General features: G+C 43.7%; 4 protein-coding genes across 4 annotated transcripts; 2 read left to right on the top strand and 2 right to left on the bottom strand.

Moving 5' to 3' along the window:
• Positions 1 to 3,345: 3,345 nt before the first annotated feature.
• HELQ (helicase, POLQ like) lies at positions 3,346 to 28,127 on the bottom strand. Its single transcript, XM_081959204.1, has 18 exons — positions 27,761 to 28,127; positions 25,786 to 26,500; positions 24,250 to 24,428; positions 22,684 to 22,884; positions 22,502 to 22,574; positions 19,402 to 19,499; positions 17,866 to 17,964; positions 15,280 to 15,425; positions 13,582 to 13,821; positions 12,479 to 12,620; positions 11,328 to 11,432; positions 10,699 to 10,918; positions 9,625 to 9,782; positions 7,691 to 7,789; positions 6,585 to 6,758; positions 5,668 to 5,781; positions 4,693 to 4,827; positions 3,346 to 3,444 (listed from the first exon to the last, which is right to left on the bottom strand). Exons 1-18 carry the CDS (start codon positions 27,947 to 27,949, stop codon positions 3,367 to 3,369), a joined length of 3,165 nt encoding a protein of 1,054 aa, XP_081815330.1. The 5' UTR covers positions 27,950 to 28,127; the 3' UTR covers positions 3,346 to 3,366.
• A 280-nt stretch (positions 28,128 to 28,407) lies between these two features.
• On the top strand, positions 28,408 to 33,014 carry MRPS18C (mitochondrial ribosomal protein S18C). Its single transcript, XM_081959236.1, has 6 exons — positions 28,408 to 28,628; positions 30,101 to 30,162; positions 30,629 to 30,712; positions 32,409 to 32,466; positions 32,736 to 32,795; positions 32,876 to 33,014. The coding sequence occupies exons 1-6, from the start codon at positions 28,529 to 28,531 to the stop codon at positions 32,950 to 32,952; spliced, it is 441 nt and encodes a 146-aa protein (XP_081815362.1). The 5' UTR covers positions 28,408 to 28,528; the 3' UTR covers positions 32,953 to 33,014.
• A 724-nt stretch (positions 33,015 to 33,738) lies between these two features.
• Positions 33,739 to 46,983, bottom strand: ABRAXAS1 (abraxas 1, BRCA1 A complex subunit). Its single transcript, XM_081959224.1, has 9 exons — positions 46,396 to 46,983; positions 44,404 to 44,494; positions 43,251 to 43,287; positions 42,281 to 42,347; positions 39,103 to 39,296; positions 37,062 to 37,181; positions 36,065 to 36,149; positions 35,183 to 35,294; positions 33,739 to 34,131 (listed from the first exon to the last, which is right to left on the bottom strand). Exons 1-9 carry the CDS (start codon positions 46,756 to 46,758, stop codon positions 33,746 to 33,748), a joined length of 1,455 nt encoding a protein of 484 aa, XP_081815350.1. The 5' UTR covers positions 46,759 to 46,983; the 3' UTR covers positions 33,739 to 33,745.
• Positions 46,984 to 53,847: 6,864 nt separating this feature from the next.
• On the top strand, positions 53,848 to 90,240 carry GPAT3 (glycerol-3-phosphate acyltransferase 3). Its single transcript, XM_081959814.1, has 13 exons — positions 53,848 to 54,461; positions 63,416 to 63,482; positions 67,892 to 68,162; positions 76,658 to 76,732; positions 77,778 to 77,867; positions 79,041 to 79,134; positions 80,478 to 80,593; positions 81,314 to 81,369; positions 82,349 to 82,434; positions 84,056 to 84,184; positions 84,914 to 84,993; positions 88,751 to 89,936; positions 90,048 to 90,240. Exons 1-12 carry the CDS (start codon positions 54,318 to 54,320, stop codon positions 88,869 to 88,871), a joined length of 1,329 nt encoding a protein of 442 aa, XP_081815940.1. The 5' UTR covers positions 53,848 to 54,317; the 3' UTR covers positions 88,872 to 89,936; positions 90,048 to 90,240.
• The last annotated feature ends 53,111 nt before the right edge of the window (positions 90,241 to 143,351 follow it).

The following is a 143,351-nucleotide window of genomic DNA, read 5'->3' on the forward strand; positions in this document are numbered from 1 at the left end:
ATAGTCCTTGACTTACAACAGTTCATTTACTGACCTTTCAAAGTTACACCAGCACTGAACGTGGCGACTCATGACTGTGTTTCACAGTTATGATCTTTGCAGCATAGTTGTAAAATCGTATCTGGTCATGTGATTTACTACAGAAATTCCAGTCCCATGTTTGGTCATAAATTACCTTTAGAAGTTATCTCTATATTGAGTAATTGCAATATTATGTGCAAAGATAAAAAAAAACTCCCCCTCTCTACCTGAAAAGAACTCTGTTATAGGGGGGAAATGTCTGGAACAAACATAATTTCTAACGTTGGATTTTCCCCCTTACCAGTGGAGTACTATAAAGTCGTTACCATGGCAACTCCACTGCGCTGTACAGTAGAAGCCATTTTACGGTAGTACAGTAGAAGCCATTTTAAGGCACAACAGGCTGTATCTTAACAGAACACCCCCCAAGAGGTGTTAGGGATGTCTTACCTCCACTGTATCTGTTTCCAGAAAGCAAGTCATCTGTGTACCAAGTTTGGTTGAAATTGCTCGAGGCATTCCAGAGTTATGCTGGAACATATACACATACACACACAGCCATATGTATGTATGTATGTATGTATGTATGTATGTATGTATATATATGTGTGTGTGTATGTGTGTGTGTGTGTATATATATATATATAGATAAAATATAGATCAAATCATGAATTATTTATCAGTACAAATAGAACATATATATATATTTTGTTGTATTCGGGTCTTTTCCCGTGTAAGGTTGTTACACCTAACCTTACACGGGAAAAGACCCGAATACAACAAAACCAGCATACTTACACCCATGAAAATCTACGAAAACAAATATATATGGAAGTTCTTTCTTTTTTTCTTACTGCGTTCTTGTGTTCTGCGATGCGTGAATTTATTCTTCTGTTCGTTTGTCCTATGTATGTTGCATCCGTATGATTTGATGGTTGTGTAAATATTGCTGGAGGAAGCTACTGATTATGGTTTTACTCAGTCCTCAGTGTGGCAGAACTGTGACACTGCCTACACTTAGAGAACCCAGTTACAAACTGTCTGCAACAGGTTTTCAAGTATTGACTAATTGCCGAAGTGTAGTCCTAGTGACCACCCAGACCAGAAATGAAGTGGCTGTGAAATCTTAACGGCCTTTAAATACAACTTTCTTTTTCCCAATGTGGGAATCCCGTGGCTTTTACAACAGCCACGCACAGAGATGTCAGAGCCACCCAAGCACACAACTCGAGCACAAGTTTCAGAATTTGCAAGAACATTGACGCATTTCTGTCACTCCCATACATAACATTCTTGAAATGAGCACAACGTTTTCTCTGAAAGTCTTGAGGAAGGATGAGGTTGCAAATAGTGGGAAGTGAGATAGGGGCAGGAAAGTCCAACATTTTTAGCCACTAGGACTACAGTTTGAAACAGATTTACAAGATAGATGCTTCAGGAAAAAGTTTGGGCTGGACTAATAAAAGAACATCATAGGAGACAGGATTTTCAGAATCTGGTGCTAGGGAGAAGAGGGTATTTGTCCATGTTGTAAGTGCACATAAGTCCATTTTGGATGGCCTAAGCACAGGCAGGATAACAAGAAATTGGCATGACCTATTAGCATTTGCATCTATGATCATATCGCAAAGCTTATATCCCAGTTGTTTCCTTATGACCTTGTATTTTTCGGAGTGTAAAACGCACCGGAGTATAAGACGCACCAAGGTTTTGAAGAGGCAAATTAAAAAAGTTTTTGCACTCTGCAAACCTCCCCAAAACTGTGTTTTTCGCGAAAACAGGCCCATTTTGTCAAAAAAAAGAAAGAAAAAGATCATGAATAACCTTTAGGCGGCTTATAGTGCTCCTGAGGACTGGGGGGGAAAATTGAGCAAAAAACAGCCTGTTTTTTGCTCATTTCTGCCCTCCCCTGCCCCCAGGAGAACCCTGAAAGCCTCCTAAAAGCTATCCACGGCAATTTTGGTGAAGGGGCAAGATTTCGGGAGGCAAAAAATGCTGTATTCAGTGTATAAGACGCAGTCAGATTTTCAGCCTTTTTTGAGGGAAAAGGGTGCGTCTTATACTCTGAAAAATACGGTATTTTTTCCGACCTTTGTCCAGCTGTTACACAACCTTGCCAATATTTACAACTGTCTCCTTAAATGTTTCAGCCATCAAACCTACTTTCATTGTCAGTATTGGCTTTCTTTTTAGCCAGCGATCTTCCAGTGCTTTCATTTTGGTCTTTTTTTGAAATATATTTTGTACAAATGCACATTCCCTAACGAAACAAGGTCAGATATCTTTGTATGTGAAGCAGGCCATCGTATTTAGCCACTGCGTGGGTGGCTCTTCTGGAGCCACTGTGATTAATAATGATAGTTTACGTCTGGTTTAGAGCCTCCATGGGCGTGTGGCTTTGCCTGTGCTTGTAATGGGGCTACCTTTTAATATCTTTACATTTTGCTTATACGTATATTTTTCAGTCTTGCTTGAGGGGGGGTTTACTTTTTTAACAATCATAGTTAAAATTATTCAAAAGCAATTAATTGGCACAATATCAAATCATGAATTAATCATTAGACATGATTTGACATGGTACTCTATGGTAAAATATGTTGGCTAATTTGTGGCACTAACATATGTTGTGAATATAACCAGGGCAGAGGTGGTATTCAGCAGGTTCTGATCAGTTCTGGAGAACCGGTAGCGGAAATTTTGAGTAGTTTGGAGAACCGGTAAATACCACCTCTGGCTGGCCCCACCCGATCTATCCTCTGCCTCCCGAGTCCCAGCTGATCGGGAGGGAATGGGGATTTGACAGTATCCTTCCCCTGCCACACTCACCAAAGCACACCACGCCCACCAAGCCACGCCCACAGAACCAGTAGTAAAAAAATTTGAATCCCACCACTGAGCCAGGGAGTTAGTTACACAGATAGACTAAACTATTTGAAAACGCATTTCATATATAACAAATATAGACAAGCCACGTCAATTATGCTATTATAATTCTCCCCATAATCTCCAAAATAGATTTCAAAGAAAAGAATAAACATAATTTTCCAAGATGATCTTGTTAAGAGTCATGAAGAAATCCAATAAAAGTAGTGACACCGAAATGAAATGCAAAATCATGTCATTAATGGCAATATCTCTGAAAGATAAAATACAATGCAGATGGCCCAAAAAAAAAAAAAAGTAATTTCATTATGCACAAAACAAAACGTGCTGATGATTTTTTTTAAAAAATATATTTTCTGAGGTATAAATTTTATTGCATTTATATATACAGTTTAAGAACGAGCAGTGATCAAGGCGGGAGATAATCTATTTCTTCTTGGATTTACAGAAAAATTAAAAGCCTCATGGAACATCTGTGGGTATTCGCAATAATTCTTCAACTTCTTCTTGTAAAGCTTCGGTCTTCTCAGCCAGGAGCATCTGCATTCAAAGGCAAAAAAGTCAAACTAATTTTTTACTGTAGTGTATGTACTGTGTCTCTGAGACCCTATAGCTCCCAAGGTGACTTTGTCTCTGGAGATTCTCAGTCATCCAACTCATAGTTGTCCCAATGATGCTTTGTTTCAAGAGGAAACTGGACTTTCTGGTTTTTCTTTGAAGACATTTTGCTTCTCATCCAAGAAGCTTCTTCAGCTCTGACTGGATGGTGGGGAATGGAAGGATTTATACTCCTGGCAGACAGCTTGGCCTTCTTTGTGTAAATCCTTCCATTCCCCACCATTCAGTCAGAGCTGAAGAAGCTTCTTGGATGAGAAGCGAAACGTCTTCAAAGAAAAAAAACAAGGAAGTCCAGTTGCCTCTTGAAAAAAAGCACCTTTGGGACAGCATTCATTTCTTAGAAGGCTCATTGGAGCAGAGGCTGGGCTGAACCTTCATGCTTATGAGGCCTCCAATTTTATTTTCTCCCAGATCAATCAAAGCATTTAGGTTAAAAAAACACACACACCAAATCACTAGCTTTACTTGCAACAAAGGCGAAATCTGCCACGTATTTATGCCTCATCCACAATTAGTGCAAGTGTGCTGCAGATCCTAGCAATAGAGATGATCCCAACTACCCATCCTTGTAACAAAGGATGGTCATTTTCTAAAGCAACACACACAGTTGATCACAAAGATCAATATCGCTCCATCAAAAACAGCACTGGACTTCATCCCAACTGCCTCAATCCGTAAGACTTTAAAGAGCTATTTAAACCAGGGGTCCCCAAACTTGGCAACTTTAAGACTTTGAAGACCCCTGATTTAAACAGTGACAGGATGGCTACTTGCCAAAGAAGGAGATTATTTTCACCCCAATTTCTACCGAAGACTATGTCAGACCTCTTCCCACTTAAAATAGAAGTTGGCCCAGAGCAGGGGTGGGTTGCTGCTGGTATTATGCCAGTTTGCAACCCGCGTGCCAGACGCGCGCATGCGCTGTTCAATGTAAATGGTTCTTCGCGCATGCGCAGAACAATTTACAGTGAACTGCGCATGCACAGTCAGCAAAATCCAAAATGGCAGCGGCCAAGCAGCAGTGAGGGAACCGGTACAGGGGCGTGGCAGGCCTGGGTCACTGCCGGTTCAGCGACCCATGCCTGAATTCCACTAACTGTTCAGCTGAACTAGGCCAAATTGGGAGCAACCCATCACTGGTCCAGAGTGTCTCGCTACTGCTTTACTTACCTTTGCAGATGAAACTATTTTCCTGGCCTGAGTTCTGGACATATGTTCAACACTCTTGACTAGAAGTTCTGGATCGGCATTGGCCAAGTGAGCTAAGGTTTTATAGCCTAGGTTGTAGAGTTGCTTGGCTCGAGCCTGTGAAGCAGCGGAGAAGCTAATTAAAGGGGAGAGCTAAACAACGGAGCAAGACGTTGCACATCAGGGGTGCCCAAGCTTGGCAGCTTTAAGACCTGTGGACTTCAATTCCCAGAATTCCCCAACCACAACAGACCCACAAATCTCTCCATGCTGAAAAATAAATAGCTGCTAGTATCTATCTTCACCCAGATCTGCAAAGCAGAAATTGATGTCCAATAGCTAAAGGGAGCAAAAGTTGAAAGAAAAGCACCCAATCAAGCTACTTCTGAATTCAGGTGGGAGATTTACATTGAAGACACCTGTCAATGGTGCCATTCCTTTCCGCAACTAGAAAAGCTCAGGAAGTACAGGTGGTCCTTAGGTCCACAGTTGAGCCCAACATTTCTGTTGCTACGTGCGATGGTTGTTAAGTGAGCTTTGCTTCATTTTGCAACCTTTCTTGCCGTGGTTGTTAAGTGAATCACTGCAAGTTGTTAATAACACAGTTGTTAAATAAATCTGGCTTCCCCCATTGACTTTCCTTGTCAGGAGGTTGTAATGATCCTGGGATACAGCAACGGTCATAAATATGAGCCAGTTGCCAAGCATCTGAATTATGAACATATGACCAGGGGAATGCTGCAATGGTCATAAGGGGGAAAATGAGCATAAGTCACTTTTTTTCAGTGCTGTTCAGTCACTAGATCAGGGGTGTCCAAACTTGGGAACTTTAAGACTTGTGGACTTCAACTCCCAGAGTTGAAGCATGGCTGGCTGGGGAATTCTGGGAGTTGAAGTCCACAAGTCTTAAAGTTCCCAGGTTTGGACACCCCTGATCTAATCTTAGACTTTACTAACCTCCAAAACTCCCGCCACCTCCATAAGAGGAATAAGTTCTGCTTTAACACAATAGCTTAGTCTCTTGGTAAGTTCTGGCAGGAGAGCTTTATAAACCCAAAACTCATCCAGCTCCTGTAAGAAAACACATTAGCAACATTTCTGTTTTATTTAGAAAGTCAACAATCAAACTATGCTTAATTTCTTCTCTTACTGGGATCCATTAGTTGAATCTAAATGTTTCCAACGGATAAAAGGATTAAATCGGGCCCTACATATTTGGATGTTACAATGTAATAACATAACATCTTTCACACTGCAATAACGAAAGAAAAAATAGCTGTTGGAGAATGTCAATACATTATTGTATTTGCGAAGGGGCAATTTTAGTTTTGCAAGCCACCCAGAGTCACTGAGAGTGAGTGGGTGACCATATTGTTTGTTTGTTTGTTTGATTGGATTTATATGCCGCCCTTCTCCCAAAGGACTCAAGGCGGCGTACAACATTAACAAAACACACATCCCGAAAGTTAAAAAGAAATTAAATACATATCCCAAAAACAAACCCAATTTATAGGACAATACATTTAAAAAATGAGATAAAATTAACAGGTCAGGCCGGCTTGCTGGAAAAGCCAACTTTTTAGGGCGCATCGGAATATAGATTTCAATCAATCAATCAACCAATCAATCATATAAATAAAATATCAGAGAGATTGGTTTCAAAATGAGACGCACAAAATTACAAGATCTCTATGAGTCTGTTATTTTCAATTTGAAAACTGTTCAGTAGGGGAGCAAAGTAATACACTGATAATTGGTCCTAAAGTTAAGAAGGGAAATTTGTATTAGATAATAACCAAATAAACTTTTTTCCAAAGAAAAGAAATCCTTGATGTTTTTGCCTTGTAGTGAATTATTTAGCAGTTGTACATTACCTCACAAAAATGCAAAACTGAGGAGGAGAATGAAGCCGCTGAATTGAGAAGAGATTGAACAAATCCTCGTGGTATATAAAATTTTTCTGACACGTCCCATATGTTAGTTTCTCTTAACAAGGTATGAAGGATGAGGGACAGGTAAAGTCTATTAACAGTATTACTATCCAGTTCCTAAAGAGATATCAAGTGCATAAAGAAACTGAAAACAACATTAAAAAAATCTTTTGCAAGCTTCTGTTTCTCTAAGCACATACATTTCACAATGTAGAAACAATGAAGCATGTATCTAATGGACATAGTTACACTCACTTCCAAAATAGAATTTGCAATATAAATAACGGAAATATAACTGTAGACTTTTTCTGCTGATTCTGAGATTACAATTAAAAACATTTTCCTGCCAATTCATTCAATATATACAATATCAAATGAATTAGTTTAATTTTGTATTTGTACTATTCTTAGATCATGCCTCCAAATTTTGATCATTTGATCATGCATAGAGAAGATTACAGTTGAATTTCACTTTTACTCCAATAGCAATAGCGTTAGCACTTATATACTGCTACAGTGCTTTGCAACCCTCTCTAATCTGTTTACAGAATCAGCCTATTGCCCCCCAACAATCTGGGTCCTCATTTTACCAACCTCTGAAGGATGGAAGGATGAGTCAATCTTGATCTGGTCAGGATCGAACTGCTAAACTGCTGGCAGCCTGCAGTCAGCAGAATTAGCTGCAGTACTGCATTCTAATCGCTGCGCCATCGTGGCAAAGAAATGAAGACAATATATCTGGGGTTTTTTTCTCTCCCACAGATTCTACCAACTGTAGCTAGAGCAATAACGGCAATCCCTAATGAGTGTCACTCGATGTATTTTGTGATGCGCCAGCATGGAGATTTCAACAGTATTTCAGTAACTCTTGCAATATTTTCAAAATCCTCTTATTTAGCTGTTGCTATTTTAACAAGGAGCTTATATGGCAAGAGAAAGTGGGGAAGAGAAGGAAGAGAAACTTATAATCACAGAAATAAATAATCACACATGTATTTTTCTGGCGGTCGTTCAGATAACAATGTTAAATAAACAAATCTTTCTCTTACATTCTTGATGGCTTGTCCAGATGCCTTTTTGGTAATAAAGCTCTCTGGCACGCCAACAGTGCTGGTTACTTGTTGTTCTATTGGAGTTAGTTGATTGAACTAAAACAAACAAACACATTACAATCAGCTCAGATTTAATGCTAAGCAAATAGCAACGATAGGACACAATCTATCTTTTGTGCATGACAAATATTAAAACGGAGCTGTTGTATTTATTCAGCTTCAAGTAGGGGTGAATGCAAAGATATGTGCATCCTTGTGGGAAGGACATGGGTGGCTAACAATGTCAACATTAACATAACATTCATAAATGTATTAAAAAATTTAAAAGACCAGAAACCAGAACTTAGAAACCTGTACCAGCAAATTTCACCTTCAGCTGTAATCCACTCGCCTCCTAAGCGAGATGAAACAAAAAATCTTTATTGTTTTCCTGAAGCTCAGCAGGGGTGAGGCAGACTGAATTTCTGCTAAGCGGGATTTCCATACACAAGAGGGGAAAGTTACTAAAAGTGGCCACTTGTAAAAGCCGGGCAATTGACAATCCTGTAGGTAAGCCTTCTCTGTGATGCACTGGCACTCCGAGTTGCCTCTTCCCCAGGTGCCTAACGAAGACGTAGTTCTTCCCCCTGGGCCAAGGGTCGGCAACCTTAAACACTCAAAGAGCCACAAAGGTCCTAACCGGAAGTCCCCCGTTCAATTCTGGAACTGACTGTAAGTCTAGTTCCTCTACCATAGAGACTCTTCCTAGCGCAGTGTCTTTTTTCCTCTGCTGACCGGAAGTCTGTTTCCCCCTCCATAGAGTCTCCTCCTAGCACAGCATCCTGTTTCCTCTGCCGACAGATGAAAGAACCACATGTGGCTCCAGAGCTGCAGGTTGCCGATCCCTGCCCTGGGCCATTTTGTGCTGTCCTTGAATAAATGACCTGAGTTTTTAACCCTCCTTATGTTAACCTGATTGTTTAAATGAACTTGGGTTTCACGGCAATATTTTATCATTTTAATCACTGTATCCCATTTTCTACCCTTGAACGCTGCTTTGAAATATGATTGTACTGGACAGGTATATATTAAATAAATGAATACATATTAAATATAGTTAATACTTCACATACGTTTTCCCTGTAAATAAAAAAACATATGATGTATTTGGTAAAATCTGAGTCTCTGCATAAAAGCCCTTAATTTTTAACTGATAAGGTAAAAAATATCTCCCAACAGCAAACAAATTTTCAAAAGTTCTAAATCCTGTATCTGCATGATTTTAACTTCTTTGTGTAGCCTTTTGTTGGTAAGTCAATCAATTTCATTTATACTGTAATGAGAGTGCCAAGGAGACCAAACACAGAATTTTTGTGTAGACAGGTTATATATATAAAAAAACCAAGCAAGAATCTTCTTCCCAATGAAATTTAGTACCACAGAAGACAGGGTTTTAATTATCCTGATGTTGTCAGGAATACCCCTCTCTATTATTCTAGGCTTAGGGAGAAGATATCCAATGATGCTTTTTTTGGAAGCTGTTAGAGTATGTTCAGACTGGAATAGACATGGTGACAGATCAGCCAATGGGGACTGTTGGAATACTGAAACATAGTATTTGTTTGCTATAAGAGACCATAAGAGACAGTTTGAAGTCTGGGTGTGGCTTAGACTTGCTGAACTGTGTATAAAAGTTGGTTTGGCCTCTGTAACTTTTCAGCCTCTGTAGAATAAATGAGGCCTCTGTAACTCTCTACTCTGTAATGACTTGCTTCTATGAATATTTCTTCTGTGTTCCTGATATTGTATGCTGAATTCTGCTGCTTGGTATTGTATATAAAGAAGTTTCTTATATATAATTGAATCCTGCTGAAGTTCATTTATTTGTGTGTTTGCTGGATGTGCTGCTTCTGCAAACAAACAAACAAAAACCTCTGACAGAAGCATCTTACCTGTTTAAAGTAGACCATCCAATTTGGGCTACACTGGGGAATCATATCATAGGGTGTTATCAGGTAGATCAAATGAAGGTAGCTTTCAAGTATTAGTCCCTCAAGTCCTTTCTTCAAGTCTGCGTAGAGGGTGTCACAGTGTGCCAATTCAACTGAACCTAAGATAGGATTAAAATTAAGGATTACATGCAATCTGGAGTGGATAGAGAATGGAGATTTTACAGTATCCTTCCCCTGGAGTGGAGTGGGAATGGAGATTTTGCAGTATACTTCCCCTGGAGTGGAGTGGGAATGGAGATTTTGCAGTATACTTCCCCTGGAGTGGAGTGGGAATGGAGATTTTGCAGTATACTTCCCCTGGAGTGGGGAGGGAATGGAGATTTTGCAGTATCCTTCCCCTGGAGTGGGGAGGGAATGGAGATTTTGCAGTATCCTTCCCCTGGAGTGGAGAGGGAATGGAGATTTTGCAGTATCCTTCCCCTGGAGTGGGGAGGGAATGGAGATTTTGCAGTATCCTTCCCCTGGAGTGGGGAGGGAATGGAGATTTTGCAGTATCCTTCCCCTGGAGTGGAGAGGGAATGGAGATTTTGCAGTATCCTTCCCCTGGAGTGGGGAGGGAATGGAGATTTTGCAGTATCCTTCCCCTGAAGTGGGGAGGGAATGGGGATTTTGCAGTATCCTTCCCCTGGAGTGGAGAGGGAATGGAGATTTTGCAGTATCCTTCCCCTGGAGTGGGGTGGGAATGGAGACTTTGCAGTATCCTTCCCCTGCCACGCCCACCAAGCCACACCACACCCACAGAACTGGTAGTAAAAAAATAAATAAATTTCACCACTGGTCCACAGGATCTGACCCTAAAACAACAAAAGCAGGGTTGTGCTACAAGCTCCACCCTTTCTTATGCATGCACAAAAGGGGTGGAGCTTGCACTGCCCCGTCACTTTTATTATTTCCCCCCCACCTACCCCATGACCTTTGTGTGAACCACTTCTGGAAGTGACCACTTCATTCTGCTTATTAGTAAGGCCAATTCTGCTTAACTTCACTTTAACCAGTAACGCAAACAACTTTTACCTTTGAAGGTAGCCCGGCCCAACTGAGTGATACCGAGATTATTCTGACAGTTCTTTTCGTTGTCAGAATTTTCTTTCTCTTTTAGCAGCCCATTTTGTTTCAGCCATTGTAACGCTTCCATTGTTACATCCCGCAGGCTCTTGTTAGACAGGAGCTGTGGCTGTATACTAAGTAAGGTGGCACTCATGAACTGGTAAATTTCCTCAGGGTTGTTTGCTATCTGTAATAGAATACCAAGAGTCAAATATTAAACTAACTAAAGGCTTAGTTTTAGAGAAAAACAATTTACAGCCATGACAGAAGAGAAATTTTATCGTTAGTTCTTTTACTTAAGAGAGTAGAAGAAGGCTTGATGGCACAGTGTTTCGAATGCAAGGCGAACTCTGCCCACAGCCTGGAGTTTGATCCTGATAGGGCTCAAGGTTGACGCAGTCTTCCATCCTTCCGAGGTCAGTAAAATGAGCCAGATTGTTGGGGGCAATAGGCTGACTCTAACCTCTTAAAGAGGGCTATAAAGTGGTATTTAAGTGTGCTATTGCTATTACTTTTAAGTTCTTACTTGCGAACTGCTCTCTTTGATTTATCATTAAAGTATTGTAGCTGAAAATTAACATTTTAGAATTACCAACCTTTAAACCAACCACCGATAAGAGTAAGCTTCGGATGCCCTTGTTGGATTCAAGAAGAAGAGTGCTGTAACAGCTTTCTAGGGGACTGGTTATTAGATTTTGAACCTTAAAACAAATTTATAGCATGTATTAATGAAACATAATAAGTGTGGAAAAGAAGTTATAATTCTGACACGTATTTGTAACATGATGAAATGCTTGCTGTTATATCCCAAGCATTATTTTAATTATATCATTTCTTGCAATTAATAGCATTTCTTGCTCTGTATTGTCTCACCTATCCAAGTCATTTTATCATTAGGAACATTATCTTCTCAAAGGTAAAGCAAAAAGGCAAAGGTTCCACTCGCACATATGTGCTAGTGGTTCCCGACTCTAGGGGGCGGTGCTCATCTCCATTTCAAAGCCGAAGAGCCAGCGCTGTCCGAAGATGTCTCCGTGGTCATGTGACCGGCATGACTAAACGCCGAAGGCGCACGGAACGCTGTTACCTTCCCAAAGGCGGTTCCTATTTTTCTACTTGCATTTTTACATGCTTTCGAACTGCTAGGTTGGCAGGAGCTGGGGCAAGTAATGAGAGCTCACTCTGTTATATGGCGCTAGGGATTCAAACCGTTGAACTGCCGACCTTCTGATCGACAAACTCAGCGTCTTAGCCACTGAGCCACCCTATAAGGTAGCCCTATGTTTTTGCAGTATCTTTTCTCAAAATATACAACTATACATTATCACTTGGTTTACAATGACTGCATTGTAATACCAGCCTGTTCAAGAAGATATGGGGGAATAGAAAAAAAATACCTCTTTTTGTGACGTGGGACAGCTTCACTGTTTTAATTAATCAATGAATACAATTGTCCTTAAATGCCACAATCCTGCCCTAAATTGATGAAAAGGGGCCATGCTTTCTACCAAAGCAAAGAAGCAAACATTTGTAAACTTAGATTATGATATTACACGGCAGTGACAAAATTATGAGGAACTCATTTCTCCTTCTAAAGTGAAGCTATCTTTAAATGCACTTAGTAAAAGAAGAAATCAATAATTTCAGAGCAAGGCCTTATAGATTTGAGCTCCTCCCACTACTACTTAATCAATTAATCCCGATGATTTAGAAATCTCGAAGTGGCCATTCTTTTCACTTAAGTTACCAGTCTTTTGTCTTTTTCCTGCACGATCAGAATACTTTCACCAGCCTTGTCAATGCCAGCACGACCAGCTCGGCCAATCATCTGTTTATACTGGTTCTTCTTTAAGAAGTCGGTAGCAACATACGGTGCTCTTAAAATAACCCTGTGGAATCCAATGAACAGGTACTTTAATTACTTCTCACTTATATCCATTATTTTTCTTTCCTCCTGAAGCAAAAGTGCTTGAAAATACTTTTAAGGTACAATACAATACAATACATTACAGAATACGACTTACTAGAAAAGAGAGAAAAAGAGGGATATTGACTTATGCTTTCTACGTTATCAGAATACTGAACTAAGCATCATTTTTTTTAAAAAAGCAAGCTATGCTCAAAAAGTGCTTATCCATATTTACATTGCTAACACACCTTCTAGATCAGGGGTGTCAAACTTAATTTCATTGAGGGCCGCATCAGGGCTTTGGTTGATCTGGAGGTGGGGGGGGGAGCGCAGATGGGTATGGCCAACTGGGTAGGTGTGGCCAGCTTGACACTAATCAGTGGGCCTGGCTGACTGGGTGGGCGTGGCCAGCTTGTCACCACTCCCAAAACTGCTGGCATGTTTCCTCTTTGCATTGGGTAGACCGGGTTAAAGTGACGTGGGCTGGCCCTTTACATTTTCCAGGATGGCCCTGTGTGCGGGATCCGACTACATCGTGGGCCGGTGTTTGACATCCCTGTTCTAGGGATATTCTTTCAGACTTTGGGTGGGATTCACATCACTGAATGTCTGTTTCTAAATAATTTCCTGGAAAGAGAAAAATAACATTTAGGGAAAGATGTGGTTCTAAACCAAATTTTAATGGATATGGATTGTTAAACTATAATAGTTTTTAATGGGTATGGATGGGTTTTTTCTTTGTTTCTTAAAAAAAAAAAAAGAAACACAGAATTATTAGAATTTCCATAGCTGCTGTTTGAAACAGCCAACTTGGATACTTAAGGAGCATTGCTCTGCTTTTGGGACATGCCACAGCTTTTGTGGATTCAGTGAAAGAAATGTTACAAGTTTCTACCACATTTCACACGATGGACATTAGAAAGAAAAGCCAGTTCTACAACCTTCGAGCGGGCAGGTTCACTCCCGCAGCAAGCGTAGATGTGCAGGTTAGCAGACAGAGGATGCCTGAGGAATAAGCCGCTTCGACACATTTCCGTTCATCGCTGGTGAGACCACTGTGGTGGTAAGCAATTCCAAACGGGATTGTCCGTTTCAAAACGGGGCAAAGTTTCCCACTGCAGCTGTTTCTTAACTCTTTTAGAAGATTGTATTTTTCTTTCTCCTTGAGCTTTTTAAGGTCTCTAGGAAAGAAAAGGTAGCATTAGACAAAGAGGTATACTCCTCCTTTTGATCCCTCCCAGTGGGGAGGCGGCGTAGGACTCCCACCACCCCAAGAGTTGGCTGGTGGCCCGACGTTCCAAGAATGACAGCTACACTAACAGAATTTTGCAGGTTTGAAAATACAAGTCTCGTGCTGTCTCCTTTATAGCTAGAGAAGCCGAAAAGGGTCTGTTTTGAGCATCTTGCTCTACCCACTGTCTAGCTCAGTGATGGCGAACCTATGGCACGCGTGCCACAGGTGGCAGCGGAGCCATTTGTCAGGGCACGCGAGGCGCTGCCCCGTCAGTCGGCACGCTTGGGCACGCTGGCCAGCTGAGTTCACCCTTTTTTAAAGCCATTTTTCGCCCTCCCCAGGCTCCAGAGGTTTTATAGGAGCCTGGGGAGGGTGAAAAGAGCCTCCCCCCCCCCCGAGGCCCTCCGGAGGCTTCAGGGACCGTCCGGAGGCTTCCCGAAGCATTCGGAATGCTTAAAACGACCCTCCGAGCAAACTTCCGGTTTGCTCAGAGGGTCGTTTTGAGCGCTCCGAAGGCTTCAGGGACCATCCGGAGGCTTCCCTGAAGCCTTCGGAACGCTTAAAATGACCCTCCGAGCAAACAGGAAGTGGGGAGGCTCTTTTCGCCCTCCCCAGGCTCCTATAAAGCCTCTGGAGCCTGGGGAGGGCGATAAAAGCATGTAAAAATGGGGGGGTCGCGCCTGTAGTGCGCGTATGCACACTGGGGGGGTGTCACACATTGCATTATGGATGCGGCACGTCCACACACGACCCCCCTGCGCTCCGCCCCACTTGTGGCACGCGAGCCAAAAAAGGTTCGCCATCGCTGGTCTAGCTGCTAAGCTGTCTCTTCTCTGGCTGTTGCTTAGGCCAGGAGGTGGCAACCCACGGCTCTGAAACCGTATGTGGCTCTTTCATCCCTCTGCTGTGGCTCCCTGTTACCGGTTGGTAAAAGAAAGCCGCAGTAGGAGGACACTTTATGGTGGGGGAACCAGACTTCTGGTAGGATCCAGAACTGAATTGGGGAGGGGGGGGTTGCAGAATCTCTTGGTCCAGATTAATACAGATTATATTGGCAGAAGTGCTCGATTGTTAGGTATAATATTTCCCAATCCTATATGCCAGGGTTCTCCAAACATGGCAACTTTAAATCTTGTGAACTTCAACTCCCTAAATTCCTCAGCCGGTCACGTTGGCTCGCGAATTCTGCGAGTTGAATTCCACAAGTGTTAAAAGTGGCCAAATTTGGGGACCCCCGTTATGCATCGTGACTGCTATTCTTGGCATGCTAACGGCCATACCCTGGGATGCTTTGCTTTTGCTTAGGGTGGATGCAAATGCAACAGATCTGCATCAAGTTAACAGCGACAGCAGGAGATCCATGAAAATGTTCATTTAGCAATTGAAGTGCACATAGGAGACATACCCGTTTATGTGTTTGCATATCATGCCTGCTACGTTCTCACAGTTCTTTTTAGTGGGACAGAAGACAAGGCAGGAGTACTTGGGAATAACCTCTGTGACCAGTGCAATCAGATGATCAGGATCCACCTTCTGCAGTTCACTAGAATACTAAAATATTAAGCAGTTATTTCTAAATGGAAGCACATTGTTGTAATCTCAATTTCATCAAAGTACTCATTCTAACCTTCTAATATCTCTAATTGGATACAAACAAAGCAAATTATCAAACTATACCTGCTTAAATGCAATAGCGGAGTTGGAAGGGACCTTGGAGGTCTTCTAGTCCAACCCCCCTGCCTAGGCAGGAAACCTTATACCGTTTTAGACAAATGGCTATCCAACATCTTCTTAAAAACTCCCAGTGTTGGAGCATTCACAACTGAATGCAAATATTCCAAGTGTGGCCTTACCAAGGCATTATAAAGTGGTATTAACACTTCATGTGATCTTGATTCTATCCCTCTGTTTATGATAACTGAGTTTTTAATACTTGCTTTTGATGCGCTTAATCTACTAAATAATTTCTAAAAAGGAACTGAAAATTTGATTTGATTCTCACATCTTACAACAGTGGGAGTGCTTTAAATCTCCCACTTAAGGCAGTAGAATCAAGTTCGGCAAAGCATCACAATTAAATTACGTACAAAAAGCAAACAAATAATTTGAAAATAAGCACAGGTAGTCCTCAACTTGCCCAAAATTTAGGTTCTAAGTGAGAAATTTGTAAAATGGGTTTTGCCCCATTTTACTACTTGCCTGGACCACGTTTATTAAGCGAATCGCTGCAATTCTTAAATTAGTAACCAGGTTGTTAAATGAATCTGGTTTCCCCATTGGCTTTGCTTGTTGGAATGTCGCAAAAGGGGATGGCATGACTCCAGGACAGTGCAACGGTCATAAGTATGAGTCAATTATCAAGCACCCGAATGTAAATCATGTGTCCATAGGGATGCTGCAGTGGTTATAAGTGTGAAAATAGATCCTAGGTCACTTTTTTCAGTGCTGTTGTAACTTCAAATGGTCACTGAATGAACTCTTGTCAGTCGAGGACTACCTGTATACGTTGTTTACTTATGATATTTTAGAGTAGAGGTTGCTAACTTTTTTTTTTTGCCATCGTGCTTTCCTTTAGTGCAGGCATGTCCAAAGTGCGGCCCGGGGGCCAAATGTGGCCCTTTTTCAAATTTCAAGCAGCCCGCAGCCTCTTCTCCCCACTGGAGTTATTTGTTTAGTCTTTCATAAAATACTGTATTTTTCGAAGTATAAAGATGCATCTTTTTCCCCTCAAAAAAGAGGCTAAAAATCTGGGTGCATCTTATACACTGAATACAGCATTTTTTGCCTCCCAAAACTCTGCCCCCTTCACCAAAATGGCTGTGCATAGCCTTTAGGAGGTTTTCAGAGTGCTCCTGGGGGCTGTGGAGGGCATAAATGAGCAAAAAACGGGCCATTTTTTGCTCAACTTCCCCCCCCCCCAGCCCCCAGGAGCACTCTAGAAGTCTCTTAAAGGCTATTCATGCCCTTTAAAAAATAGGCCCATTTTCGTGGGAGAGTGCAAAAACTTTTTTTTAAATTTGCCTCTTCAAAATCTTGGTGCGTCTTATACTCTGAAAAATACGGTAGTTAATTCGCATTTAATGTTAAGGGTTCAAAGAATGTCAGGCTGAATGATCGGCCCCACACATTTTCACCTCACCAAATCTGGCCCTCCTCGCAAAAAGTTTGGACACCCCTGCTTTAGTGCAACATTTCCCAATCTTAGCCATTTGAAGATGTGCGTACTTCAATTTCTACAATACCCCAGGCCAGCAATGTATTCTGGGAGTTGAAGTCCACACATCTTAAAATTACTAAGGTTGGAAAATATTGCCTTAGTGTAATCTTAATACACACGCTTCCTCCAAAAACACAAATAAACAATGAAAAAATACAATAGAGCTTTATACTAAGAAAGAAGACATAAAACATAAAAAAGCCAAAATTTGTGCCTCTTCCAGCACCGTGTTACTCATTTGAAATGTTTGGGGGAAAACTAAATTTTTTGGAATGATATACCATTAAAAGATTCTTCGTGTATCTCCTGGGGACTGTCTGCACCTCCTCAAGGAAGGTGTGCTGCACACTTTGGGAAGCCTCGTTTTAGAGACTGTTATGGTACTTAGTGTTTCTCTGAAAATAAGACCTCCCCGGATAATAAGCCCAATCGGTCTTTGGAGCGTATGCGCTGAAATAAGCCCTCTCCTGAAAATAAACCCTTCCCGAAAATATTGCAACATAGCAGCAGTCATAAGGTGACCATGCTCTCCTTAAAAATAATAAGCCCTTCCCGAAAATATTGCAACACAGCAGCAGTCATGAGGTGACCATGCTCACCTTAAAAATAATAAGCCCTTCCCGAAAATAAGGCCAAGTGCTTATTTCGGGAGCAGGGATCAAAAGAAAATAAGACCCTGTCTTATTTTCAGGGAAAACATGGTAACAAACAACATGAAAAATGGTTTTGAAAAAGCTGTGGTTGAAAGTGGAGCTGCCCATTTAGCTGCATTACCTTGAAGTCAAGGAGACGTGAAAACGTAAGGCCATTTTCCGCGTTGCTATCCGTTTCGTAGATGCTGTCCTGTATTTTAACATATTCTTTCAATTCAACCTATATTATGGAGAGGTACGTGGAATAATTGGATTAGATCATGAATGTAATTGGAAAAGACTGTTTGAAAAGAATGTTTTATATTGCAATTGTAGCAACATATTCAAATCTCACCTTTCCTATTCGAACTTAAGGAGACCTATGTGATGTTCTGTTTATTTTTATGCCTATGAGGTGTGTTTAGTGACTGGTCCAAATCACCGATGACCTCCAGGACTGAGGACTTGAATTTAAATCTCCTTGATTGCAGTTCAACAACTGAACTACTGTACAGATTGTCCTCAACCTATGACCGGTTGCTTAGTGACTATTTGAAGTTACAATGGACATCCCAAAAGGTACTTACAACTTGATTTCAAAGTTACAATGGCTGGACCCTACTCCGCATTTGGGCACCTGGTGTGTGACCACACCTGTTTTCTTGCCTGTTTCGGGCACTTATTTCTGGTTTTCTGCCAAAGAACACCCATTTTTTTATTCACTTAACGACTGTGGCACTCGTTTAACAACTGTAAAGGTAAAGTTTCTCCTCGCACATATGTGCTAGTTGTTCCTGACTCTAGGGGGCGGTGCTCATCTCCGTTTCAAAGCAGAAGAGCCAGCGCTGTCCAAAGTTGTCTCTGTGGTCATGTGACCGGCATGAGTAAACACCGAAGGCGCAAGGAAGGCTGTTACCTTCCCACCAAAGGTGGTTCCTATTTTTCTACTTGCATTTTTATAAGCTTTCATACTGCTAGGTTGGCAGAAGCTGGGACAAGTAATGGGAGCTCACTCCATTACGCAGTGCTAGGGATTCGAACCGCCAACTTTTCTGATCGACAAGCTCAGCATCTTAGCCACTGAGCCACCGCGTCCTCACTTAACTAGCATTTGCTTAATAACCGTTGCAAAAAATGTAAAATCAGGTTGAGTTATATGGCGACCCATTTAATGACTGCAATGATTTACAATTTCAATTCCGGGGGAAATTATTGTCGTAAATTGAGGACTACCTATAGTTCCTAGATTTTTCTCCCAAGCAAGCACATCTATAGTTCTTGTTGGCTTTTTTAAATATAGCAAACTAGATACTTCCTAGTATAATACAAATTTAATTAAGATGAGCATTTATCTGACTGTTTTAAGAGAAAAAAAGCTTTATGTTTCTTCTTGTACACACAGTTGTGACAAGAAAGTAAAAATATTCCCAGGTCTTTCATTAAATAAATGTAAACATCAAGGTGATTTAACAGCAGATCAAACCTTCATTTTCAAGTCAATTTCTCTATTTTTTGTAAGGTGAATACGCCAAATTCTCTACAGAATTATATAGAGAATTCTCTATATACAATTCATAATGAATCTTTTTGAACTATTGTGAACTATTCATTTACCTCTGATATTATAAAACAATTATTTCTTACAAAGTCTAATACATTTTTTAATACAATAACATACAGGTCTGAAATTACTTGTGTAGAATTCTGCTTTCAGGAACTGCTGTAAGTCTTCAACATTTCTTAAGGTTGCACTCATTCCAATGATCTGAGTTGTTTCTATGCAAAAATGAAACAGACCAGGCTTAAATGGTAAACATGTGTGCTTAAGAATTTAAATATGCAAGAATATATATTGCAAACAAAAATTAGTAAAAGAATGCCTAGAACTTCTCACATAAAAATATTACTATTATCCTTTCATCTCGAGATCAGTGTATTTTTTTCAACTATACCAAGCCAAGTTTCAAAAGAAATCCAGTCATTTATTAGGAGCAACATTTCAGCAATTACCCAAGCGGAGTCAGATCTGACCTCACATAAGTTACAGCTGAACGTTGCCCATTTCCCCCCTCCCCTCAGTCTGTGTCATAAATCACATTATCCAATGAGCTGCTGCAGCAAGCTGTAGAATTCCACGCCTCATCAGCCTGCTGTGGTAATCTGAGATCTGATCCTGGCCGAAGGAATGTGTGGAATGTACTTCTATTACTATTATCCTTTCATCTCGAGATCAGTGTATTTTTTTCAACTATACTGAATAATGCAATACAACCAGCATGAAATATATTTCTGAAAGCCTCTAGGACTGCGATGGCGAAACTATGGCACAGGTGGCACACAGAGCCATTTTTTTATTGTCCAAATTTTATTGATTTTAAAAGTTTTACAGGGAAAAAGGGGTTGAAAGGTTCTAAGACATTTTGACAGCTACATCGTGTGGGGAGGAGAAGCCCCCCCAGGTCTCGCAACTTTTACAAAAAAAGATAGAAAATTATCAACATTTACATAGATATTAGCAGTTTTAAGTTTAACACAAAATCATCAGTATGTTTCAATCATTTTGCTTTTCACCACTTCCATAAAGGTACATTGTAACAACATTCGCAATGATGTTTCAAATCATTTTTGTGATCTGAGTCTTCTAGTTGTCGCATCCTCCCCCCCCCCCCTGTCCACCGGCAGAGCCTCAGACCCTCCCTCCTTTGTTTCTTGTGTAGCATCCCCCATGTCACTTAAGAGAGCACTGTTTTTTAGTGAAAGCCTCTGCTTCCGCAATTGTGTTAATTCTAATTCTACTGCCCTCCCAAAACTCAACATGCCTTCTGGTAACAACCACCTAAACCAAATCCCATTATTGTATATATTTTTTTGCTAAGAAGGAATATTTCCTTCTCTTATCTCTTACTTTCTTTGGGATCTGCTTAAGAATGGTTATTTCTTTATCCTGATATTTTAATGGTCCTCCCCTTTGAGCTCCAAGAACCTCATCTCTTGGCACACAGAGCCATTTTTGAGGGCACACAAGGCACTGCCCTGTCAGCTCCAGAGCACATGCTGGCTAGCTAATTTTGGCCATGATTTTCGGCTGTTTTTCACCCTCCGGAGCCTTCAGGGAAGCCTCCTGAGGGTGAAAAACGGCCCAATGGGCAACCCGGAAGTCAGTTCTTCTGGTATTCATGTTGGGCCGGTTTGCGTGTTGGGGTGGGGGAGGCCGCTTTCGCCCTCCCCAGGCTCTTAGAAAGCCTCTGGAGCCTGGGAAGGGCGAAAAATGGCTCCACCATGCAATCGTGTGCCAAAAGCAGGGCGCGCGCATGCGTGGGGGGATGGCACATAGAATTATGGGTGTGGGCACGTTTGCACACAAACCCACTCGCTCACCCCACTTTTGGCACACAATGGCAAAACGGTTAGCCATCACTGCTCTAGGAGGATAAAAATTCCTCATTCTTAAAAGCACATAATGAAATATTCAAAGAGTAGTCAAGGATAACTAAGTTTTACTGAAATCAATGTGAATTAACGTCTGAATGTGAAGTCATAGGAGGATCCATACATTTGATGCAACTTCTCTTTGCATCCATAGAACGTGGCAAACAATGGCAAGATGCATAAACTTCGAAGTGGCTATTTTTCTTAAGAATTGCATTTCCTTGTTCTTGAAAAATCTGCTAAGCTATGCATAGTTTGCAAGCCAGAATTTGGCTAATGCTTTTTATGACGCTTTGCAGATAATCCTCAACTTATGACTACATTTTGCACCAGAATTTCAACAAACTTAACATAAACCTTTTGAGATATTTGGGGAGAATCTTTTTTCCAGGGTGTAGCCCTTTTGTAGGATTTTGAAACTGCGACTCTCCCTTACAATAATTTCAGGAAATTTAAAGGTAATTCTTGCATGTTACCCGTTGCCCCCAAGATAAGACCTATCCCGAAAATAAGCCCTAACATGTTTTATGCACGCGCCTAATATTAGCCCTACCCCAAAATAAGCCCTGCTTCAGTGTCTGTGCGGCCGCCTGCAAATTCCATCTGGTTGCTTGCGGTGCCGACATGAGGTGAGTGGAGCTGCCCCATGTGCCCCACACCGACCTACCTGAGGGCCCCCACAGCCAGGCCATCCACGCTCTGACAACTGCCTTGTGGCTATGGCAGGGGTGTCCAAACTTGGGAACTTTAAGACTTGTGGACTTCAACTCCCAGAATTCCCCAGGGGAATTCTGGGAGTTGAAGTCCACAAGTCTTAAAGTTCCCAAGTTTGGACACCCCTGGGCTATGGCAATGGCATGTCACTCAGCCTCCTGCCTGTTGCGGCCGCAAGCAAGCAGAAGTGTACTGGAAAGCAAATGGTGTTCTCCTGGACAGGGCCGCTGCGAGATGAGGCTGGTGTCGGGGCGTGTGTGGCCCGGCTGCCTGGAGGTAAGCCAGTACAAGGAATGTGGGGCAGCTCCACCCCTTACCTCATGGCAGCAGCACTGGCACATCGCGCGGCCTCCTGTCCCGCCGCAAGGAAGCAGATGAAGTGGGCCTCCCGTATATGGGGGGGGGGGAGACATCCCTGAAAATAAGCCCTAGTGCTTATTTCGGAGCCCAAAAGAAAATAAGAGCGGGTCTTATTTTCGGGGAAACACAGATATTTGGGGAAGAATCTTCTTGTCAGGTAAATACAGTGTTATGTCCCTTTTGTAGGTTTTTGAAATGGTCATAACTAACCTACGAGTATACAATATAGGAAGTTCAGAAGATGACTTTCCAGATATTATACAGAGTTAACTTACCGCTCGTATACAAAATCTTAGAAAGGGTCATTTCTAGTATGCCGCCACGACCACCTTCTCCAAGCATATGCAACTTTAAATGAGAAAGAGAGATTAAAAAAAAACCACAAAGCTGCAAAATAATTTACTGAGCACAAACAAGTTGGAAACAGAGTTTTTAAAATCATTGCTTAGTAACAAACCTCGTCGACTACTACTAGACCCAGGGTGTCGATTCTTCCTGCTTCTATCAAGGCATTCACCAGGCTGTGTGCCTTTTCAATAGTAGCAATGTAGACGGATTTTTTTTGCCTCCTCTTGATTGGAGGAATCCTTCCTTTACTTCCTGCATATTCTTCCACCAAAAAACCTAGTTCCATTCCAAAACCACACAAACTCCCAACCTAGAATATGAAGAAAAAAAATAGCTATAGCACTTAGCATCAGGTTTCCGAAGGATGCCCTAATTAATTTATGAGCCTCGAGCCAAGTTTCAAAAGAAATCCAGTCATTTATTAGGAGCAACATTTCAGCAATTACCCAAGCGGAGTCAAATCTGACCTCACATAAGTTACAGCTGAACTTTGCTCATTTCCCCCCTCCTCTCAGTCTGTGTCATAAATCACATTATCCAATGAGCTGCTGCAGCAAGCTGTAGAATTCCACGCCTCATCAGCCTGCTGTGGTAATCTGAGATCTGATCCTGGCCGAAGGAATGTGTGGAATGTACTTCGGCCTATGACAACTCGATAACAGACATGGAAGTGCTTTGCGAGTTGACACTTAGACTTATATACCGCTTCACAGTGCTTTCCAGCCCTCTCTAAGAGATTTACAGAGTCAGCCTATTGCCCCCAACAATTTGGGTCCTTATTTTACCCACCTCGAAAGGATGAAAGGCTGAGTCAACCTTGAGCCTGGTGAGATTTGAATTGTGAAACTGCAATCAGCTGGCAGTCAGCAGAAGTAGCCTGCTGTACTGCATTCTAACCACTGCGCCACTGAGGCTAATTTTACAATGGTACAATTTCACAACAGCAATTAAAATGTAGGCATTTCCTCGGTCATCAGCCTCCTGACCTCCAATACAGGTACCATGTTTTCCCCAAAATAAGACAGGGTCTTATTTTCCTTTGACCCCTGAAATAAGCGCTTGGCCTTATTTTCAGGGAGGTCTTATTATTTTTGAGGTGCAGGAGGCAGCGAGCATGGTCACCTCATGGCTGCTGCTGTATTGCAATATTTTCAGGGAGGTCTTATTTTCAGGGAAACAGGGTAGTTCTTGATATCGACCACAACTGAGCCCTAAATTTCCATTGCTAAGTGAGACAGATGTTAAGTTAATTTTGTCACATTTTACGACTTTCTTACCATAGCTGCTATGTGAAATCACTGCAGTTGTTAAGTTAGTAACACGGTCATTAATTGATCTGGCTTCCCCATTGACTTTGCTTGTCAAGCGGTCGCAAAAGGGGATCACGTGTCCTCCAGGACACTGCAACAGTCACAAATATGAGCCAATTCCCAGCATCTGGGGATGCTGCAACAGTCCGAAGTGGGAAAAATGGCCATAAGTCCATTTGTACAGTACCGTTGTAACTTTCTAATGGTCAGTAAATGAATAGTAAGTCGAGGACTTACCCGTACCACAGCATTGAAATCTCAGCTGTGCAAACCCAGCATTTTATCCTACCACAACTGGAGCCCTCCTGTGGACGGGAGTTAATCAAATATCATGAGGTGGGTGAATATCAAGCTGGTTTTCGCACCTTCTCCTGGACTAAAGCCACGTAAGGCAGGATCATCAAAACATCCATTTGTTTGCAGAGTAATTCTCGAAGAATTAAAATTTCAGCGACAAGTGTTTTTCCACCACTGGTTGGCAAGGAATATATTAAGTTCTTTCGCTTTTGCACGGACTCAAACGTTAAGCAATCATGCTGCCAGTCTGTAAAATTAAAAGGCATTTCTTAGAGTCTTTCCTGGGTGAGCATTCCCAGTGATTCACGATGAAAATTAATCTGTTTGGGGATTGTAAGAAAACTTGGCAAACTACAGGACCTTTAACAAAAACTCCCTTACAAATGGTATTATTTTATAAGTGCCTGGGAAACATTTAAAAAGAGCTTGCTACCGAAGCATTACCGTAGTAGATATATGCCAGCGATGGTGAACCTTTTTTGGCTCGCGTGCCATAAATGGGGGGAGCGCAGGGGAGTTGTTTGCAGGCGTACCGCACCCATAATACAATGTGCGAACCCCCCCCCCCCAGTGCACATGCATGCACTACAGGCACGGGCCCATTTTTGCATGCTTTTTTCGCCCTCCCCAGGCTCCAGAGGCTTTATAGGAGCCTGGGGAGGGCGAAAACAGCCTCCCCCGCCCCCCCGAAAGCCCTCCGGACGCTTCAGGGACCTTCAGGAGGCTTCCCTGAAGATCCGAAGCAGTCAAACAACACACTGAGCAAACCGGAAGTCACTTCCAGTTTGCTCAGAGGGTCATTTTAAGCGCTCCGAAGGCTTCAGGGACCTTCAGGAGGCTTCTCTGAAGCCTCGAGAACAGTCAAAACAACCCTCCGAGCAAACTGAAGTCCGTTCCTGAACTTCCGGTTTGCCCTTAGGGCCAGTTTTTGCACTCCGGAAGTTTCAGGGAAGCTCATGAAGCCTCCGGAAGGCCTTCAGGGGGGCAGGGGAGGCTCTTTTCACCCTCCCCAGGCTCCTATAAAGCCTCTGGAGCCTGGGGAGGGCGAAAAATGGCTTTAAAAAAGGGTGAACTCACGTGCCCTGACAAATGGCTCCGCGTGCCACCTGTGGCATGTGTGCCATAGCTTCGCCATCACTGATATATGCAATTAATGTCAATATTATGAAATTAATGTGGAAGTGGTGTGGCGCCTTAGAGGTGGAGCTCTTGTCTCACAATCAGGAGGGCAATGAGTTCGATCGTAGGTAGACGCAGATATTTATCTCTCTGGGCACAATGAGAGTATATCTGCTGACAAAACTCCGCATTGGCAACAGGGAAGGGCATCTGGCCATGAAACACTCAGCTCCGTCCAGTTGCCCAGACTCCACCCCGCAAGGGATGATGGGGCTGTTAAAAAGATGATTATGAAATTAATGTCAGTACTACGTTTAAATATGACTGACATTGCATTGACAGACCTGTGTAAATACAATCGCAGTTGCGGTTGTCAGTCAAGGACTAACGTGTAAAATAATTTGATTTCAGAAACAGAACAAGCATCGAGCTGGAATTTTATCATGCTAGCAAAGGTCACAGCAAACAGAGACTGGTGATATTACCGTAAAGCTTCTCAATTCCTCTGAACTGTAGCAGCAGCTCCTTGACTTTGGTGGGCAAACCGTAGAAAGGACCAATGTCTACGAAAGCCAAGCTTTCAGTTGTGTCCGCAACGGCCATTTCTTCAGTTACAATCGCTTCTTTCCGCTGTTTGCTTTTAGAAACCAACGAAGCAGAGGATCTGGCGTTCCCAGCCATGGCATTTTTGAGACGGTCTTTGAGACTCTTCCGCCTACCTTCAAACGAAGCAGTTCTCGCTGACTTACAGTCTTCTTTATTAGTCTCTGTGTCACTGCGGTATGGCAGCTCTGAGAAGTCCAGCTGACAGGCTATTTCTTTTATGACCGTTGCTGTCTGAGAACATTCATCTGAATGCTGACGAAACAAAAGCTGGGAGGACGGGAGGCTTTCTAAATCATTATCCTGAGGCTCTGAGTTATTACCTTGTTCCTTCACCCTTTTCAAAGAATCATATTCTTGTAGGTCTCTGGAGCTAATGGCAGTGTTTGTCTCTGAAAATACCTGTGCCAGGTTCCTGGCATTTATCATCTGAGTAGCTCCACTTGCAGGCCCCACAGCAACGTTGCGGTCTAAAGTGCCACAATCCAGACTATTTTTACTAAAGTGCTTTTGCTCTAAATCATCCATTTCAGTTAAGAAAGAGTCGTTGCCAGAAAAGCTGTCATAGTCTGCAAACATATCATCGCTGTCAAAATACTGAAAGGAAGAAAAAAAAAGGGGAATGAGACTTCTTAAGATGAAGCGTTTATATCTTGGATGGTAAAATGTTCATTCTTTTGGCAAAACGTACAACTACAAGGATGAAATAGATTTGTCTTCCCAAGGATCTGGGATAGGCAGTTGATGTTTTATGGCGTTAAGAGATGTAAGCTGGTCTGAGTAAAACAGCCAGCTGTAATTGACTGACAGTGAATTTGTCAATGCATACGATGTTCAAGCTTTGCTCCGGTTACCCATTATTATTATCATTAATATTATTATGCAACTAAGCAAACCGTGCAAACTTGAGATAGCGAGGAGCCGGTGTGCCAGTTGGATTTGCCACCCTTGAAGGCCATTGATGGTCATGATGGTAGCTTAAGGGGTGATGGGGGGAAAAGGATATTGGAAAGAACGACCTACTTCAATAAAGTTCTGGAATTGGACAGGAGCAAAATTCTGATCTTTTGAATAATTGGGGAGGGGATTGAAGAAACATAATAAATACACCCATTAAATTTCCCCCCTAAAGTTGCCCTATCCTTGGTAAAGATAAATTCCTTGTACTCTAAGCATACAACAAAATTATTCCATCATTCCAAATCCAGGCTAAACTTCTGGCTGAATGTACGACAGATGATGATGATAATAACAACAACAATGTATATAAAAATGGCTGTGCAAAACGGCTGTGTGTGTATGTTCCAGCATAACTCTAGAATACCTAGAGCAATTTCAACCAAACTTGGTACAAAGATGACTTACTCTCTGGAGAAAAATACTGTGGGGGTAAGACACCCCCAACACCCCTTGGTGTGTGTGTGTGTGTGTTTGTGTTCTGTTAAGATACAGCTTGTTGTGCCTTAAAATGACTTCTACTGTACTGCTGTAAAATGGCTTCTACTGTGCAGTGCAGTGTAGTTGCCATGGTAACAGCTTCACAGTACTCCACAAGGAGGAAAAGCCAACATTCGAAATCATGTTTGCTCCAGACATTTCCCCCCTATAAATAAATACCTGGGCAACGGCTGGTTATCAGCTAGTAATAAAATAAAAAATATAAATTATAAAAAAATAACAATGCAACAATAATAATAATAAATAATGGGATTGGACAAACAATGTGTCTGAAATGGGGTAGGGTTTCCCGCTTGAGCAGGGAACTCAAGGGACTAGACTAGAGGACCTTTAAGGTCCCTTTCCAACTCTGTTCTTCTGTCATTATAACGGAGCAGCTCAAATCTGCTCTGTATGTACCTCCGGCTTCGGCTCCTCCAGCTCTTCCTCGCCTTCGTCCGAGTTCAGTTTCTTGCGGACCGGAGGGGAAGTCGACCGGGACCGGGGTCGGCAATTTATCTCGGCGGCATCCGCCCCCTGGCTCGGTCGCTGTCGCCGCCGCCTCCTTCGCTCCTGCGTCCTTCTCCTGAGAGCCCTGCCGCCCTCCATAGAAAAGCGGGTCAGCCGGTGCTGCACCGGGCGGGCAGGTGCAGAATTGGGCCGTTTCTTACGAAAGGCAACGACTCCATTTTCTCTGATTTTACCCCCCTTTTTCGGGAAAGGAACCGTCCGCCTCTGAGCGAGGATTGTACCATCTACTAGAAAAAGAGGTCAGGGTTTCATTTAACAGGAACCCCCAATAGGCAATTCCCGCCCTCACGTCCTTTTGAGCTTCCGATTAGTGAACTACAACTCCCGGCAACCTTCGGATTGGGCGGCCATGACGGCAAAAGCTGATGGGACGTGGATTTCGAACAAAACAAAAAAAAAGAGAGAGAGAGAGAGATTGAAAACTGGGATGAATTACGTGCTTCTACGACGAAAGACCTCCGGATTGGTTGAGGGGAAGGGAAACTCCTTGAGACGATTGGCTGGTCGCTCGTGAACTCTATTGGCCGTTGGACTAGCAGCGGTTGAGGCGCGAAAGCTTTTCTTTCCTCAAGCCGGACGTGTTGTGAGGGGGACTCGATTGGGTGTTACTCTCCTACCGGGTCTGTACCGGAAGCATGCAAGGAAAAAAAAATAAAGATGGCCGCCGTGGTAACCTTGGTTTCTTCTCCCAAGATTTCGGGGAGAATTTATTATCTCTTCGCCGCTGTAAGAAACGGAATCGGTGCGCCTGGCCCGGGTAAGCGAAGAACAACCCTGCGGAACCTGCGAGGAGGATCATGATCATCTTTTCCATGTGGTTGAGCCATTAATTTAGGATAGGATCGGATAGAATAACGAAAGAAGTCAGGCATTTGAGCGAAGAGATGCGGGTTGTTTCACTCACTCATCCCTTCTGATGTGGTTGCAACCTCATCTGGACCCTTGCCCATTAACACGAGAGAACTGATGGCTAAATATGGCTTTTTCAGGCTCGTGCCTCATGCGTGCATATTTTTCCAATGAGAGAAACCGAGACAGGAAGATCATTTTATTACAATTTATCCGTATATTCAGACAAAAGGGATTCCTCATTCAAAAAGGGAACCCCGATCTTTAGCTTACGTTCCCTTTTATCCTCAGGCTTTTAATTGGCATTATTATTATTATTATTTTGAACGACCACCTTGGCTGCTGTCATTTTCATTTTGCATTTTATTTAATTTTGATGTATATGGAGTTAAAGTGATATCTTTTCATTGCAGACTACCCAAATTGTAAATAAAAAAGGGCCAAGTTTGACTTTTGTGAATGTAATGCATCAAAATGTCACCAGTTACGATTATCTAGTTTGGATGTTATGAGCCTTTGTGGGAGGTATATCTTGCAATAGAATAATTAAATAACTTTTATTGTTAGTAGGGTTTGTAAATATGGTCTACTATGCAGTTTACATTATATTTTTTTCTCTGCCCCTCCACAGCCTTTTTTTTTATATGACATACCTTGGATTGATCAAGAAGGACTGTTCTTATGTTCTTTCACATTCTCTCTCCTCCCCTCCCCCAAGTATATTGTTTGGATTATGCATTTTTAAATGGCTACTTACAACACAGTCATTAATTTGTCCATAAAAGCTATTAGTAACTTTTTGTTAGTAACTTTGGAAGCCTAATATGAAGAAAACCATTTCTGCTGCTATTGCTGGAGGAACAGACCCAAACTTCTCTATACCTAGCATTGAAATGTAAGCTTTACAAAATCTTAAGCTAGTTTTTAAAAGTTTCCTTCTGACTATCAGCTTTACTGAAGAGAATTAGATCACACTCTATGAGCTTGGTATCTGTAGTGAAGGCAGCTATCAATTCTTCCTCCATCAGTCTGTATCTTTTTAATAATGCTTCTGGAGGGATTTTCTCCCAGTATGGCCTTCTCTGGTAGGCTTCTTACTTTCTTTGCAGGCTATTCTTCTACTAGCTTGCATGGGGTTGCTTTTTGTTTATGGTAGCTATCCATATTATTAAAGACAAGCATTAGCTGTCACATTTTTGCTAGTTTCAAATATGTTATTCATGCGTCCATCTCAATTTTTTTAAATATTGATGACAAGATTGTATTTTTGCAGAAGGTCAAAAAGAAAGAGATCTTCAGGAAATCAGCTATTTCTGTTCAGTTCTTTATTTGGCTGACTAATATCTTTTAACAGGTTTGTACTTTTGTATTTCTTTTCAGGTAGATCAGGGAAACGGGAGAGTAGTTCATATAATGAACAGGAATCCAATCAAGCAGATATGGTAAGATACTACTATAACATAAACTCCTTGGATTGTCAGATATTTGACACAGAATGTCAGAATATAGTTAATACAGTAATGTGCTTCTAATGTGTTATTAATTTTTTTAAAAATAAATTGGGCTGCATTTCCATAACATAGGGATCAAAATTTAAAAAATCTACAAACAGAATGGGGATACTTTTCTAATTTCTTTCAATAAAATTGTGAAAAGTTGATCCTAAATTTAAAGAGATATTGCAGATAAGCACATTGAAAGAGGACATATAGGACATTATAGTTAAACGAGTTTGCAACCTCAATATTGTGTCATTATAGCTAATCTAAATAAAAGTAGTTTTAGCCCTCTTGTGGAGTTGATTTCCTGGCCTGATCCATCTAGTTTGTGCATAAAGATGCCTTGCTTCCTGAAGGACTTCAGAATAGGAAGAGCTGGAAAAAAAAACTAAAATTCCTGTTGTTTCAGCCTGTTGCAATGGAAAACCCCTATAAGGAGCCTCTTAAAAAGTGTGTCTTGTGTGGCGTAACCATTGACTACAAGAATATACAGGTAAATTAATAACTTCTAGTTTGATGTTGTGTATGTTATAGGAAGCAACAAAAATTGTTTCAAGGTTGTGTTGGCCTAGTACTAGGAGACTGGGAGTTCTAGACCTCTGGTAGGAATGAAAGCTGGCTGGGTGACTTTGGGCCAATCACTTCCTGTCTTTTAGAACCTGCTAACTGAAATTCCCTGGCTGATGGTGTCCCCAGCACGCCCCTTCTGCTAGTGTGGGTAGGATGGGCTAATCCCATCGGGATGGTTGGTTTCCTGGATCCATATCACAGAGTTTTAAAGGCCACAACCAGCACCTTGAATTGGCCTGTGCAGCTCACAAAACAATAGTGTAACATGGGCCATTGTAGCAAACTCCCCCCCCCCCCCCCCAATGTCCACGCAGCTATGTTCTGCACCAACTGAAGCTCTGGATACTCTTCAAGTTTTATTGTATTCATTTTTTTACTCTGGGGGTGCCTTGTTTTCTTTTTTGTAATTGTTTTAATTAAGTATTACATTTTGTAAGCAGCCCATTTTGTATGCAGTGGCTATAAAAAAATTTAAATAATTTAAAAAATCCTTTTAAAATCTAGATACAAGTGAAAAATGTAGACAGACAAATCATGTATTGCTGTAGCCTAATACAGGTGGGCTTTGCTTAACAACCAATTGCTTAGTGAACATTTGAAGTTGAGACAGATCTCTCCAGTTACTTACAACCTGTTTTTTGACTTTCTAACAGTTGCACAAGCTCATGCACACTCAAGTCACACGACTGCAATTTTCTACAATTTTTGCCAGTTTCCAACATTTACTTCCAGTTTTGGGCAAAAATTGCCCACTAGTGAAAAAAGAGTTTGCTTAACAACCACAGTATTCAACTGACTGCTGCAAAAAAGGACATAGTATGGAGTGCAGTCATGTGGTGACCCATTTAATAACTGCCATAGCTCAATTATTGTTTGTACGCTTCTTGTTGGCTAGATGTAGTGACTCTTAAGGCTTATACCAATGCATACCCACTTTCTTACTATTACGAATTAGCTTGACAATTTTTGCTTAATCACAAAACTATGGCTAAAAAGATGGAATATGTGACTGTTCCCACTCTTGCATCTAGTCTGATAGGGTGCGTTTTACCCACAACAAACCTCTATGCTACTATCGACCCGTGTACCAAATCAAGCTGCATATTTTAATAGTTATTGTGTATACCATGGGCAGCCAGCTTAACTAACAGAGAGGTGCTAAAAAGTAGTATAAAATCAAGATACAGCACTACAAGCTAAAATCATAAGGCGACGTCTGATTTACTTTGGCCATGTCATGTGTGGAAATTCATTGGAGAAGGGAATGATGCTGGGAATGATTAGTGGAACAAGAATGGGGGAAGCAATGAACACACAGGCTTGATCACATCAAAACTGATTGAGAGAGAAACATCCAAGAACTGAAAGAGTTTGTGCTGGACAGAATAGCATGGAGAGCACATGCTTATAAAGCTGCCAAGAGACGGACATGACTTAATGGTTTAAACAACCAAAAGTTACGGTTTTAGATTTTCAAGTAAAACATGATTTTACACCAATGCAGTTATTTTGCTTAAACAACTATGAAATATTACCCAATAGAAAATATTTGCTACCAAAAGTATTTTATTTAATTTTTTTATTGCTTTGAAGACTGAACCAACTTATTTCTCCAACAGCTTTTATCACAGTTTATTTCTCCATACACTGGTCACATACTTGGTCATCATATAACAGGTAGGTACAAAAAACAGTTTTAGCAGTATTATACCTACTCATATCCAAACCAAATCATGAAATACCGTTCAGTACTTTTAATGTAAGAATTTTAAATTTTTGATACTCATTTTGAGTTATACCGGCCCAAGTCCATGTTCTCTAAAATAAGAAAGTAAAAAAGCTACTTAAAATAATTTTAATTTTTTTTAAAACAAAGACTCAAAATGAAATTGAGCAATTAGTATTTTTGAATTGTATTTTGAAATGACTATTTCTTTGCCTCTTAGGCTTATGTGAAAAGAAACAAAAACAAATGGCAAAAGCTATTAAAACAGCCCAATGCACGGGTAAGTATTATAAAATAATCATACCTTTGGATGATTTATAAAACCATTCCGTTTTTTTAAACCTAATTATTCTTTTACAGGGTTTATGTCAGTTATGCATAAGGACCCAAAGTTTCGCAACGACCCCAAAATATGTAATATTAAATATCCAGAATAAATTGTATCAATTATGCCTAGACCATTTTTGTAATTAGACTGTTTAGTATTAGAATGTTAATAAATGAGCTATCAATATGTCCCATGATGAGAGTATTATTTCATTCATTCTGATAACAAATTGATCATCAATTATAGCATTGTCAGGAGAGAATGTGCCTCTTTGTAGTGAATATCTGATTCCTTCAACCTGTATGCAGTCTTTTGAACTTCTCAGAAAGCAGTTGCTTTAAGTTGCAGAATAGAAAATAAACCTTTTAACCTACTGATACTGTATCCCTACTTCGAATTAACATCTCTTAGGCTCATTTCCCCCAAGTTCAATTTCACTTACACATTTTAGCTCAAATACATAATAAGGTTGTAGAAATTCGAAGTATTAAAGCACAATGTAAAGCAATAACCGGATGGAATTGGTCTTTTTTCACTAAAGTGTTTGATTCTGGGATCAACACTTCACTTCAAAGCCATTTAAAGTACCATTGCATTCTTTAATAAAGTTCTTATCGACAACATCATATAGGTTATTGGTCTTTGCTGTTTTCTGCTGAACCCTCTAAGACAGTAAGCAATTTAAGATTGAGTGAGGAAAAGCAACCTGAGCCCTTGTCCACATTGTAAGAATGATGCCGATTTAAAAGGACGAGGTTTTATTTCTACAATGTTGGCTCAGGTATTCCATGTATTAATGAAGTGTGCTAGTAATACCAGTAGAACCAATGAGGTGAGAATAACAACAACTAAAACCCATTGCCACTGGAAGGAATGAAAAAGTTGAAGACAGTGTGTGCCCATCAAGGTGTCTCATCTTCAGTTGCATTGGTATTACTCATAACATTTAATTCTTGGTTACTGTTTTCCTGGTCGTCTTGAAATAGTTTTTGATTAAGATGGAAAGAGCGCAATCTTTTGCACGCCTTTGGCCCACTTGCGTTCCCCATGGCTTTTCGCTTTGACGCCTGGCTCGGTTCTGTTTCAGGGAAATTACTTTCTTTAATCATTAAAGTTAATTGGTCCATGATTTGGATGTTGTGATCAGCAGTGCATCCCTGCTTAGAAATCTGCCTTCCTTTTAACGTGATCGTGCTTGTCTGCAACCCAGAATTTGGGAAAAAATGCTGCAAAGCTTGACAGAGAAAAATATTCTCTTTTGGCTCATCTGAGTAATTCCTATCCTTTCCTAAAAGGAAAAGAAAAGAAAAAAAAGGGGGGGAGAATCAGATTAAAGGTTATTTTCATTAGATGGAAAGACCACAACAGTAGGCTGAATATATCAATTGAAAAGCAGCAATTTTTTCCCTTTATAAACAATCTATATTAGACGCCCAAATAAAAATATTGGTGGTAGAACTGCCCTACTACTTACCTTCAGATTGTTGCAGCCAGGTCTCGCACACCTTGGCCCATTCTGTAGCCAGCAAGGCTGAAGGCTTCTGGATTGATCCGGAGCTCTGTTATCGGCTACAGAGGCCTTCAGGAAAGCCTTGCTGGATGAAGAAGTTCCTGAACGCCTCTGATAGCGAAAAAGAGGCCAGGGGCTATGCATGCAAGTGAGATGCGTCAGTGGACGACATTCCCCCGCCCTCCCCAAAAAGAAGACCTGGCTCCTTTTTTGGTGGGGAAAAAATATATAAGACAGGGAAACATGGTAGACAGCAGGTAAAGGTATATGGGAAAGAGTAGGTTGTTGTCTGATCCCAATCCTCAGGCAAGGAATCAACAATAAGATGTTGCACCAAGCAAGTTCAGACACCTGGAGCATTTGTGGCTGACTCAATTAAAGGTCTATCTGTGCTCTAGCCATTTATTCTCTATGTTCACTTTTCTCATGAGAACAAAAATGATAAAATGACCCAGAACTTTCTCGTATTTAAGTTGTTTTGCCAGATAACCAACAACCACGAGCTTTTATAACATTGGTATATGCAGCATCTATCTGTATGCGTAAAAAAATAAAACCCACTGGAGAACACACTTTATGAACCAGCTTACTAAAATGGTTATTTTTGCAAACAATCTTTGGAAGTGCTTTATTTAATATCAAATAACTATTACAGCTTGTCCATGTTTTGTTGAGCAAAAATATGGGAGATACCTACGCAGGTTTTTTTATAGCAAAACCAATAAAGAATATAATAATGAATTAAGAAAATTGTCTATACAATACACTTGTAGTATGTTTTAAATGTCTGAAGGACTTCAGCTATTTTAGGCATGCTAAGCTACCTTACCTGTAGTTTTCTTTTGTTCTTTTTTGCTTCTTACTTCTTCTCTCAGTTGGTCTATATGTGATAATAGATTCTCTACGGATTTTTCAGTATCCACTACTTTACTGCACAGATTCTAGAACAAGAGAAAAAGAACACCTCAATGGAACACAAGGTTTTTATCAGCAATTAAAACATTTTTAAGGGGATAGTTTCTAGTTCTACATTACCCTAATTCCTATATTCTTCATAGGAATGCACAATCTTTTTAACCCAGAGGCTGCATTAACTACCATAATTTGTGTAAATTATGGGGGTGTTTTTCCCCAATGACTGTATTTTCAAAACAATTTCATATAGATAGTTCTTGACTTATAATTGCAATGGAGCTTGCCAGTTATGGTCATAAGTCATGATGGTTGTAAAACACTCATCACATGACCGGCTCGTTTTTAATGACCTTTTTTTGTGGTGGTCATTAAGCAAGCCCATTGTTTTGCTATGGGTGGTTTTGTTGGAGACCAGAAATAAATACTGATTTTCAGCAGAAAATATCATAATTTAAAGTCATCTGACTACAGGACATTACAAATGGAAGTAAATATGGGCTGATTGCCAAGCACCCAAATTGTAGTCAGGTGACTGGGGGGAGTGGCCACTGGAACTGAGTCATGAGTACATGTTGAGGGGATCCACTGTAACTTTGAATAGTTGCTAAGCAACTGGTCGTAAGTCAAGGATGACCTGAACCTGGCAAACTTCTAATAGATGTATTTAGGCCTTTCCTAGACTACAAAATTCTAATAAGTAGTATTTTCCTAAATATTTATTTGAGATGCATTAACAACTGTGTTTCAAATTTTCCACTGCTACTTAAAAGTCACAAAATAGATATTCATAACTTACCTTTAGTTCAGTCTGCAAAGTAGAATACATTTCGTTAATCTTATTAACCTCTTTTAGAGACCCATCTTCATTAAAGAATTCTGACCTTTGATACAAAAAAACAACCCTAGTATGTACTATTTTTATCTGTTATTTTCAGAATATAGAGTACCGAAATGTAGGTATTTCAAAATCTAACCATACAGACTAACAAACCTTTATTTGAAACAAGAAAATGCCATCAGGTGCTTTCAAAACAGGCAAGTATATTTTGTAAATTCAGGTTAAAGCCAAAACAGGTAAAGACCATCCATCACATCAACATAACAAAAGTTAAGACAAATAGAAATCATTTCAAACATCCAACAGTATGAGACATATGGAGTCAAAATTCTAGCAGTCACAAGCAACTTTATCTGTGTTTTTAAATCATGTATTTATACAATAGAAATGAGTTACAGCAAGAAGTTGGACGTTGAAGTAGAATATAAAGATTGCAATTGAGATGTTTTGATGCTGTAGCACCAAAAGCCACTGAATTGAGAAAGAAAACTGGAAAATCAAGGCAGGATTGTAAATAGGCTTTGTTAAGTATTTTATGGTTTAAAATATTCTGAAGGGAAGCAGAGCTGAAAGCCTGAACAGGGGTTTTCTTCTTTTATAGCAGTAGTGGCAAACCTTTTTTGCCTCGGGTGCCAAAAGCACGCATGTGCACTATCGTGCGTGCGCCCACCCTCATAATTTAATGCTCCCCACACATGCCGTGGCTCCTGTGCACGTGCGCATGACCCCCCCCCCCACTGCCCTGCACATGCGTGCATGGCTTTCTTGGAGCCTGGGGAGGGTGAAAACGGCATGGCATAGGTTCGCCATCATGGTTATATAGTATGAATCCTTTAACCAAATCCTATTGATGATACGGAATGGCTCTATGGAATATACATTTTCTTTAAGCTACCTAAGTCTGAGATCAATGAATGAGAATACCATGCAAAATAGGAGTGGGCTGTTTTCCTACCTGTGTTTTGCCATCACTTTACAAAGGCCTGCAGAGCTACAGGAACCAGATACAGTTCGATAACCTTGTTGTTCTGCCATTCCTAGATTGGCTACAACGACTGGCACTTTCTGAAAAAGCCTACAGAAAATCCATGTACATAATTAGAGATACTGAAGATCTTATTCAATACTAGCCGATAACCTGGCATTGCCCGGGTATTTATTTATAGGGGGGAAATGTCCGGAACAAACATAATTTCTAATGTTGAATTTTTCCTCTTACCAGAGGGAGTCTCCTTGTGGAGTACTATAAAGTCGTTACCATGGCAACTCCACTGCACTGTACAGCAGATGCCATTTTATGGCAGTACAGTAGAAGCCATTTTAAGGCACAACAGGCTGTATCTCAACAGAACACACACACACACACACACACCGAGGGGTGTTGGGGGTGTCTAATCCCCACAGTGGTTTTTTCCAGAGAGTAAGTGATTTGTGTACCAAGTTTGGTTAAAATTGCTCGAGGCGTTCCAGAGTTATGCTGGTTCATACACTATATAGACTTTCTGTTGCATATGACACATGTGCAATTTGTTATTTATCTCCAAGGACCATGGGACTTTTACAAACTCCCTTGGAGACCAAAACCTTTTTTTGCATAGCAACAGAAGTACTGGCTGCCCCTATGACAACGGCAAGAGGGCATAGGAGGCCTCTGGGAAATCTAGATATCGAGAAGGCTGTGGAATTCTGGTAGTTGAAGTCCACAAGCCTTAAAAAGTTGCCGAGACCCCAGCTACAGGTAAATAAAAGAACTTACAGGCTTTATTTCATCATTTACAATTTTAAATTTTGTAAGAAGTCAATTGATTTAGTGTCGCCAGAGATTGATGAAAAGTAAAATATGAAAGGAGTAATTTTTGTTACAATAAAATAACTTGTGCCCTGCGAGCCAGAGGTGTCACGCGCTGGCCACACCCATGCCTGGTTTAGCGAAGGGGGGGAAGTCATGTGATGATGCCGTGACAATATGAGTTTGACACTGCTGTAATCTGTCTTTCAAATTTCAAACGGAATGCGTAGAATCTAAGTTATTTTGGGGGGGGGGATGATGGGATGGGCTTTGAGTCCGTCTTCATTCCTGGTGATTGTGGACAAGTCTCTGCAGTTTTCGTGGCAGGTTTTTCTGAAGTGTTCTGCCTTTTCTTCTTCTTGGGGCTGAGAGAAAGAGAGAGTGACTGACACCAAGGTCACAAGGCTTTGTGCCTAAGGCAGGAGTAAAACTCACACTCTCTATTTCTAGCCTAGTGTTGTGGCACGCCAGCGGAGCTGGTGTTGGATTCAGACAGTGAGGAGGTTGGCGAGGAACATAGGCCAGTCCTGGAGTTTGGGGAAGGCTCTGATGAGTGCTCTGCGTCGGAGGCAGAGGTGGGGCCAGGGCAGTCTGACAGTTATCAGCTGCCTTCAGAGTCAGAGATCAGTGGGGCAGACGAACAGCTGGAGCCTGTTCCCAGTGTGCCAATGCGCAGAGCTGCCAGGAAAAGGCAACAGTTAAGGAACAAGGGCCGATTTGGGAGTAAAGGCACGGGGGGATGGTGAATAAAGGAGGAGCAAAAAGAGAGTGAAGTTTGCAGGAGACAATTTGTTTAATTAGTGTGAAGATCTGTTCGTGACTTTCAGAGACTCCTTGCCAAGTATTTTCTTGTACAGCATTGTGTTTGGAAGATACCAGCCTGGCAGCTCTCCAAGCCTGATAAGGTCTGTGGTTATAAATTCACCCTTGAAAGACTGTTTACCCGGACTTTGCTGGATGTGAATGAGAGGAATTCACATTAGCTTAATAAAAAGGGGTTTTGTCAGGACAAGGAGTGTGCTTCGTGATTTTGTGAAGCCTAGGTCTCACAACACCTAGTGCTCTAACCACTGCACTGATCTAGTTCTCTTACCTTAGTTACACGGTATTAATCCCAGATATATGCCGTTGTACTGGAATATGCTACTTCTAACCAGAATGAATATGGAACTGAATGAAAAGAAAGCGTGTAAGATTTGTTACTTACCTCTCTTGTGGCTTATGCAAGGCATATTCAAGTTTGTAAGTGGATAAGCTTGAAGAGGTTACGTTGGAAGTGAGTAAGAGAAACACAAGATCCAGATTTGATAAGTGTGATTGTAAGTGCTGATGAAGAAGCTGTTCTCGGAACGTCATTGTCTGGTCAGTATTACGCCTGAGCTTGTACCAACCTATCACATTCTGGAAAAGAAAGGGCATTTTTTTAAAAAAGCTACTTAGAAATGTGTTATTACTTTCAAAGAGAACAAGAAGAAAAAGAACTGTGATTAACAATCCATGAGTCACCGCAATCATTCATACAGCTAGGATAAACGAGTACCAGTAATTATCTTTCAAAGAAATTCACAAACATCACTGGCTTTAAAAATGTATTAATTTATCTAGTTTCCTATTTATATTTTGCAATCCAGTATGTTTGTATATATCTATGTACGTTTTCTTTCAATCGATTTATATAGCTACTCATCTTTCAACAGGGATTCTGCATCTAACATAAAATCTAAAAAACTCAAAACCCAAAATAAACAAGAGAGGAAAAAACACGTAATGGCTAATAAGTTCCAAAACAATTTGTTGCACCATATAAGGAATTGACTCATATTAGCTTTTAATGCCTGCCTTTATTTTAAGCCTGGTTATAATTTCGAATTATTTTTAACATTACTTATTTCAAGGACATGGTGTTGCTTTTATACATATAAATTCAAATTTTTAATTTGTTAGCCGCTCCCTCTCCGCAAGGGACTCGGGGCGGTGTACAATAAAAATATACATACATACATATAGACATACAGGTACACACATATACATACATATACATACATGCATACATGGAGGAGGTAGTAATCAAATACATATCACATTAATAATAATAATAGAAAATTAAAATTAGCCATTAAAATATCCCTTGATAAAATACAATTTAAAAAGGACTGTCAGGAGGAGGATAAAACTACGGTTGAGCCAGGCCAGATAATTGAAAGAGGTGGGTCTTAAGCTTTACATGGAAGGAGCGGAGATTGGAAGTAATCCTGATGTCAAGGGGGAGGTCATTCCACAGGGCTGGGCCCATCACAGAGAAGGCCCTGCTCCTGGGTGTCGCCCCCCGACACTGTTTAGCGGACAGTCCCTCTCTGTGTGAGCGGATTGGTCGTAGGGATGTATGGGGCAGGATGCGATCCCGCAAGTAACTAGGTCCTATGCCATGGAGCGCTTTATACGTTTTAACGTCTAACTTAAGAATGCTGAAAAAGAAAATTTCTATATATTATATAGAATATATATAAAATTCTATATAATATATATCTATAAAATTATCTATATAATATATATAGATAAAATTATATCTATGCATCTATAGAGATATATATAGGACAAAAATTCAGCCAAAGGAATATAATGGTTATAATGGATAACAAGAAGCTTATAGCAACTCTTGAAATTACTTGGCTGTGTTTTCTAAGTTGCCATCCGTATGGGGGAGGGGAGGGGGAGGTGAACAATGTGGAATGTTTTCATCTACAGTGCCAGACATAGCAGAGATAAGGCTCATGAAAACCAAGGTCAGCTGAATGTGCCCTAGCAACGGCAGGAGGGGGTGATGAGTTCATCGCCTGCTTGGCTGTTTAACATGACTTATGACACCAGGCAGATGGACAATTCTTTAATTATATCCAAGCACGGGAATTATTCAGAGTTGGTTTCACCTTTGAACATGCTGACATGATGTATCCAGTGAACAGGATGACCTTGGAGAAAAGCCACAGCTTCGGAGTCTTGAATTGATTGGGAGCATTACTCGGAACCATGGCAGCTTGTAGAAGTAGGCAATCTAGGGCAGGGGTCGGCAACCATAAACATGCAAAGAGCCATTTGGATGCTTTCCACAGAAAAGAAAACACCGGGAACCACAAAACGCTTCCCGTGCCTGATTATTTCCTGAACAGCCACAGAACTAGCATATGTAGTTGAATTAAATGTTCTGTTTTCTTCTGAAACTTTCCTTTTCTTGGATTTATCCATGGTTGGGGGTAGAAAAGCTCAATTAATTGCGTGCCGGTGGGTGTTGCACATTGAAACATATTTTGAGCGACAGGGAGCCGCAGCAGAGGGATGAAAGTGCCAGGCCTGCAGTCATATTCCTTTTGGGATCTTTGGCCTGCCACACTCTCTATTATTTTACTATGCTGTTTCACTAGTGGGTAATTGGGAGGGGGAATAGTAAGGAGTAGAATGTGATGTTGTCAAAATAAAACATTCCTTTCTAGAAGCCCAAGGTCATCCTTTGTCTCTGCACCTGACCGGAAGTGGATGGATGGAGATGCCAGCATGGCAATATAAGATTGGACCATGTGATGGACCTGTGGGTGTGGGGGGCAAGATCACGAACTTTCAACTGGGTGGAAACCCCAGGAAGTTTTCAGATTCGGGCTTCCACAGATGTGCCAACATGTCTCTTTTAATAAATTGGAAATTTGAGGAAAGTTCTGCCTTGGACTCCGATTTAATTTTGGATGATATTTGGAATGCTGACATTAAGAGCCATATGCAGCTCCAGAGCGTGGGTTGCCAACCCTTGATCTAGGGCAGTGATGGCGAACATGGCACGCGTGCCACAAGTGACTTCCAGTTTGCTCGGAGGGTCATTTTGAGCGCTTTGAAGGCGTCAGGGAAGCCTCCGGATGGTCCCTGAAGTCTTCGGAGCACTCAAACCGATCCTCTGAGCAAACTGGAAGTGACGCCTCCGGAGGGTATCGAGGGGGGGGCAGGCAGGGGAGGCTGTTTTCGCCCTCCCCAGGCTCCTATAAAGCCTCTGGAGCCAGGGGAGGGCGAAAAAAGCATGTAAAAATGGGGGAGGAGCGCCTGTAGTGGATGCATGCGCACTGGGGGTAGTGCATTGCATTATGGGTGCGGCACACCCGCACACGACCCCCCTGCGCTCCCCCCACTTATGGCACGCGAACCAAAAAAGGTTCGCCATCGCTGATCTAGGGAGTACATTGCTTAGTCTGTGTTAATTCAGAAGCAGTTAAATACTAATAATCAAATATCAGTCAATCAATCAATCAATCAATCCATCATACTATGGAAAACGGGGGATGTCTTTAAATAAAATTGTTTCTGAATATGCTCATGCAATACTATTAAATCTAAATACAAAATACCTTTTTGCACCCTGATAATATTTTCTTCAACATTGGTTTATTCAGTTCTCCAACTGCATTGTAAAAGCTGAAAATGATGAAATGGGAAGGAATAGCAATACTGAGTTAAATATATCTGCAGTTAGTATTTTTCAGCAAATATTGTTTCTACTCATTTTTAATTACCTCCCCCTGAAAATTTCATGGGAAATCAAAAATAAAAAACTAATAGAGACATCAAAAGTTTTGCCTCGGGAAGTAGACAAGATGAATCATAAATGTTCCTTCTCTCTACAAAATTACTGAATTTTACAATTTTTGGGGGGGACAGTAAAATCTGAGCTGTATGTATGTTTATGGTTGATTTGCAAAGAGATAAGGGCCAATATCATAAAATAACCATTGTCAATGGGTTTAACATCATTGAAAAATAATAAATAGACTATTGGCTGCATTGTAAGTAGTTTTATAGAACCTATGGATATATTCTTGGAATAGCGCAGGGATGTCAAACTCCTGGCCCGTGGCCCGGATGCTTCACGCACTGGCCACGCCCACGCCTCATTTAGCGAAGGGGGAAAGAGTCCTGATACGTCACATGATGCTGCTGTGACATGAATTTGACACCCTTGGAATAGCGTATTAATCACAGCAAGGGGAAAGTTCATTTAAAATGTTAACATTAAGATGATTTTAAAAATTTAAGTGGAACTCACTTCCATGTAAGATTCACATCACTCTCAATCAAGTTCATATTGGAATAATCTACAGGGCTGCAATTTCCCTTGTGGACATTTCTGTCTGAGGATCCCGTTACATGGATATGAATCTCTGAGTGCAAACAGATGCAGCAATTTCATTTTTCCATGAATTTCTTGAGATTTTCCTGCAGTCGTGATTCTAATTCGCAGTTACAGCTAATTCCACCCTCCTACACATTTTAAATATACTTTAAATGCTTTATAAAAAGATATACATTTTTTTTACCTACCTGAAGAGTTTATAACATGGAATGTGCTTTTGTATATCTGAAATAAAGTAAGGTATTATATTACTTCTTCCATGAAGTGTAATGTAGACATGCTTCTGTTTTATTCTTAAATTATTTAAAATATAAGTTATGTATGATTCATGCATTGTTCATTACATGGCTTTTTATTAAGATTATGTGAGATTTGTAAATCTTAGAAAAATCATTTAATTTAGTATTTCATGCAACACCTTTCAGTTTTTCTACCAGAAGTGCAGATGAGCTAAAAGTTGTACTGACAAGAAGCTTTGGAAGGACAGCATGAAGTACATTTTTGGAACATTATTTATTTCAAAAATGAATGCGAATTGACATTTATGTGGATGGTGGCAAATTTTTAAAGGTTTGGACAGTTTATCATACTGTAGAACAAATCCATTTGTATCCTTGCTTTTATAGTTCTTATGAAGCAGAGAAATTAAATATCTTTTGGAATAATTTCAGAAATGAAATATTAGGACATTATATGTGATGGGAAATATTGTGTTCCATTTTGTTCCTCCTGAAAATTACAGTAAAATAGCACATATTCCCATTTTATTGGTACTATGTAACTGATATGGTCTTAGAAATCTCAGAAGGCAGGTGGTGGTGATAGTGGGGAAACCTTGCAAAAACATATTCAGGTGTGCAAAATCTTTCATTCACATGGGACGAAACATGGTTAACTATGCATTTGAGCCATCCTTCTGCCCTAAGCAAAATGGACCCTTCCAAGCTTACAACAGTGGTGTTTCAAGTTAAAGACTATACTAAAATGCTGGAGAGAATTTTCTGCCCTTTGAAATCAGGTGTTCCTCAAAGTTTTATGCCTGAAATGATTCAAAAGGGAATTATAGCAATAGCACTTAGACTTATATACTACTTCACCGTGCTTTACATCCCTCTCTAAGCGGTTTACAGAGTCAGCCTCTTGCCCCCAACAATCTGGGTCCTCATTTTACCCACCTCGGAAGGATGGAAGGCTGAGTCAACCTTGAGCCTGGTGAGATTCGAACGGCCACATTGCAGGCAGCCGGCAGGCAGCAGAAATAGCTTGCAGTGCTGCACTCTAACCACTGTGCCTCATAATTATTTTGCACCCCACTATTTTGTAAATTGGTGTACAGCTTACCAATTGTATACACAACCTCAACATCATCCATCTGAGAGTCGGTAATGCTGTTTTTGGCTTCACCTTTCACATCTCCAAGAAGAAAACCTTCCTGTGAGCAAAATAGAAACACGTGTCAAACAAGGATCATGCCAGGAAAGCCCAAGATTCAAATTCGAATGTAAGCTTAAGATTTTCTTTTTTGGAAAATGCTGAAAAGACAACTTAAAAGACAAATGATCTTTTGGGGCCTTACGCAGTGCGCCTACGCCCCGTTTTGGCTTCCGGGAGGCCTTCCAGGCCCATGGGGCGGTGGTGGTGAAATGTAGTAAAATCAGTATACTAGTGACATGCTACCCACAAGAGGACTGTATTTCTCTATGGCAGCGATGGCTAACCTTTTTGTCATCGCGTGCCAAAAACGTGTGCGTGCAGGGAATTGCACGTGCATGTGTGGGGTATGGGACACATGGCGGGGGGGGGGGGGGGGTCGCATGCGCACTGCATTATGATTACGGGCACGTGCATTCGGCATGCAAGGACAAAAAGGTTGGCCCTCCCTGGTACATGGCATTGCATTGCTTCCTGCGGAGGAAGCAGCCCAAAGTCAATGAAACCAACGGTCTCTTCAGTGGGAAGAGTTTGCCTTGGCAGAGGCTGTACTCCAACAGCATTGGAGGAGCCGGTGCAGAAACGGATGGACTCACACTGAACATCAAACAGAAAGAAGACACAAAAGTGTCAAACATGAAACCTATTTTACCAACGGCTTGAGAAAAAGGGGGTTGAGAGTAAAGAAAGGAATCTGTATTGTGAAGCAACTTAAAACACCCAGATTTAAGGGCGAACACATGCAATAAATAGAAACATTAATAAAAGGCATTGAAAAAGCCCAGGAAACGAACCCCGTCTCTTCAGCGGGAAGAGTTTGCGCCGGCGGAGGCTGTAAACATCAGTAGTGTTGGAGAGAGGGAAATTCAAAATAAGACTGGCACGCAGCAGCCACCGAGAACATAGCAAACTTATGTTTTCTCACCACGGGAGATCTTAATATTAACCGGGGTGCCACGTTGCAGGGCACGGATCAAATCCTCCACAATCACCGGCGCAATATTTTTCCCTTAAGGCGGGGCGCGCGTTCAACAACTTCGGCAACAAATCCCGGTTCCGTTTTGCAAGCGACTCTCGGTTGGAGAGGTGGGCGTTTTTGCAAAAGCACCTTTAGAGAAGAAAAAAAAACTCCTCCAGGATTCCCAGCCAGGGCGGCCAAGCCTTTAAACCACCGCCGTATTTTACGAGTGGGGAGTATTGAGGATCTTGGGATTAAAAAACTCCCTAGGCGGATCCCCAGTTCAAATCCACGGGGCGTGCCTAAGCGCACCAACCGTCCCTGTCCTAATGTTTCCCTTGCTTATTTCACGCATTCAAAAGCGCGTTTATACTTATGTATGTTATCGAATACACGCTTGACGAAATAAAATAAAATAAATGAATCAATGGATGGGGGGGGGGGGATGGGGGGGATTGCGCCAAGCGAGCGCGCTCCTTCCCACCTACCGCGCGGGGTTGTTGTGTGGGGAAACTCTAGTAAGAAAAGAGCCCCGTTTGGAGCTCTTTGGAAGGAAAGAAGCGGCTGAAACCCACCATCCCCCCCCCACTCCAATCCAAAATACTCGGTGTGTGTGGGAACGGAACAACAACGCTTTGAGGGAAATGCCGGCGGGGGTCTCCGGCTCCAGGCGAAATGAAACTGAAACTAAGCCTTGCCAAGGAAGGAAGGAAGGAAGACCACGCGCGCTGCCCCGTTTAAAAGGCGTCGGGTCTCCTTTGGAGGCGCCTCTCCTCAAAAAAACAACAACAGCAGCAGCAACCCCACAACAACCGCGGGGCGAAGCGGGTTCAATCCGGGAGGGGGGCGCAGCGGGGCCCCGATTTTGAGGCGTAGGCAGGAGCGCGCGCGCGCGCAAGGAAACCTCTCCAAGCGCGCCGCGCGGGGGCCGCTTTTCAACCTACCGAATCCGCGTCGGTGCTGAGGTGGTGGAAAGCGAGGGCGCCGAAGAGGAAGCCCGGCAGCAACGCCGTCGTGCTCTCCCCCTCCATTCCCAGCGGGTTGCCTTTCTCTCCCCTCCTCGCCACGCTGGGTCTCTCTGGAGGAGGAGGAGGAGGACGGCTTGGCTGGGAGGGAGGACGGAGCAACAATGGCCGCGCCCGGCCCGCCGGCGAGGAGGCGAGAGCGCAGAGACCTCTAGCGCCCAAAGGGAGCGCGGCACTGCGCCCCGCCGCCGCCGCCGCCGCCGCCGCCGCCTTTGCGCTCCGGTGGGGCGGAATGCGCCGCGGGCCCGCCGCCTCCCGTTTGTGGTTGCGCGGCCTCCCCATTTGCACCCACCCGCGGGAGACCGGCCTCGCTTCGGCTGAGGCAGTCGCGGTTAAGCGACTATTTTCTAGGTTGATTACATCTCACCCAAAGGTAAACCTTGATGGGAAAAAGGTTCCATAAGGGTTTGGTGCGCGTAGTAGCCGTTGTAGCCGTAAAGGAGGCAAGGATGTGAGGACGAGGCGGAGCAAGAATAACAGATTAACAGAGTTGGAAGGGACCTTAGAGGTCATCCAGTCCAACCCTCAAGCAGGAGACCCTGCATCAGTGGTTCCCACGCGTTTTTTAGCCATGCCCCACCTAAGCGTCTCTAAAATGATGCGCCCCCCCACACACACACACATACAATTCTTACTTTACACAAAAAGAGAAGTCTACTCACGCGGGGGAAGCCTTAAAAGGCCATTAGCTTGGTTTAAACAAGGTTCAAATTGCCCCCATTAGATCATTAGTATTTCTTATACAGTAATTAACACACTGATGCTAAGGAGTTCTACTCCCCCCTCCCCCATGAAAATAACTCTGTTCCAACTGCCAGTTGCTTTATATTAACAGGCTATGATCGGAGGAGGTATTCAGCAGGTTCCGACCAATGTTCCCTCTAATTTTTTTTCAGTGTGAGCAGAAAAGTATAGTGTTTGAGTGACACATTTTAATGCCTGAGCAGCACCTGAATTTTTTTCACAGGTGTCATCTAAGACAATAACGAAATCTGTATTATTTGAAACTCAAAGTTATGTTTATTCAAGGTACCCGCTTAATTAAAAGTGTTATATAGTATCACTTAACAACGCTCTTGCTTAGCAACCAAAATGTTGGGTCAGAAACTCTGGCATTTGAAGCATGCAAGTCTTAAAGCTGTCAAGTTACAAGATCCTTGCATCCCTAACCCTTTAGGGAAAAAAACCCCAAGGGGTCTTCAAACCCGACAGCTTGAAGACTTGTGGACTTCAACTCCCAGAATTCCTCCTCCAGTCATGTTGGCTCAGGAACTCTGGCATTGAAGCATGCAAGTCTTAAAGCTGTCAAGTTGCAAGACCCTTGCACCCCTAACCCTTTAGAAAAAAAAACCCATGGTCTTCAAACCTGACAGCTTGAAGACTTGTGGACTTCAACTCCCAGAATTCTTCCTCCAGTCATGTTTCGGCGACGTCATCTGCGTGGATCTGCTCCATCTTCCGTTTTTTTCACAGTGGGCAGGGCTGCTGTTGAAGATGCCGACGAGCCCCTGCGGCCCTACCGCCACCAGAATAGCAGCTGCCTCCTCTTCCTCCTCCTCCTCCAACAGCACCACCACATTTGCTGCCCGGCACTGCGGGCTGAGGTGAAGCCAAAGCTCCCGCTGGTGCCCCCGCCCGTGGCAGTGGCGGCGGCGCGTCCCCCTCCACTCGGAGCACCTGAGCTGGGCACCGCGTTACCCCTGCTGCCCCCTCCTCCTCCGCCGTGCTTTTGAGAAGCCATGAGGCCTTTTTCCCCTGCTGCGCCCCCTCCACCGCCTTCCTACTGGCTCCCGCGGCCTCATGGCTCCTCAAAAGCACAGCAGAGGAGGAGGGGGCAGGGGTAACACGGGGCCCAGCTCAGGTGCTCTGAACGGAGGGGGAGGCGCCGCTGCCACGGGCGGGGGCGCCGGCGGGAGCTTTGGCAGCTTCACCTCGGCCGCAGCGTTGGGCAGCAAATGTGGTGGTGCTGTTAGAGGAGGAGGAGGCAGCAGCAGATATTCTGGTAGCAGCAGGGGCTTTGGGGGTTTACTTTAGCCACAGCGCCGGGCGCAAGCAGCTAGGATTGGCTGCCCACAAAGGACCTCCCCGGGCTTGCTTTCCTGAACTCAGTCGCCCCGCGCTCATCAAAACAAGTCCGGGGAGGTCCTTTGCAGGCGGCCAGTTTTAGCCGCCTGCAAAGGACCTCCCCAGCCTCCGGCACCTGTGACAGTAGAAATCACTGTGCGGCAGTTGGAAACTGCTGCACGGTGTTTTCTTGCCACCTGCGCGGCCGCGCACCTTAGAGGGAACAGTGGTTCCGACCAGTTCTGGAGAATCGGTAGTGGAAATTTTGAGTAGTTTGGAGAACCGGTAAATACCACATCTGACTGGACCCGTCCCATCTATTCTATGCCTCCTGAGTCCCAGCTGATTGGGAGGAAATGGGGATTTTGCAGTATCCTTCCCCTGCCACGCCCACCAAGCTATGCCACACCCACAGAACTAGTAGTAAAAAATATTGGAATCCAACCACTGGCTCTGATGCTAAGGAGTTAGACATTCTACTCCCCCTCCCCACCTGGAAAGAACTGTTCCAACTGCCAGTTGCGTCACATTCAGTTATCTCCGTTCAAACTGGCAGACATTCCACTCCTTCACTCAGGAGCAGTCTGGGGCTCCTTACAGTACTAAATGTCAGTATCTCCAAAGAATCTATTGACAACAATTTATGGCATTTATAACTAGTTTTGCAATAGAACTGCAAAATTCTGGAGAATAGAAGAATCTCTTTAAAATTAGCTTATGTATGATGCATTATGTATTATGTATTTGCCATAGTTATCATAGCATCCTGGGGAATGTGTGATCCTCCCAGCCAACGTCTGACAGGGAAGTCAACGGGGGAAGCTGGATTCCCTTAGCAACTGCAAGATTTACTTAATGACCACAGTAGTAAAATAAAATTGGAAGTGACTCATTTAATGACTGCATTGCTTAGTGAAGAAGTTCTAGTTTCCTTAGGTAAATGCTGGCATTTTTCTATCATTGTAAAAGTTGCAAGACCTGGGGGGGCTTTCCCCCCCCCCCACGATGTAGCTCTCAAAATGTTTTATAACCCTATAACCCTTTTTCCTTGGAATTTTTTAAAAAACCAATAAAAATTTGAATAACAAAAGTTCTAATTTCAATTATGGTCTTAAGCCCAGGATTATTATTTATTTGAAAAACGTATATCCTACCTTCTCTTCATATAAAGAAAGTGTCTATATGCAGATTTAAGAAAAATGGACAACATATTTACCATAACCATGTATATAAGAATTGTTTTGATATGTGCTTATTTATTTGAAATGAAATCCTGTGATATTCAGCAGAGAAAGGAGCATAGAATTTCGGTCTTTCCTTGGTGGAAGGTCATTGGGAGGCTAAATTCTGGAGCACATAAGAAAATCTGTGCCACTGAGAGAAAAAAAAAAAGGCCAAAGTACAGAAATAACTGCTTGTTTAATCAGCATTTTTATGCTAGTTTAACAACCAGTTATATTTTGATGAAGAAACAGGTAAATGTACAAGAAATGAACTTTGGCATCTTCTATGGCAGGGTTTTGTCAACATCTGCATTATTAAACGCTATTCAGATTAGCATTTTTTTGCCCTACACGAGACATCTTACAGTCTTAAGTTAAAATTCTTAACAGATCTTGGCCTTGTACCTTTTATTGCTCTGCATGTAGAAATCATTCCTTTGAAGCCACTATTCATTTTTTTTTGTATTTGTATGTGCATGTATGTAAGGGACGTATTTGAAAGAGATGTATTTATAAAGAATGTATTGTATGTGTATGTATGTAAGGCATATATTTGTAAGGGATGTATTTGTATTTGTATGCGCATGTATGTAAGGGACGTATTTCAAAGAGATGTATTTGTATGTGCATGTATGTAAGGGATGTATTTGTATTTGTATGTGCATGTAAGCCGCAGGGACGTGCGGTCAGGGGAGGCAGGGCCTCCCCTCTCATCATGAAATAATATATAATAATAATAATAATAATAATATATATTTCCTCCCATCCCTTTTACACGGCTCCCGCTAAGCTCCGGTAAGGAGAAGAGCCTTTGGGGAGTGAAGAGGAAGAGGAGGGATGAGGAGGAGGTGTGTGCACGGGGCGGTGCTAGGAGGGTTCTCGGAAGCGCCAATTACCTTCCTGCCTCCGCTGTACTTTGCGCGCTCCTCGCGACTGCAATAGACGTCCAGAAGTGGCATGGGCTGTTGGGCTGGAAGCCCAAACCCCATTAGCCACAAAAGCCGCTTCTGGATGTATATTGCAGTCGCAAGGAGTGCACAAAGTCCAGCAGAGGCAGGAAGGTTCTCGTCATTCCCCAGTCGCTTTCGTGGCTTCGTCATCGACGAAGTCCAGGAGCGCCGACAACATTTCTGCCTCCGCTGGACTTCGTCTTGATGATGTCACCGCAGCTCCCGGGCACAGACGGACGGAGGTAGCCAGAGTGGCGCCGAGGCAGTCCGGTGGGCGAGCTACCGAGGATCAGGCTGCCTGATCCTCCATCGCTCGCTCACTCGCTCTTTCGTCCGCCCGGACTGCCTCGGCGTCACTCTGGCTACCTCCGTGCGACCGCGCCCAGCAGCTGCGGCGACGTCATCAAGATGAAGTGGCTTGGAGGCGAAGTGCTTTTCAGTGCTTTTCTGTGCGTCTGGCGTTTAGGTAGATAGCCGGATGTCCTAAACGCCAGACGCACAGAAAAGCACTGAAAAGCAGCTGCTGTTGGGGACCGCGGAGTGCGAGCCGGCGCAGCGCGCTCAGGAAGGCGGGAAATGGGATCAAGTGTGCTGGAGGCTGAGGCAGCCTCAGCCTCCAGCACACGTGGTCCCATTCCCCGCCTTCCTGATGACGTCACCAGCCTCACCAGCCATAAACCTCATCGCACGTCACTGATGTAAGGGATGTGGTGGCCCAGTGGCTAAGATGCTGAGCTTGTCGATCAGAAAGATCAGCAGTTCAGCGGTTTGAATCCCTAGTGCCACGTAACAGAATGAACTCCCGTTACTTGTCCCAGTTTCTGCCAACCTGGCAGTTCGAAAGCACGTAAAAATGCAAGGAGAAAAATAGGAACCACCTTTGGTGGGAAGGTAACAGTGTTCCGTGCGCCTTCGGCATTTAGTTATGCTGGCCACATGAGCATGGAGATGTCTTCGGACAGCACAGGCTCTTCGGCTTTGAAACGGAGATGAGCACCGCCCCCTAGAGTCAGGAACGGCTACCACATATGTGCGAGGGGAACCTTTACCTTTTTATGTGCATGTATTTTATCCATCAGATGGGTTGCAAATTTCTCTGCACAGTCCTGAAGGTAAAGTTGCCCATTCCTAAAAGCGCTCGAGTCACACAGAACAAGATTGCTGGGCATCTATTTGCAGATGCAACAAGGGAGGGAAATATTGCTGCTTTATCACCTTGACACAATATAGAGCTTAATAATGCCTCTAACCCATTAACACTCTGGCATTCCCCAGGGCATCTCTTTATCTGCTTTTCTTTCATTCTCTATAAGTAATAATAATAAAATAATAAATTTGGATTTATTAGCCGCTCCCTTTCCGGGCAGGACTCGGGGCGGCGTACACCAAGACATATATAAACATACATATATACAAAGACATACATGCACGGAGGAGGTAAAAGATTAAAACATTAAGACAAATTAAAACCATTAACAAATAAAAAATCCAATATACAATAAAAATTTAAAATTTAAAAAAGACAGTCAGGAGGAATATGAAAAGATTACGGTTGAGCCAGGCCGGATGATTGAAAGAGGTGGGTCTTCAACTGTACACGGAAGGAGCGGAGATCGGAAATAATCCTGATGTCACTGAGTAGTCCTCGACTTGCGACAATTGAGCCCAACGTTTCTGTGGCTAAGTGAGACAATTGGCTTTTGTCTCATTTTACGACGTTTCTTGCCACCGTTAAGTGAATCACAGCAACTGTTAACCTTAGTAACATGGTTGCTAAGTGAATCTGGCTTCCCCACTGACTTTGCTTATCAGAAGGTCACAAAAGGGGACCACATGACCCCAGGACACGGCATCATAAATTTGAACGTTCAAATTCGAAATGCAGATACTGGTTTGCACGCTTCACTAAGGATGACGCATGGAGAGACCAGGAGTACGGTTATGCCGTTCTTACTAAAATCTGTAATGACCTTTGTTTTATTACCGTTTAAAACCAGGTTACTTTTATTGCACCAGTCCACTAGGGCCTTCAGATGGTGTGGAGGGCTACCTGTAATCCATGTGTCTTCCTAGGTCTGCCTTTTACATATCAGTTGTGAACCGGTGTCATTCTCAGGAGTTCTTTCAGTATGACATTGTCAAAGGTTTCTGCTCAGCCAGGTGTGCAGATTTGTGCGCATGGCTAAGATAAGTGGCATCCATTTATGGTGCCACTTTATATAATCATTATACTTTAGTATTAGACTTAATATAACTGATTCATATGACTGGGTGCCACAAGCAGATGATCCTGGTTTCTTTTCTGAAAACACTTCTAAGGCATATAGAGCAAGGGCTAAAATTTCCCACCACCAACATACACACCAGGCAGGTTGAATTAAGGAGGACTAAATCCATTTAGGTTTACTTAAGCCTCTGTCATCACACAAATTGCAATTTTGCACCAAATGTACGACACACACAACCTAATTCTGACGTCTTCGTGGCTTTGGCTGGATGACACAGTATTTGCTCATAAAAGTATTGCACTTAGCAGCATACCTAAAAGTATTACTTTCAGTACTTATTTAAATGTACGGGCCACTAATTCTCCATGCATGAAATTACTCAGGCTCTGTCTCAGAATCAGGTGATTTGGGAATGCTCAGAAATTTCACTACAGCTGTATTCACAGCACATGCTTATCCACAGTTAATGATGGGTAATCTTAATTTTCGGGGTTGCCTCTAGCGTAGGCTAGAGAGCTGCCGCATCTGGGCTGTAAACACTCCAATAAAGGAGAATATTTGTAGCATCAGGGTTGAAATGAAGGATCCTCTCTGAGCTTAATTATTTTCTTGCAGCTGTTTCATGACCCAAATTGATGATGTTACCTAGTTTTGGTAATGAAATGTGTGCAAGAAAACAAGCTTAGCCCCCCCCCCCCCCCCCGGTAAACAGTTGAATGAGATGGTAATCCAGTTTCTTTCATTTCCTTGTTCCCATCTTGTACTGTAGCCGGCCGGATTTTGCAGCCCAGACTTGTGCGAAATTCCAGCAAGGATCCAACTCAGCTCGAGTAGCAAATACGCGCAGTTCCAGAAGAAGCCCGGCGTCCCGGACTCCTCCCTCCCCACGTCCATCTATTCGGGCCGATCCGTGTCTCCCCGTCGAGCTCAGCTCACAATGCCGCCGTGAGCGAACAAATGGGAAAGGCGGCGCCTGCGGCGCACTGGCGACGCGCGCTGGGGGCACCCTTTACGCGCGGCTTCGGCGGCAGATGCAGGGGAGGCGAGAGAGGCCGCGTTGTGTTGGGGAGCCAGCCGCCTGCCTGCCTGCCTGCCTGCCAGTCGCCCTTGAGTCAGACCACGCCAAGACGTGGCTCTCCGCCAGGAGCTACCCTGCGCAGGCAGCGCCTGCAGGCAGCGCCCGAGGCGCCCCGGCGTTGTCGAAGGAGTTAAGTGGGTGGAGCTGCGGGAGGCCAGGGAAAAAGGAGGCAGCTCGGAAGAGGCGCTGCCACTGAGCCCGGAGCGGGGTGTCCTTGTGGAGGCCGGCGAGCGAAGGAGAGAGCCGGAGACGCCGGCGCTTGGTTGCTGGTGTCGCCTCGCAGGCCCTCGTCCCCAGCATGGAGGCGGTGCTGGGCGCCTTCTTGCAGCTCCTGAGCTTCTGGTTCGCCCTGGCCTTCCTGCTCATCGTGCTGCCCTCCGTCTTCGGCTTGTCGCTGGGCATCTCGGAGTTCTACCTCCAGGTGCTGGTCAAGATCCTCGAGGTGAGTCGGGGGGGGGGGCTTCCTCGGAGGGGTGTGCCTGGAGGTCGGCGCAAGGCGCAGCTTATCTCTCCCTCTCCCCTTCCCCAACTCCCGCGCCTCGACTTCATGATTAAGCCGGGCGACGACGCCCCATCGGCAGGGGATGATGGGGAGTGTTGTCAGGAGCGTGGAAGGAAAGATTGGCCAAAAGTGCGCTTTAGCTGCTCTCGCAAACCTCTCCAAAGGCTGACCTTTCCCGCATGATTCAGCGATCTCTTAGGCGGCGGAGGGAGGCGAGACCCACGTCGTCCCCCCTCTCCACACACATCTTAAGGGGGTCCTGGGCCTTGCCAGGGGAGGGGATCGCGGCCGGGTTGGGATCTGGAGAATGGAGCCCACCGCGTAAAGGAGAGGAAACTGCGGGAGCGAGGTTGTTTTGGTTTGCAAACCAGCCTGGGACGAACCGCAGTCCCTTTGCGTTGCTCCCAGAGGACTTTAAAGGACTTGTTAAAAGAAAAAAAATTCCACCCCTTCAGTACGGAATCCGCTCTCGAGGGATTATATTTCTTAGGCCAAAGCCTTTCCCGGGAAAGCGGTCTAGGCAGGTGGAAGAATTGGGCGCATTTTGGGGTGGGAAGCTGGGCGCTTTTCAAATAAAGACGCCTGCCAAAAAATTTGGGTTGTGCCCAGGGCAAGGCTGCCTTGTTACATCTCGAAAGCATTTCATCTGGGCTAGCTGGTTTAGGGCATTTTAAGGAGTTAGGGTCAGGCTAGGCCAGCGGTGTGCAAACTTGAGAACTTTTAAGATTTATGGACTTTAACTCCTGGGAGTTGAAGTCCATAAGTCTTAAAGTTCCCAAGTTTGGACACCCTTGTGCTTGGCTTTTGATTGTTTTAATTTTGTTTATGACCACCTGAAATATTTGCTGCTTTGCTTTTGGGCGGTTGTCCAGGAGTTTAAAAAACAGGTGCAGAATTGTTGTTTTCCTCTTTGAAAAGTTAAGTAAGGCAATCCACTGCTTTAAGAAGAACCCTGCTGGGAAATGCATGGTGAATCCACTGCAACCACACAGATGCAAACAAGCACAAGTAGTATCCCACACTTGTGTGAGTTGTTTGAAATTGGCATTGTAGATGGTGCTGCATGGATGAAGTTGTTTGCCTCCTGTAAAGATTGGCAACCTAGACTTCTATTTAAAGGACTGCATCCAATGGAAAATGTGCATGGGTTAGAAGGACGCAGGTGACCTTCACTATAGTATAGTTTATTAAATTTATGTTATTGCCTACCTGGCTGATGGGACTATGGGTGGCGTACAATAAAGCAAAGAAAGCAAATCTTAAATAACCATTAAAATAACATAAAATTAACATAAAATATAATAAATCTCATAGTGAGAGAATGCACCAAAATCTCACAATACAACCATTTTGTGGGCTCCTTATTACCATGGGATTCTCACCTGCTATACTGTGTGTGTGTGTGTGAGTGTGTGTGTATACATACAGAGAGAGGGAAGGAGGGAGAGAGATTTCTGGAAGAACAGTAGGGTCAGGCTAAATGCTAATCTCACCTCAGGTGGGTTGGGGGGGAGGGCATCGGTGTTCTACAGGGCAGGTGTAGTGCAGAAAAAGTCCCATGTCCTGCATCCCTTCAGACAGAAGTCTTTAGCAGATAGGATCCACAACATACTGCTTACTAGATCTGATGGATAGGTAAATATAACCAAGGAGAGAGGTCCCCTCTTCCCCAAAATAACCTGACCCCATGCCATTTGGGGTCATCAAAGATGAAAACAAGCATCTTGAATTGAACCCAGAAGCAAACTGGGAGCCAATGCAGCTTGCAGAACAGAAGTGTCATGTAGCTTTTTGTTGCTAGGAACACACATAACTCCCATTTCACTTTGCATGTGTTGAAGTTTCCAGACACACTTCAAGGGCAGCCCCAAGTATGGTATGCTTCGGTACTCCATTCCGGAGGTCACGAGGGCATGAGGGCAACTCTGAGATTAATGCAGAAAAATGAATATAATTTCCCCCTGTTGCAATCCGTAGTTTACAAGAGTTCATCGAAATGCAGTAAAGAATATACAAGAATGACAGAAATTTTGTTTGAAAAGCACCACTGCAATGTAGGAAAAATATTTATGCCTCATACCTGGATTATCTTGGCCACTATACAATATATTGTGGAGGCTACCCTGATGTCAACTGGGCGCACGTACAAAAACCAGCAATGTGATCTGACCCTTTGGCCATTCCCCGCTCCACCCTCTTCCCACAGTCCATGGTGGAAGGTTTCTGTGGGACATACCAATTGATTTCATGATTTGACATTTTAGCATCAAGTCAGCTCTTAGTTTAGAATCCATATACTTTATAATAACTAGGTTGATTATATTTACTTCCAAATTTATTTGTAATGAAGTTCAGATGTCTTCTCACGGTCAGGAAGTCTGCACTGATGGTGTCAACTATGTTTTATTCACAAGAGGCCACATCATCTACTTCTGAATGTATTTGTAATGAAATTCAGGTTTCTTCTCATCCTATGAAAGTTTGTGGTGTTGGTGTCAACTGGCTATGCTTTGTTCAAGAGAGACCATGCCATGGTCTGCATTGATGGGTACACTTCCTTTCAATGGGGTGTCTTTATAGCCGGAATGGTGATTTATAAACTTTCCTTGGACAGACAGTTTTTTCTTGATTGCTTTTCTTGAATATTTTTAGAGTGCTTTCTAGAGTGCTTTTGGAGTTTTTTCTTGGTTGCTTTTCTTGAATATTTTAGAGTGCTTGAAGATAGGGCTTCTGTTTCAAAATCCAGGTATGATAAAGAGTTCACCTTGTTCCTAGTAAAAAAAAACAAAAAACAAAAACCCAGGAATTTGGTAGTACTATTTCTGACTAATAAATAATGTGATTTTGGGATCTTCTGTAAGGTCCATGTATTGTACAGGTCTGAAAGGAAAGACGATTACATTCAGCCAACATATTTTGACCTTTGTTTCTTTCTTGTCTTGCGAAATATATTACCTTTGAGTTTTTCATACAGATACTTGGGTTGCTGTTATGTAATATTTCCAGATGCTGCTGATGCAAGAATCCCTTTCAACTGGGAATAACAATATACTTTGTCTTTTTCCTGCAATCTCACAGATGAGGAAAACCTCTGATTAAAATTGGAAAGATAACACACATTTGCTTTCCTATTAAATCTGATATCGGTTTTGATTCACAGCCTTTCTCTTTGAAGTTCGAGGCTGGCTACATGCTCAACCTTTATAAAATACACAGTCTTCTCAAAATAAATAAAATCTGTTGGGAAACGGAATTGTTCCATTGTTTAATTTCCAGATGTCTTGTTCTGATGAGATAGAATAATTCCCAGGGTGACTTATTCTCCAAATAGAAAGGTAGAATATCTGGAGAAAATTGAGTTTCCTTCATAGGGAATACCTCTTTGTCTTTATATTTTCAATGAAAATAGCTACTTCTCTGCTGCAGTGTTCCTTAAACTCCCTCTGGGGAACCCTTTCCAATTTTGAAGATTATGGAGGATTCCCAAAGTGCTTTTATTTGAGAGTCAGGGTGATCGATATTGACTGCATTAAAAGTTAAAATTGTGTGTCAGGTTTCTGAAAGATGCCCTAATTATGAGTTGACATGGTGCAGTTTTAGAATACAGGCTGTCTTCGATTTATGATCACGATGGAGGCCAGAATTTCTGTTGCTAAGCAGAAGTGAGTTGTGCCCCATTTTTGCCACAATTGTTAGGCGAATCACTGTAGTTCTTAAGTGAATTTTGCAGTTGTTAAGGCTTACCCTCCCATTGATTTAGTTCGTTGGAAGACAGCTGGGGAAGGTTACAGATAGTGATCACATGACCTCGGAACATTGCAACTGTCATAAATACATGCCAGTTGCCAAGCGGCCTAATTTTGGTCCCATGACCTCAGGGATGCCACAAAAGTCATACGTATGAAAGCCGGTCATCAGATACATTTTTCAGTGCCGTTGTAACTTCAGTCACTAAATGAATGGTTGTAAACTGAGGACTACCTATATTTTATTTTTGAATATTTCCATTATGGTGGTACAGTATAGGCCAGTGATGGCGAACCTTTTTCGGCTCGGGTGCCAAAAGCACGTTTTCCAACTTTCAGTGGGTCCAGTAGGTCTGTTTTTCGCCCTCCCAAGGCTCCAGAGGTTTTCTAGGAGCTTGGGGAGCGCGAAAAACGGCCAAAAATCAAGGTCGAAAATCAGCTGACAGGGCAACACCTCACATGCCCTCAGAAATGGCTCCACGTGCCACAGGTTCGCAGGTATAGGTATATGTGAAATGAACACAACTGCACATTCTTCATCAAGGGAAAATGACTGAGACGGTCATTGGACCATGTGACTGGTCAGGTGTCCCTCCTGCTGCCCCTCTCCATCCAAGTCTTCTGGTCAGTTAGGACTTCCCCTGCTAGTACTGTGGCCCCATCCATCCAATGCAAATGGCAGGTGTGGCCAATTGCCATTGTCAGGGAATTGCATAGCACAGTGATGGCGAACCTATGGTATGCATGCCACAGGTGGCACGTGGAGCCATTTGTCGGAGCATGCGAGGCGCTGCCCTTTCAGCTGGCCAGTGTGCATGTGCACGCTGGGCAGCTGAGTTCACCCTTTTTTAAAGCCATTTTTTGCCCTCCCCAGGCTCCAGAGGCTTTATAGGAGCCTGGGGAGGGCAAAAAGAACCCCCTGGAGGCCCTCCGAAGGCTTCATGAGCTTCCCTGAAACCTCCGGAGCACAAAAACCCGGCCCTACGGGCAAACCGGAAGTTTGGGAACAGGCTTCCAGTTTTGCTCGGAGGGTCATTTTGAGTGCTCCGGAGGCTTCAGGGAAGCTCATGAAGCCTTCGGAGGGCCTCCAGGGGGTTCTTTTTGCCCTCCCCAGGCTGATGAGATGGCCTTGGAGAATGTTAAGAAACTCTGTCCTATAACTTCTTCCTTTTTGTCCCTTGTCACTAATTCAATTTCTAGTAAAATGGGTCAAGGAACTGTGTACACTATTACTTTTAGTCTTGTTTCGTAATACTAGAAAATTGTCTTGCTTTCTCATGCTCCACCACTGAAGAATGCTTGTGGTGTAAGCTTTCCAATTAGCCTTCTATCCTTCCTGTGGTTGACACCCAAAATTTTGCATCCTTTATAATATGAGTCAAACAGAATTCATGCCTAGAAACTGGTGTAGGCTGTGTAGTAGTAACTTTGTTTTTGGAATATCTTTTATTGGAGAGCTTAATAATTTGAAGAGATAATGCAAACTGAAACCAGAAAGAGAAAAGAAAGTAGAAAGAATTTTTATTCTATAAAAACATAGAGCGCAAAAAATAAAAATGTTTAAAGAAGAGACTCACAATTGTCTTTGCAACAAGTACAGGCAAATTTATTATCTACACCCTACAAAATTACTCTACCTACATAATTTATTTCCTCTCATAAAATACAGCACCCATTTCACTAATCCCCAAATTATTATTGTTTCTGTCCAAGTATCATCAAAAAGCTGGTAGAAGGTTTCCAGAATTTTATAGAAGTATTTCTTATATTAAACTTACTTTAAAGTCAGTTTTATATTCCTCTTTTTCCTTCTGATAGTCTTGATCGTTAAATCATCCAGGTGCTGTTGTAGAATTGAATCTCCGTTTAGATTTGCAAGAAATCCTCGATTTACAACCATTTGTTTAGTGATCGCATGAAATTACAGCGGCACTGAGAAAAGTGACTTAGGACCGTTTTTCATATTTACAATCGTTGCAGCATCCCCATGGCCACATGATCAAAATGTGGAAGCTTGGAACTGGTTCATATTTATGTACTGTCCCGGGGTCATGGATCACTTTTTGCAACCTTCTGAAAAGCAGAGTCGATGGGGAATCCAGATTCATTTAACAGCTGTGTTAACTGCAGTGATTCACTTAACAACTGTCGCAAAAAAAGATAGTAAAATGGGGCAAAGTTCACTTGACAACTGTCTTGCTTAACAACAGAAATTTTGGGGTCAATTGTGGTCATAGGCCGAGGACAACCTGTAGTTTATATCACAAGTCAAAAGATTTCTTTAAGGCAGGGGTGTCCAAACTTGGGAACTTTAAGACTTGTGGACTTCAACTCCCAGAATTCCCCAGCCAGCATGGCTGGCTGGGGAATTCTGGGAGTTGAAGTCCACAAGTCTTAAAGTTCCCAAGTTTGGACACCCCTGCTTTAAGGCTTTAGAAATCTCCTTTTCCAAGTCCAATGATGTCAATTTTGTCCAGGCCATTTTCCATCCCTTGGATTATTATCATTTGCATTTCCACTTTCATTGTCGTCTCTGTCTTACACTCCACGATTCCTTTATTTTCCAATGTTTTTACATCAGTTGGAATTTGTTTCTCATTTTCCATCCTGAGAGTATACAAATTGTTCCATGTTGTTTTATTGCTATTTCTCCTCTAGATTCTTCTTCGAAAAGTGTATTTCACATTTTTTGCTGGTTTATTGGAAGGGCTGGAATGTGTGTGTGTGTGTGTGTGTGTGTGTGTGTGTGTGTGTGAGACCCTGTGCCCCCCTCCCCCCCTCCCAGGATTTCTAAAGTTTTCCATAATGAAAGTTAGGTCTCAACTTTCTAATGTACGTTGTTCTTGCGATTCATTAAACTTGTTTTCCTGCTTAGGCTAAAAGTGATTTTCAAAATGTAAATACAGCTCACCTGGGTTGTTCCCTCTTTGGTATAAAATAACAGAACGCCCCATCTTAGCAAACACATATGCAAATGAATGGTTTGATGAACTGCAGTCATTTCCTATTTTGAAACGCTTCCAGTAGTAACTTTTCAGTAGCAATTTAATTGACAATCAGTTTTAGAAAGAAGAAAAAAACATACTATAATACTGGTAGTCCTTGACTTATGAGCACAATTTGGACCAGAATTGCCATTGCTAAATGAGTCAGTTGTTAGATGCCACAGTTTTTAAGTGAATCAGGTGGTTATCCAGGTGCTCCCGTTGACTTGGCTTGTTGGAAGCTGATTGGAAAAGTCATATGGCTGATCATATGACCCAGGGAGGCTGCTGTCATTGGAAATATGTGTCGATTGCCAAGCACCAACTTTTGATCACATGACATTAGGGACGCTGCAGCCATGTGAGTGCAAAAATAAAAAAAATATTTTTCCCCATGCTACTCTGTACCTTCAAATGGTTGCTAAACGAATGGCTTTAATCAAGGTAAGTGCAGAGAGATTTAAAAAATAATAATTACTAGATTTAAATAAGCAACAAAATTGCAGCAAATTTAAATTGGAGAAATGTACAGTATGACCGGTCAGTATGACCAGCTAAGAATAAACCTCATTTGATTCGGTTTTTATTTTTTATGGTGCAAATGGTTGCTAAAGGAGGTAGTTGCCAATCAAGACTTCATGATATGGGAATGACAGGTAGTTCTTGACTTACAACAGTTCACTTAATGTCCGCTCAAAGTTACAATGGCACTGAACGCTTATGACCATTTGTCACACTTACTACTGTTGCAGCGTCCCCATGGTCACTGAACAAAATTCAAATGCTTAGCAATTGACTCATATTTATGACGGTTACAGTGTCCTGGGGTCATGTGATCAGAATTGTGACCTTCTCACAAGCAAAGTCAATGGGAAGCCAGATTCACTTTAACAACCGTGTTACTAAATAACTGCAGTTCACTCAACAACTGTGGCAAGAAAGGTAAAGTGGGGCAAACTTCACTTAACAACTGTCTCGCTTAGCAACAGAAATGTTCAGCTCAGTTGTGGTTCCAAGTTGAGAACAACCTGTAGTCTTGTTCTCCCTTTTTGCCTCTTTTCATTTGACTTACCATGCATCTGTTAAAAAACTGGAGATGGCATGAATATTATTTTGTAATCTTATTTGGGCCTAACAAAGGTACCGTTTTCATGTTGACTTTGGATTCTTTAATTTACTGAACGGGGTGAGCTCCCGTTTCTTGTCCCAGCTTCTGCCAACCTAGCAGTTTGAAAGCATGTAAAAATGCAAGTAAAAAAAAAATAGGAACCACCTTTGGTGGGAAGATAACAGCTCTCCGTGCGTCTTAGGCGTATAGTCATGCTGGCCACATGACCACAGAGATGTCTTTGGACAGCGCTGGCTCTTCGACTTTGTAACGGAGATGAGCACCGCCCCCTAAAGTCGGGAACAACTAGCGCATATGTACGAGGGGAGCCTTTACCTTTTCATGTAATACACGTTCCTGTGCCTTGCTTTGCTCTTAAGCTGATGTTTTAATTTTATAATTACAAAAAGGAGATTTCAGTTTTATTCCACGTCTGATTTATTGGTTGGTTGGAACGATGTTCTAGGACAATGTTTCTCAAACTTGGCAACTTTAGAAGGTATAGGCATTACGTCCCAGAAGTTCAGAGCCAGGTTGAGAAATGTGGATCTAGATAGTCTGGAATAAGACATTCCTTAAGCCAAAAAAAAAGAGGAGTTGCTTGATTGTGGCTTTCTGTGTAGGGTGAACCACCATAGCAGGGAGCTTTTTCCTATGCTACTTGGTTATGTTGGGTTTCAACTTTTACCACTACTTTGCGGTGTGGAAATTCTTGGATTTGTTCTTCTCAGTACAGTACATGACACTAAGTCATATTAGCTCTAATGCGGCATTTGGTTTAACTATGGTTAAAGCTATAGTTGATGAGGTATGCAAATCCAGCCGTGTTTTCTGGGATTTATAGCAGTGCATGAACAGATACCTAGTAGTCATGCTTAACCAAGGTATGTATGGGCTTGAATTCATGGTGAAATCTTGGTTATTCTCATTGTGTGGATGTTTTATAAAGCCTTTGAAGATATGATTGGTTTTCCAAGTCTTAGGTAAGACAGATGGAGCTCCTTGCAACCATTCATTTATAGTGAATTTATCTTCTCTGATTTTTTTTCCAAATAGTGGGCCACACTCCGAATTCAGAAGGGAATCCGAAGAGAACAAAAACAGTTATCCCATACTTCAAGTGGTAAGTTGCTTGATTACAGCTTTAAACGATAGATAACGGTATAATAATAATAACAATAACAATAATAATCTGAAAGAATTCTCCCAAATGTCAGTTTAACATAGTATTTTTTTCGTAGTTCAGAGAAATAAAAACCCGAGAAATGCTTAACCGTGGCTACTTGAAAATGAATGGACTTCAATTCCCAATATTCCTCAGCCAGCCAGCTCCCGGGAATTCTGGGAGTTGAAGTCCACATGTCTTCCAGTGGCCAAAACTGGGAAACACTGCTTTATTCAGTACTGCTGAATATTTGGTAAATAGGGACCTCGGTGCTATATATTATCCATCTTCAGTTCTATCAAACTATAAAAGATTGAATATTTCATCTGTAAAATATTTAATAGCTCTCCTGGCCACAATTGCCAATGGGGGCTTGGTATCTGCATGACCTTTTAACAATATCAGACATTTAACTAGTCTCATTTAACCAAATTTGGTGATCTAGAATAATTCTCTAGATGTGAAAAGATGATTTTAAAAAATCATAGGAAGAAATTTGGCTGAGTCTAATAACGAACTCCCTGTCAATTGGATTCAAAAGTTTCCAATTTTGCAGTTATTGCACTTAACATTTACACTACAACTAATTCTGGTCTTAGCACTTAAACTTATATACCGCTTCATAGTGGTTTTACAGCCCTCTCTAAGCGGTTTACAGAGTCAGCTTATTACCCTCAACAATCTGGGCCCTCATTTTACCAACCTCGGAAGGATGGAAGGCTGAGTCAACCTTGAGCTGGTGAGATTTGAACTGCTGAAGTGCAGCTAGCAGTCAGCTAAAGTAACCTGCAGTACTGCACTCTAACCACTGCACCACCTTGGCTCTTAAGTCTGATATAGACACGTGCCTTATGATCTGAATAAGGTACTATCACTAGGTCTTTCCATCAAAATAGATAGCTGATCTTTGCTAATATAGCGGTGGATAGAATTTTTTTAGTAGGATTGGGGAAACTTCAATTACTTATTCAGCAACATATTTTTTCTTGCTTTTGGATTGGCTGATCTCATACGACTGTTGTAGGAATAAAAGAAGTGGAATGCATTGTTATAAGTTGTAATTGTATTTTTTTTCTTTAACTAAAGCACTTAATGTAGCCATCTCAGCTCATTCCATCAGCTAATCATCTATTGTAAAATTTAAAGCATCTTTTAATTTTTTATTAAATTTAAAAATAAAAAAATATTTTTTTTTAAATTTTAATTAAAGCATCTTTTTGTGCATAAAAGCATTCTTGCTGATGTCAGCCTATATAAGTTCCAAATTCCACATTTTTTCAAGGTTTTTTTTGTCCATTAGGACTAAAAGAAAAGCTTCTGGTTTTATCTTTATATTTAAGAACCTTCTGTATTAATATGTGAATCCTACCCCAGTATTTCTTTGTTAATATACAGTGTATTTACTGCTTATCACTTTGTCCCTATATATAATTGCCTAACATTGCTCCTTTTTATCTAGATGTTGAAATAAAGGTTTGTCTGTCAGCACAGCACTTTAGCTATGTCATGTGACTAAGAAGTAGGCCATAGTTGAAATTGGGAAAGTCATTATGCGCTTACAGGAACTGTCATGGAATTGGAGATGTTGTTGCTTGAAATTCACGCAAATCGAGAAACCTCATTTCCAGCCTGGCTAGCTTAATGCAGGCGGAAAAAAAGCCAGCAAACCACTGGCAATGAAAAAGCAGTACAGCTACTCCTTGACTTAAAACAGTTCCTTTAGTTATCACTTGAAGTTACAACAGCTTTCACACTTGCCACCATTGAGTTGTGTGATCAAAATGCGGACACTCAAGCAACTGACTCATATTTATGACGGTCGCAGTGTCCCGGGGTCATGTGATCCCCCTTTGCAACCTTCTGACAAGAAGAGTCAGTGGGGAAACCAGATTCACTTAACAACCGTGTTACTAACTTAACAGCTGCAGTGATTCACTTAAAAAGCGTGGGAAGCAAGATTGTAAAAGGTGGTCAAAATTCACTTAACGGTTGTCTCGCTTAGCGATGGAAATTTTGAGCTCCGTTGTGGTCGTAAGTCGGAGGCTACCTGTAAACCACAAATTGCTAAGAGTCTGGGAGCTTTTCAGGACAGCCACATCTAGGTGCGGAGAAGATTGTCCATAGTATCATCTATTAGTTTACATTACACTTTGGTGGTATTTTTCTTTCTTATCTCCCTCTCACAGGCCTAAACATAGGCAGTGAGTAAGGTAATTGATACTTTCCTGGTATCTCTGTCTACAACCTGTCCCACTTCTCATTGTGAATTGTGTGACCTCTGGGGTAGTGACTCATCCTACAGCAATGTCACTCGTTGTGTTTAGTACATTATCTCAAGAACCTCGTTTACCTAATTTATCAATGTTGAGTCAACTCAAACCAGATGTCAGTGGCTTCTCATATCAATAGCAACTGTTCTTTGAGGCCACCACAACAGTCTCTTCTGTGTGTTCACTGGGATTTATACAAATACAAATACAATAGCAGAGTTGGAAGGGACCTTGGAGGTCTTCTAGTCCAACCCCCTGCCTAGGCAGGAAACCTTACACTGTTTCAGACAAATGGCTATCCAACATCTTCTTAAAGACTTCCAGTGCTGGGACATTCACAACTTCTGGAGGCAACTTCTGTTCCACTGATTAGTTGTTCTAACTGTCAGGAAATTTCTCCTCAGTTCTAAGTTGCTTCTCTCCTTGATTAGTTTCCACCCATTGCTTCTTGTTCTACCCTCAGGTGCCTTAGAGAATAGTTTGACTCCCTCTTCTTTGTGGCAACCCCTGTGATATTGGAAGACTGCTATCATATCTCCCCTAGTCCTTCTTTTCATTAAACTAGACATACCCAGTTCCTGCAACCGTTCTTCTTATGTTTTAGTCTTCAGTCCCCTAATCATCTTTATTGCTCTTCTCTGCACTCTTTCTAGAGTCTCCACATCTTTTCTACATAGCGGCGACCAAAACTGAATGCAGTATTCCAAGTGTGGCCTCACCAAGGCCTTATAAAGTGGTATTAACACTTCACGTGATCTTGATTCTATCCCTCTGTTGATGCAGCCTAGAACTATGTTGGCTTTTTTAAAATGTTTGTCCACTAGGACTCCAAGATCCCTCTCAATAGTAGTAACTGTGAGAGGGATCTTGGAGTCCTAGTGGACAACCATTTAAATATGAGCCAGCTGCGTGCAGCAGCTGCCAAAAAAGCCAACACAGTTCTAGGCTACATAAACATTTGTCTTATGTTAGAGCAGTGGTGACAAAGCAGTGGTCCATGGACCACAGGTGGTCTGTGGGAAAATTTTGGTGGTCCACAGAAAAATTATTTGCATTTTTTATATTGCACTAAATACTATTTATCGTTTTTAAAGAATCATGTTTGTGGTCCGCGGGATTTAAAATTGTGAATTTAGTGGTCGCTGAGGTCCGAAAGGTTGGTGACCCCTGTGTTAGAGTATAGGTAGTCCTCAACTTACAACATCATTTGGTCACCATCCAAAGTCACAACATCACTGAAAAAAGTGACTTATGACCATTGTTCACACTTGCAGAATCCCCATAGTCACATGATCCAAATTTAGACAACTGACAACTGGTTGGCATTTATGATGATTGCAGTGTCTTGGGATCATGTGGTCCCCTTTGGCGACTTTCTGACAAGGAAAGCGAACGGGTAAACCAGATTCGTTTAACAACCGTGTGACTAATTTCAACTGCAATGATCCACTTAAAAACGGTGTCAGGAAAAGTCGCAAAATGGGGCAAAGCTCGCTTAACAAACGTTTCAACATAAATTTGGAGATCAATTGTGGTCATAAGTCAAGGACTTTCTGCATTAATCAAAGGGACACCAGTTGTTCCCTGGGCATACCCGTATTTTTTGGAGTATAAGATACACCAAGATTTTGAAGAGGTAAATTTTAAAAAAAGTTTTTGCACTCTGCAGACTTCCCAAACCGTTTGCATGCCTCTTTTTTTTGCCCCCCCACCCCCCCAAGGGCATGCATAGCCTTTAGGAGGCTTGTAGAGTGCTCCTGGGAGCTGGAGGGGAGGGCAAAAATGAGAAAAAACAGTCTGTTGTTTTGCACAAACAGGCCCATTTTTTGCCAAACGAAGGACATGCATAGCCTTTAGGAGGCTTGTAAAGTGCTCCTGGGGGCTGCAGGGGGCGGGGAGAAGGGGCAAAATCGAGCAAAAAATGGTCTACTTTTTACTCGATTTTGCCTTCCCCAGTTCTCAGGAGCATTTTGCAGGCCTCCCAAACCCTCTGCACATCCATAGTACATTATGATTGTTGTTATTATTGATCTGCCTTGGTCTAGCTTTAATTCCTGACTCAGCTATGTTCTCCTTCTCTCTCCCTTTATTCTGAAGTTATCATACAGAGAGAGCAAACCACCATGGAGAAGGAGATGGCTGGCAATGGCTGCAGGGACTTTGAGCTCTCAGATATCTTTTATTTTTCTAAGAAGGGCTTTGAAGCCATTGTAGAAGATGAAGTCACCCAAAGGTTCACTTCGGAGGAGCTGGTTTCCTGGAACCTCCTCACCAGGACCAATGTCAACTTCCATTACATCAGCTTACGGCTGACGATTATGTGGGTTATCGGAGTCTTTATGCGTTACTGTTTATTGCTTCCTCTTCGGTAAGTTGAGCTGTCGGTGGGATTGTAGGGAATAGTTTTACTGTTGGTCTTTCAGCGTCCGCAGGAGGAGGCAGGAGAAGAGCGAGCATTCGAGCTTCATTGTGCTGTCATGCAAATGACATGAATCGAGATACAATGGGGGTGTTGTGGCCCACCAGCGGAGCTTGGGGAGAAACATGGGATTAGCAACAAACACGTTGGGGTCAATTGTGATTAATGTAAGGTGAGGACTACCTGTACATCCCTACCAGGAAGGGTTTAGTAGAGGCAGGGGTGGGCTTCAAAAATTGCACCAACGGGTTTGCTGCCCCATTGCTGGGTGGGCATAGCCATAGGGGGCGTGGCCTAGTCGGCCTCCTGCACCACGGCGGTGTGTGTGTGTGTGTTTTGCCCTCCCCATGCCCTGGAGGCTTGCTTTGAGCCTGCGGGAGGGTGAAAACTGCTTCCCCCAGGATCCGGAGACCCTCCAGATGCCGGAAAAAGTTGTTTCCAGAATTCCGGAACTTCTGCTAGGCTCGTTTCCCCCCCTCCCCGAGCCTCCGTGTGGGTCTTGCAGTTCCCTGGCATGATGACCGGGCCACGTGGAGATACTTGTGTGGGGCAGGGTGGGCGAGGCCAGCCATGGGTGGCATTTGGGGGTTCACGGAACTGGGCAGAATCCTAGCTGGCTGGGGTCTCCAAACCTGGCAACTTTAAGACTTGTGGACTTCAACTCCCAGAATTCTTCAGCCAGCATTGTTGGCTGGGGAATTCTGGGACTTGAAGTCCACAAATCTTTTATTCTTAAAATTTTTAATAAGTTTTACAATTATTACCCCCCTTACCCTTCCCTCTTCCCCCGTCCCTACCCCTCTTCCTCCCTCCCCCCGACCTCCCAGAGCAAAATACAGGCTATAAACATTTAACAACCATACGCTAACATAAGCTAACTAATTTTAACATGTTACTATTCTTGTGCTTTAACTCCCCCTTTATTAAACTAGCTTTGAATAAATTGTAGCGTTCCTTATGCCTTCATTCATAAGCTAACTGAAATTTTTTAGTCCGGTATTTGTTTTGAATATAGTCAATCCATCTTCTCCAGTCCAGCTTGTACTTCTCATCTGAGTGATCCTTCAGATACGCTGAGATTTTGGCCATCTCTTCTAAGTTTACTACTTTTAACGTCCATTCTTGGATAGTGGGCAACTCTTCCTTCTTCCAATATTGCGCCACCAACAATCTTGCTGCCGTCGTTAGGTTCAAAATCAAATTAGTCTCTATAACAGTACAATCTGAAACTATACCTAACAAAAACAACTGGGGTGTGAACTTTATCCTCTTTTTCAAAATATTTTGAATAACCCACCATATTTTTATCCAAAATGCTTTGACTTTTTTACAAGTCCACCAAATATGGTAATACGTGGCACCAACACAGTCACATCTCCAACATTCAGATTGTAGATTCGGATACATACAGGCTAGCCTTTTTGGATCTAAATGCCATCTGTAAAGCATCTTGTAAAAATTCTCTCTCAAGTTCTGAGCTTGTGTAAATTTTACATTTCTTACCCAAATCTCTTCCCATGTTTCCATCACTATTGGTTCTTCAAAATTTTGTGCCCATTTTATCATACAATCTTTAACTAATTCTGTTTCTGAGTCTATTTCTATCAATACATTATACAACGTTTTTATGTGCATTTGACCCTGGTCCCTAATTTGTTTTATCAAATTATCCTCATTTTGGATAATATCAGATTTCTGGTCTTTTTTCCATCTAGCCTGTAACTGACCATACTGAAACCAAGTTTGAATTACCCTTTCGTCTCTTAATGCATTCAAAGATTTTAACTGTGGTACACCTCTATCCATACTAAGAAGTTCTGCATATGTAGTTACATCTTGTTTTTGTTCTATACTTATGTTCTCTATAGCGTGTCTGGGCACCCCCCACATAGGTATCTTGTCATTTAGCCTATATTGATATTTTTTCCAGACACGCAGTAAAGCATTCCTTACAATATGACTTTTAAAAATCTTGTCGGCCTTCTTGTCATATATTAGATAAGCATGCCAGCCATATACCAGATCATAACCTTCAATATTCAATATTCTATCCTCTGTTAGGTTAATCCAATCGCTAATTGTTGTTAAAACTGCTGCTTCATAGTATAATTTTAAGTTGGGCATTTTTAAACCTCCTCTTTCACGCAGCAGTTAAAATGAATATTCTGCCCAAGTTTCTATTCTTCTTTCAAATGATACCAATACTTAAAAAAGACACAAATTTGGAAGAATGGCAGAAAGGTATTAACAACTTTGGGCAGGAAAGAAACCGAGAATAAAACTTAAAATAATGAAGTCCACAAATCTTAAAGTTGCCAAGTTTGGAGACCCCTTGTTCAGTACAACAGGAGCCTTGACATTGTGCTTTTCTTATCATAGATCCATAGTTTTATGTGACCCAGTTAGATGCGATTTGCTCTTTTTTTTCTCTAAGCTTGTTTGACTTCAAATGAGTGAAAGAATGCTGATATTAGCCAACATGTACATATGTAGGGATGCAGTGGCTCAGTGGCTAAGATGCTCGGCTTGTCGATCAGAATGGTCGGCAGTTCAGCAGTTCGAATCCCTAGCACCGCATAACGGAGTGAGCTCCCGTTACTTGTCCCAGCTTCTGCCAACCTAGCAGTTCGAAAGCAAGTAAAAAATGCAAGTAGAAAAACAGGAACCACCTTTGGTGGGAAGGAAACTGTTCCGTGCGCCTTCAGCGTTTAATCATGCCGGCCACATGACCACGGAGACGTCTTCGGTCAGCGCTGGCTCTTCGGCTTTGAAACGGAGATGAGCACCGCCCCCTAGAGTCGGGAACAACTAGCACATATATGCGAGTGGAACCTTTACTTTGCATATGTCAGAAGTGAGACATTTTTTGGGGGGTGGGGTTTGGTAACGTACCCTTTTAAGTTTCTAATATTTGCAGTTCTGCGAACTGATCAAATACCACTTTTAACTCCATCAAAGGCAGTTTCTGTGTCATATCTTGTGGAAGTGAACTATCAGGAGAAGGAATTGTTTTACTCTTCTTGTTTAAATTGGCATGCTGCCAAGTCTGAAAGACTCATGGTAGCTTACAACAATATAAAAGCACAGTTAAAATGTCCATCTCAAGTATTTCATTGCTTAGTTACCCAAGGGCAACACCAGTGTGAGTAAATGTTGGATTTGCTACATATTTACAGTATATATAATAACATGCTGTTACCTAGTACTGAATACAGGTAGTCCTCGACTTACGACAGCAATTGAGCCCAAAGTTCATGTTGCTAAGTGACAAATTTGTTAAGCGAGTTTTGTCCCCATTTTGCCACCTTTCTTGCCACAGTTGTTAAGTGAATCACTGCAGTTGTTAATTTAGTAACACGGTTGTTAAATGAATGTGGCTTCCCCATTGACTTTGCTTGCTGGAAGGTCACAAAAGGAAATCACATGACCCTGGGACATTGCAACCGTCATAAATGTGAGTCACTTACCAAGTGCCTGAATTTTGATGATGGGTCCATGGGGATGCTTCAACAATTTTAAGTGGGAAAGGAAGGTCATAAGTCACTTTTTGTCAGTGGCCTTTGAATGGGCACTAAATGAACTATTTTAAGTCAAGGACTTCCTATATTTTCTAGCCTTTCATGCTCATTTCATTCTTCTTCCTTTATAGACCATCCTTTGCTAATTTAGCCAGCTTACATTTCTACTGAACACGTTATTTTATTCTTATTATTTACTAGTTGATAACCTGGTATTGCCCGCGTATTTATTTATAGGGGGAAAATGTCGGGATCAAACGTGATTTCTAATGTTGGATTTTCCCCCTTACCAGAGGGAACCCCCTTGAGGAGTACTGTGAAGGCGTTACTATGGCAACTCCACTGCGCTGTACAATAGAAGCCATTTTACAGCAGTACAGTAGAAGCCATTTTAATGCACAATAGGCTGTATCTTAACAAAACACACCCCGAGGGGTGTTAGGGGTGTCTTACCCCCACAGTATTTGTTTCCAGAGAGTAAGTCATCTGTGTACCAAGTTTGATTGAAATTGCTCGAGGCCTTCCAGGGTTATGCTGGAGCATACACACACACAGCCATTTTAGATAGATAATAGATAGATAGATAGATAGATAGATAGATAGATAGATAGATAGATAGATAGATGATAGATAGATAGATAGATGATAGATAGATAGATAGATAGATAGATAGATAGATGATAGATAGATAGATAGATAGATGATAGATAGATAGATATAAATGTAGATAGATATAAATGTAGATAGATGATAGATAGATAGATAGATAGATAGATAGATAGATAGATGATAGATGTAAATATAGATAGATAGACAGGCAGACAGACAGGGAGAGAGGGAGGCAGAGAGAGAGAAGAAGGAGGAAGATGATGATGATTAAAAAGAAGATTAAATTCCTATGCCATCCATCTCCTCTTATCAGCTGACACATTCAAAGAACACACCTTGAATGCCTTTTGAGAAAAAGTTAAAACTTCTGCTGGTGTGATTTTGCCACAGCTAACAATTTTACAACTATGCCACGCCTGATTGCATTGTATACATTGGTGCGTTTGTTAGTATTTGCTTCATCATCTTGCCATTTGGGGAGCTTGGCTCTCCCTGTATTTGCAAAATGCAAACATTGTGGTTATAACGCAAAAGTTCAGATTGCATAATTCCCACTGAGAATCTTGAGAAACCTTTTCTGTTAGCGATTTCCAATTTTTTAGAATGGCTTGTCAGGTGTTGAAAAGGGTGCTTATATAATAAGCTGGCTTTGTCCAAATGGGGCAGAATAAGCTTTATGAGCCGCAGTAGCGCAGTGGTTAGAGTGCAGTACTGCAGGCTATTTCTATTGATCACCGGCTGCCAGCAGTTTGGCAGTTCGAATCTCACCAGGCTCAAGGTAGACTCAGCCTTCCATCCTTCCGAGGCGGGTAAAATGAGGACTCAAGTTGTTGGGGGCAATAGGCTGACTCTGTAAACTGCTTAGAGAGGGCTCTAAAGCACTATGAAGCGGTATATAAGTCTAAGTGCAATTGCTATTAAAGCAAAAACAATCATTGACTTAGATCACTGATTGTCAAAGATTTTGGCCTGAGGACCCCTTTACATTGGGAGTTGTGCGTGTGTGTCCAAATCTGGCAACTTTAAGACATATGGATTTCAGCTCCTAGAATTCCCCAGCCAATCCTGGGAGTTCAACTCCACAAGTCTTTAAGTTGCCAAGCCTGGACACCCCTTCTTTACATTCCTTAGAGCAGGGGTGTCCAAACTTGGGAACTTTAAGACTTGTGGACTTCAACTCCCAGAATTCCCCAGCCGGCTGGGGAATTCTGGGAGTTGAAGTCCACAAGTCTTAAAGTTCCCAAGTTTGGACACCCCTGCCTTAGAGTGACTGAGTACCCCAAAGACCTTTGTTTTACCTGGATGATATCCATTAATATTTTCTGTATTAGAAATTAAAATTGAGAAATTTTAAAAGTATTTTATTTGACTTCGCAGACTGCTTGAAAGGCTCATGGAGGATCCCAGGAGTCCCTAGCCCCCCCCCCCATTTGAAACACAGTGATTTAGATGATTATTCTTAATTTTAGAGTTTTCTGAATTGGGGGCGTGTTAAACCCCTTTCGAGTGTATCCTTTTGACTGGCTAAACAGCGTCTCTAATCTGCAAGCAGATCAAAGCAGGCAAAATTGCATATCCAGAATAACAAGTCATTAAAAATAGGATGCTGAGGAGCCTAATTAAAATGAAAGAATGTAAAAAATGTTTTGTAGGTGTAGGGGGCGGGAATAGGGAAGAAAATAACAATATACAAGTATATATTCAAAGGTAAGATACAACAGGGGAAAAAAACATAATCAGGATATATTTGAGAAGGAAAGGGAACAAGAAATGATATTTAGTTATTTTTGGGTTTGCGGAAATACCACCCCAATAAAATGAAAAAACAAGATCTGAAAGAGACACCTACAACAATAGAAAAAGAAAGGAGGAGAGGAAGAGGAGGGAAGGAAGATAGAGGTGAGGAGAGGAAGATGGAAGGGAGAAGGAGAGAGGGTAGGAAGGGGAAGGGGAAGAGAGGGGTAGGGGAGAGGTAAGGGAAGAAGGAAGGGAAAGGAGAGGAGGAAGGAAGGAAGAAAGAGAGAAGAGAGGGAGGGAGAAAAGAAAGGGAAATGAAGGTAGTGTCAAAAGAGACGAGGGATGGTAAACAAAGCAACCCAAACTGTATGTTACAACCCTGTAAATCAGGGGTGTGCAAACTTTTTGCAAGGAGGGCCAGATTTGGTGAGGTGAAAATGTGTGGGGCCGATCATTCAGCCTGACATTCTTTGAACCCTTAACATTAAATGCGAATTAACTACCGTATTTTTCGGACTATAAGACGCACCAAGATTTTGAAGAGGCAAATTAAAAAAAAAGTTTTTGCACTCTCCCACGAAAATGGGCCTTTTTTTAAAGGGCATGAATAGTCTTTAAGAGGCTTCTAGAGTGCTCCTGGGGGCTGGGGGGGCGGCAAAGTTGAGCAAAAAATGGCCCGTTTTTTGCTCATTTATGCCCTCCACAGCCCCCAGGAGCACTCTGAAAACCTCCTAAAGGCTATGCACGGCCATTTTGGTGAAGGGGGCAGAGTTTTGGGAGGCAAAAAATGCTGTATTCAGTGTATAAGATGCACCCAGATTTTTAGCCTCTTTTTTGAGGGGAAAAAGATGCATCTTTATACTTCGAAAAATACAGTATTTTATGAAAGACTAAACAAATAACTCCAGTGGGGAGAAGAGGCTGCGGGCCGCTTGAAATGTGAAAAAGGGCCACATTTGGCCCCCGGGCCGCACTTTGGTCATGCTTGCTGTAAATGGAATGACAGATGTATACGAACTACGAATGTAAAAAAGAAGAATAACTATGTGAATGTATGCTTATAATTGCATATAGAGAACAAAAACTAAAAAAAACTTTTCCAAAAAAGAAAGAAAGACGGGGGATAGTTTGATATAGAGGTTAAAGCATCAGGCTAGAAGAGACTGTGGTTTTAGTTCTGCCTTATGTACAAAGCCAGCTGGTTGACCTTGGGCCAGTCACTCTTGCTCAGCCCTTGGAAGACAAATCATTTCGGAAAAACATTGCCAAGGTTGGCTCAAAAGTATCAAAAGAAAAAAAGAGAGAGAGAGAAAAACCTAAGCCAAACCACCTATGTCCACAAAGCTTCATTTTAAATGTTCTTTACCAGTCTCCTTGATGGAGTTGTTCAGCTATCCCTGGATAGGGGACCTCCAAAAACCCTGATGAAACTTATCTCAGTTCCATCTGGGAAAAAGAAAAAACCTCACTGATGTAGTAAACATATTAATATAATTGTTGGCAGAAATATCCAGTTCCAAGTGGGGAGAAAGACACTGGAAACATGGAGGCTGCTTGGAAAGATGGCTTATTGGTGAACAGGTCCACGTGGGTTTGAAGCCCTGGGTAGCTGTGGAGTAGAGAGTGAGGGTTATTTATACCCTCTCTTGGGCTTTGAACTTGAGCTTCCTGTTCCTGTGGCAAGGGCATGTATCCTATTGGTTGCAGACTCCCATGTAGAGTCATGTTTGTCTGAATCAGGTGGAACCTTGCTGGGTGATGTAGTGAAGGGGCTTGGTTGTGCCATGTGGTGAGCTCTGCTGATAGATAATCCTATGGAGGGTCATGTCTTAATCCCATCACCTTGGATCTGGAGATCTTTCGTTTTGTAGATAGGCTGGCCCAGTCCTTCTCAAATCAATGGGAACCAAATATCTGCTGGGGGCAGGGAGCTGAGTTTCTGTCTCCCTTAAGATTTCTATTTCTCTTTTAGGGGAAATATTCTGCCTTTTTAATATTTCCTAAAACATTTACTATATTTTTCGGAGTATAAGACGCACTGGAGTATACGACGCACCAAGATTTTGAAGAGGCAAATTTTTTAAAAAAGTTTTTGCAATCTGCAAACCTCCCAAAAATGGCCCGCTTTTCACGAAAACGGCTCCGTTTTTTTGCCACAAAAAGGGCATGCATAGCCTTTAGGAGGCTTATAGAGTGCGTCAGGGGGTGGGGAGAAAACGAGCATTTTTTCCGCCCATTTTTGCCCTCCCCAGCCCCAGGAACACCCAGGAAGCCTCCTAAAGTCTTTGCACAGCCATTTTTGCAAAGGGGGTGGGGTTTCGGGAGGCCAAAAACGCTGTATTCAGTGTATAAGATACACCCAGATTTTCACTCTCTTTTTGGGGGGAATATGGTAATTCTTCTAGGAGAGGGGTGGGTAATAACTTTCTTCAGGAATATATTTATATATTGTTACGTTATATATAATAAACAAGAGATCAGGAGATTGCCTAAAAAATAGTTACTAGACAAGGGTACGCCAGAACAGAAAATGCACAGATCTCACTTGGACTTTTCATTTTCTTCTGTTTTTCCCTCCAGAATTACCTTGGCAGCCATTGGGATCATGTCCATGATTGTAGGGACTACCTTGGTAGGACAGCTGCCAAATGGACAGTAAGTGGATCTGCTTTTTTTCCCCCCATGAAAACAGCACTCCTGGAATATAAAAGCTGATAGTCCTCGACTTATGATCAGAATTCTCTGATGCCAAGCAAGGGGGTTGTTAAGTGAGTTGCACCTGATTTTACTGCCTGTTTTTGCCAGGTTTGTTAAGCAAATGGCTGCAATTGTTAGGTGATTCTCATGGTCGTTAAGCAAATTTCTACCTCCCGTCATCGATTTTCCTTGTTGGAAGCACGCTGGGGAGGTTGCAAATGGAAATCACATGACCTCAGGGCCTTGCAACCATCGTAAATACCTGCCTATTGCCAAGCACCCAAATTCTGATCACATGACCGTAGGAATTCTGCAACAGTCATGTGCGGATTGTTTGTAAGTCACCTTTTTAGAGTCCTCGTAACTTCGGTCACTGAACGAATGGTTGTATGAGCCACGGTGGCGCAGTGGTTAGAGTGCAGTACTGCAGGCTACTTCTGCTGCCTGCCGGCTGCCCGCAATGTGGCGTTCGAATCTCACCAGGCTCAAGGTTGACTCAGCCTTCAATCCTTCCAAGGTGGGTAAAATAGGGACCCAGATTGTTGGGGGCAATAGGCTTACTCTGTAAACCGCTTAGAGAGGACTGTAAAGCACTGTAAAGCGGTATATAAGTCTTAAGTGCTATTGCTATTGTAAGTAGAGATCATCTGTAATGGCAACCTGCTTAGTGATGGAATTTCTGATCCAAATTACCCTTGTTAAGTAGGACTACCTGTATTATTGGATTTCATTTCTTTCATTGTTGGCTGGCTGGAGCAGCCAATTCCACAGGTCTTAAAGTTGCCAAATTTAAGTCCACGGGTCTTAACACACACACACACACACACCACACACATATAGAACACAACATTTTAGGATTCTTTCAGGCCTGGGCTGCCCTTCTACTGTAATAGTTGATAACATCTGGGCTTCTCCCTTGTTACTTAGATGGTAAACTAAATTTGTGGTTTGGAAAATCCTCTCATGAAGAGATTGCTAAACCGCTTGATGTTCTGTTTTGCAGAACCAAAGACTGGCTGAGTGATCTTGTCCATCTCACCTGCTGCCGAATCCTTGTCAGGGCTCTCTCGGGAAGCATTCGTTATCACAACAGGTGAGTGGAAGCACGTAGGCGCTGTAATTAGCTAAGCTCTCTTGCTGTGTTGTTGAATTAAACCCAACCAACATATTATGCAAATTGGATTGCATTTGTACAGTTGAAGGATCCTGGTTAAGATGCTGGCCTAGAAAGCAGGAGGCTGGGAGTTCTAGTCCTGCTTTAGGCATGAGAGCTGCCTGGGTGACTGTGAGCAAGTGGACTGTGAATGGACCATTTCTCAAATCTAAACAGAGTCCTAGTTTGACTCTGTCTTAACCTTGACGATACTGGAAAAAGAACTCTGGGGTGAAAAAGAGTTGTTTTCTTTGAGCTGCGGCCCAGTCAATAGGATTTAGAGGCCTATAAATTTAATATATAAACAAAGGCTGCAGTTTGTAATCATAGGGATGTCTCAGTTGCACGAATTCCTTTTCCTGTTGATCTGTTAGTCTCTGACATTCCTTTGCCTATTGTAGAGCAGGGGTGTCAAACGCAAATTCATTGAGGGCCGCATCAGGGCTGTGGGTGACTTCGGGTGGGCATGGCCGACTGGATGGATGTGGCCAGCTTGACACCATTCACTGGGCATGGCTGACTGGGTGGGCGTGGCCAGCTTGATGCCGCTCACCAAACTGCTGATATGTTTCTTCTTCGCATTGGGTAGACCAGGCCGAAGCAACGCGGACCGGCCCCTTACATTTTCCAGGACGGCCCTGTGGGCCGGATCCGACCACATTGCGGGCCTTAAGTTTGATATCCCTGTTGTAGAGGCTCAGGTGTATTTTAGCATCTCCTGGCCCTCTGCAGAGGATTCTCGTGTGAAGTTACAATGGAATGAGGATGACACCTGTCCACTGTCCTCACTAGACAGACAGTCCTCAACCCTGCCCAATTGCAGTCGTAACTTGTGACGGTCATAAATTGGATCAATGACACTACCAACTCAATTTTATGACCTTTTTGTGCAGTAGTCGTTAACCATGCCACCTTGGTTGTTAAGCAAAGCTGTTGTTAAGTGAAAGCTGCAACCGTTAAGCGAATCAGTGGTTTACTATGGGTACAGTTTTGCCCAAAGCATGAAACAGTCTTTTTTAAACCAGCAATAGCAGTGAAATCCTCAAATGTAAAGGGATTATGGGATGGCTGTTTTACTACAATGTTGTGAATCATATGTCCTGTCATTTGCAGGGAGAACCGACCCCAAAAAGGTGGAATTTGTGTAGCCAATCACACCTCTCCGATAGATGTTATAATCTTGACAAATGATGGCTGTTACGCAATGGTATGTCACAATAGCTTGAGAATTTTGTCACTGCAAACTTAATAGAAAATCGACATCTCTTAATCATTTCCTGGGTTCCAAGAACTGTGCAGAATTTCTTACCCTGAATTGAGGTGAAAATTTGGGGAAAAGAGAAATGATGTAAAGGAAAAATAGCAATGATCTAAAATATACCATTTTGTGTTTTCTATTTGCTGGCCACTTTGGGTCAAAATATTTGAGTCTTTATTAATTTTATGTAGCAATTGCCAGCATGCTTTGCAAATCGTTCAAACTGCCCTTAATAGATTACAGTTTAATATTTTGTACAAAATAAATTGAAGTGGTAGCATCAGTTGTAAGGAGTGTAGAATTTAATTAGCTCTTGGAGCACTATATGCAGATTCTAAGGATTCCATCATTGAAAGTGATTTAAGAGATTAATCAGTTGAGTTCCACCCTGTTTCCCCGAAAATAAGATCTCCCGGATAATAAGCCCAATCGGGCTTTTGAATGCATGCGCTCCCCCGAAAATAAGTCCTTCCCGAAAATATTTAAACACATGGGACAGCTGGTCCCCGCCAGGATTCTTAAATGAATCACTGCAGTTGTTAAGTTAGTAATGCAATTGTTTAAGTGAATCTTGTCTCCCCATTGAATTTGCTTTTGAGATCGTCACAAAAAGTAACCTCATGATTCCGGGACATTGCAACTGTCATGAATACATGCCAGTTGCCAAGCGTCCAAATTTGATCATGTGACCATGCCGAGGCTGCAAGTATGAAAAATGATCATACGTCACTTTTTTCAGTGTTCTAATAAGTGGAAGACTACCTGGAATGCAACTGTAACTTCTTAAGGAGTTGAAGAAACATGTGCTATTTACCATATTTTTCAGAGTATAAGACGCACCTCCCCCCCCCTTTTAAAAGAGAGTGGAAATGTTGGTATGTCTTATACACTGAATATAGCCATTTTTGGCCTCCTGAAGCCCTGCCTGCGCATCCCATTTTTGTGAAAAATGGGTGAAAAACAGGCCGTTTTCCGCAAAAACGGAAGCGTTTTTGCCTTCCCCCAGCCCCCAGAAGCACTCTGTAGGCTTCAGCAGGGCTGGGGAAGGCAAAAATGCCCCTGTTTTTTGCCCATTTTTCATAAAAATGGGGGCATTTTCTCTTCCCCCATCCCTGCTGAAGCTTGCAGAGGGCTTTTGGGGGGTCGGGGAGAACGAAAACTTTTTCTTACTTACCTCTTTGAAATCTTGGTGCGGCTTCTGCACCTGTGCATCTTATAGTCTGAAAAATACGGTAATTGCCTTTTTTATTTATTTGTTCTTTTTTTTTTGTTTGGTATGGATGAATTTCCAGGTTGGACAGGCTCATGGCGGTTTGATGGGTGTCATTCAAAGAGCCACAGTTAAGGCCTCTCCTCACGTCTGGTTTGAGCGTTCGGAAATGAAAGATCGCCATCTGGTGACAAAAAGGTAACAGCACCCCCCCCCTCCCGGCCGCAATTAGTCAATCTCAAAAAATGTTCTCCAGGAGCCCAGTGAAAGGCTAGGAAGGATATGTGACACTGCCCATTTTGAAATGCTAACAACGTCAATGGAATAGGGGAGTGGAGGCTAAAACATACTTCCGGTTTGCTCGGAGGGTCGTTTTAAGTGTTCCGAAGGCTTCAGGGACCGTCCGGAGGCTTCCCTGAAGCCTTTGGAGCGCTCAAAACGACCCTCCGAGCAAACCGGAAGTCACTTCTGGTTTGCTCGGAGGATTGTTTTGAGTGCTCCGAAGGCTTCAGGGATGTCCGGAGGCTTCCCTGACGCCTCCGGAGGGCGTCCGGGGGGGCGGGGGAGGCTGTTTTCGCCCTCCCCACGCTCCTATAAAGCCTCTGGAGCCTGGGGAGGGTGAAAAGTGGCTTTAAAAAAGGGTGAACTCAGCTGGCCAGCGCGCCCATGCGCACTGGCCAGCTGACAGGGCAGCGCCTTGCGTGCCCTGACAAATGGCTCCGTGTGCCACCTGTGCCACGCGAGCCATAGGTTCGCCATCACTGGGCTATACTATACTATCACTAAAACCTTTATTGTTGCCTCCTTTAAAACCTGAACGAATCCTCTTAGATTGTAAGTTGAGTCAATTATGAAAATCTCTCCTGTATTCTCAGGGAATGCCTAATATATTTCTTGCGTTATTATTCTTTTTTTTAGGCTAAGAGAACACATTTCTAACAAGGACAAATTGCCCATCCTTATTTTTCCGGAAGGTAAAATCCAACGACCAGAATGTGCATATTCTCTCCTCCACTTGTTTCTGGGTGGTTGTTTATGATCAAGTCTGGGTGAATGATTTCCCCCCCCTTTATACACACACCATAGTGTGTGCGATCACTCATGCTTTGAGGAAACAAAAGATTGAGGGAGGGGGAACATTTACAGCTCTTTAGAGGCAAGGATATCAAATAAAAATATTTGTTTATCTGCCCGTTTTTCACAAAAGGGGACAAAAACTGATATCAACTATGAGGAAATAATTCAGCATCCTAGTAGTATTATATTTGGTCTTGTGCTTGCTGTCCCTTGACTGGATGTTGGCAGGTTAGCATGAGTTCAGTTTAGAAGTTCATGTAGAGGTATGAAGAACTTCAGACTAGGTAAAGGAGTAGGATACAAATGCATGCAACTTCCTCCCTCCCTCTCTTCCCTCCACATTGCAGTGGTCTAGAGGAAAATTCTCAGAGTTTGTTGCAGAAAAATCAAATCCAGAAAGCACACACAGATAACTCATTCAACTAGATTCATTAACTTCTTTATAGACATAAGAATAGATGAATAAATGTACTATGCCAACAGGTGGTTCTTCCAAGTAAAACACAAGGCAGGCGAGTTACAGGCAAATACATGCAGCTAGCTTCACTTCAGCAGACAAGCCCAGAGAGACTGCTAGTTTACTTCTCAGACCAGCATACTGCTTAAGTTTCTGTTTCAATTCTTTGCACAGACTCAGACCTGTTTAAGCTCCCATTAGCTGACCTAGTTGCTGTGCTATTCATGACCGGGACCTTGTTCCCATGTCTGTCCCAGTCATGAATATTTGAACAACAACTGAATTTGTGTTTGTTTGAACTCCTTTCTGCATGATGCAGAATCTGGAGAGAAACTGGGTCTCAGATCATGCTATTAACTATTTACAGATATCTTGACAGGAAGCATCTGTTTATCTCTCTCTCTTTCTCTTTTGTCCAGGCACCTGCATAAACAACACCTCCGTTATGATGTTCAAAAAGGGGAGCTTTGAAATAGGTGCTACCATCTATCCAGTAGCAATCAAGGTATGTGAAGAGAATAAGAGCTGAGGTGGCGCAGTCATTAAAAGTGCAGTACTGCAGGCTACTTCAGCTGACTGCTAGCTGCAGTTCAACAGTTCAAATCTCGCCAGGCTCAAGGTTGACTCAGCCTTCCCTCCTTCCGAGGTGGGTAAAATGAGGACCCAGATTGTTTGGGGCAAGAGGCTGACTCTATAAACTGCTTAGAGAGGGCTGTAAAAGCATTATAAAGCAGTATATAAGTCCAAGTGCTATTGCTCTAAGGAAAAGGTACCTTGATGGCAATATGCAGGCTGAGGGATAAAACATTTTTAAGGTCCAGAATGTCCAGATAAAGTTTGGAAGTGGCTTAGATGGTATCCCCCTAATTCATTGAAATGTAAGGAGGAAGAAGAGGTACTGCACAATCAGACTGTTATTCTGTTATTGTAGCCAATTTCAGTAGACTTAGTTTTTCTGTGGAGTTCATTTCTTCATCTGGTTTACCTGCCTACATGTTTGTTTGTTTTTAAAAAACCCTGCCTCTCTCCTGTTACATCTACCGATCGCACCAGGAATGCAAGGCTTGTTACGGATCAGATCCATCTCATTTATATTCTACGGCTTGCCCTGTCCGTGTTGGGTGGGAGTGGTCTTGGAGGTTCAAGAAACTGCCAAACATGCTAATAGTACAACCTTCAAGACCACCCCCACCAACACTTGACAGGGGAAGCCACTAGAATAGAAAATGAGAGCAAACCCCTTTCTTTTGCTAGCACTGGTGAGCTTACTACCCTGTTTCCCCCAAAATAAGACCTCCCCGGATAATAAGCCCAATGGAGCTTTTTGAGCGCATGCGCTAAAATAAGCCCCCTCCGAAAATATTGCAACACAGCAGCAGCCATGAGGTGACCACTCTCTCTGCCTCCTACACCTCAAAAATAATAAGACACCCCCCCCCCGAAAATAAGGCCAAGCGCTTGTTTTTTGGGGGGTGGTGTCAAAAGAAAATAAGACCCTGTCTTATTTTCGGGGAAACACGGTAATTTGGGTAATAAAACGTCTGCAAGAAAACAACCAAGCTCACAGAGCGCCAAAGACCCCTCACTATTTGTTTATTTCTCAAGCACATAGTTTGGAAGTTTCTGCGGTAGTTGTCATGTGTTGGTGTACATCAGAGGTGTCAAACTCAATTTCTTCGAGGGCCACATCAGGGTTGGGTTTGACCTGGGGGGGGGGCATGGCCAGGGTGGGCATGGCCAGCTCGACGTCAGTCCTTTCGGCACCTGTGGCGCCTCTGCCACTGAAAATGGGCCCCCAAGCTCCATTTTCAACTGTCACGGCCTCTTTCAACTCTATGCCACTAAAAACAGAGCTTCAGAGGGCCGCGTGCTTTGTTTTCACTGGCAGAGGCTTGCAGGAGGCCGTGGCAGTCGAAAATGGAGCTTGGGAGCCTGCTTTCACTGGGAGAAGCACCATGGGCCGGTCCTTTGCTGTTTCCAGGGTGGCCCCGCAGGCCAAATCTAAGTACCCCGCAGACCAGATCCCCGGACCTTGAGTTTGACACCCCTGGTGTACATGTTCTGAAGCCGCTTCTTGTATGATGGCGTTGAGTGTATGATCCTTCAAGTTGTCCTCTCTGTTGCAGTATGACCCACGGTTTGGCGATGCCTTCTGGAACAGCAGCAAGTATAACATTGTGAGTTACCTCCTGCGAATCATGACGAGCTGGGCCATTGTGTGCCAGGTGTGGTACCTGCCCCCCGTGACAAGAAAGGTATGTCCCATTTCTGTTATTTGACTCTTTTTTGAGGGTCAACACAACTTCTCAGGCTGACCCTGTTGTGGCCCGGCAGCAGAGTCGGACAGTGAGGAGGTTGGGGAGGAAGATGGGCCAGTCCTGGAGTCTGGGGAAGGCTCTGATGAGGGCTCTGTATCAGAAGCAGAGATGGGGCCAGAGCCGTATGCCAGTTATCAGCTGCCTTCAGAGTCAGACATCAGTGAGGCAGACAAACAGCTGGAGCCTGTTCCCAGTGTGCGCGCGTGCAGAGATGCTAGGAAAAGGGAATAGCTAAGGAACAAGAGCCGACTCAGGAGGAAGGCCACAGGTGGACGATGAATGGCCCCTCCCATAGGGAATGAAAGAGGAGTGAAAGGGGAGTGGAGTTTGCAGGAGGCAATTAGTTCATTCCTGCATTCTTGCCAAGTATTGCGGCGTCTGAAAGACTTCGGCCTGTCCATTCTCCAAGACTGATAAAGGTCGGTAATTGTGAACTATCTTGAAAGACTGTGGGCTGGGACTTTGCTGGAGAGGAATTCACTGTAAATGAAATAAAAGGGTTTTATGGGGATGAGGGTTTCGTGTTGCTGGGGAAGCCTAGGTCAGAAGAGACCCATCCAGAAACCTTTCTGCTTTCAGAGCTCTACTTCCTCTTGGCTGCAGAATTCCCTTTTTGCTATCATATCGACAACTAGATGATATCTTCTTGTGTTCCTTTATATACAGGAAGGAGAAGATGCTGTTGAATTTGCCAACCGGGTGAAATCTGCTATTGCTCTACAAGGAGGCCTTACCGAATTGCCCTGGTAAGGAAAATATTTTGCTCTTATAATGGAAAGCCAAGAAGATTTGGAAGAGGAGTGACTCCAGGGGTGAAATCCAGCAGGTTCTGACCAGTTCTGGAGAACTGGTAATGGAAATTTTGAGTAGTTTGGAGAACCGGCAAATGCCACCTCTGGCTGGCCTCAGAGTGGGGTGGGAATAGAGATTTTGCAGTATCCTTCCCCTGCCACGCCCACCGAGCCACGCTCACCAAGCCACGCTCACAGAACCAGTAGTAAAAAAAATTGAATTTCACCACTGAGTGACTCCTTTATCCTGGGTTGAACAGCCTTTTGTTGATCAACTTTACTGTTTAAAAAAAAAACCATTTTTGATCTTGGGACAATAATGATAATTACACCAGTAGAAGGATAGGGTGAAACTTTTCAGGCAAAACTTCCCCTGCCCTCCAATCATTTGTGGGTTTGGCTACAATGATGAGTGTTAAAAATTTAGAAACACGGTTATATAATATACACAGTACATACATAATTTTACTTTAGCCCAGAAAGCAATATTTGTATATCATAAATTGACCGTTTTTGAGTTCAATGGAACAATCGAGAGATGCTTTGGAGGGTGTAAGATGGGAGATCTTAAATCCAAGATTTCTTACAGATGGAAGAATATTAATCTAGAGATCTGAGTGAGTCTTAAAAACAGTTCAGAAACTTTGTATTTTCTGTGTCATTCTCTTTATAAGAAACCCTTGATTTAACATTCACATTTAGTGGATTTTAGGTATAAAGCACAGCATTTTTATTCAGACATGCTCCGAGAATAACAGACTGGCAGTCTGAATAAGGCATTTACGATTTGTAAGTGAAATTTACCATGTTAGGTAATTGCAAGTTGAGCTTGCATTTGCTTTATTAAGCTAATGGGAATTCCTCTTATTCACATCCAGCAAAGTCCCGGCAAACAGCCTTTCAAGGGTGAATTTATAACCACAGACTTTATCAGGCCTGGAGAGATGCCAGGCCCATATCTTCCGTGATGCTGTACAAGAAAATATAAATTATAATGCCTTGGTAAGGCCACACTTGGAATACTGCATTCAGTTTTGGTCGCCACGATGTAGAAAAGATGTGGAAACTCTAGAAAGAGTGCAGGGAAGAGCAACCAAGAGGATTAGGGGACTGGAGGCTAAAACATACGAAGAACGGTTGCAGGAACTGGGTATGTCTAGTTTAATGAAAAGAAGGACTAGGGGAGACATGATAGCAGTATCTCAAGGGCTGCCACAAAGAAGAGGGAGTCAAACTATTCTCCAAGGCACCTGAGGGTAGAACAAGAAGCAATGGGTGGAAACTAATCAAGGAGAGAAGCAACTTAGAACTGAGGAGAAATTTCCTGACAGTTAGAACAATTAATCAGTGGAACAGAAGTTGCCTCCAGAAGTTGTGAATGCCCCAACACTGGAAGTCTTTAAGAAGATGTTGGATAGCCATTTGTCTGAAACGGTATGGGGTTTCCTGCCTAGGCAGGGGGTTGGACTAGAAGACCTCCAAGGTCCCAACTCTGCTATTGTATTGTATTGTAAAATACTTGGCAAGGAGTCTTCACGAACAAATCTTCACACTAATTAAGCAATCTAATTGTCTCCTGCAAACTCCACTCCCCTTTTGCCTCTTTTTTTTCCCTATGGGAGGGGCCATTCACCATCCACCTGTGCCTTTACTCCCAAGTCGGCCCTTGGGAACAGGCTCCAGCTGTTCGTCTGCCTCACCGCTGTCTGACTCTGAAGGCAGCTGATAACTGCCAGACGGCCCTGGCCCCCTCTCTGTCTCCGACGCAGAGCCCTTGTCCGAGCCTTCCCCAGCCTCCAGGACTGGCCTATGTTCCTTCCCAACCTCCTCAACTGTCCGACTCCGTTGCCAGCCCTGCTGGCGGGCCACAACACTTTCATCCATCTCTTTATTGTCTGTCTGTCTGTCTAATTTATATGCCACTAATCTTAGTAGCCAAAGCATACTAGAAAGCCATTTTTTGCAATAATTGCAGTTACTGAACACTCCTCAGGGATAGCCTGGCATTAAAAAATAAATAGCAGACTCGTACAGAGATGATCAACTTGGAGATGAATGAGCATCATCTTAGCTAGACTTGCCTTCTCCATAGAGTTGTGATATCAACTAAACCTTAATAGCAGGGGTGAAATCCTCCCGGTTTGGCTGAACTGGTAGGGACAATTGTCCTTGGTTCTGGGAACCGACAGTAAAAAAAAACAAAGCTTCTAAGGATTGTGGGGCTTAGCTGTGAAATCCACGATCGTTGGAAGCTTTCCTGCCCCCTCCCCTCTTTTTAAAGCATTTTTTTCCTTGCTGGTTTGGGTGAATAAGCAGGGAAAAAATGCTTTAAAAAGCAGGGGGGGGGGGGCTGCGAAAGAGAGAGAGGGCGGGAGGACCACAAACCTGGCACTAGACACAGCTTCAGAGGCTACCTTGAAAGAGCACAGCAATCCAGGACTGGAAGGGACCTGGAGGTCATCTAGTCCAACCCCCTGCTCCAGCAGGACATTGTTAAAGTGAGTTTCTATCTCTTGAGCCTGCCAAGTCACTTGACTACATAGCCACACCAGTGGTGGGTTGCTCTTACCGTCGCTACCGGTGTGCTGATCATGGTCTGTTTGTGCACGCATGCGCAATCCACCGCTCCTGCCACAACCAGCTGCTTGTTGGGGCTCATGCAGGCAGTGCACGCTGTGTGTGCTTTGCCATTTGCCATAAAAACAGTTATAGAGTGCGGGCAGGCGGGTGGGCCAAATGAGCCACCGTACCAGTACACTCTCAGCTGCTCCCGGCCACTACCGGGCTGTACCCTCAGCAAACCCACCTCTGAGCCACGCCCACCCAGTCACATGACCCCCCCCAAGCCACACCCACAAAACGGGTAGGAAAATGCAATACAATAGCATAGCAGAGTTGGAAGGGACCTTGGAGGTCGTCTAGTCCAACCCCCTGCCTAGGCAGGAAACCCTATACCGTTTCAGACAAATGGCTATCCAACATCTTCTTAAAGACTTCCAGTGTTGGGGCATTCACAACTTCTGGAGGGAAGTTGTTCCACTGATTAACTATTCTAACTGTCAGGAAGTTTCTCCTCAGTTCTAAGTTGCTTCTCTCCTTGATTAGTTTCCACCCATTGCTTCTTGTTCTGCCCTCAGGTGCCTTGGAGAATAGTTTGACTTCCTCTTCTTTGTGGCAACCCCTGAGATATTGGAACACTGCTATCATGTCTCCCCTAGTCCTTCTTTCTATTAAACTAGACATACTCAGTTCCTGCAACCGTTCTTCATATGTTTTAGCCTCTTGTCTCCTAATCATCTTTGTTGCTCTTCTCTGCACTCTTTCTAGAGTCTCCACATCTTTTTTATATCATGGTGATCAAAACTGAATGCAGTTTTCCAAGTGTGGCCTTACCAGGGCCTTATAAAGTGGTATTAACACTTCACGTGATCTTGATTCTATCCCTCTGTTGATGCCGCCTAGAACTGAGTTGGCTTTTTTGGCAGCTGCTGCACACGGCTGGCTCCTATTTAAATGGTTGTCCACTAGGACTCCAAGATCCCTTTCACAGTTACTACTGTTGAGCAAGGTGCCACCTATACTGTACCTGTGCATTTGGTTTTTCTTGCCTAAATGTAGAGCCTTACTCTTCTTTGATTTCACCACTGCTTAATAGCGTATTGTATTAAGTAAATAACTGTATCTCATCGCTTTTCCCTTTGGTTCTTTGAAGGGACGGAGGATTGAAAAGAGCTAAAGTGAAAGAAACTTTTAAGGAAGAGGAACAGAAAAACTACAGCAAGGTGATCATAGGAAACGGAACACAGCCAAATGACACCAACAACTCGGGCTGAACTCTCCCAGCGGATGTGTCTCCTGCTTGTTCACTGTCAGAAAGGGTGGATTTTTTTACCCCCCATGTAGTAAATAAATAAGAAAACTTCCAAGCGTGGGCAATTCAAAAGAAAAAGAAAAAGAGAAAACAACAAGCATGTTTCTTGCTTTTCTGGTGCTCACCAGTGAATTCCACTCTCGGTGTCTGGAAAAACCAGCTTTGAAGCAGAATCAAAAATTTCCCAGTAGCTAAAATGGGTGGAATTCTCGCCCAAAGGGAACGTATGTAACGATGTTAAAAAAAAAAGAATCAAAGTTATTTAATTGTACAAATAATGGTTCTATCTTTTAAGTGATGAGAGGATGTTTGAACAAATCATTTTCCCTGGCTTCACTGGGCTGTTGTGTGTGTGTGTTTGAATAGGTGGTCTGACATTTCCGAAGTCATTTTTGCTGAGTTTGTGTTTTTGTTGCTGGTGTTGTTAATGAAATGTTCGTGGGGAAGGAATAAATCGTAGGAGTAACTAAGGGGGGCCCTTAGGAGTTGCATTGAGAAGCTTATAATTCCCTCCCCGAAGCTGTTTTGTCAAAAGATGCTTCAAAAACTGAACAGTTCTTTGATTATCATCTTGCCTAAAGAGAAAACGGGGGCTTAAGAAGCTCCAGGCTGCAGATCTGTTTGCTCCCTTGATAGTAAAATATTAAAAGATGAGTAGAATATACCTACATACATGCAATATCAGTCAGAATAAATATTGAATACAATGCTTTTCCCCCCCAGATTGTGTTGGTAGCCTTTATGTATATTTGTCACTTAACTGTATGAGAAACATGACTTGTTGCCTTACTGTACATTGAAATAAATTCTATATTTCTAACTAGCAGTAACTTTTTTCTTTTCCTAGGAATTGATCTTATGTGTTTGTGCAAAAAGTTAGTGTGTGTGTGTGTGGGGGGCACGGACGACTGATGACTTTCAACCAGTGGTATCCAGAAGAGGCAAGACCAAGATGAGATGGCACTTACCTGTAAACAGGTTAAATCTTGGATAATCAAAAGCCCCTCCCCTTTGTATTGTCCATGTTGTTTTTAATGGCTCTAAAACAGGGGTGTCCAAAGTTGGGAACTTTAAGACTTGAGGACTTCAAATCCCAGAATTCTGGGAGTTGAAGTCCACAAGTCTTAAAGTTCCCAAGTTTGGACACGCCTGCTCTAAAATGATCTGTGCCTTTTGGCCTATCGATACGATAATGTAGATTGTTGTGATTGTCCTCTATCTTTTTTTAAAAACATCTCTTGTCTGTTATTAATGTCTCTTTTCCCTGCTTTCTGCCCCATTTTGCCAATTAACTGCTTTGATTTTTTATAAATAAAACCACTTTTTGGGTAGCTGAGTGGCGTGTGTGCTTCTGCTTATCTGCATATCAGGAGACTGCTGGATTGAACTGGAAATTCAATGATTTTTCCAGTTCCTAGCTGCCTAACAGATCTGCAATTCCAAAGCATCTATGCTTACTATGGAATGAGTGCTCTGTAGCAGCGGGGTGACATGGCTTCGCCTGCCACTTTGGGCACACTTGCCATAGGTTGGCCATCATGGAGCTACAAGGTCCCTCCCAACTCTGTTAATCTAAACAAACTTAAAGAAGGAGCTTGACAAACGTGGGCACTATCTAACAAACTGAAATCCAATGGTGAAAAGACTAAGGTTCTACATTTAGACAAAAAAACCAAAATGCACAGGTACAGTATAGGTGGTACTTTGCTCAATAGTAGCAACTGTGAGAGGGATCTTGGAGTCCTAGTGGACAACCATTTAAATATGAGCCAGCAGTGTGCAGCAGCTGCCAAAAAGCCAACACAGTTGTAGGCTGCATCAACAGAGGGATAGAATCAAGATCCCGTGAAGTGTTAATGCTACTTTATAATGCTTTGGTAAGCTACACGTGGAATCCTGCATCCAGTTTTGGTCCCCACGATGTAGAAAAGATGTGGAGACTCTAGAAAGAGTGCAGAGAAGAGCAACAAAGATGATTAGGGGACTGGAGGCTAAAACACGAAGAACGGTTGCAGGAACTGAGTATGTCTAGCTTAAGAGAAAGAAGGACTAGGGGAGACATGATAGCAGTCTTCCAATATCTCAGGGGCTGCCACAAAGAAGAGGGAGTCAAACTGTTCTCCAAGGCACCTGAGGGTAGAACAAAAAGCAATGGATGGAAACTAACCAAGGAGAGAAGCAACTTAGAACTGAGGAGAAATTTCCTGACAGAACAATCAGTGGAACAGCTTGCCTCCAGAAGTTGTGCATGCCCCAACACTGGAAGTCTTTACGAAGATGTTGGATAGCCATTTGTCTGAAATGGTATAGGGTTTCCTGCCTAGGCAGGGGGTTGGACTAGAAGATCTCCAAGGTCCCTTCCAACTCTGCTATTGTATTATTGTATTAAACGAGGCTTTTGAGTTCTTGCAACATTGCTATACATTTTGCGCACAGTTCTCCAATAGGATATGTTTTAACATTTGACAAATGTATGCAGTATTTGCAAAGATTGGAATTAATATGTGCATGATTTTGTAGCGGTTGTCCTCAACTTACAACTTTTCATTGGAAGTTTGAAGTTACAATGGCATTGAACGAATGACGTATGACCATTTTTCACACCTATGACCTTCGCAGCATCCCCATGGTCATAGGATCAAAATTGGGACCTGGCCTGTATTTATGACGGATTCAGGGTCCTGCGGGGGGGGGGGTGTCACCTTTTGTGACCTTCTGACAAGCAAAATCAGCGGGAAAGCCAGATTCACTTAGTCACCGTGTTACTAATTTAACAGCTGCAGTGATTCATTTAACAACTGTGGCAAGAAAGGTCGCAAATTGGGGCAAAACTCACTCTTGGTTAGTAATGGAAATGGGCACAATTGTTTTTGCAAGTTGGAAGACTGCCTATGTACCTTCTCTGGTGTAAGTTTTTCAAAAGACTATTGTGAACTGCTTTGCAAAATTAAGATAACAGGTCTATGAACTAGAACTGAGTTTCAATACTGATGGATACTTTTCAAAGACCAGGAAAATAGACTGTTCCCGCTTCAGTGGCTAAGATGCTGAGCTTGTTGATCAGAAAGTTCGGGGGTTCGAATCCCTAGCGCCGCGTAACGGAGTGAGCTCCCGTTACTTGTCCCAGCTTCTGCCAACCTAACAGTTCGAAACCATGTGAAAATGCAAGTAGAAAAATAGGAACCACCTTTGATGGGAAAGTAACAGCATTCCCTGCGCCTTCGTTGTTTAGTCACGCCGGCCACATGACCACGGAGACGTCTTCGGACAGTGCTGGCTCTTCAGCTTTAAAACTGAGATGAGCATCGCCCCCTAGAGTCGGGACCAACTGGCACAGATGTGCAAGGGGAACCTTTACCTTAGTTTAGAGAAAATATTTCATCCTGAAACCTCTGCCTATTCTGGGATGGCCAGTCTGCTAGTCTTAAGGAAGGTGTTTCAAACATCTGCTCCAATTTGGCATTGCGTTCCTTCACAAAAGAACTCTGGCCATTTAAGAGGCCGGTTGCTTCGTAAAGCATGTGACCAAATGTATTGAGTAGAAATCTCACAGCATGACATGAAAATGAATAAAGCCACTAGATGGAGATGTTGCAACCTGCTTTTATTCATGGCCCAGTTCAAAGCTGTACCTACTTAAGAGATTGTCAAGTGGAATGAAGATGAGCAGCATAATGACAAAATAATGGCCTTTTATGGACAACTACTACTTTCTCCAATTTGCTTCTTCAGATACTAAGCCCGGGATGGCGAACCTATGGCACGCCTGCCACAGGTGGCACACGGAGCCTTTTATCAGGGCACCAGTGGTGGGTTCCTGCCGGATCGCACCGGATCCCGCACGCTCCCGTTCGGCAAGGAACCCGGAAGTAAGTTCCTGCCGCGCCCCTGGCGACGGGACGGCGCTTGCCTGCGCTCCACCAGCTCAGGCGCGACCGGAGACGTTTCTCTGCTCAGACATGACTTCAGTGGAGCGGTGGTAGCCTGGCAGGCTGAGCCTGCGTCCCTTTCAGGAGCTCCGCTCCGCTGAGAAAACGTCTCCGGTCCCAGCCGAGCTGGTGGAGCGCAGGCAAGCGCCGTCCCGTCGCCAGGGGCGGGGCAGGAACTTACTTCCGGGTTCCTTGCCGAACAGGAGCGATCCGGTGCGATCCGGTAGGAACCCACCACTGCAGGGCACCCGAGGCGTTGCCCTGTCAGCTGGCCAGCTCGCATGTGCTCGCTGGCCAGCTGACTTCAGCCTTTTATGAGACCATTTTCCCCCTCCCCAGACTCCAGAGGCTTTATAGGAGCCTGGGGAGGCCGAAAGCAGCCTCCACTGCCCCCCTGGAGGCCCTCCAGAGGCTTCAGGAGCTTTCTTGAAAGCTCCGGAGGGCAAAAAATGACCCTACGAGCAAACCGGAAGTCACTTCCGGTTTGTCTAGGGCCATTTTTAGTCCTCCGGAGCCTTCAGGGAAGCCTGAGGGCTCCTGAACGCTCCAAAAGGCTAAAATCGGCCCTATGAGCAACCCGGAAGTGACTTCCGGTTTGATTGTATTGTAGGGTCGTTTTTTTGCCCTCCAGAGCCTTCAAGAAAGCTCCTGTAGCCTATAAAGCCTCTGGAGCCTGGGGAGGGTGAAAATAGCATGCAAAAATGGGGGGGGGTGCGCTGGTCATGCGTGCATGCGTGCTGGCGGGGTGGTTGCGCATTGCATTATGGGTGTGACACGCCTGCGCAAGACTCCCCTGCGCTCCCCCCTGCTTTTGGCAAGCGAGCCAAAAAAAAGGTTCGCCATCGCTGTACTAAGCAGTACACAGCTGGGAATATTTGGGTCCCAAATCCAGCTTCCATTCAAACAGTTTGAAAGCTATGATTTCAGTAATAGAGAATTTTAAGTCCTTGATTTGTGACGTTTGAAGTTGGGATGACTCACTCCAGAAGGTAACTTTCAGCCCAGTTCTAATGGCTGACCGGGCAAGTTAGCAAGCCAACTAAATGGCCGGGCAAGTTAGCAAGCCAACAATGACTCAAAGATACACACATACACACACACACCTGCATAGTGCATAGTAGGTGTATATCACTGATTGCATGTACTTCTGTTGTGCCCCTGGCCCCTCCAGCAGCCAAATCAGAGGGGGAGGAGGAGGTGTGGGAGTCAGGGTCAGCGTCAGGGCAACCTGGGAGTTCCGAGGGGGAAGAGGGAATGGAGCTGTCAGAGAGAGAGAGGCGGAGCCTGAGATATCCATCAGCCCTCAGATGGAGACCCAAACCCCACAGGTGGCTGATGAGGAAGAGGAGGAACAGCTGAGTCCAGTGCCTGACACGTGGATGCCTAGAAGGCAGAAGAGAGGAGAGCAGTGGAAATCTATGGACCGATCCTTGGGACAGAAAAGCCACTGCTGCTAGCGAAGCCCCACCCACCCTTGTGCGTGGCAGTGGAAGGATACTGGCATATAAGATGAAGCACACAATCCCAATTGGATGTTGTGGCCCTCCGGCGGAGCTGGCAGCAGATTCGGACAGTGAGGAGGTTGGGGAGGAACATGGGCCAATCCTGGAGTCTGGGGAAGGCTCTGATGAGGGCTCTGTGTCGGAGGCAGAGAGGGGGTCAGGGTCATACAACAGTTATCAGCTGCCTTCGGTCAGAACACTGGAGTCAAAAGGCACCTGATTACTCAGGGACAGAATGCAAAGCAAACTGCTTGTCAATCAACTCCTTCTGGGAAACCTTATTTGTCATTTCTTTGAAATCCAGCAGGGGGAAACTTGCCAGCATGTGCCAATATTAGCCACCACAGGTAGAGGGCAGCCTTGCCACGTCTCACTTCCTTTCCTAACCGCTGCTGAAACACAACATTGGGTCCCTCTCCTGCTACAATGAAGGGTGAAAGCAGGGAAGGTTGAGGGAAGCATTAGATTTGTATTGCACGTGCATTTGCATACTCTAATGAGATGGGCCATAATTGGCCTGCATCGATTTTGTTTTCATTGAGCTAAGAAATAGAGTCGGTGCGTTTTTGGCTAGGAGAGCCAAATTGATTTGTGGTAAGATCCAGGGCTGTTCTGTTGGAAGGGGGGAAAAAATTTAATTATGCTTGTATTCAGCAATCAGCAGCGACCAGGCTGATGTCATCACCCCACTGTCCCATGGGGTGAGCTTTATAGTGTACATCTGCCGGCTTTAAGAGAAGGTTGATGGAATAGCAAGTGAAATCTTTCTCTATTTAAAATCTCAATGCACTTGACCATAAAAAGTACTGCTTATGTTTGAACTATCCACTTCTTTTCAATTTCCCTAACTTTCTGAACCAGGGGACGTTCTCCGACAATTTCTACACTATTTGTAAGAATATAATTGGGGTAGTATGCTAGGCAACGGGTTTGCCCTGGATTCGGGAGAACCCATAGCTAACATTAGGGCCAGTTGGGAGAACCTCCAAATCCACCTCTGGCTGGCCCTGCCCACTACGCCACGCCCCTGCCACCCCACTACACCTCTCCCAGGAGTCTCCACGCTGCCCGTTTTGGATGCCAGGTAAGTGCAGGGCCCACGCGGAGGCTTGGGGAGGGGGGAAAACAGGCCTCCCGGAAGGCCTCCAGAGCCCAGGCGAGGAAGTTTTCACCGTCCCAGAGGCGCGAGGAAAGCCTCCTGAGCCTGGGTAAGGCGAAAACGCCCCTCCCGCCATAGTGTAGGAGGCCGACTAGGCCACGCCCACCATTGCCACACCCACCCAGGGGAGGCTGAGGTCGCGGAGAGTCAGACATGACTTAGCAACTGAAAAACACAAAGGGGCAAGAAGTTGGGAGATATGAGATAATGAGAAGGGAGGTCAAATCCATTCTCCACATTTCCCTAACCATAAAGCCATAAAGTTGCCCCGTTAACTGTTTTATATCACATCCTGATGAAATTACCCTTACAAAGCTTTTAGTAAGACCGCGTTAGAATACTGCATCTAGTTTTGATCACCGTATTAAAAGATGTGGAGGCTCTGGAAAGAGTGCAGACAAGAGCAACAAAGACGACTAGAAGCAGTGCTGGGATGCAACCGGTTTAACAACCAGTTCAGTGAGCATGCAGTTTGTGCGTAAACGCAGCATTCAAAAGCCACCCATTTTAAGTTTAAAAACTTACCTTCTATGTTAGCACTAATGAGTAAAACAGCTGACATGCGGCAATCCACTGTGAAACAGCTGGGCTGAAAAACAGGGAAATATAAGACAGGAAAGGGGTGGGGGGAAACTGCTCACCGGCACTATCGGTTCGCTAGAACCGGTGTGAACCGGTAGACTACAACCACTGACTAGGAGGCGAAAACATATGAAGAACAGTTGCAGGAATTGGATATGTCTAATCTAATGAAAAGGAGGACAAGGGGAGGCATGACAGCAGTCTTCCAATATTTGAGATGCTGCCTTAGGAGTCAACCTATTTTCCAAAGCAAGACAAGAAGCAACGGATGGAAACTAATCAAGGAGAGAAGCAACCTGGAATTAAGGGGAAATTTCCTAGCAGCGAGAACAATTAACCAGTGGAACAACTTGCCACCAGAAGTTGTGGGTGCTTCATCACTGGAGGTTTTTAAGAAGAGACTGGATAATCACTTGTCTGAAATGGTATAGGGCCGTGATGGTGAACCTATGGCACACATGCCACAGGTGGCACGCAGAGCCATTTCTGAGGGCACACGAGGCATTGCCCTGTCAGCTCCCGCGTGCGCGTGCTGGCCAGCTGATTTTCGGTCTTGATTTTCACCCTCCAGAGGGCGAAAAATAGCCCAACGGGGGGCAACCCGGAAGTCTATTTCTGAACTTCTGGTTCGTGTGTTGGGCTGTTTTCATGCTCCCCAAGCTCCTAGAAAGCCACTGGAGCCTGGGGAGGGTGAAAAATAGATCTACCGGACCACCGGAAGTCAGAAAACAGGCCATTTCTGCCTCCGGAGGGGGGGGGGAGGCTGTTTTTGCCTTCCCCAGGCTCCAAGAATGCACACATGCGTGGGGCAGAAGGGGGGATTAATTATGGGGGTGGGCACATGAGTGTGTGCAATAGCCCATGCACATGTGCTTTTGGCACCCGAGGCAAAAAAGATCCACCATCACTGGTATAGGATGTCCTGCTTGAGGAGTGGGCTGGACTAGAAGTCCTCCAAGGTCCCTTCCATCTTTGTTATTCTCTTAAAATGTTTTAATCTCATAGGACATGAAGAAACATCCATTGACTTTCACTCTCCTACTTCAAAATATGCAGTTCTTCAGGATCAAAGCTCCGAGAGATCTGGAGATTAAACCTTCCATTTCATTGAATGAGAAATTAATAAGCGAGTATTACAACTCTTCTTTTTTTCCATAGTTGCATTCTCTTTCCCTCCCTTCTCTCAGTCTTCCACAGCTACGATGGCTTCCTCAGATAGAAAAAAGTTTTGTTTTTTTCCCCCACAGTGCTAATGTGAAAAACCCATTGGCTAGATCATCTTCGCCGCTTCTGCTTCAATTAACTTGTCCTTAAAAATATATCTTGTCTCATAAAATGATGAACACTTTTCAATATGCTGAAACTCTTGTTCACTCGAGAGATTGATTCGTCATTACTGTTATCGTCCTGAACCAATAACAGAAAAAGACGGCGAGGAATGGTAGTTTGGGTGAAAATACAATCATTTGCAGATTCTATCTCGAACTGATTTTATTAAAATTTGCAGTAAACTTTATAAAGCCCCGTGTCTGGTTCATTAAGGGAACATTACCTTACAATTATGATTAATTAGATTAAACTTATGAAAGTGTGTTATTTGTTGAAATAAAAAGGGTGAGAGAGGAATGATGGATGATGAAAGAGTGTGATAAATGAAGAAAGCAGCTGAACTAAATTGAATGTGTATTCATCCGTTTTCACTTCATAACTAATGATAAATTGAGCATGTCACATTTAACAATACATGTCCAGGTCTAAACACACTCTGAAGTTTTTCCCCCCCTCTAATGTCTTCTGTCAGATAGAGATGCTTTGTTTACTCAAATCTTATCAAAATTCATTAGCAAGCTGCCTCTCTAATCCAAATAAACCAACAACAAAGGACAAATAAGGAATGTCTTAATAGGAACAGATGTGCAAGGGAAGTTAACATTAAAAGTCTGTAATAAAAGTTTCCATCTATTATGAAAACTAGATACGGAGTGAAAACATCTGTGGGAGAAATTCTACTACCTATAAGTGGGTATTATGTTTACTTAGCTTTCATATTTAACAGAATAACAGGGTTAGAGATCTTCTAGTCCACCCCCTGCTCAGGTAGAAAGCCCTAGACCATTTCAGACAAATGGTTGTCCAATCCCTTCTTAAAAACTTCCAGTGATGTAACACCGACAACTTCTGGAGGCAGGTTGTTCCATTGATTAATTGTTCTAACTATCAGGAAATTTCTCCTAGGTTGCTCCTCTCCTTGACTAATTTCCATCTGTTGCTTCTTGTCCTGCCTTCAGGTGCGTTGGAGAATAGTTTGACTCCCTCTTCTTTGTGGCAGCCCCTGAGATATAAGAACATTGCTATCATGTCACTCCAAGGCTTGAGTTGCCTTAAAGTTCCATTTTATTAGAGATGTCGTATTGGCACATCTGGGAAAACCCGTATCTGAAAGCTTCCAGGTTTTCCCCACCCAAAAGAAAGTCCAAGTCCCTGTCCAGCACCCACACATCCATCCCATGGTCCAATCAGGCATTGTCCCAACTGGAGATGCCTCCCAGTCACACCACTCCATCTGCAGGGCAAGAGGTCCTTGATTCTGTGAGAAAAGGAATGTTATTTAGACTATCTATCTCGCATACTCCATATAATCCCCCCTTCCATTTTCCCACAGACTAAATGTGGCAGGCCTTAAGGCCCAATGCAAAATACGGCTTCCAGGCCATCTGACCGATTCTGGCAAACCTGTAGCAGAACTTTTGAGTAGTTCAGAGAACCGGCAAATACCATCTCTGGCTGGCACTGCCCCAGTAGTGGGTTTCAATTTTTTTTAGAACCTCTTCTATAGGTGTGGCCTGCTTTGTGGGAGTAGCTTGCTGGCCATGTGACTGCGTGGGAGTGGCTGGCCAGCCATGTGACTGGGTGGGCGTGGCCAACTTGTAAAATGTGGTGAAACTCACTTAACAACGCTCTTGCTTGGCAACCAAAATGTTGGCTCAGAAACTCTGGCATTTGAAGCACGCAAGTCTTAAAGCTGTCAAGTTACAAGGCCCTTGCACCCCTAACCCTTTAGGAAAAAAAAATACCCCAGAGGTGTTCAAACCTGACAGCTTTAAGACTTGTGGACTTCAACTCCCAGAATTCCTCCTCCAGTCATGTTGGCTCAGGAACTCTGGCATTGAAGCACGCAAGTCTTAAAGCTGTCCAGTTACAAGGCCCTTGCACCCCTAACCCTTTAGGAAAAAAACAACCCAAGGGTGTTCAAACTTGACAGCTTTAAGACTTGTGGACTTCAACTCCCAGAATTCCTCCTCTCGCTCTTCATCTTGATGATGTGCGGACGGGCGGGGGGAGGGAGCTGGAACTGGTTCTAAATGGCACTGTAGATTTGTGGAACCTCTTCTATAGAAGAGATTAGAACTGGCAGGAACCCACCCCTGCTCTGCCCGCATCTATTCACTGCCTCTCAAGTCTCAGCTGATTGGCTGGATCTTCTTCTGTTACCACGCAAAGGAGAACGAAGCTGAAAAGTAGGTTAGTGGGGTGGGAGGGAATGGGGATTTTGCAGTAACCTTCCCCTGGAGTGGGGTGGAAATAGAGATTTTACAGTATCCTTCCTCTGCTATGCCCACCAAGCCAGGCCACGCCCACAGAACCGGTAGTAAAAGTTTTTGAATCCCACCCCTGACGTACATGCTACTTGTAAAACAGATTGCCCCATAAATTGACAATTGTAATGTCTTAGATGAAAAGGCAGTGCAGACTCTCTTTGAGTTTTGATTACAGCCGTGTTGGATGCAATAAAACAATGTTTCTGTTAAAACCAAGCAGAAAAGATCTCTGGCCCTTGAGGAAACCACCTACAGGTTTGTTTTTTTTAATCTCAAGGATCACAAGAATCCTTGAATAGGAACCCCCGAAAGGGGAAGCCTGTTGATTTCAGCTGAGGAAGCCGAAATCATCACTTCGTCCCGTGGACTCCTCTGAGGCTTATTAATTGCATGGTTGTGAATTAACTTGAAATGTTCCTTCATACAGTTGGGTCCTCATTAACATTATTGTAGGAAGCTCTAGTGCTCACACTGCCTCTAATAACAATGATTTTGCAAGCCTGCTTTAATGAGTATGAATCGCTTGCATTTCTTTTTAATAATCCCATGCTATGTGCACCCCCCCCCTCCTCCCACTACCTCTTTGTTCTCATTCTGGAAATATTTGTTTTGGAAAAAGAAAATATGATACCTGCAACTCTCTCTGTCTCTCGGGGCTAACTACTCATTTTAGAACATGCTTCGCAAATCCAAAAGAGAATAGAATAGAGAAGAGTGGAGTGGAGTGGAGTGGAATAGAAATAATAGAATAGAATAGAATAGAAATAGAGTAGAGCAGAGCAGAGCAGAACAGAATAGAATCGAATCGAATCGAAATGGAGTAGAAATATAGAGTAGAAGAATAGAATAGAAAGGAATAGGAATAGGAACAGAATAGAATAGAATAGAAAGAATAGAGTAGAATAGAAATAGAAATAGACTACAGTAGAAGAGAGTAGAGTAGAATAGAATAGAGAATAGAAATAGACTACAGTAGAGTAGAGTAAAGTAGAGTAGAATAGAATAGAAATAGAAATAGAGCAGAGCAGAGCAGAATAGAATAGAATAGAATAGAATAGAGTAGAAATGGAGTAGAATAGAAGAAGAGTAGAGTAGAAGAATAGAATAGAATAGGAATAGGAACAGAATAGAAATAGAATAGAAATAGAAACAGACTACAATAGAAACAGAGATTGGCCCAAAACAAGTTAAAAGAATATATAATGTACTGTTAGAAAGAGACTCAGAAAGTGAATTGGTTAAGGATTGTATGATTAAATGGGCTCAGAATTTTGGTGAAGTGGTTATGTTGGAAACGTGGGAAAAAATATGGGTTCAGAATGTTAAATTTACACAGTCACAGAATTTAAGGGAGAATTTTTATAAAATGTTTTACAGATGGTATTTAGATCCTAAAAAATTATCATGCATGTACCCAAATGTTCAACCAAAATGTTGGAGATGCGGGTGTCTAGATGCTACCTTTTTTCATGTATGGTGGACTTGTAACAAGGTTAAAGCTTTTTGGATAAAAATATGGTGGGTTATGCAGAATGTATTTAAGAAAAGAATACAATTCACTCCGCAAATGTTTTTATTGGGTATAGCTAAGGATTTTACCAAAGGGGAAACAAAATTGGCCTTGTATATGGTCACAGCAGCTAGGTTGTTGATTGCGCAACATTGGAAAAAAGATTTTTTACCGACAATTGATCAATGGATTCAGAAGGTGGCGGGGTTCGCCGAAATGGCAAAAATTTCAGCTTTCTTAAAAGCTCAGAAACAGGAGGATTACACACAGGAATGGGCAAAATGGATTGATTATATACAGAATAAATACCAGACTAGGAGTTATTATGTAGCCTTTAGGTAAGAATGTTTAGACTGATAGATGATCAGAGTAAATAATATATGGGATGTTTGGAATTGTTAGAGTAGTATACAGCGGAAGTCAGGGGGGTGGGTTTGTGTGGGAGGTGGGGGAGGGTTAGGGTGGAGGGTGGGGCAATATATATGTATGAATAAATTAGAAGATGGGATTAACAAAACATTGTTATTCTAGGAGAAATTTATATTAAGAGTTATAGATGTTAAATTAGCTTAGAAAATGGGATCAATGTGTTATTATTAATCTAAGAGAAATTTATATTGTGTTTGTTGGGAGGAGAGGGGTTACGAGTAATTTACTTTAAGACGGGGGGAGGGGAGGGGGCAAAGTATTTGGTATAATATTTGAATGTGAATTTTTGCAGGGGGGTTGGGGGGGTATAGCATTTGTATGAGATTTACATTGTATGGCGGGGGGGGGGTGAAAAGGGGGAAAATCTGTTTGTACAAAACTCTTTTAATAAAAAAAAAAAGAAACAGACTACAGTAGAGTAGAGTAGTGTAGTGTAGAATAGAATAGAATAGAATAGAATAGAATAGAGCTGGAAGGTCTTCTAGTCCAGCCCACTGCTCAAGCAGGAGAACCTATAGTATAGGTCCTATACCATTTCAGACAAATGACTTTCCAGGGTCTTCTTAAAAACCTCCAGTGATGGAGCGCTCATGATTTCTGGAGGCAAACTGTTCCACTGGTTAATTGCCCTCACTGTTAGGAACTTTCTCCTTAATCCCAGGTTGCTTCTCTCTTTGATTAGTTTCCAACCATTATTTCTTGTCCTGCCTTCAGGTGCTTTGGAGGACAGGTTGACCCCCTCTTCTTTGTGGCAGCCCCTCAAATGCTGGAATACTGCGATCATGTCACCCCTCATTCTTCTTTTCTCAGAACTTACTCAAGGTGAACCATATTGTGCTAATAATCATAAATGTGCTGGCTGGGGGTGGCGGGGTGGGGTGGGGAATTCTGGGAGTTGAAGTCCACGCATCTTCAAGCGGCCAAGGTTGAGAAACACTGTGAAAGAGTGAAGCCAGGGGTGGGCTGCTGTGGGTTTGCAGAGGTTCGGGAGAACCTCTAGTTAAGATTCGGTGCAGTTCGGAGAACCTCCAAATCCCACTCCTGGCTGGCCCCGCCCATTCCTCCCCTCCCCACCTAGGAGTCTTCACGCGGTCCGTATTGCATGCAGGTAAGTGCAGGGTGTGCGTAGAGCCTTGGGGGGGGGGGGGGCGAAAGACAGGCCTACTGGAAGTTCGAGAAGGCCGGAAATGACCCTGTTTCTAGCATCCAGAGGGCCTCCGGAGCCTGGGGAGGCTGTTTTCACCCTTCCGGAGGCTCGAAAAAAGCCTCAGGAGCCCAGGGAGGGCAAAAATGCCCCCCCCATGGTGCAGGAGCTGAATAGGCCACACCCACCATGGTCACGCCCACCCAGCAACTGGGCAGAGAACCCCTTGCTAAAAATTTTGCAGCCCACTCCTGATTGAAGCCAATTTGTATTTCTCTCTCTCTCTCTCTCTCTCTCTCTCTCTCTCTCTCTCTCTCTCTCTCTCTCTCTCTCCCCCTCCCTCCCTCCCCCTCTCTCTCTCTCTCTCTCTCTCTCTCTCTCTCTCCCCCCCTCTCTCTCCCTCTCTCCCTCCCTCTCCCTCTCCCTCTCTCTCTCCACACTATTTCTTCCTGGCTACTTTTCTCCTCTCATCCTCATTCCAGACACTATCTATTAGTAACTCCTCCAGCCTCCCTTTCAATAATATTGGCTGAGCTGAAAGAAAAGTGTTCTTTTAATGTGGGAGATGTACTTCAGACATGGCACCGGAGTCTCTTTCTAAGTAACATTTTATAGAATTGATTAAAGTTTAGCACCATAACTCTTGAATTCACAAGTCCCGGGGGGGGGGGGGGGGGGAGGGGAACACCGGAAGAGTGAAGTCTTAGCAATTTACGCTTTGCTTTTTCAATGCTGAAACAGATCTCCAGATCCACTGGACCTGAAATTTCACCCATCTCTTTTTTACCTATAAAGGTAGCTCTTGACTTGCAACCATTCATTTAATGGCTGTTCAAAGTTACAACAGCAGTGGAAAAAGCAACCTTAGCATTTTTCACACGACGGTTGCAAGTATTTTCATGGTCATGTCATCAAAATTTGGATGCTTGGCAACTGGCATGTATTTATGACGGTTGCAGTGATTTGGGGTCATGTGATCACTTTTCGCAATCTTCTGATGAGCCAGATAATAGAATAGAATAAAATAGAATGGGAATGGGAATGGGAAGAGAATAGGAATGGGAATAGGGAGAGAAGAGAATATGAATATGAATACGAATAGAATAGGAATGGGAATGGGAATGGGAATGGGAATGGGAAGGGAATAGGAATAGGAATAGTAGAGAAGAGAAGGAAATAGGAATAGGAATAGGAGTGAAGAGAAGAAAGGGAATAGAAATAGGAATAGGAATAGGAGAGAAGAGAATGGGAATGGGAAGGGAAGGGGAAGGGGAAGAGGAAGAGACTAGGAATAGGAATAGGAATAGGAGAGAAGAGAAGGGAATAGGAATAGGAATAGGAATAGGAGAGAAAAGAATGGGAATGGGAATGGGAAGGGAAGAGGAAGAGAATAGGAATAGGAATAGGAGAGAAGAGAAGGGAATAGGAATAGGAATAGAATGGGAATGAGAAAAGGAATAGGAATAGGAGAGAAGAGAAGGGAAGGGAATAGAAATAGGAATAGGAATAGGAATAGGAGAGAAGAGAAGGGAGTAGAAATATGAATATGAATAGAATAGAATAGAATGGGAATGGGAATGAGAAAAGGAATAGGAATAGGAGAGAAGAGAAGGGAAGAGAATAGGAATAGGAATAGGAACAGGAATAGGAATAGGAAGAGAAGAGAAGAGAATAGGAATAGGAAGAGAAGAGAAGGGAATAGAAATAGGAATAGGAATAGGAGAGAAGAGAAGGGAGTAGAAATATGAATAGAATAGAATAGAATAGAATAGAATGGGAATGAGAAAAGGAATAGGAATAGGAGAGAAGAGAAGGGAAGAGAATAGAAATAGGAAGAGGAAGAGAAGATAATAGGAATAGGAGAGAAGGGATTAGAAATAGGAATAGGAATAGGAAGAGAATAGGAATAGGAATAGGAGAGAAGAGAAGGGAATAGGAATAGGAGAGAAGGGAATAGAAATAGGAAGAGGAGAGAAGAGAAGGGTATAGGAATAGGATTAGGAAGAGAAGAGAATAGGAATAGGAATAGGAGAGAAGAGAAGGGAATAGAAATAGGAATAGGAATAGGAATAGAATTCTTTATTGGCCAAGTGTGATTGGACAAACAAGGAATTTGTCTTCAGTGGCTAAGCTTTCAGTGTACATAATATATATATATATGTATTCATCAAGAATAATAAGATACAACATTGATTAGTCTCATTCGAGACAACAACGAATCTGCATACAGACAGGCAGTTGAACAACTAGCCTTGTGTGCGACCGGAACAATCTTGAACTAAACACACTCAAAACCCTAGAAACATTGGCATAGATACAGGTTCGAGACCCGAGCTCCACACAACAGGGTGAGCTCCTGTCTTCGCCCCAGCTTCTGTTAACCTAGCATTTCGAAAGCATACAAATGCAAGTAGATAAATAGGTACACTTTGGTGGGAAGGTAACAGTGGCCAGTGGAGCTGGTAGCAGAGTTGGACAGTGAGGAGGTTGGGGAGGAACATGGGCCAGTCCTGGAGTCTGGGGAAGGCTCGGATAAGGGGTCTGCATCGGAAGCAGAGATGGGGCCAAGGCCGTTTGGCAGTTCTCAGCTGCCTACCGAGCTAGGCAGCAGTGAGGCAGAGGAACAGCTGGAGCCTGTTCCCAGTGTGCGCATGCGCAGAGCTGCCAGAAGAAAAGAACAGCTGAGAAATCAGGGTAGACTTGGGAGTAAAGCCACAGGTGGACGGCAAATGGCCTTTCCCATAGGAAATAAAGGAGGAGCGAAAGGGGAGTGGGCTTTTGCAGGAAACGATTCATTCGTTGGTTCGTTCGTTCCAGGAGTGTGAAGATTTGTCCGTGAATCTCAGACACTCTGTGCCAAGACTTTCCTTGCACAGCACTGCATTTGGAAAATATTTCCATGGCAGCTTTCCAAGCTAGATAAGGTCTGTGGTCATAAATATTCCTTTGAAAGACTGTTTACCAGGCCTTGGCTGAATGTGAATGAGAGGAATTCACATTCATTTAATAAAAGGGGTTTTGTCGGGACCAGGAATCTGCTTCGTGCTTTTTGGGGAAGCCTGGGTCAGAACAATAATGCTGGCCACGTGAAATATCTTCAGACAGTGCTCGCTCAATGGCCTTGAAACAGATATGAACTCTCTATAGTCAGCAACAACTAGCGGAGTACAATCCATAGGGACTCCTTTACCTTTTATATACCTTGGATATGCATAATGTTGAATTATGTAATGCAACAAAAATGTATAGTTCTAAAACATGGATATTTAAAAATGAGGATATAAGAAGTTTTGACATCAAGCGATACTTTTGCTTTGAAAACCTGACATTCTAAATTCCGGATTTAACATGTCAAAGCACAGTGAAAAGGGGTTTCTACAACTTTGGAACAAATATAGCTCCATTTAACTTCCAAGTTTAAAATTACAGCAATTATGTTTGATAATCAGATCTAATGATTCATAATTCAGTTTTTTCAGTCAACACAGACAAAACATCTCAATCTGATCCTGCACAGAAATCTATATGCAGTTGCTTGAATGTGCACACCCTTGTACATACACACCCACCCACCGTGTAACAGTATGAAAGGAAAAGGTTCCCCTCACATATATGTGCTAGTTGTTCCTGAATCTAGGGGGCGGTGCTCATCTCCGTTTCAAAGCCGAAGAGCCAGTGCTGTCCGAAGACGTCTCCGTGGTCATGTGGCCGGCATGACAAAACGCCAAAGGCTCATGGAACGCTGTTACCTTCCCACCAAAAGTGGTCCCTATTTTTCTACTTGCATTTTTTACGTGCTTTGGAACTGCTAGGTTGGCAGACGCTGGGACAAGTAACGGGAGCTCACTCTGTTATGCAGCGCTAGGGATTCGAACCGCCAAACTGCCGACCATTCTGATCGACAAGCTCAGTGTCTTAGCCACTGGTGTAACATATAGTGTGTCTCAGTGGTGGGTTCCTGCCAGATCGTACCGGATCGCGCACGCTCCCGTTCGGCAAGGAACCCGGAAGTAAGTTCCTGCCCTGCCCCTGGCGATGGGACGGCGCTTGCCTGCGCTCCCCAGCTCGGCTGGGACCGGAGACGTTTTCTCAGCGGAGCGAAGCTTCTGAAAGGGACGCAGGCTCAGCCTGCCAGGCTGCCACCGCTCCACTGAAGTCATGTCTGTGCAGAGAAACGTCTCCGGTCGCGCCTGAGCTGGTGGAGCGCAGGCAAGCGCCGTCCCGTCACCAGGGGCGGGGCAGGAACTTACTTCCGGGTTCCTTGCCGAATGGGAGCGCGCGCGATCCGGTGCGATCCGGCAGGAACCCACCACTGGTGTGTGTCATTATAATTATAAAGTTAATACCACTTTATAATGGCTTGGTAAGGCCACACTTGGAATATTGCATTCAGTTTTGGTCACCACGATGTAGAAAAGATGTGGACACTCTGGAGAGAGTGCAGAGAAGAGCAACAAAGAGGATTAGGGGACTGGAGGCTAAAACATATGAAGAACGGTTTCAGGAACTAGGTATGTCTAGCTTAAGAGAAAGAAGGACTAGGGGAGACATGATAGCAGTGTTCCAATATCTCAGGGGTTGCCACAAAGAAGAGGAAGTCAAACTATTCTCCAAGGCACCTGAAGGCAGGACAAGGAGCAATGGGTGGAAACTAATCAAGGAGAGAAGCAACTTAGAACTGAGGAGAAATTTCCTGACAGTTAGAACAATTAATCAGTGGAACAGCTTGCCTCCAGAAGTCATGAATGCCCCAACACTGGAAGTCTTTAAGAAGATGTTGGATAGCCATTTGTCTGAAACGGTATAGGGTTTCCTTCCTAGGCAGGGAGTTGGACTAGAAGACCTCCAAGGTCCCTTCCAACTCTGCTATTGTATTGTATTGTATTATAATAATTTTATTATTAAAAAAACTTGCCCTGGCCCTTAATACCTTAAAAATATGGTAAGCCACTTTTTCTTCTAATAAAAATAAACACTGATTTTTTTTAAAAAAAGGGTTTGGCTGGTTTCCCCCCCCCTTTTTTTTACTAAAACGTCTTTTATCTGAATAATAAATATTTCAACAGAAATTTGCTTCCTTGGAAAACTAGTTTTTAAAAAATCTTTAGAGACCTTGTGTTTCCTTACCGCGTTTCAGAGTCTAAAGTGATTCACGATTTCTCTCGTGTGATTTCCCACCCACCCCTCCCTCCTTTCCTCGGGTTCTTTCAATCCAAAGAATTGCTTTGTCTCGGTAAAATAACTTTTCCTCTTTAGCTGCCATATTTGATTCAAAGAGTTTTGATTAAGCATTCAAGGGTTATGAATAAATAAGACGCCGACAGATATCATTACTATTGGGTGGAACATTTAATCCTCAGCTTGACTGCACTGCATAACCTTTGTTTCATCCTTTTGAACACACACACACACACACACACACACACACACACACATAGGAATGCATGTGCACAGATGTCTTCTCTTCACACACACACAAACCTTCAAACAGCAATGTCACCGCAGACTTTCACAATTTAGCATTGCAAGAAATACTTTTTTAATTTCTCCAGATGAGACGAAGCCCTACGCTATTGGGACAATACTGATGGATGATGTTTTAATATAGCTGAAATGTTATTCTTACTGAACCAGGGAAAACTATAAATTTTGCTTCGTTGCCACTGATGCCTCTATGCATAAAACTATGGTGTCACCCGTTGCCCGTGAATAATCGCTCCGGCACGGCAGATGTTGCTTTGCGCGGAGAGCAATTCCGATGCCGGAGAATTGTGGAAAGATTAATTGTCTACAGCTGTTTCATGGCCCACAGCAATCTTGATATATTTATGATAAGTTTAAGAGCTTGCTCGAGGCGATGGCTGCTCCTTTTGGCAGAGGAAAAAGCTGGAGGAAGGAAGGGGAAGAGCTAAGGTGGTGGAGGTGGAGAGCGGACAGACAACACCTGGCCACACCTGGAATCTTTAGGCCCTCTCTGCCTTCAACAGAGCTTTCCAAAGGAGCTACTCTCAGAATTGCAAAAGCCCAGCAGAGACCAGCTTAGGATAAAAAAAAGAAGAGCTGCACCATAAGCCCAGGAAGAGAAAGAATTATTCAAATTTGTGCAAATGAATGACTTCCAGTTTCCCTCCCTCTGCCGTGTGGAAATTGAATATGACCCACCCTAACCTTTTTCTATTAAGTGCCGGAATTGCCGTAAATGCACCTTTCTCAGTGCCCTAATGATAGTAAACCCCAGTGCGGCCTCATTAATAAGGAAGGGGCGGCCTTCTTGGTCTGCCCTACATCCGGGTAGGAAAACGAAATGGTGAGGAAACAAAAGAAGAGCTGACCTGCTGAAATTTAGAAGAATTTCTTTGATTTAGAGCAGGGGTGTCAAACTCCATTTCACGGAGGGCCGCATTAGCGTTGTGTTTGACCTCGGGAAGTGGGGTGGGGGTGGCCAGCCATATGTCACTCGTGTCAGGGATGCATGTGGTGGCCCAAGAGCTCTGCCAGAAGAAATGGGCTGTTTCCAGGGTGGCCCTGCGGGTCACATCTAAGCACCCTGCGGGCCGGATCTGGCCCCGGGGCCTTGAGTTTGACTCCCCTGATTTAGAGATGGTTCTCAACCTTTTTCTAGTGTCCCCTGGCAGTGTCCCAAATGAAAGGTCTCCTGCCGTAGGCAAGGGTTTGGACAAGAACCGTGATGGCAAACCTATGGCACGTGTGGCACAAGTGGCACACGGAGCCATACCTGCCAGCACACGAGCCATCAGCTCCAGTGCGCATGTGCACACTGGCCAGCTGATTTTCGGCCTTCTGCAGGGCCAGGGGAGGCCGTTTTTGCCCTCCCCAGGCTCCAAGAAAGCCCCCAGAGCGTGGATCGGAAATGAACTTCTGGTAGGCCCACTGGGCCTGTTTTTCGCCCTCTCCAGGCTCTGGAGGGCTTCTTGGAGCCTGGGGAGGGCGAAAATGGCCTCCCCCTCCTCCCCGGAGGAAATATTCAGCTTGGAAAGGAGCAGTGCGGCATGCATGGGGGGAAGTGTGTGCGTGGGGTTGTGCACGCATACGCATGTGGGGGCACACTTTGCATTATGTGTTCTGGCACACGCGCCCGCTATAACGCATGCGCACCCGCACGCACACGTTCACATTTTTGGCACCCAACAACAAAAGGTTAGCCATCACTGGACTAGAAGATTTCTGAGATCCCTTCTAGCCCTATCAGTCAATTCCATTCCATTCTCCTACCCTACCCTACTCTCTTCTCTTCTCTTCTCTTCTCTTCTCTTCTCTTCTCTTCTCTTCTCTTCTCTTCTCTTCTCTTCTCTTCTCTTCTCTTCTCTTCCCTTCCCTTCCCTTCCCTTCCCTTCCCTTCCCTTCCATTCCATTCCATTCCATTCCATTCTATTCTATTCCATTCCATTCTCCTATCCTACTCTATAAATTCTGTTCTGTTCCATTCCATTCTGTTCTGTCTTGATTCTATTCAGGTGGCTCCATATTTTTCAGGGCAACTGTATTCCTGGAGGATCAGGGGTGGGTTCCTGCCAGTTCTAACTTCTTCTATAGAAGAGGTTCCACAAATCTACAGTGCCGTTTAGAACCGGTTCCAGCTCCCTCCCCCCGCCCATCCGCACATCATCAAGATGAAGAGCGAGAGGAGGAATTCTGGGAGTTGAAGTCCACAAGTCTTAAAGCTGTCAAGTTTGAACACCCCTGGGTTTTTTTTTCTAAAGTGTTAGGGGTGCAAGGGTCTTGTAACTTGACAGCTTTAAGACTTGCACACTTCAATGCCAGAGTTCCTGAGTCAACATGACTGGAGGAGGAATTCTGGGAGTTGAAGTCCAGAAGTCTTAAAGCTGTCAAGCTTGAACACCCCTGGTTTTTTTTTTCTAAAGGGTTAGGGGTGCAAGGGTCTTGTAACTTGACAGCTTTAAGACTTGTGTGCTTCAAATGCCAGAGTTTCTGAGCCAACATTTTGGTTGCTAAGCAAGAGCATTGTTAAGTGAGTTTCATCACATTCTACAAGTTGGCCACTCCCACCCAGTCACATGGCCGGCAAGCCACTCCCACAAAGCAGGCCATACCTACTGAAGAAGTTCTAAATAATTTTGAAACCCACCACTACTGGAGGTGGTTTTGTTGGCTCTGTGGGACACGTGGGGACATATTGCATCCTTTGTGGTCAAAAACTGCAGAAGCAACTCTATAGTGAGACCATCTGTAGTGGAATGTGGCAATGACCTTGAGGAAGAAGGGAAGAGATGCTGCCTAGGAAACAATCATTGAAGATGTAGATTTGGATGCGTTGAAGTGGAGGCCAGCAGAGCATGGCAGGAGAAGTGTGAAGTCCTGGCTTGATGATCACAACAGGGACTACTGCACCTGCCATTGCTAAGCTGGAAGCCGTACGGATCTGGATGGGAAGTAACAGACTCAAGCTCAACCCATCCAAGACGGAGTGGCTGTGGCTACCGGCACCCCGGTTCAACCAGCTGATTCCATCACTGGCCATTGGGGGCGAACATCTGGCCCCCGTGGATCGGGTACGCAATTTGGGCGTCCTCCTAGATGCCCGGCTGTCAATGGACGACCATGTGACAGCCGTGGCAAGGGGGGCGTTTCACCAGGTTCGCCTGGTGCGCCAATTGCGTCCCCTATTGGACCAGAACACCCTTCGCGCAGTCATCCATGCGCTTGTGACGTCCCGGCTAGACTACTGTAACACTCTCTACATGGGGCTCCCCTTGAGATGCACCCGAAGACTGCAGTTGGTTCAGAATGCGGCCGCGCGGGCAGTCTCGGGAGTCGCTAGATACTCCCACGTAACACCTCTCCTGCGCGGGCTGCACTGGCTACCTGTAGCTTTTCGGGTGCATTTCAAGGTGCTGATTATCATCTTCAAAGCGCTCCATGGCACAGGGCCTAGTTATTTGCGGGATCGTATCCTGCCCCACACATCCCTTTGGCCGATTCGCTCACACAGAGAGGGACTCCTCCGGGTGCCGTTCACTAGGCTGTGCCAGCGGGCGACGCCCAGGGGAAGGGCCTTCTCTGTGATGGGCCCGACCCTCTGGAATGACCTTCCCCCTGATATTAGAACAACCACGGACCTCCGCTCCTTCCGTAAGAAGCTCAAAACCCACCTGTTTACACCACCCCGAGTCCCTTCGGGGAGAGGGGGGGGTCTAGAAATCAAATCAAATAAATAAATAATAAATAAATAAGCTACGTATGTGGTCACATGGTATTTTGCCTAATGACCCCATCACTTCATATCTTTGGATCATCCACATCACGGTCGTCTCAAAGTGTTGTGCTTTTTTCAAAAGGCAAATGGGCTTCGTTTTTCCATGAAGGCGTTTCATTTCTCATCCAAAAAGCTTCTTCAGTTCTAATTCAGCTCTGATTCAGAACTGAAGAAGCTTCTTGGGTGAGAAGCGAACGCCTTCAAGGAAAAACAAAGTCCAGTTGCATCTTGAAAAAGCACCCTTGGGACCCCGTCACTTAGCAACAGAAATCTCTGTCCCACCAAAAATGGTGGACAACCATTTAAATAGGAGCCAGCCGTGTGCAGCAGCTGCCAAAAAAGCCAACACAGTTCTAGGCTGCATCAACAGAGGGATAGAATCAAGATCAAGTGAAGTGTTAATGCCACTTTATAATGCCTTGGTAAGGCCACACTTGGAATACTGCATTCAGTTCTGGTCGCCACGATGTAGAAAAGATGTGGAGACTCTAGAAAGAGTGCAGAGAAGAGCAACAGAGATGATTAGGAGATTGGAGGATAAAACATATGAAGAACGGTTGCAGGAACTGGGTATGTCTCGTTTAATAGAAAGAAGGACTAGGGGAGACATGATAGCAGTGTTCCAATATCTCAGGGGTTGCCACAAAGAAGAGGGAGTCAAACTATTTTCCAAGGCACCTGAGGGTAGAACAAGAAGCAATGGGTGGAAACGGGGGTGGGTTTGTACCGGTTTTACTATGAGTTTGCTTGTCCGTGCGTGTGTGCTCTTGCATGTGTGCAACACTTCTATGCATGCACAGAAGCATCCGGAATCACTACTGATTCGGCCGAACCGGGCTGAACCAGGAGCAACCCACTTCTAGGTGGAAACTAATCAAGGAGAGAAGCAATTTAGAAATGAGGAGAAATTTCCTGACAGTTGGAACAATTAATCAATGGAACAGAAGTTGCCTCCAGAAGTTGTGAATGCTCCAACACTGGAAGTTTTTAAGAAGATGTTGGATAACCATTTGTCTGAAACGGTATAGGGTTTCCTGCCTAAGCAGGGGGCTGGACTAGAAGACCTCCAAGGTCCCATCCAACTCTGTTATTCTATTCTATTCTGTTCTGTTCTGTTCTGTTCTGTTCTTTTCTGTTCTATTCTGTTCTATTCTGTTCTATTCTATTCTATTCTGATTCAGGTCTTTAAGCGAAGACTATCTATAGTTCTCCAGTTTTCCTCTCCTAAAAGCTACTTCGCTTTAAGCTGTCAACAAATTTCACGAATGAACGAACAAATAACTTTTATATTCCTTTACCCCGCAATGGAACTTCACTGTGGGAAAAATCGCGTGAGTGAAGGGCCTGCTTGATGGCCATTTCCATTTTACTTAAAGAGCTTGTCTGTTCAAGACTCCTCTTTAACGCTTCCTGGAGTAAAAACCAATGTGACCTTTTACTATTAATAAATAGCAGTCGGAAACTAGCCAAGCTTAAAATTACACTTTAAAAAATATATATATTCATCCCCCGAGCATTTAGCTGTGCCTTAACATCTTTGGATGATGATGTTCTTGAATTAAAAAAGGAAAGGAGGAGAAGGAAAGAGCAGCCAACCTAGTTCATGTATTAATCACTCTACGAGAGAGAAAGAGAGAGAAAGACAGAGAGAAAGAAAGAGAGAGAGAGAAACAGAGGGAGAGACAGCCAGGGAGAGAGAGAGAGAGAGAGACAAAGAGAGACGGGGGGGGAGAGGGGGGACACACACAGAGAGAAAGAGAGACAGAGGGAGGGAGAGACAGCAAGGGAGACAGAGAGAGAGAGACAGAGAGGGGGGAGAGAGAGACAGAGAGGGAGACAGAGACAGAGACAGAGAGACACATACAGAGAGAGAGACATAGAGAGAGACAGAGAGAGAGGGAGGGAGGGAGACAGAGAGAGAGAGACAGAGGGGGGAGAGACGGTGTTAGATATTAGCATATATCGGGATAAGTCTTCCCTCAGGTCCGCTCCTACAGCGGGAAACAGGTATTCCTCTGATTGGTCAATGGGCGTGCTTCATCCCTATAAAAGGGGAACCCTCCGACCACAGAGTAAGCTGGATCACTACTATTACTAATAAAGAGCTGTTAAGTCACGTCGTGTCCGCAGTCTGTCTCTCGTTGCCCAGATCTAACATTGGCGACGAAGGTGGGATTGAGAGACAGATAGGACGAAGAACGCTACTTCAAGAATCTCCGGATTTGATCCAGCCCAGGAATTCGGCAGAAATTCCGGCAGCCATCTCAGATCACCGCAGCGCGGCAAATTCAAACTGAGAAGATGGCGATGCATGCTCCCCCCGCTCCTTTCGACCCAGCAACCGACGAATGGGAAGCCTTCATGATTCGCTTCGAGTGTTTCCTCGAAGCAAATGAGTACACGGGGATCACCGATGCAAGAAAGAAAAATATCTTCCTCGGCTACTGCGGAAAGGAAGTCTTCAATACGGCCAGAGACCTCACCGCGCCTACTCCAATACAAGCAGTACCATGGGCGACGCTGAAACAAGCCTTGGAAACACATTACGCGCCAAAACCGTCCCGCCATGTCAGCCGCAAAGAGTTCAACATGAGGACTCAAAAGGCGGGAGAATCCATTAACCAATTTGTTGCAGCTCTACGAAGAATAGCAGCCCACTGTGAATACAGGGATTTGGAAGAGCATATCTTAGAGCAATTCATCTGTGGGGTAAGAGACATTTCGTTGCAAAAGAAACTGTTAGCCAACCCGAATCTAACCCTACAGTCAGCATTGAACAAAGCAAGAGCGTCGGAATCAGCGGAGAAATCAGCAGTGACCATACAACGAAGGGTCAACGAAACCCAGCCAGCACCGAGACAAACCAGAGTCCACTACGAAGACGCAAGCCCCGACTACGTGGATCCCGAGTTCGAGGACAGTCACCTAATGCAGAGCAGTCACTGGAGGCCTGGGGGGAAACCCGGATCCCGTTTGCCGCCCTGCGCAAGCTGCGGAGGGAATCACCCCAGGTCTACTTGCAGGTTCAGGAACGTTGTTTGTTCGCACTGCAACAAACTTGGGCACATCGCACGAGTGTGCCGGAGCGGAGTCCCTGCCTCACGGCAGCCACCCATGTACCGCCAACAGAAGCCCAACCCAGGGGCTTGGCGAAATCAAAAAGGGCGCCCAGAGAAAAATCCACAAGTGTTTACCCAGAGAGAAACTCCCCAAAGAGCTGAACGAGCGTATTCCCAGAGAGATTACTCACAAGAAAGTGAGCGAGCGTATCCCCAGAGAGAATTCACACAGAGAGCCGAAAGAGCGTTCTACCAAGACGCTCAACGAGAGTATTTTCAGGATATAGACGATGAGATAGAGTTGACCCAGAGAGAGGAGTTGCGAACGTATCTCACCACGATACATCAGGTCCGCCCTAAGCGGCCCAAAAGGCTGAAAGTCACAGTCCTCTTGGAGGGCTCACCCTGCGAGCTGGAGGTTGACACAGGATCAACCCTGACGATCATTTCATGGGCATCCATGAAACAGGCCATTCCCAGCCTCAGAAAGAGCCAACTGCGCGCTCCTGACGTCCTGCTACGAGACTACCAGGGGAACCAAGTCCCCATCGTGGGCCAAGGCACATTCCACATCCAGTTTAAGGACATCGAAGCCCAGCTGCCCGTGACCATCTCCAGCGCGCCATTGCAGAACCTCCTGGGGCTTGATTGGTTTGAAGCCCTGGGATTAGAAGTCACCGGAATCAACGCCGTGAGAAACAGCAGCGCTGAAAAGATCTTTAAGGAGTTCGAGGATGTGTTCAGCTCCGGTCTTGGTAAGTATGTGGGCAAACCAATATCGTTCAATTTAGATCCAAATGTGGCGCCAATCCGGCTTAAACCGAGACGAGTGCCTTTTGCACTCCGCCCAAAAATAGATAAAGAGATAGATAAGTTAGTGGAACAAGGAATCCTTGAGCCGGTAGATCACGCGCGTTGGGAGACACCTATCGTGACCCCAGTTAAGTCAGACGGATCAGTCCGCTTGTGCGCAGACTATAAATGCACAATTAATGTCGCGCTACAACAGAGCGCATATCCGGTGCCCGTAGTACAGCACCTATTGCACTCATTGGGGCCAGGAAAAGTTTTCGCTAAATTAGATATGGCACAAGCTTACCAGCAACTGCCAGTAGATAGCGCCACAGCGGAGGCCCAGACTATAGTGACGCACAGAGGAGCGTTTAAATGCAACCGGCTACAATTCGGCGTAAGTATTGCTCCAGGATTGTTCCAGAGCGTCATGGAACGACTGTTGCAAGGGATACCGGGAGTCGTCCCATATTTTGACGATATCTTGGTGTCCGCTGCAAACGAGGAGCAACTAAACAAAAGAGTCAGATCTGTTTTGGCCAGAATCAGAGAGAAGGGCCTCCGCCTGAAAAAAGAAAAATGCCAAATTAACGTGCCTAGCGTAGAATTCCTGGGTTATAGAATTGATGGTCAGGGAATTCACCCCACTGAAAAGAAAATTAAGGCGATCCAGGACGCCCCCACACCACGAAATCAAACCGAGTTGCAGGCCTTCCTCGGACTACTTAATTTCTACAGCGTTTTTCTGAGACAGAAGGCGACCGTTGCTGAGCCACTACACCGTCTACTCCAGAGGAACGCACCATGGAGATGGGGACGAGCCGAAGCTGCAGCATTCGCCGGGGTAAAGCGCCTGCTCACCACTGACTCACTACTTGTACAATACAGTCAGACCCTCCCGCTGGTATTGACCTGCGACGCATCGCCGTTCGGGGTTGGAGCAGTCCTCAGCCACAGGATGCCCGACGGGAAAGAAGCACCCATTGCTTTCTACTCCAGAACTCTTTCATCGGCCGAAAGGAACTACAGCCAAATGGACAGAGAAGCATTGGCTGCCGTTGCAGGTGTGAAACGTTTCCATGAATACCTCTACGGCCGCGATTTTGAACTCATTACTGATCACAAACCGCTGTTAGGACTTTTGGCGGGAAATCGCCCCACTCCGGTCTCCCTTTCTCCACGTATGACCAGGTGGACTGTTTTCCTGGCTGCGTACTCTTACAAGTTAATTCATCGACCGGGCTCCACTCTAGGGCACGCAGATGCGCTCAGCCGTTGCCCATTACCAGACATTTTGCCAGACCCCACTCCAGAAGTACCGGTATTGCTCATTGACTGTTTGGATTCGGGACCGGTTTCTTCTTACGACGTTGCAAGGTTCTCCTCGAAGGACAATTTAATAAAACAAGTGCAAACTTGGGTATGGAGGGGGTGGCCAAAGGGAAATGTGGGCCCGGAATTCAAAATGTTTTGGTCTAAACGGGACGAACTCTCCGTGTTACAGGGATGTTTGTTGTGGGGGGATCGAGTTGTTATTCCTTTTGCGCTACGAAAAAAGGTATTGAATGCTTTACATATGGGGCATCCGGGGATCGTGAGAATGAAAGCGTTAGCGAGAAGTTATGTGTGGTGGCCCAATATGGACAAAGAAATAGAGGAGTGGGTGGCCACTTGCGATCCATGCCAGGAGTCGAGACCAGCACCCCCGGAAGCGCCCGCCACAGAATGGGAGAAACCCAAGGCACCCTGGTCACGCATTCATATTGATTTTGCAGGGCCATTCCAGGGTCAAACCTTCCTCATAGTTGTAGATGCTTATTCTAAATGGTTGGATGTAGTCCTAATGACATCAACCACGGCAGAGGCAGTTATAAAGGTTCTTAGGCGGCTTTTCGCCACCCATGGTCTACCAGATCTGTTAGTATCGGACAACGGGCCCCAATTCACGGCCATGCAGTTCGAAACATTTTTAGCAGGGTTGGGAATCAGACACGCCCTCATCGCGCCTTTCCATCCAGCGTCCAATGGTCAGGCAGAAAGAATGGTGCGGTTCGCGAAAGAGGCCCTCGCCAGGATGGGCCCGGGGGATTGGCAAACACGCATTGACCATTACCTCCTCATTCAACACATTACCCCGAGCGCAACGACGGGTAGAAGCCCCGCTGAACTACTAATGGGTCGCCGCCTACGGTCTCACCTGGACAGGCTCCACCCGAATTATTCTACCTCGGCTCCCCCAGACTCTACAAGTAAGGTCAGATCTTTTAGAGAAGGAGACACTGTTTATGCTCAAAATTACACAGGGGGGACATTGTGGATACCGGCAAGGGTCATTGGCATCATGGGCCCTCGATCGTATTTGTTAGAGCTTGAAGATGGGCGGAATTGGAGAAGGCACATCGATCAGCTTCGAGGTCGCCTAGCACACTCCAACTTAAGGGATGAGGGCGAAAGTTTCCTGTCCACAGAAAGACAACCGCAGGGAAACTTCATCCCAGGAAACGACGACACCGGCGAGCTAAGCGGGGGACAGGACATCACGCACGCAGCTGAGCAACCCCCCGTCATCACAACCGCTGAGCAAACCCCCGTCATCGCAGCCGAACAAGATACCAGGGAAAAGAGCATCGAAAACGCAAGACCTCCAGAAACAGAAAAAACACCCGATCCTGCAACTACTTCAACCCAACAGGAAACCAATCCTGCAAGTACTTCAACACAACCTGAACTCCGACGTTCCTCCCGAGCAAGACAAACACCCACCTACCTAAAGGACTATGTCACCTACCGCAACGTCCCATCTAGGAGGGGAGGGGTGTTAGATATTAGCATATATCGGGATAAGTCTTCCCTCAGGTCCGCTCCTACAGCGGGAAACAGGTATTCCTCTGATTGGTCAATGGGCGTGCTTCATCCCTATAAAAGGGGAACCCTCCGACCACAGAGTAAGCTGGATCACTACTATTACTAATAAAGAGCTGTTAAGTCACGTCGTGTCCGCAGTCTGTCTCTCGTTGCCCAGATCTAACAGACAGAGAGAGACAGAGAGAGACACACACATACAGAGAGAGAGACAGACAGAGAGAGACAGACAGAGAGAGAGAGAGAGAGACAGAGAGGGAGACAGAGAGAGACAGAGAGACACACACATACATACAGAGAGAGAGATACAGAGAGAGATACAGAGAGAGAGAGAGAGAGAGACAGAGAGGGAAACAGAGAGAGAGAAAGAAACACACACACACGGAGAGAGAGAGAGAATCTTCCCCCCTTTGAGTCAAATAAAGTCTCCATTGAATTGAGTGTAATTCCTAGGGACTTTATTGATGTATCTATGTAAGTCATTCTTCCTTCCTGTTAGGCTTCCTTCCTGTTAGGCTCATGCTGTTTATCAAACTGTTTACTTACAAGACTTTCTTCCCAACTTTGCATCCCAACCAGATCCTGACCCCTCCGACAGACTGCAGAGCTGGAAAGTTTTGGGAATTCTGGTATAGTCAGATACTCTGTGTGCAAAGACAGTTCCAAGTGAAATCCCTTGGTAAGGTAATGCCAATCTTTTCTCCAAACCATCACCTGAAGAACTGTTAAGAATTCCTGAGTGCAGAATTTCCTTATCTTTAATCCTAAAGGGGAAAAATAAATGACTCATTTTCATAGGTCCACAAAAGACAGAACATCCTAGTAAATGCTAATGACTTTTTTTGTGCCCTCTGTTTAATAACCTGCAATAGAATAGCAGAGTTGGAAGGGACCTTGGAGATCTTCAAGTCGAATTCCTAGTATTGTGATTGCTTATTTAGTATCCTATGACTATCACTAAGTGTTGTATCTTATGCTTCTTGATGAATGCATTTTTTAAATGTACACTGAGAGTTTATGCACTGAAGACAAATTCCTTGTGTGTCCAATCACACTTGGCCAATAAAGAATTCAATTCAATTCAACGTCAGGGTTCCAAATAGCATCCAAACACAAATCAGAGTCCAAGGCAAAATATTGCTCAAAGTTCAAATTTATTAAGAGAGCCATCTTGGCACATCTGGGAAAACCCAAATCTGAAAGCTTCCCGGTTTTCCTCACCTAGCTGAAAGTTCAAGATCGTGCCCCCACACATCACAGGGTCCAATCTTCCAGTGCCATGCTGGCAGTTCTACCCATCCAGTTCCGGTCAGGTGCAGAGGTGCAAAAACAAAGGATGACCTTGGCTTTCTAGAAATAACTTTGTTATGGCTACATAGCATCTAATTCCAGAATCCCCCCTCCCATTTTCCCACAATCGAAAATGCATAGCAGAATAATAGAAAGTGTGGCAGGCTGAAGATCCAAAAAATAAAAAATAAAGATAGCTGCAGGCCCGACATTCAATTCGATGCAATTCAATTCAATGCAATTCAATGCAATGCAATGCAATGTGATTCTATTCTATTCTATTCTATTCTATCACAGCATGGCACCAACACAGACTGGTGGTTTCAGCTATAGCTGTAACAGGTATAGAGTAAATTGATGAAATACTTAAACATACAAATTGAAAGAAAGGGAAGAAGGAGAAGAGCATATAGGAGAGAGAGAGAGGGAGAGGGAGAGGGGGAAAATCTTCAGTGAAGGACAGGCGAGCTTGAGTGAAGGTGATCCCATTTCAAAGGGCAATTTATAGTCTATTGACTTGTGGCAGTGTCTTTCCAGATGCAAGGAAATTGTCATACACTGCAAATGAGGAGCTGTTCTGACACCATAATCACACCCAAGTGGCAGGAAGAAATGATAGCGGGGCCCTGGTCTGTTAAGGTTAAATGAAGTTGTGTTGTTACGGGAGATACACAGCCTTCATTTTCTTGTTTCTCTCCCAGTCTCTCTCTCTCTCTCTCTCTCTCTCTCTCTCTGCCTGTCGCGGTGTTACAATTGCTGTGATTATGATAGGTAACAGTGAAATGGCTGAGGTTGCCAAACTGACAGTGTTGAGACTCCCTTCCCCCCCTCAGATGGCAGTACTCATTACTTCGGCACTATAATAGTTTGATGAAGCAAGCCTGCCAGTCAAGTGTATGAATGACATGCAGGACTTAGCCTGTTGACATGAGCTGTTGGATTAAAACTGTCCTAGCTGCTGCAGCTTATCAGTCCCAAAACTTTATTCTCAAGCAGAGTTGCATTTCCATGACATTTATTGTCATGAAATGTTTTGAATAAGAGGCAAGGGGAACAGAGAAGAGGAGAACAGAGGAGAGAAGGGAGGGGAAAGGAGAGAAAAGAGAAGAGAGGGGAGGAGAAAAGAGAAGAGGGGAGAGAGGAGAGGAGGAGAAAAGAGAAGAGAAAAGAGAAGAGAGGAAAGGAGAAAAAAGAGAAAAGAGGAGAGGAGAGAAAAGAGAAGAGAAGAGAGGAGAAGGGAGGAGACGAGAGGAGAGGAGAGGAGAACAGAGGAGGGGAAAGAATAGAAGAGAAGAGAGGAGAAGGGAGGAGAGGAGAGGAGGAGAGGAGAAAAGAGGAGAGGAGAGGAAAGAAGAGGAGAGAGGAGAAGAAAAAAGAGGAGAGGAAAGAGAAGAGAAGGGAGGAGATGAGAGCAAAGGAGAAAGGAGGAGAGGAGAGAAGAGAAGAGAGGAGAGGAAAAAAGAGGAGAGGAAAGAGAAGAGAAGGGAGGAGATGAGAGCAGAGGAGAAAAGAGGAGAGGAGAGGAAAGAAGAGAAGAGAGGAGAAGAAAAAAGAGGAGAGGAAAGAGAAGAGAAGGGAGGAGATGAGAAAAGAGGAGAGGAAAGAAGAGGAGAGAGGAGAGGAAAAAAGAGGAGAGGAAAAAAGAGGAGAGGAAAGAGAAGAGAAGGGAGGAGATGAGAGCAGAGGAGAAAAGAGGAGAGGAGAGGAAAGAAGAGAAGAGAGGAGAGGAAAGAGAAGAGAAGGGAGGAGATGAGAGGAGAGGAGAGGAGAAAAGAGGAGAGGAAAGAAGAGGAGAGAGGAGAGGAAAAAAGAGGAGAGGAAAGAGAAGAGAAGGGAGGAGATGAGAGCAGAGGAGAAAAGAGGAGAGGAGAGGAAAGAAGAGAAGAGAGGAGAGGAAAAAAGAGGAGAGGAAAAAAGAGGAGAGGAAAGGAGAGGAGAAAAGAGGAGGGGAAAGAAGAGAAGAGAGGAGGAGACAAGAGGAGAGGAGAAAAGAGGAGAGGAGAGGAAAGAAGAGGAGAGAGGAGAAGGGAGGAGAGAAGAGAAGAGAGGAGAAGGGAGGAGATGAGAGGAGAGAAGAAGAGGAGAGGAAAGAAGAGGAGAGAGGAGAGGAGAGGAAAGAAGAGGAGAGGGGAGAAAAGAGAAGAGAGGAGATGGGAGGAGAGGAGAGGAAAGAAGATGAGAAAAGAGGAAAGAAGAGAAGGAAGGAGAGGAGAGGAAAGAAGAGGAGAGGGGAGAAAAGAGAAGAGAGGAGATGGGAGGAGAGGAGAGGAAAGAAGATGAGAAAAGAGGAAAGAAGAGAAGAGAAGGAAGGAGAGGAGAGGAGAAAAGAGGAGAGGAGAAGAGAAGAGAGGGGAGAGGAGAGAATACAGGTAGTCCTCATGTTATAACCGTAATGGACCCCGTGGACCAATGGTGATAAAGCAGGTTGGTCATGTGACTAGCCCAAAGTTTTTTTCAGGTGTTCTCATTAAGTGAACATGGTAGTCATAAAACAAACACCCCGATCATCGAGTGAACCAATCGTTTGCTTTGAGCCTGATTTTGCCCAAACCCAGAAGCAACTCCTGGTTGTTGTTTTTTAGTTGACAAAATTGTTATAAAAAGTGGTCATGTGATCACAGGGCGCTGCAACTGGCGGTAAATCTGCCTGTGTCGCTGAGCACCTGAAGTAGGGTCATGTGACTACCGAAGGTGAGGTGACCATCGGAAACTTTATATCCAGGTTGCACTAAAGTCCCCTTTTCCGAGTCCATTGGAACCTTGAACAATCACGGAGCGACTGGTCGTAAGTCCTAAGTTGTAATTCGAGAACTGCCAATTGTTCCGGTGAGTTGCCAGGAAGCTTCAATTTGCACAATTCTGCACTGGATTTGCTTTGCTTTTTGTTGTTGTTTCCCCCCCCCCAAAAAAAATATGTAGATGCCAATGGTAAGTATTAGGATCTTAGCAGCTGCTCACCTATGCCAACTGCTGGCTTTTTCTGCCAGTGCCAATCACAAATAGAGGTGCTTGTCTGAAACCAGCGTTTTGCCCACCTACTTCAAGGGTGTCAAACTCAAGGCCTGTGGGCTGGATCAGCCCTGGAAACGGCAAAGGACCAAACTCTGTTTTCTCTGGCAGAGTGCTCAGGCTGGCACAGGCGCCCCCAACATGACTGACATTGAGCTGACCGCGCCCACCCTAGCCACGCCCACTCAGCCCACTGAGGTCAAACACAACCTGATGCGGCCCTCAATGAAATTGAGTTTGACACCCCTGACCTAGCTGATCATTATTCTTCTGACCGAGGCTTCCCAAGAGCATGAAACAACCTCCTTGTCCTGACAATGCAATACCATACAATAGCAGAGTTGGAAGGGACCTTGGAGGTCTTCTAGTCCAACCCCCTGCCTAGGCAGGAAACCGTATACTGTTTCAGACAGATGGCTACCCAACATCTTCTTAAAGACTTCCAGTGTTGAAGCATTCACAACTTCTGGAGGCAAGCTGTTCTACTGATTAATTGTTCTAACTGTCAGGAAATTTCTCCTCAGTTCTAAGTTACTTCTCTCCTTGATTAGTTTCCACCCATTGCTTCTTGTCCAACCCTCAGGTGCCTTGGAGAATAGCTTGACTCCCTCTTCTTTGTGGCAGCCCCTGAGATATTGGAACACTGCTATCATGTCTCCCCTACTCCTTCTTTTCCTTAAACTAGACATACCCAGTTCCTGCAACCGTTCTTCATATGTTTTAGCCTCCAGTCCCCTCATCATCTTTGTTGCTCTTCTCTGCACTCTCTCCAGAGTGTCCACATCTTTTCTACATTGTGGTGACCATAACTGAACGCAGTATTCCAAGTGTGGCCTTACCATGGCATTATAAAGTGGTATTAACACTTCACATGATCTTGATTCTATCCCTCTGTTTATGCAGCTTAAAACTGTGTTGGCTTTTTTGGCAGCTGCTGCACACAGCTGGCTCATATTTAAATGGCTGTCCACTAGGACTACAAGATTCTTCTCACAGTTGCTACTATTAAGCAAGGTGCCACCTATACTGTACCTGTGCATTTTGGTTTTTTTTGCCTGAATGTAGAACCTTACTCTTTTCACCATTGAATTTCATTTTATTAAATAGTGCCCAATGTTCAAGTTTCTCAAGATCCTTCTGTATCTTAAGCCTACAGTACAGTACAGACAAAAACTCCTTTTATTAATTTACTGTGAATTCTGCTCATTCACAGCCGGCAAAGTCTTTCAAGGGAGGACTTACAGTCACAGACCTTATCTGGCTTGGAGAGCTGCCAGGCCGATATCTGCAAAACTTGGCAAGGAGTCTTGGAGATTCACGAAGCAATTAAGCCAACTAATTGTCTCCTGCAAACTCCACTCTCCTTTTGCTCCTCTTTTATTTCCTCTGGGAGGGGCCATTCATCATCCACCTGTGGCCTTATTCCCAAGTTGACCCCTGTTCTTTAGCTGTTCCCTTCATCTGGCAACTCTGCGCATGCGCACACTGGGAAAAGGCTCCAGCTGTTTGTCTGCCTCACTGATGTCTGACTCTGAAGGCAGCTGATAACTGGCATACGGCTCTGCCCCACTCTCTGCCTTTGATACAGAGCCCTCATCAGAGCCTTCCCCAGACTCCAGGACTGGCCCATGTTCCTCCCCAACCTCCTCAGCTCTGCTGGCTGCTGGCTGGCCACAACAATTATAGAGACTGGCAGCTGCTCTCTAGCATTATATTTAGATGCCAGTCCTTTCAGAACGAAACCAAGTTCTCTACATATCCTGTTAGGGTGGCTTTAGCCCTTAGCAAGCAGGATGTCCATCAACCTGAGGGTAAGAAATTCGCTATTGCAATTTGTGCCATCTTCTAACTCGTAGAGAATTCTTAAGAAGTAGACTCTCAAGTTCCCACCAAAGGCGGAAAAGTGTATATATTTTACTGAAAAAAATCAATAATTTTATAAGCCCATGAAGAAGTTCAGCAGAAAAATATGCTAATAACGGGATCATTTAGCTGGAAAACACATTTATCATAGCTTCCAGGAGCGTCATCATATCTAAATGCCTTATCCTCCTAATAGCTTCTGGACTGCCTTGAACCATTCTTCTTAAGACCCCATAAAAACACTACTTTAAGTCTATTAGAAGCCTACCTAAGAGAGAGAGAGAGAGAGATCTCTGGTCACTTGGTGTTTTCAAAACACTTTTCCTTTCTGAGTTTAGGATATGGTTTATTTATTTCTTGTAGTTTAGAATGGACCAGTAAATTGGAAGGGAAGCACTAAAACAAAAATTTAGAGGTGAAAAATAGTAGCCATAATAAAGGCAAAGGTTCCCCTCGCACATATGTGCTAGTCATTGCCAGTGTAGGCTGTGGTGCTCATCTCCGTTTCAAAGCCGAAGAGCCAGCGCTGTCCGAAGATGTCTCCATGGTCATGTGGCCAGCATGACTAAACCCTGAAGGTGCACGGAATGCTGTTACCTCCCTTAGTCTTCGGATAAGGTAGTCCTCAACTCACAATCACATTTGAGCCAAAATTGTGCCAAAATGGAGGTGGGTGACCGGGAAGTGCCTAAGAGCAAGACAGTTGTTAAGTCAATTTTTTGTCCCATTTTATGGCATAGAAACCTGGAAAGAAGGAGAAATTTTCTGACAGTGAGAGCAGACAACCAATGGAACAGAAGTCCTCTTCAGAAGTCGTGGGAGCTTCATCACCGGAAGCTTTCAAGAAGAGACTGGACTGCCATCTGTCAGAAATGATGTAGAGTCTCCTGCTTGGGCGGGGAGGGGGAGGTTGGACTAGATGACCTCTAAAGCCCCTTCCAACTCTGGTATTCTGTTCTGTTAAGCCCTATTTTATGGCATTTCTTGCATTGTTGCTAAGTGAATCACTGCGGTTGTTAAGTTAGTAACACAGATGTTGAGTGAATCCAGCTTCCCCATCGACTACGCTTGTCGCAAAATCCGAAGGTGATTTACTGGGGTACTGCAACCATCATAAATATATGCCTGTTGCCAAATGCCTGAATTTTGATCATTGGGATGGTGCAACAGTCGTATGTGTGGAAGTCACTTTTTTTCATTGCTGTTGCAACTCCAAATGGTCATTAAACGAACCGTGGCAAATCAAGGACGACCGGGACTTGCAGTGAACACGTTCATGGGCTAAGAACATTGGGACATAGCAGGAAGATGGAATATAGGACATGATATCAGCTGTACTTCTCCCTTGCACCCTATACAAATCAGACAGGAAATAGAAGTTGAGCATCCTGGGTGATTATTCTACCTCAGGGGGTGTCAAACTCAGTCTCAGGCCTGCAGCCATGTTCCTTTTAGGATCTTTGGTCTGCCACACTCTCTCTGTTATTTTACTATGCTGTTTCATTAGTGGGGTGATTGGGAGGGGGAATAGTAGGGAGTAGAATTGTAGATCCTTTCTAGAAGCCCAAGGTCATCCTTTGTCTCCGCATCTCTGCACCTGACCGGAACTAGATGGGTGGAAATGCCAGAGTGGCAGAGGAAGATTGGACCATGGGATGGACTTGTGGGTGTGGAGGCAAGATCATGAACTTTCAGCTGGGTGGGAAACCCAGGAAGCTTTCAGATTCGGGTTTTCCACAGATTGTACCAACATGTCTCTCTTATTAAATTGGAACTTTGATGAAAGCTATGCCTTGGACTCTGATTTAATGCTGGATGATGTTTGGAACGCTGACATTTCATTGAGGGCTGCATCAGGATTGTGTTTGACCTTGGGAGGAGGCTGGGGAGGGGGGGGGCGTGGCCAGGGTGGACATGGCCAGCTCAACATCACTTGTCTTGGGGGCAGAAGAGGGATTCACTTACCTTCTCTACCGGTTCGCAAATGTGAGCGTGCTCGTGCGCTCGCTTTGTTCATGAGCACGCTTGTGCATTCGCTGGTGAGTGCCTGTGCATTACACCAGGGCGGGTGGAGCCTCCCGCAGCTTCCGCTACCGGCTCACCTGAACCAGAAAGAACCGGCTGAATACCACCTCTGGTTGGGGGGTGCCTGTGGTAGCCCGAGCGCTCTGCCAGCGGAAACGGGCTTCCAAGCTCCGTTTCGGGATGCAATGGCCCTCCCAAGCTCCGATGACGCTGGCAGAAGCACCGCAGGCCGCTCCCTTGCTGTTTCCAGGGTGGTCCCGCGGGCCAGATCTAAGCATCTTGCGGGTGAGACGCGGCCCGCGGGCCTTGAGTTTGACACTCCTGTTCTACAGTCAAACAAAGAATGATGACCGGCCTAAATAACGGTCAACGGACAAGGGGAGGAGGGAGAGGGGCCGCAGGGGTGTTGTGGGGCACGAGAGAAAGAAACTGGGTTTGATGCCAAAAGAGGAGGGCGGTTTCTTTTGGCAGTCATTTGCTCTGACGGACGGCCCTTGTCTGAACTTACTAGTCATTTGCCATTTCATTAGCTGCCAGGTTTTCAATTTCTGCCTCTTGGAAGTTATACCCCTTTGAACAAGTCCCCACAGTAATTGAATTTGCCACCGAAATAGAACAGTGGGAAATTTCATTTTCTTGCCGGCACGAAGGGCTGGTTCTGCACGGCGAAGAGGGAGATCTATTCTTTCAGGCCTTCCCAGTCCCTTCTTCCCTTCCCCACCCTCCCTCCCTCCCCCTCTATAATTTCTAATGACCATTCCACCCCACGCCCGTATAAAAATCACAGAAATGAAAAGGAGGGCGAGGGGGCGGGCGGGAAGGGCCCGAGAAAAGAAGAGGGAGCTTCTTTCCGAATAAGCACCCGCATCCCATCGGCCTCGGGCCCGGCGTGTGGTAATTCCCTCCCTCAACGCCTTCCACAAATAATGGTTTTCAAAATGAGCATTAACCGCTTTGATTACACGGAATGGTCCTTTTAATTTACACCAGTATTCTTTGATCACACAAGTGCAGATTAAAGTGTTCAATGGAGCCCATGATGAGGTATTAAGCAGCTAAGGGTCCTCCAGGGGCTGCCAGGGACGGCCAGGAATATGCTAGAAGTGTACAGTTATTTCCCCATAATGAAGTGGCCCTATGCGAAGGCATGAATCGCTGGCAGGGAGAATAGATTGACGGAGATGAGCCCTCCAAAGTCATTTCTCGCTCACTCATTCAGCCTCATGCCTGGCTCCTCTTGCGATTCTTCTGCATTACCTGTCATGAAATGCCAGGATTTACTTAGCCAGCTGATGCAATTTTTATGACCTTATTGCTTTTTTCACCATGGTAATAGTTTTGAATCAATTTATCAATCCAGCAATGCCATCAGACATATTGCCCTGAAGATCAAGTCCGGGCCATTCCATCAATTCGGTGCGGTTTACGAAGATGGAGAGAGGGAGCAGATAGAAAGCCCAGCCTCTGGGGCTATCAACTTTAGTAAACATGCCTCTTTCCCCCCCCCACCCCTTCCCCCTTTAACTGCTTCACTTCTGATTTCAGGCAGCGTTGAGTGCCCGAGAGCAGCCACGGGTGTCTTATTGGACAAAGGGTGGAAGAACGCAAGGGAATGAAGAACTCAAATGATGATCTGGATCGGGGGTGAAATCCAGCAGGTTCTGGCAGGTTCTGGAGAACCAACAGCGGAAAGTTTGAGTAGTTCAGAGAACTGGCAAATACCACCTCTGACTTGCCCCAGAGTGGGATGAGAATGGGAATTTTGCAGTATCCTTCCCCTGGAGTGGGGAGGGAATGAAGTTTTTGCAGTATCCTTCCCCAGGACTGGGGTGGGAATGGGGATTTTGCAGTATACTTCCCCTGGAGTGGGGTGGGAATGGGGATTTTGCAGTATCCTTCCCCTGGAGTGGAGAAGGAATGGAGATTTTGCAGTATCCTTCCGCTGGAGTGGAGAAGGAATGGGGATTTTACAGTATCCTTTCCCTGGAGTGGGGAGGGAATGGGGATTTTGCAGTATCCTTCCCCTGGAGTGGGGAGGGAATGGGGATTTTGCAGTATCCTTCCTCCAGGAGTGGGGAGGGAATGGAGATTTTGCAGTATCCTTCCCCTGGAGTGGGGTGGGAATGGAGATTTTGCAGTATCCTTCCCCAGGAGTGGGGTGGGAATGGAGATTTTGCAGTATCCTTCCCCAGGAGTGGGATGGGAATGGGGATTTTGCAGTATCCTTTCCCTGGAGTGCAGAGGGAATGAAGTTTTTGCAGTATCCTTCTCCCAGGAGTGGGGAGGGGATGGAAATTTTGCAGTATCCTTCCCCTAGAGTGGGGAGGGAATGGGGATTTTACAGTATCCTTCCCCTGGAATGGGGAGGGAATGGGGATTGACATACTGTACAGAGGAGAGGCAGGCATATTTTTTGCCCTCCCCAGGCTCTGTAGGTTTTACTTGAGCCTCCGGGGGGGCAAAAACCAGTGGTGGGATTCAAATTTTTTACTACCGGTTCTGTGGGCATGTCTTGATGGGTGTGTCTTGGTGGGCATGGCAGGGAAGGTTACTGCAAAATCCTCATTCCCTCCCACCCCACTAACCGGCTTTCCAGCTCCGTTCTCTTGTTCAGGACAACAAAAGAAGATCAGCTGGGAGGCTGGGAGGCAGCAGGGGTAGGGCCAGCCTATTTGCCGGTTCTCCGAACTCTCAAAATTTCTGCTAGCGGTTCTCCAGAACCTGTCAGAACTGGCTGAAAACTACCTCTGGCAAAAATTCCTTCTCCTGGGCTCTGGAGGCCCTCCAGAGGGCAGAAATAGGCCCGTTTCTGGACTTGTATAACCTCTGGTACGCACATTCCCCCTCCCCCCGAGTTTCCATGCAGGCCCTGCACTTACCTGGCTTGATAAGGACTGCGGTCCCTGTCCTACTGTCCCCATTTATTTGTACTGTATTTTTTGGAGTATAAGACGCACCGGAGTATAAGACACAGCAAGATTTTGAAAAGGCAAATTAAAAAAAAGTGTTTGCACTCTGCAGACCTCCCCAAAACGGCCCATTTTTCATGAAAAAGGCCCTTTTCTTCTTAAAGAAAGGGCATGAATAGCCTTTAGGGGGCTTGTGGAGTGCTCCTGAGGGGTGTGGGTGGGGTGAAAATGAGCAAATCTCAGCCTCCTTTTCGCGATAACAGGCCCATTTTTACATAGCCTTTAGGAGGCTTATAGAGTGTTCCTGGGGGCTGGGAGGGGGGGTCAAAATTGAGCAAAACATGGCCCATTTTTCGCTCATTTCTGTCCTCCCCAGCCCCCAGGAGCACTCTGAAAGCCTCCTAAAGGCTATGCATAGCCATTTTGGTGAAGAGGCCAGGGTTTCGGGAGGAAAAAAAATATGTTGTATTCGGTGTATAAGACATACCCAGATTTTCAGCCTCTTTTTTGAGGGAAAAAGGTGCGTCTTATACTCCGAAAAATACGGTACTCATTTCCTTTGTTCATCTCCATGTTTATACTTATACCTGTTGTGTTGTCTTGTACATGTTTGACTAATTAATTAACTAAATTAATAAAATGAATGATGAATGGGCTGCGTAGAGACTCCTGGGAGGGATGATTTGGGGTGGGCGTGGCCAGCCAGGGGTGGCATTTGGGAGTTTGCCAAACTGGGCAGAATCCCAGCTAGAGGATTGTCCAAAACTGTGTGAACCCCCAACAGCCCACCCCTTAAGCAATTTGCATGTGATTTTAAGAATCAAGCAATCTATATTGATGGGTGTTGGAGAGTGCAATTTCCTCCAATGCTGATGCCAAAGCCTTTCGGGTTGCCCTCAAATCATTGACCCAGCTATGGACTGGCAAGGACTCATTTTTCTTCCATAAGCATTCCAACTAGAAATGACACTAAAATGGATAGCTGCTCATTCCTCAGGCTATCCGAAGGCCTCATGAAAAGTCGCTGCGGACCCCCCGGGAAAAAATAAAAGTAAACACATTGTCATTGATCATGCATTAAGGTATTAGGCTAATTTAATAAACCTCCCTCCGAGATATACTTAATTCACCAATATTGTCATTTCTCTGCAATGGGAAAGGTTAAATGGACTTGCTCGTGAAGCAGAGCAAAAGTACCATGTAATTACACCAGTTCCATACAGGTAGTTCTCAACTTTATGACCACAACTGAGCCCAGGATTTATGTCTTTAAGTGAATTTTGCCCTACTACGATTTTTCTCCTCCCATAAGTGAATCGCTGCAGTTCTCCAATGCGTCACAGGGTTCTTAAGTGAATTGGGTCTCCCCCTGGACTTCTGCCTTTCAGAGGGTTGCAGACCCCAGGACTCTGCAACCGTCATAAAAGTGAGTCAATTGTCAAGCATTCAAATGTAAATCATGTGACGGGGGGGGGGGGAGAAGATGCTGCAACCGTCCTAAATGTAGAAAACATTCCAAAGTCACTTTTTTTCAGTGCCATTGTAACTTTGAATGGTCACTAAACAAGCTGTTGTAAGTCGACGGCTACCTGGGTTTTAGCCTAGACCAGGGATGGTCTTTACGGACTTTACGGACTTCAACTCCCAGAATTCTTAATTCCTGCTGGCTCAGGAATTCTGGAATTTGAAGTCCACAGGTCATCGTTGCCTAGAGACTGCATTGCTTTCCCTATATCAAGATCATGCAAAGTGTTAATACCACTTTATTAATGTCTTGATAAGGCCACACTTGGAATACGGCATCCAGTTTTGGTCACCACGATGTAAAAAAGATGTGGAGATTCTAGAAAGAGTGCAGAGAAGAGCAATAAAGATGATGAGGGGACTGGAGGCGAAAACATATGAAGAACGGTTGCAGGAACTGGGTATGTCTACTTTCATGAAAAGAAAGACTAGGGGAGACATGATAGCAGTGTTCCAATATCTCAGGGGTTGCCACAAAGAAGAGGGAGTCAAGCTATTCTCCAAGGCACCTGAGGGCAGGACAAGAAGCAATGGGTGGAAACTAATCAAGGAGAGAAGCAACTTAGAACTGAGGAGAAATTTCCTGACAGTTAGAACAATTAATCAGTGGAACAACCTGCCTCCAGAAGTTGTGAATGCTCCAACACTGGAAGTTTTAAAGAAGATGTTGGATAACCATTTGTCTGAAGTGGTGTAGGGTTTCCTGCCTGAGCAGGGGGTTGGACTAAAAGACTCCAAAGTCCCTTCCAACTCTGTTATTCTATTTCTATATTTTATTGTTTCCATACCCTTCAGGTTGGATTCCTAATCCTGATCAAACAGGAACTCATCTATCCTGATAGGGCCCATGTTTCTCTGAATTATTCTTTCCTTTGCCAGCAGGTGGCAGCAGGTAGCTGATTTTGACTAAGGTTCAGAAGCTAAGCCTGGTTGGGCTGGGACCGCAGGAGGCCATACTGGGAAGTCAAAATCACATTGGGAAGAGGTCGATGTCAAATCACTTCTACCCTGCTGCAGGGACGTGCCTACAGGTCGTCCTTGACTTTTGACCATAAAGGAGCCTGTGTCCATTATGGTCATAAATCATGACAGTCGTAAAGTAGGTCATCACAGGACCGGAATCAGTTTTATGGGGTTTTTATGCCGTTTAGAACCAGTTCCAGCTCCCTCCCCTCATCTGTCCGCACCACGCTTGCTCCGCCTGCCGCTCACTGATTGGCTGGTTCACCAATCGCCCTGCCCGCCTCTAAGAGTCCTATTTAAACCTTAAAGTCTTAAAGCTGTCAAGTTTGAATACCCCTGGGGTTTTTTTTTTCTAAAGGGTTAGGGGTGCAAGGGTCTTGTAACTTGACAGCTTTAAGACTTGCACACTTCAATGCCAGAGTTCCTGAGCCAACATGACTGGAGGAGGAATTCTGGGAGTTGAAGTCCACAAGTCTTAAAACTGTCAAGTTTTAACACCCCTGGGTTTTTTTTCTAAAGGGTTAGGGGTGCAAGGGTCTTGTAACTTGACAGCTTTAAGACTTGCGTGCTTCAAATGCCAGAGTTTCTGAGCCAACATTTTGGTTGCTAAGCAAGAGCGTTGTTAAGTGAGTTTCACCACATTTTACAAGTTGGCCATGCCCACCCAGTCACATGACTGCCAAGCCACTCCCACCCGATCACATGGCTAGCAAGCCACTCCCACCCGGTCACATGGCTGGCAAGCCACTCCCACAAAGCAGGCCACACCTACAGAAGAGATTCTAACATTTTTTTGAAAACCACCATTGGGTATAATGTCTCATTTGGCCTAAATTGAGGGTACAAACAGAAAATAGATAAACACAATAAGCATTTATATACATACACACGAAGGGAGGGAGGGAGGGAGAGAGGGAGAGTCTGCTGCTATTGCTGCAAATGTTGATCCTACCACCGAGAAATTTTTTGAGAACTTATTTTTTTGAGAAATTCAGTGAGATTTCCCCTTTTCTATTTTTCCATGAAAAGTACCTGTTGGCTTGCAGCATGAGAATAAAAAATAAATAAAGATTCTTTGTAAATATAAACACCATCAAATAAGCATAAAGTAGTGGTAAACAATATGAATATACTATAATGAAAAGGACCAAATCTACCGAAATATGTAAGCCATCTGCTATAAAGTTTACATACTAATGCTACAGGCACTAATAAAAATATATGCATTTTAGTTTTCTTCCATCTTTGAAGATTTATCAGGCATGGGTTGCTGAACTTGATTTTTTTTAATTAAAAAAAAAGTTTGCTTTAAAATATGTGTTTCTTTGGCCTGTCTTTCTCAAAACTCATTTGCAATTTTGCCAGGAGATATATTTTTTGTTTCAACATGACTTTTTCAAGGCCTTATTTTCATGAACATGGTCTATGCGTTTCGAGAGAGTAGCTGTCTTTAAGATGCTTGCTTTTTTTTCTTACTGCACTGGAAAATCTTGGGGGGGAGGAAATTCAAAGGGCAAATACTTTTTGCCGTCGTTATTGCTTCAAAAAAATATAAAATTAGAGAAGGATAACTTGCACACTGGTGATTGATAGTGTTTTCTACAATTATTTAGCCATCGTTGAGCCTAAAATGACGATAAATCAGGCATGCTTTCCACCACTTCGATCAGAGAGGCTTCTATATAATGAAGTATGGAAGCAACGGCTGTCTATATCAAGCCACACAGCTTCTGCGCGCCTCCTTCGAACTCAGCTGGCGTTCTGGGACTATTGGCCACTAGAGGCCACTGTGGTTCCTGAAAATCTGTTTTGCGGTTGACCAAGCTCAAAGCAACATAGAGATAGAAAACTTAAGGCAAGGACAGGAATCCCACAAAAATTAGTAAAGTCTGTATTTCCACAGATATTGTAGTCACTTTTACATAAGTGCCGTTAGATCGCCATGAAAATGACTCAAACAAAATTAAGGTGAAATTAATAGTTGTTGGTTCGATATAAAATAACCTTGGTAAGGTCGCCCTTGGAATACCTGCATCCAGTTTTGGTCGCCACCATGTCGTAACTTGAATGATTGCTACATAAACGGTCATTATCTGAGGACTACTTGTATCATGCATTTGTTTTTAAAATACCAGTGTTGGCACGAGAAACGGAGTTTTTTTGGGCTGCACCGATGTGAAATAAGCAATCACCATGGAGGAAATTTTTTAATGCATTATGCACAAAAGCAATGTTACTAGAATCTGTGATTAGAAGGAAAACAGAGGTGAGTTCCATAGAGCTGGAATTATGGAACGGGGTTCTTGACCGACATGAATGAAAATAATATTTGAGGCTGATTTTAACCGTGTTGTTGTAATTTAGGTACTGATGTCAATAGGAAATGCTTGCAGCTACCTCTGTTCATCTTTTGGCTCTACTGTTTAAATTAAAGTAGAATTCAGAATAGAATAGAATTTAGAATAGGAATTGAATAGAATAGAATTCTTTATTGGCCAAGTGTGATTGGACACACAAGGAATTTGTCTTTGGTGCAGATGCTGTCAGTGTACACGAGGAGAATAAAAATACATTCATCAAGAATAAAAAGACACAACACTCAGTGATAGTCAAGGTTACTAATAAGCTATCAAATTGGACTAGTAAACAAATAAAACAATATAAATTGAAAAATACAAGCAACATGGTTATAGTCATAAGTGGGAAGAAATTGATACTAGCAAGGAAGAGAAGAATAATAGTAATACAGTCTTACTAAATTATTTGACAGTGTTGTGGGAATTAGTTGTTTAGCAGAGTGATGGCATTTGGGAAAAAACTGTCCTTGTGTCTAGTTGTTCTGGTGTGCAGTGCCCTATAGGCAGGGGTGGGTTGCTGCCAGTTTTACTACCAGTTCGCAACCTGCGTGCCAGGCGCGCACTGCCATGCATGCACTGTTCAATGTAAATTGTTCTTCACGCATGCGCAGAACAATTTACAGTGAACTGCGTACATGCAGTCAATAAAAACCAAAATGGTGGCAGCCCAGTGGGGGTGGTGGAACCGGTTGGGTGGGGCACACCTGGGCCGCTGCCGGTTCTGCGACCCAGATCTGAATCCCACTACCGGTTTGACTGAACCGGACCGAACCGGGAGCAACCTACCTCTGCCTATAGCGTCGTTTTGAGGGCTACAATTTATGCCCAGGATGTGAGGGGGTCTGTAGATATTTTCACATCCCTCTTTTTGACTCATGCAGTGTACTTTTTGATTTTTTCATGAGAATAATCCACACCGTGTTTTTAATTCTTGCCTTCCCGCTCTTTAAAAAAAACAACAACCTGGAGGATCGTTGAAAAAGCGAAAAAGACAATCTCCTTTGAAAGAGACCTTTTAGATCAGAATTCCATTTTGGACAGCAGGGGTTGCCATCTTGCCAGGACATTCGTAACGATGAAGTCAGTTCAGCATCAAAGTCTTAAATGATGCATACCATTTCATGGCCAGCTAGCCATGGGTGCGTTGGGATGTTATGATTGATCAGGGGCGAAAGAAACGTCCTTTCATTTTGCTAAGATTACACCGGAAAAGCCGTAGGGTGAGGAGATAAAAAAAAAAAAAAAAAGAAAAAGAAAAAGGAAACATCACGGAACCTGTGTGCAACACGTATGCCCCCCCGATACATACACACATATAGAAATACCATATTTCTTGTTCTCTTCCATGTCCATACAATTTCAGAAAAGAAAGAAAGAAAGAAAGAAAGAAAGAAAGAAAGAAAGAAAGAAAGAAAGAAAGAAACCCTATGTCTGCTGGTCTAAATAAGAAAGAGGCCGGAGAAACAATATGGCTGCCCCACTGCTTTTCCTTCCCATTCCCCAATCCAGTCTGAGGCAAAAACCATTTGGGTGATCACCTTTATGAGCCTGGATGAGTAATAAAAGTTATCGGAAGAAAGGTTTCATTCAAAAGAAAAGAATACAAATAGTTCTTGGATTACAACAGTTCATTTTAGTGACTGGTCAAAGTTGCAACGGCATTGAAAAAAAAGTAGAAAACAGAATAGCAGAGTTGGAAGGGACCTTGGAGGTCTTCTAGTCCAACCCCCTGCTTAGGCAGGAAACCCTACACCACTTCAGATAAATCGATATCCAATATCTTAAAAACATTCAGTGTTGGAGCATTCACAACTTCTGAAGGCAAGTTGTTCCACCGATTAATTGTTCTCACTGTCAGGAAATTTCTCTTTAGTTCGAGGTTGCTTCTCTCCTTGATTAGTTTCCACCCATTGCTTCTTGTTCTACCCTCAGGTGCCTTGGAGAATAGTTTGACTCCCTCTTCTTTGTGGCAACCCCTGAGGTATTGGAACACTGCTATCATGTCTCCCCTAGTCCTTCTTTTCATTAGACTAGACATACCCAGTTCCTGCAACCGTCCTTCATATGTTTTAGTCTCCAGTCCCCTAATCCTCTTTGTTGCTCTTCTCTGGACTCTTTCTAGAGTCTCCGCATCTTTTTTACATCATGGGGACCAAAACTGAATGCGGTATTCCAAGTGTGGCCCTCCCAAGGTGAGAAAAGACTAGTTAGCATAATGGGATAAAAGAATGAGTCCTCATGGGCAACTCCCCATAAACATAGAAATGACTCCCCACGGAGAATCCAAAAGTGAAGCTGGTAATAAGGTAATAACCACTATTAATTGAATATTTGCTTGCCTCACCTGAATGATTGGGACTCCCATCTTGACACAGTTTTAAAAAAGAATGGGCTTCAACTACACATCTGTGGCCATTGTGTTGTCTTTTTTTTAAACTCCTTTTCTGTAGCTACCCCTAAACATAACCCCTCCTTTTATTTGAAATGCAGAATAGCAAAGTTAAAAGGGAACTTGGAGGTCTTCTAGTCCAACCTCCTGCTCAAGTGGTACCCTATACCAGGGGTTGGCAAACTTAAACACTCAAAGAATCATTTGGACCCGTTTCCCACAGAAAAGAAAACACCGGGAGCCACAAAGGTCCTAACCGGAAGCCCCCTGTTCAATTCCGGAGCTGACCGGAAGTTCAGTTCCCCCACCATAGAGTCTCCTCCTAGCACGGCGCACTTTTTCCTCTACCTGTCATAACCGAAAGCCCTATCAATTGTGGAGACAACTGGAAAACCCTCCCCTTGCCATAGAGTCTTCTCCTGGCGCACTGTGCTTCTCCCCCGCCTCCCCCGGAAGCTCCTCTCAAAATTGTGACGCTGACCGGTGAGGGAGCCGCAGCAGAGGGAGGAAAGAGCCACATGCGGCTCCAGAGCCGCAGTTTGTTGCCCCCTGCCCTATACCTTTCCAGACAAGTGGCTGTCCAGTCTCTTCTTAAAAGCCTCCATGGATAGAGCCCCCACAATTTTTAAAGGCAAGCTGTTCCACTCGTTAATTGTTTTCACTGTCAGGAAATTCCTCCTTAGTTCCACGTTGCTTCTCTCCATGATTCGTGTTTCCACCCATTGCTTCTTGTCCTGCCTTCAGGAGCTTTGGAGAATAGGTTGGTCCCCTTGTCTTTGGGGCAACCCCTCAAATATTGGAACACTGCTATCGTGTCACCCCTAGTCCTTCTTTTCACGAGACTAGACATACCCAGTGGATACAATCATTCTTTGTAAGTTTTAGTATCCTACCTTTTAAAACCATTCTATGTTATGCTGGAGTATATCTTATACATCTCTAGTCTGCACTGTTGGAAGAAATCTCCTTCTGGGTTCAGTTCCAAATGGGAAGAAAGACACCGGAAACATGGAGGCTGCTTGGAAAGATGGTTTAATGGTGGACAGGACCACATGGGTTTGAGGTCCTGGAGGAAAAGGGAAGAGATGCTGAGAGTGCCCTGGTTTTATGCCCTCTCTGGGATTTTGAATTTGAGCTTGTATTCTGATTGGTTGTCAGACTCCCATGGGGCCATGCAGGGGCAACTCTGTAGGCTGTCTGTGTCCTGGGCTTGGTTGAGCCTTGCTGGGTGATGATCAGTGGTGGGCTCCTACTGGTTTGGACCGGTTTGGCTGAACCCGTAGTAGCTTGGTGGCTTGGGTCGAAGGAACTGGCAGCAACCCAGGCCTGCCATGCCCCCGAACCGGTTCTCTCGGTGGCGCCATAGGTGCTGCCATCTTGGTTTTTTTTTTGCTTCTGTGCATGCACAGAGCAATTTTAGTTATGCTGTGCATGCTTGAGCAGCGTGCATCAAGAGCAAGTGCGCGCACCCTTAAGCGAACCAGCAGTAGTCTCTGCCGTACCCCACCCCTGGTGAGGATGTAATGGAGGGGCTTTGGGCAGTTCCTACTATGGTTCTGCTTGAAGGAGGTGGATCTTTGTTATGTGGAATAGACTGGCTCAGGCCTTGATGGCCCATTGACAAAAGTGGGGGGGGGGCTGAGTTTCTGCCTCCCTTTTCGGGGAAATATTCTGCCCTTTTGATATTTCCTACGTAAAATGTCTCATTTTCCTAGGAGAGGGCACCATGTCCAAGGCCAGAAGGTGCTACCTTGTCTAATTTCAGAATGAATGTCCCATCGCCCTACCAGATAAAAAAAAATCCTTTTTTCATCTTTGGTTTCCACATTTTCCTGGGTTGCTCAGAGACTGCGTGTGGCACGGCTTTGTTTATGTGTGAAGGCCTGAAGTAAGAGGGATGTTTGTTTGAATTACTCTTAGTAGGAAAGATCAATGTTTAACGCTCAACATCTGGGCAGGCCCACAAAGACATGCTCTAACAGAGGGTTCAGTGTTCAAGGTATAATATTTATAAATCTAAGGCAAATGGGACACACACACACACACACACACACACACACACATTTAGGTGATTAAGGCAATCTGGTATTGATGAAGTGCTGGGCTTTTATTTGGACAGAAATTTTGGCAATTATCTTTGCAAAGGACCGTTTATACACTATTTGAAAGTAAATCAATAGCAACTTGGCATCCCATTTCTCCAGCGGCTACTTTCTGCAAACTATGCACTGTGCCAACTGAGTAAAGGGCACCCTTAAGTCTTCTGGGCATCTTAACTATATTGTGAATATCCTCCGCTTAGCTTTAAGGAGTCTTCCTTTTTTTTTTAAAAAAAAAAAACATCTTTTATTTACACTTTTCTTTTCACACCATACATGTTTTGTGGACAGTGTATTGACTGGGTCAAGTCTTTTTACAACAACGTTAATAATAATAATAATAATAATAATAATAATAATAATAATAATAATAACAACAACAACAACAACAACTCCGCCATTGCCGGTCCCAAGCCCGGATGAGAAAGGAGGAGGGTTGGGGTCAGGTTGGCAACCTGGCCCCATAAAAAAACTCGCCAACCCATACAACATGGTGAAAGAAACGAATAAAAATTCTATACCGCATCGGTCGTCACGCGGGTTAACAAGGGCCGCGGCGGATGTTGAGGTCCCTGGGCATCCGTCGACAAGTGGGCTACAAGTGGACCAGCCAACAAAACGACAGAAATATAGTGCAGATGAAAATCGTGCCATAATGGCCTGTTATTACAACTCAGAGCCAAAAAAAAAGAGGCTATTTAAAGCGAATGTATGATTTATGGAAACAACAATATCCAGATTCAAATGTTAGTGGACAACGACTAGCAGATCAAAGGCGATTTATTATATGAAATAAAGTGTTTAGCGAAGTTGAACTTGAGGAAATTCAGGCAAATTGCAAAAAAACAACAACAACATCACAAGAGGAAATAAGTGATACTCATGACACAACTAAAGAAATCATAGGAGAACTCTCAGAGGAAGCTGCCGGAGAGGAAATAAAAACACTACCACCAGAACTACTTACCATTGAACCAACAGATGAACCAACTCAAAAACAAAATGAACTGAAGGACAAGATCATGGAGCATTTTCTGGCTAGGGAGGAAAGGCAACGTTTACCATCATTAAAAACTGTCCCTAAGAAAATTTTGGGTCCTATCATGAAAATGGTTAATGCAGTGCTTTCAACAATTGAATCGGGATCCATCTTGGAAACAAATCAGTTAATGTACAGTGCAGCTGTAATAGTCACTAATGAACTAGGCATTAAAATCAAAGTACCTAATCACACAATTGAAAAAGCATCAAAGCCAAAGTGGAAAATCCGATTAGAACAAAAAGTCAAAAAATTAAGGGCAGATGCTAGCAACTTAAAGAACATGCATGAGCAACGGCTTAAAAACAGAAAAATCATAGATCAGCTAATCAGAAGATATAGATTGGATACAAGAAACATCAATGAAGCTGTAGAGATTGTAAAACAGCAGATAACAGCAACAGCTAGAAAAATTGAAAGATATGAGGCACGAATCATCCAGTATAAACAAAATCAACAATTTCGATCAGACCAACGGCATTTTTATCAAAGTCTTAATGTGAATGGTGGCATCAAAAGTCAAAAACCAGAAAAGCAGGCCACAGCTGAATTCTGGAAAGAATTGTGGGGAAATGCAAAGGACTACAATAAGGAAGCAAAGTGGATACATGACTTTGAGGAAAGCATTGGTAACAAACAAATGCAAGTATTAGAAATAACAACTGAGATGGTCAAAAATCGAGTAAAAAAAGTAAAGAATTGGACATCACCTGGAAATGATCAATTACATGGTTTCTGGCTCAAATATCTGACCAGTTTACATGCAATGTTGGCCAGGCAACTGAATGAAATTTTACAAAATGGTCAAATTGATGAATGGTTGACAACTGGAAAAACATACTTGATTCAGAAAGATGCAACTAAAGGAACAATACCTGAAAACTACAGACCAATAACATGCTTGCCAACAACCTTTAAATTACTCACAGGCATTATTGCAGATAACATTATGGATTATTTGGAAACAAACAACATCTTGCCAGTAGAGCAAAAAGGCAACAAAAGAAGGAGTAGGGGCACAAAAGATCAGCTCCTAATTGATAAAATGATATTAGAAAATTGTAAGAAAAGAAAAACGAACTTGAATATAGTCTGGATTGATTATAAAAAAGCATTTGACTCATTGCCACATAGTTGGATCATAAAATGCTTAGAAACAACTGGCATTAGTAAAAATATTACATCCTTCACTGAAAAGGCGATGAAACAATGGAGAACTGAGTTGGCAGTAGGGAATGAGAACTATGGAATGGTTAATATCAAGCGAGGAATTTTCCAGGGTGATTCACTTTCACCTCTTCTCTTCATCATTGCAATGATCCCACTATCAGTAATCTTAAAAAAAATGAAATTAGGCTACCAAACAGCCAAAGAAGCTGAAAAAATTTCACATTTATTATATATGGATGATTTGAAACTCTATGGAAAGTCAGAAATAGAAATCCAATCACTGACAAACACTGTCCGAGTATTCAGCACCGATATTTCAATGCAGTTTGGCATGGAAAAATGTGCCACTGTATCCATAAAAAGGGGCAAAATCACTACATGTGAGGGAAATGAAATGCCCAATGGCCAACTAATTAAATGCAACGAAAATGAAGCCTACAAATACTTAGGCATTTTGCAGTTGGATAACATCAAACATGGACAAGTAAAAAATATTGTCAGGAGAGAGTACACCAACAGAGTTAGGAAAATTTTGAAATCTAAATTAAATGATGGAAATACAATCAAGGCCATAAATACCTGGGCAATACCAGTTATAAGATACACAGCTGGTATAGTTAACTGGACACAAGCTGATTTGGACATTTTGGACCGAAAAACAAGGAAACTAATGACAATGCACTACAGTTTACATCCACGTGGTGACACTGATAGACTATACCTGCCCCGAAAATCAGGTGGCAGAGGATTATTACAAGTGAAGCAAATAGTTGAAGAAGAAAAACATGCACTAGCTGATTATTTAAAAGAAAGTCAAGAACATCTATTAATCGAAGTAAAGAACAAAAATCTACTGAAGGCCCAACAGACGAAACAAGAATACAGAAAAGATGTGATAAAATCAAGAATGGAGAGTTGGCAGAACAAAGCCTTACATGGTCAATTTCTGGAAAAAATAAAAGATAAAGTGGACAGTGAAAAAACTTGGTTATGGTTAACAACAGGTACATTAAAGAAAGAAACAGAGTCACTAATCCTGGCTGCGCAAGAACAAGCTATCCGAACAAATGCCATTAAGGCCAAAATCGAAAAATCCTCTGATGATGCCAAATGCAGACTCTGCAAAGAAGTTGATGAAACTGTTGACCGCATACTCAGCTGCTGTAAAAAAATCGCGCAGACTGATTATAAATTGCGGCACAATTCAGTAGCACAAATGATCCACTGGAATTTGTGCAAAAATTATAATATTAAAACAACAACAAACTGGTGGGAACATAAGCCTGAAAAAGTCACCGAAAATCAGATGGTCAAGATCCTGTGGTATTTTCGTATACAAACAGACAAAGTACTAGCGCATAACACACCAGACATCACACTGGTTGAGAAAAAGAAGGTTACAATCATAGACATCGCAATACCAGGTGATAGCAGAGTTGAGGAGAAGGAACATGAAAAAGTCGCGAAATACCAGGACTTAAAAATTGAAATCCAACGATTATGGCACAAACCAGCAGTGGTAATTCCAGTGGTAATCGGCACACTGGGTGCTATTCCAAAAGCACTGGAATTACATTTAAAACAGTTAAAACTTGACAAAATCACCATCAGTCAAATGCAAAAAGCTGCACTGCTTGGATCTGCACGTATATTACGAAAATACGTTACGACGTCCTAGGCCCCTGGGTGGGGCCCGACTAGTAATCAATGCCAAATCCGGCGAATCAACTGGCCGCTGTGATACAATCGTATAATAATAATAATAATAATAATAATAATAATAATAATAATAATAATAATAATAATAATAATAATAATAATAATAATAATAATAATAATAATAATAATAATAATATAGATCAGGGGTGAGTTCCTGAACCGGTTAGTACAAGCGCACTTTGCATGCGTGCTGGCCGCGCTTTGCTTGCACATGCGACTAAAAACTGCGCTGAGCATATACAGAACCATGCTGACAATGGCAGAAGACACCGGAGCAGGGTGTG

The sequence above is a fragment of the Natrix helvetica genome (assembly GCF_964273705.1).
Source record: "Natrix helvetica genome assembly, chromosome: 7".
In the NCBI taxonomy this organism is placed as follows: domain Eukaryota; kingdom Metazoa; phylum Chordata; class Lepidosauria; order Squamata; family Natricidae; genus Natrix; species Natrix helvetica.

What these genes read in the sequence shown, in the direction of transcription:
- ABRAXAS1 (XM_081959224.1), bottom strand. Translation starts at nt 46,758, where the DNA reads ATGGGGAGGCCGCGCAACCACAAACGGGAGGCGGCGGGCCCGCGGCGC. An exon ending in CCATGTTATAAACTCTTCAG is followed by an intron (nt 42,348 to 43,250) that starts GTAGGTAAAAAA and finishes CATCATTTTCAG; the next exon opens with CTTTTACAATGCAGTTGGAG. An exon ending in CTTTGCAGACTGAACTAAAG is followed by an intron (nt 35,295 to 36,064) that starts GTAAGTTATGAA and finishes CTCTTGTTCTAG; the next exon opens with AATCTGTGCAGTAAAGTAGT.
- GPAT3 (XM_081959814.1), top strand. Translation starts at nt 54,318, where the DNA reads ATGGAGGCGGTGCTGGGCGCCTTCTTGCAGCTCCTGAGCTTCTGGTTC. An exon ending in TGTTTATTGCTTCCTCTTCG is followed by an intron (nt 68,163 to 76,657) that starts GTAAGTTGAGCT and finishes TTTTCCCTCCAG; the next exon opens with AATTACCTTGGCAGCCATTG. An exon ending in GGACAGCTGCCAAATGGACA is followed by an intron (nt 76,733 to 77,777) that starts GTAAGTGGATCT and finishes TCTGTTTTGCAG; the next exon opens with AACCAAAGACTGGCTGAGTG.
- HELQ (XM_081959204.1), bottom strand. Translation starts at nt 27,949, where the DNA reads ATGGAGGGCGGCAGGGCTCTCAGGAGAAGGACGCAGGAGCGAAGGAGG. An exon ending in GTCTAGTAGTAGTCGACGAG is followed by an intron (nt 22,575 to 22,683) that starts GTTTGTTACTAA and finishes TCTCATTTAAAG; the next exon opens with TTGCATATGCTTGGAGAAGG. An exon ending in TATCGGTGGTTGGTTTAAAG is followed by an intron (nt 10,919 to 11,327) that starts GTTGGTAATTCT and finishes ATTCTATTACAG; the next exon opens with ATAGCAAACAACCCTGAGGA.
- MRPS18C (XM_081959236.1), top strand. Translation starts at nt 28,529, where the DNA reads ATGGCCGCCGTGGTAACCTTGGTTTCTTCTCCCAAGATTTCGGGGAGA. An exon ending in AATCGGTGCGCCTGGCCCGG is followed by an intron (nt 28,629 to 30,100) that starts GTAAGCGAAGAA and finishes ATTTCTTTTCAG; the next exon opens with GTAGATCAGGGAAACGGGAG. An exon ending in ACTTGGTCATCATATAACAG is followed by an intron (nt 32,467 to 32,735) that starts GTAGGTACAAAA and finishes TTTGCCTCTTAG; the next exon opens with GCTTATGTGAAAAGAAACAA.